The sequence below is a fragment of the Schistocerca americana genome, chromosome X, assembly GCF_021461395.2.
Source record: "Schistocerca americana isolate TAMUIC-IGC-003095 chromosome X, iqSchAmer2.1, whole genome shotgun sequence".
In the NCBI taxonomy this organism is placed as follows: Eukaryota; Metazoa; Arthropoda; class Insecta; order Orthoptera; family Acrididae; genus Schistocerca; species Schistocerca americana.
In genome coordinates, this window is record NC_060130.1 from 512,524,448 (window position 1) to 512,668,626 (window position 144,179).

Below are 144,179 nucleotides of genomic sequence, written 5' to 3' on the forward strand. Positions count from 1 at the left end.
TGTTTTTCTTTCTTTCTACCCAGCTCCTACTTAGATAGTAAGTAGCTTTGCCCAGATCCTATGTCTGTGGCTTTGTTCAAGGACAGAAGATACAATTTCAGCCATGTTTGCTATGTGTCTTTGGAATCGGACACGAATACGGGCCGCCGTGCAGCACGATAGGCGAAATACCATGTAATCGTTTGCCTCCATCTTGAACGTCACATCCCTCATGCTTTAAACTAATATCTTGTGCATCTTGCACAGCCTTTATATACATCTGGATGTTGTGAAGCAACAACAAAGATGTACGGTAACGAATAATAATTTTTTATTTGGACATAAAAACTCACAGTAGTAATACAGCTTTACATCCACAAATTTTGTTGTTTTTACAATACACGAAGTAATACTGATTTTAAATTCACAGTCCCTGTTACTGTTTGAACTATTTTTATTTGCAGTTCTTGGTTTTAAAAATAATAGTACTGATTGAAAAAAAATTACTTTACATTGCAGTACTGATTTCAGCTATTGCAGAGCTATAATTCTTCTCACGCTAATACTATTAATACTGAAAGTCCACCCAAACACAAGACTTAATTTATACTTTGAACTGGGCAGCTCCAAACATTTCCCATCTCAAGCAGCTGAAATAATTTAATAATAAAATGAGGCGGTTGGCTCTAAAATGTTCATCCCAAACATAATGCTCATATATTCGTGCCTAGATATTATGCTACTTATTCAGAAAAAAAGCAGAATATATTGTACACAGGCATACATATTTGCACAGGCGTCCACACTCAAACGCACTCACATGCATACACACGGACATACATAAGCACTCACACATGCAGGCACGCCATACATCACACATACAATATTTAAACTACGATAAAAGGGCCATACTATAAGGTACAAGCTCTCACTCAGCCAGTCACTCTCTCTCTCTCTCTCTCTCTCTCTCTCTCTCATTCACACCATCAGAATCCTCCATCCTCTCTCCCGCTTCAAGTGAATAGTGTGAGTAGGGGAGGGTTTCAATCCCATAATCAGAAATGGCTCTTTTGTCGTGAAGAGGTGATAATCAGGCTTTAGACTGCGACACAGTGTACACCTCATGACCTCGCAATCGAATACTAGTATGCTGTGCCAAATGCGGAGGTTGCGGCGGAGCACCGCGAACGCCACTGTACTGGTACTGCAAGTAGTCTTCGACCGTGAGGACACGTGATGCCGCACATCGCACACTCTTAGCCCACCTCTGGCTCCATCTATTGTACGATATGCATACATTTTATATCTTAGACCCACAAACTCCACAATCGGTAAACCGTCGGCCTCTTCTTTCATTAAGTCGATAACCTTCTTGTCCTGAGGAACAATAACGTAAGGATTATCGGCTGCGTATCCCGACACGTCGAATACATTACCGTGACACGTGATTACTTCATGTGGATCACAGTTCTTCACCCAATACATGAAGCTCTCTGTATCCATATAAAGTAACTTTGGTTCCACGAAATGAGTTTTAGCAAATCCATAGTGGAAGCAGTCCATGTGGAGTTTGGAGATGTCCAGTACACACATACCAAAATAAATTGGTTTTGTAAATTCTACTGAAACCTTCGATATCTCCACAGCAACAAATTTCTCATTGAAAATAATGACCTGCTTAAAATTTGGGCTAGCGATGCACTTTCTGACTCCACACGGCCCGTCCCATTTGGTCCTAATCAAAATATCGCATTCATATCTTACATTCTGTCTAGTTTTACTGAAAATGAAATTATTCATCTATTTTTAAAAATCTTTTTCGAAATCACTAGTCGCGCCCGCCCTCTTTTCGGTATTTTATTCAATATACTCCTTCAACCAGGTGGAATGATTGGAGGAGATAGCCCAGGTGATTCTACCTAGCTCCATTCCTAACCTGAGACACTGATGGAGATTATGATAATGAATTACACAAACCTCTGCTTGAGTCCAACAGAGATCATCAGTTTAGGGATAATGATTCCTTGCAGAACTTGTTGTTCTGGACATAATGTCAAACACCTTGTCATTTCAAGAAAATTAACAGCATATATGAGATCTGCCTCCACCACATACCCTACATCAGAATCAACTGCCAGACTCAATATTTTTTCACCTAATCCCTCTAATTCGTTTTCGGGCACCCACTGAAGCCCACCACCCAGCAATGGCTGCATTATGGTGTGCCCATATAAGGTATTCAAATCTAAATATAGAATATAAGTTGAATCGAGGGATACGTTGAACCCTGCACACATACGTGGATTATTTGCCTTGGCGTGTCTATGGACACATTGGAAAAGCCTTCCACGGATCCCGCCCTCAAAGAAAAGAAGCATATCAGTATCAGTCAAAAGTTCGTTGCTGCACCTCGTTTTCTTGAGTATTGCATCCAAGGACAACCCAGGTGGCATGTAATAAAAGATGGTGTCCAGAGGATGTGGCCATGCATACACTCCATAAATTTTCAGAAACATCCACAAGCAACCGCACGTCGGTGTCCACGTATAGTCTTGCTTATTCACCAAAATTTAGAATTTTGAATTCTCGCCAGACATTCACGGCATGCTCATAATCTGTACTAGTCATGGCATCGCTTGTGAGAGTACTGGTAAATGGAGAGATGTGGGGTATCCTGCTTCCATCGAGTTTCGCCTTACTATCCAGATGCTCATAAGGGAAAAATCCTTTCCTAGCCACAAACTGAAACTTTTCCTCATTGGGGTATGCAGATCGGGTGATCTGCATATCCTCCTGAGGTAGAGTGTAGCCTTCATAAAACGTTGCGTGTCAAGGAAGCGGAGCGTAATTTTTGGCGTCATTCGTTTGGAGAATGAAATATACTTCTCAACACTCTCAGGCAGGACACTGACCTGACTTTTCTCCCAATCGAAGTTAACAAATTGTTCAACTAGAAAGTGAGCGTCTTACCCACGTAAATTATGGAAGAAAACGGGTATGTGCCATGGTAACTGATACCTCAAATTGCATGCTCTGTGAGCTGCACTGTGGAACTTTCCCGTTAGATAACAATGACCTCTATGGGGAGTTCCAGCTTTTCTATCTAACGGCAGCCCACAAATATGACGGTTAACCGCATCATTGTATAACTTTTTATCTTCCGCTGACTCGGTCATGGGGAAGTTGGTGCTGTAAAGCCCATCATCACCCCACGAGAGTTTTTCAAGTTCAGTGAGCAACCAAACCACAGGAATATCCCCGACATAAGACTTGATCATACGAACATGCAAGTTGGTATGCCACTGCATGCGGTACATGCTTTTACGTGAAGGTGGTATGTGAAGTTAAGGGGTTCTCTTCACAGCAGGTGATAGGGGCAAGGAGACATTCTAAGTCTGTGTATACAACAAACAGATATCGTTCCTGGTGGTGACCATTCTTGAATTTAATGAGCTCATTTTCTTCTGCAGGCACAACAACACGTACCGGTTCCTTGGATTCACAGTCCTCTAGATGCGTTTTTAAATACTTTTTTTCTGAAAAGGTGTTTAGAATCCTAAAGCAAATGTGTTTTTTATGTTCATGTTTCGACAATTGGCTTTAAAGGAGGCGGGCCATGTCTTTGATCCATATGTAATGCTGGTTATCACCTTCAGGGAAGAGCAACATGTTTACATGAATATCACGCTCACCTGCATATTTCGAAAAATGGAATAGTGCATCTAAAGTATGCTTGTCCTGCTCATTTGGCTTGCTTTTCTGATTCTTCTTCAGGCCATAAACATGAACTGATATTCTGGGATTTTGTGTCTCAAATTTTGGTATGTCCTAAAGCAAATGTGTTTCTTATGTTCATGTTTCGACAATTGGCTTTAAAGGAGGCGGGCCATGTATTTGATCCATATGTAATGCTGGTTATCACCTTCAGGGAAGAGCAACATGTTTACATGAATATCACGCTCACCTGCATATTTCGAAAAATGGAATAGTGGGAACTCAATACTGTCAAAGTTATAACATCCATGAATGTTAACATCTATTCCATATCGAGATGTGCCCTCTGGATTTTGTTTAATTTTTCTTTCACAAGCCAGGACTGACCATCCAAAAGAAGTGTTATACTTTGCATTTTGATTGTTAATACATACATGCTTATTCTTAATATCCTCAGGGAGTTTGATATAACTGGACAACCCATTTAAGGGACCGTAGACACGAATATGGATGTCGAGATGTGGTATTTAGCTGAGTGCTTTAGCTGATCCTCTCATTTCCATCTCGGAAAACCAGGCCAATATAGCACCCAAGGTGGATTCACTATGCCACTCGGCTATTGATGGACTCCAAAGCCATTAACACCCCAGTTGTAGTGCAAGTTTTCTCCTCAGCAGCTCCCTGCTGTTTGGGTGGGTGAGTCAACTCACTGCAGAGTAGTGCTTTGAGGAGCTCTGTCTCCAGCACTGGGAGGCATGCTTCTAGAAACCTGACTGGGTTGCGATACCCCCCAACCGGATCCTCAATTCCATTAAATGAGATACTCCCCTCAAAGGCCCTAGCAACCGCTAAATATTCTAGAGGGCTCATGACACCGCCAATCTGATGTCCTTCAGTATCAGGATGGGATAGAGCACTACCAGAGCCGCAGGTTCATTATCATTAACACCACAACTAGGAGACGACTGCGTCCAGCCAGTGGATGACAGCATTGGGGGCGAGGCGCTTTCAGGTTGTGGCGAGGGTGCCCGTTGATGCTGCAGCATATTGAAACCTACACCATCATCATCCTGTCGGGTGGAAGATCATTGCTCTGACTGAACCACACACAGTCGCCAGAGGGTATACAGTGGCTCAGGAGCTGGTACTGGAGCAGCTGTGGGCACATCTCGCACAGCAAGGAGTGGCACTTTGCACAGCGGTGCATGCTGCTAGGGTGCATGTTTGATATCTGTCCCCACAACCACCACTCAAGGTGCACATGCCACAGCAAGCTGTTGTTGTGGCAGTGTTGGTGGCACCTTTGTGACATGAATAACAGAAAAAATTAAGCACAATGCTCAAGATTTTTTGAAACATATGCAGTAAACAAACAATAACAATTAAGTACATAAGCATTCCAGAATAACAATTATATGCTGTAACGATAATGGTCACATTATAATCACCTTTTACACTCTGGACTCCAGGACTGAGCAGTTCAGACGATCTTCCTGGTTGTTCTCCCACCTAGTCAAATATCTCCAACTCCTGTTCCAGAATGGAGAAATCACATTGCCTTTCAGGAGCCACCATCCCAGACTCCGACTCAGGCATTTCACCCTTGCCAGAAATGTGGCCCTTATGGAGCCACCGATCCATCTCATCAAAGTCGTCTACAACAAGATATTGATTGTCAGAAAAAACAGTAAGAAAGTTTGTACTGAATTTGACTACAGTGAGATATTGCTTATATATAACTACGAAAAAATTAAATAAATAGATTAAATATGTGGTGTCACCGCCAGACACCACACTTGCTAGGTGGTAGCCTCTAAATCGGCCGCGGTCCGTTAGTATACGTCGGACCCGCGTGTCGCCACTATCAGTGATTGCAGACCGAGCGCCGCCACACGGCAGGTCTAGAGAGACTTACTAGCACTCGCCCGAGTTGTACAACCGACTTTGCTAGCGATGGTTCACTGACAAAATACGCTCTCATTTGTCGAGACGATAATTAGCATAGCCTTCAGCTACGTCATTTGCTACGACCTAGCAAGGCGCCATGTTCAGTTACTATTGATATTGCGAATAATGTACAGTCAAGAGCGACGCTCATCATTAATGGATTAATGTTAAGTATTCCACCAGCTACGTCCGTTTTTCTAAAGTCTAATTTCCTTGTCCTGTTCCTGACCTCACGCCAGCCTGCGTAAGCTAAAACGCGTGCCTTTCGGCTTCCTCTAGTAACCCAGTGTTGGTTCTCCTGCCAACCCACAACAAAATAAATAAAAATTTCATACCAGATGAAATTGGTAACTCCTGATCATCATTTTCGACGCATACCCCTACTAGAATCTCATTTTCCTCTAGATCTGCAGCATCATCTACAACAATGAGTAATATATACCTCGCAAAACTATATACAATGAAAAAAAGTCTAATGGCAATTTATTAGAATTGTACTTACGTTCTGCTGCATTTCAGTCTGCAACAGCAGCTCAATGTTCATCGGTAACTGCTCTAATGCTGCAACAGTGAGGTCAAAAGTCTAATAAACACTTGTTACGATTTGAATACATCAAGAGCTGTTTTGAGAACATGTTAACTATCAAACAGAATTTGGAGATGTAATTACATGATGTTAGCATAAACTCTTCCAGCTGCTGCTGCTCTAATGCTAGAACAACAGTAGAAATGTTATAAACACTTGTTACAATTTTAATACTTTAAGAGATACTGTCACACACAGAATTTTGAGATGTACTTACATGATGGTAGCACAAACTCCTCCGCTTGCTGTAGACTTTCAGCTTCCAACTGGCGTTCTAGTTCTAACAAAATTTCGGAAATGAATGTTGTAATGGTAATGAAGAAGAACTTTTATAACGATTTGTTCCCAAAATGTATCACAATTTCGAAAAATTTGAATACTGTCGCAGTTTGAATTCATAATGTTTTTTTATAAACTCTTACATGGAAATTGCCCCAAATTTGGCCGTTTCCCACTAGCACTACCGCTGGCGTCACTGCTGGCTGACCATTTCATATTGCAAGAATTACACTGACACAACTGGGCAGCCGGCCGCTGTGGCCTAGCGGTTCTAGTCGCTTCAGTCTGGAACCGCGCTGCTGCTACAGTCGCAGGTTCGAATCCTGCCCTGGGCATGGATGTGCGTGATGTCCTTAGGTTAGTTAGGTTTAAGTAGTTCTAAGTCTAGGGGACTGATGACCTCAGATGTTAAGTCCCATAGTGCTTAGAGCCATTTGAACAACTAGGCACTGTCAAAGACTGATGATTATTGTAGTGGAGTTGCGTTTCATATACCTTCAGACTTCACCCTCTATTTTGCAGAGGACCAACAGGAACTAAGAGGGCCAACCAGTAGATTATAACTTGACTTATTTTTTTCTTCAACCAAGCTTAGTGCAGGCGTTTGAGGGAAAAATTGCACCTGTGGGGAGAGGATAAAATCTAAGGAAAACATCCTTTGTTTGCTGGCAAGTGGCACCTTTCATGTCAAACTGCCTGCAGCAGGCCAGAAGACAGGGGCAGGCAGCCGTCATGGATGCGGCCTGGCTGGGAGGGGCCCGAGCCAGCAAGATTAGGTGACGCCTGCTACCTGTTGTGGGTGGGATGGGGGAGGGGGGGGGGCTGGTGGCGCAGAGGCAGCTACAACAGTATTGGACTAGCCTGGCAGCGCACCGCGGAGTGTCTTATTGACTTGCAATCGCACTATACAAAGCAATGAAGCTATCGAAAGTTAAACGAGAGTATCCCTGTCCTTTGAAATGCAAAGCAAGGAAGCAATTAGCAGTCAAACAAGAGTATCCGTGTCCCATTAAATACAAATTACGTCCTTCCCAGAGCATAATTCTCCAATTTCCCATCCTATGAATTGTTTCATTCTTTCGATTTCTACCATCTATTTCGGTTTTAAAAACAATTTCTGTGAACAATTTCTGTTAATTTTATGTCCTCTGAACTGACAATTGATCTGTACAGCGAAAATTCGGAATTGGTGCCTAAATTCGAAATTCTCGCCAATACGGTAGGTAGGAGAGGGGAGGAGGGGGCTGGTGGAGAGGGTGAGGGCGCTGGAGCCCACGCGCAAACTGAAAAAAAAAGTTCAAATGTGTGTGAAATCTTATGGGACTCAACTGCTAAGGTCATCAGTCCCTAAGCTTACACACTACTTAACCTAAATTATCCTAAGGACAAACACGCACACCCATGCCCAAGGGAGGACTCGAACCTCCGCTGGGACCAGCCACACTGTGCAGGCTGAGGAAAACACATGACATTGTCAAGGGGCGGGGGTGGGAGTGGCTAGGGGGACTAATTGATCAATTTCATTAATTTGCATAGCAATTTTATATCAAAATTGCACCAGCACTGCCATCTCCCGACTACTTACATAATTCATCCAGGAACATAATCGAAAACGATAGTTTTTGCTCTCAGTGTGTTATGATGGGGGAAGCCATAATGTTGTATGGGTGTACTGACCTCGAAATGTTTTGAACCTGGTACACTCAGTGGTCAACGTTATTATGACACCTCATTGCTTCCCCATGTGCATCTTTTCAGGATGGTATTCAGCCGTGAATTGATTTAACGAATGACAGTGCGCCAACCCATCGAACAGTGTAGGTGCAGGATCTCTTTTCAGGAGAGGATATCGGCGAATGGGCTGGTCTGCCCGTTCCCTAGACTTAAATCCCACTGAGCACGAGTGGGGTGCCTTGGGGAGATGTATTGCGGCACCACCGTCTATATTTTGTCAACTGTGCTGGCAGAGGAATGGAGAGCTCTACCCCACGAACTCCTTACCAACCTTGTATCCAACACGTTGCAGAGCATGCATTGTCGTCCATGGTGATCACTCAACCTGTTAAGAACCAAACCGGCCCTTTGTATTGTCCAGGGGACAATTATAAATCTTGGCGACTTCTTTGAATAAAAGCGTCGTTTCTGTTTGTCTCATTACGTACTTCCTCTTTCAGTTGCTTTCTGTGCTGCACTGTAGCAGTTCTGTCTGTGGAAGGTCCAAGTTTCAATGAGGTATGCTACTTTTCATTGATACGGCATGTGAAAGTTACTTTCGTCCTTCAGTTTAGCGCACCAATGAATTACATTATCTCCACTGCATTTTAGGAGTAATTTAGTCCCTCGGATTTAGTTGCAAAAGCTTCGCTAGTGTATCAGCTAGGATATTTATTAGTCTGTTCGATGTCTCTGGCTGTAGTATTCCATTCGACTTGGAACGAATGGGCCACGATCAGTTATGGGGACAATGTTGCATATTGTGTGCTTCGTTGAAATTCCGCAAACAATAATGGCTCAATCTTCTCTGCCACTCGCTTTAATGGTCAAAATACAACCTCTGAGCTTAGATGACAGGCAGCTATTGTTCTAACGTCTGACTCTTACTGTAGCTAGTTGAACCCAACGATAGCCCGCATCTCGTGGTCGTGCGGTAGCGTTCTCGCTTCCCACGCCCGGGTTCCCGGGTTCGATTCCCGGCGGGGTCAGGGATTTTCTCTGCCTCGTGATGGCTGGGTGTTGTGTGCTGTCCTTAGGTTAGTTAGGTTTAAGTAGTTCTAAGTTCTAGGGGACTTATGACCACAGCAGTTGAGTCCCATAGTGCTCAGAGCCATTTTTTTGAACCCAACGATACGCAGCAGGAAAGGAGAGGTAGTTGGAATTGTGGAAAGAGGCCAAAATGAGCGGCTGTCAGTTACACTAGAACACATATAACTTTATTTATTTGGCCAAACATTACAGAACAAATCCTTGAACTTAGTTATCGGCTGAATATGACACGCTATCTTATGCCTTAAGGGCACAACCAATTTAATTTAAAAAAAAAAAAAAAACGGCTAAAACCGATTAACTCAAAATTCAGACGCCAAAGAGAATATTTAGAAGGCAGAAGTCATCGCGTCAAGTAAGTTCTATAATTTGGCTGAAGGCCCAGAAATTTATCACTTAAAAAGCAACAACCTTAATTTAAAGACGGCTCAAGGCCCATGATTTAAAACTCAAGGTAAAATTAAATAAAAAAAAACACAAGGCAGAAGGCCTTATCTTCAATTAGGCTTAAGGCCCAAAACAGTCTGATGCTCGAAAGACAAAGACCCTAAATTAAAAAACGGCTGAAGACCCCATGACTTAAAACTCAAGGTAAAATACACTACTGGCCATTAAAATTGCTACACCACGAAGATGACGTGCTACAGACACGAAATTTAACCGACAGGAAGAAGATGCTGTGATATACAAATGATTAGCTTTCCAGAGCATTCACACAAGGTTGGCGCCGGTGGCAACACCTACAACGTGCTGATATGAGGAAAGTTGCCAACCGATTTCTCAAACACAAACAGCAGTTGACCGGCGTTGCCTGGTGAAACGTTGTTGTGATGCCTCGTGTAAGGAGGAGAAATGCGTACCATCACGTTTCCGACTTTGATAAAGGTCGGATTGTCGCCTACCGCGATTGCGATTTATCGTATTGCGACACATCGCTGCTCGCGTTGGTCGAGATCCAATGACTGTTAGCAGAATATGGAATCGGTAGGTTCAGGAGGGTAATACGGAACGCCGTGCTGGATCCCAACGGCCTCGTATCACTAGCAGTCGAGATGACAGGCATCTTATACGCATGGCTGTAACGGATCGTGCAGCCACGTCTCGATCCCTGAGTCAACAGATGGGGACGTTTGCAAGACAACAACCATCTGCACGAACAGTTCGACGACGTTTGCAGCAGCATGGACTATCAGCTCGGAGACCGTGGCTGCGGTTACCCTTGACGCTGCATCACAAATAAGAGCGCCTGCGATGGTGTACTCAACGACGAACTTGGGTGCACGAATGGCAAAACGTCATTTTTTCGGATGAATCCAAGTTCTGTTTACAGCATCATGATGGTCGCATCCGTGTTTGGCGACATCGCGATGAGCGCACATTGGAAGCGTGTATTCGTCATCGCCATACTGGCGTATCACCCGGCATGATGGTATGGGGTGCCATTGGTTACACGTCTCGGTCACCTTTTGTTCGCATTGACGGCACTTTAAACAGTGGACGTCATATTTCAGATGTGTTACGACCCGTGGCTCTACCCTTCATTCGATCCCTGCGAAACTCTACATTTCAGCAGGATAATACACGACCTCATGTTGCAGGTCCTGTACGGGCCTTTCTGGATACAGAAAATGTTCGACTGCTGCACTGGCCAGCACATTCTCCAGATCTCTCACCAATTGAAAACGTCTGGTCAATGGTGTCTGAGCAACTGGCTCGTCACAATACGCCAGTCACTACTCTTGATGAACTGTGGTATCGTGTTGAAGCTGCATGGGCAGCTGTACATGTACACGCCATCCAAGCTCTGTTTGACTCAATTCCCAGGCGTATCAAGGTCGTTATTAAGGCTAGAGGTCTATGTTCTGGGTACTGATTTCTCAGGATGTATGAACCCAAATTGCGTGAAAATGTAATCATATGTCAGTTCTAGTATAATATATTTGTCCAATGAATACCCGTTTATCATCTGCATTTCTTCTTGGTGTAGCAATTTTAATGGCCGGTAGTGTAAATTTAAACAACAAAGCCTTATCTTAAATTAGGCTGAAGGCCCCAAAAAGTCTAACACTTGACAAGCAAGGAACTTTAATTTTAAAGCGGCTGCAGGCTTCAGCTTTAATTCAAAACCATCGGCTATGAGCCATGCAAATACACACAACAGAAAATAAGAAAAGGCAGTGCAGCTAACGGCGCTCAGAAGTTTCGTAGGTCAGACAGCAATTGAAATACTAACTTTCACTTAGGTGAGACAGGCAATCGGCTCAACCATTCTCGATCCGACGACAACCTAACCAACAGACCCACCGACAAGGTAACTTGCGCACCACTCGACCAAAACACAACCGGGAGGTCAATGCAAACGTAAAAGGCATGGACGCCCTCAACCACCTACATTAATCTGTCGAACTACACACCGTGCTGGACAGCGACAACACGGTGAGGAAAGGACACTGCCTAAGTTTACGTCAACGGCCAGGGCAGGTAACCGGAACGTTAACGGCCACAAGGCAGAAAATTCCACTGGTGCACTTCAATTGCAAATAACCAAATACTGTTAGACTCCACTGTACGGTAGCTAAACCTTCGCCAACTCGAACACATACGGTGTTGCTCATGGGAATGTCCCAACAGCCAACGACGAGAACCAAATGGCACAATGTGTACTGTCTTGAGTTGCTCGTAAATTAAATCCAAACTCAACTTTCGTTTCCAGGGTTGCGGTGAGCCACGGACCTCGTAGCAATGGGAACAGCGCCACACACTCCAACACTGCGTTGAGACCGCCAGCGGGGCCCGGCCAAACCAAGCCCCGCGGAGATTTCCTCGCTGCTCAACGCCAACCGACCGACTCCTTACACACCAGCATGGAGACAGCACAAAATAACTGAGCAGTCGACATCACAAGCTACACACAATTTCACAAACACTAGGGCGAAGAACGCAACCAATGCTAAAAGCAGTGACCGAGCAATGACATGGCCAAACCACGAGTTGAGACACACACCGCCCACACGTAAGGGACCGGCGAGCAAATACACGTCGTCTGGTAAGCCGACCAACCGACGATCAACCAAGACCGTCCCCAGTTCAAGTCATGTGTGCCGGCGACAGTCGGGCGCGTCATGGTTATCCAAGCCTCACTACTGCTCCAACCTGACCGACTTCCGCCGCGTCCCATCTCTACGACTCCCAGGTCCGAACTGCACTGCAGGCGCGTTCCAACTCGCTGCATGACAGATGTCAACGGGGAACTAATAGCAGTCTGTAAAGATAATACGGCAGGGCTATATTGATAAGCACTGCTGCTGCCGCTCACGGGCAGGCAAAGCAGCAACTCAGATCCAACAGAAATTGAAACTAACACAACGAGGTGGCAGTATGGTAAAAAAAAAAGGATGTAAAATAAGAGATGGCGCGAATACGAGCCACGCATGGCTCACCCAGTTCCCCCAATGGCTGCAGAAACAGCCTTTTCAACATGTTGAATGTGGCTTCCAGCCACACACACTGAGTGCTCTAGGTGAGCCTTCCTAACCCTTGTGCCATTTCCCCATTGGGTATCAGGTTCCATGTGCGTTCCTGCTTTTGATTCGTAGCATAAATTAAGACGAAAGGCAGGATGATGTTTTGATGGGTTTTCTGTCAGGTATCGTCGTGGATGTATCCACTTGTAAACAGCGGGTCTTGCAAACAAGGAAGTCTTTCTCTAAGATGTTGTTCTCCTCCCAAGTCTTACCGATTCTTCAACAAAGTATGGGCCTCTATTCTAAAAAGGCACACGTGTCTGCAGTGTTAAAGCTGTTGTCACAGCTGTTCATACATCAAAAAAATGGTTCAAATGACTCTGAGTACTATGGAACTTAACTTCTGAGGTCATCAGTCCCCTAGAACGTAGAACTACTTAAACCTAACTAACCTAAGGACATCACACACATCCATGCCCGAGGCAGGATTCGAACCTGCGACCGTAGCGGTCGCGCGGTTCCAGACTTTAGCGCACAGAACCGCTTCATACATCATTACTAGCAACTTGAAAGTTAAGAAGTATGTGTCATAAGGCGACCAGCAATGCATTCCACAAGTGGAATTTGTCGACTAGCGAGGAAAGAGAGTGGCTGTAATAGTTCAGTAATAGTTCTGTGAAGTTTTTATGGAAGTTTGAAGAAACGAAAGGTAAGGACGTCAACTTGACATTGAGGTAATTAGAAATGGTTTTAATATTAATATTATTTTTATTGTTTGATTGGTATAGTTTTGATCGTTGGAAGTTTAGATTTCACACCAATGCGGAGACAAAAATACCCTGGTAGAGGGCTGGTGGAAAGTGAGAGACTGAGAGTTGGAACAAGTGGCAAAAATATCACTGCATTCCTTGAAATGGAGTTGCAGCTCTGAACTAAATTGGCAGGAAGGAGAGCAGGGTGAGAGATTAGGGTTTAGTGTCTTGTAAACATTAAGAACATTATGGGCGAGGACAAGCTAGGATCGGAATCAATGTCGGCTGTGTCCTTTTCAAGGGAATCATTATAGTAACCGGAATACGACACGATCGGGAAATATTGGCGACCGGTCGAGAGCGTCGAAAGGTGAGTAGCCAAAACCCACCAAGGACAAAGAACAAAGCACAACGACAACGACAACGGTGGACGAACAACAGGACAACAAGACGGAATGACAAGTCCGTAGTGTAAACCAAATCGCGAACCTAGACGTAGCAATATGTGAAGCTAAAGCAACGTTGCGTACAACGAGCGATACGTAGGCGCAGTCGGAACACGACTGAGATCTGGACCCCGCCGCTGTTGACGGGCGGCGATAGGCTGGCGCTTGAGACGCGGCCCGCGCCTGGCGCTCAGGCTTGGACAGCAGCGCACGCTAATAAACACAACAAAAAAGTTTCGCATCACCCCGGTTCCCAGAACTCCTGAAGATAGACGTTGACTGTGGATATTGTATCACAGACACAGTCCCTTTGACTGTTCAGAGATGTCACTAAACACGCCCAAAGATGTAAACAACCATGCAAGAACAACACCTCTTAGAGGGAGGGGTCCGAGAGCCGATCAGTTTCAGTCATTCCACCAGGGAAAAGGTATACGGCTCGTGTTGACTGTAGTTCAACAACGCCTGGACGGTCAATACTGCGTTTCGATCGCGTCCGCGTTGTTACTTTGTGCCAGGAAGGGCTCTCAACAAGGGAAGTGTCCATGCATCTCGGAGTGAAGCAAAGCGATGCTGTCCGGACATGGAGGAGATATAGAGAGACAGGAACTGTCGATGACTTGCCTCGCTCCGGCCGCCCAAGGGCTACTATTGCAGTGAATGACCGCTACCTACGTATTATGGCTCTGAGGATCCGTGACAGGAACTCCACCATTTTGAATAACACTTTTCGCGCAGCCGCAGGACGTTATGTTTCGACTCAAACTGTGCGTAATAGGCTGCATGATGCGCAACTTCAATCCAGACGTCCAAGGCGAGGTCAATCTTTGCAACCACAACACCATGCAGCGCGGTACAGATGGGCCCAAAAACATGCCGAATGGACCACTCAGGATTGGCATCACGTTCTCTTCGCCGATGAGTGTCGCATATGCCTTCAACCAGACAATCGTCGGAGACGTGTTTGGAGGCAACCCGGTCAGGCTGAATGCCTGAGACACACTGTCCAGCGAGTGCACCAAGGTGGAGGTTCTCTGCTGTTTTTGGGTGGCATTATGTGGGGCCGACGCATGCCGCTGGTGGTCATGGAAGGCGCCGTAACGGCTGTGCGATACGTGAATGCCGTCCTCCGTCCGATAGTGCAACCATATCGGCAGCATACTGGCGGTGCATTCGTCTTCATGGACGACAATTCGCACCCCCATCGTGCACATCTTGTGAATGACTTCCTTCAGGATAACGACATCGCTCGACTAGAGTGGCCAGCATGTTCTCCAGACATGAACCCTATCCAACGTGCGTGGGATAGATTGAAAAGGGCTGTTTATGGACCTCGTGACCAACCAACCACTCTGAGGGATGTACGCCGAATCACTCTTGAGGAATGGGGCAATCTGGATCAACATTGCCTTGATGAACCTATGGACAATATGACACGACGAATACAGGCATGCATCAATGCAATAGGATGTGCTACTGGGTAATAGAGATACCGGTGTGTACATCAGTCTGGACCACCACCTCTGAAGGTCTCGCTGTACGATGGTACAACATCCAACGTGTGGTTTTCATGTGCAATAGCAAGGGTGCAAATGATGTTTATGTTGATCTCCATTCCAATTTTCTGCACAGGTTCCGGAACTCTCGGAACTGAGGTGATGCCAAACTTTTTTTCTATGCGTGTATGAGGAGCGCCGCCTAGCGGCTGCCGTCTTGGTTCACGTATTGTGGCGGGCTTTCAGATTTGTCGGCCCGGTATACCAGAATTATCATCATCATTATCATCATTATTATCACCATCATCATCATCATCACCATCAACATCCTCATCGCCTTCGTAAGGTATCGGACACTCCGTTTTCGTCAAATCGAGAATCAAGCTCATTCACAGGCGTTCATCATGTCTCCAACCAGTGTGTTTGTAAAATAAAGCCTTTTTCGACGTCTTTTCGTCCGCCGTTCGTAATAACTCCTCGTCCCAACTGCAATTTTGTTCTACCTTTCATTCTACCTTTCTTTGCATTAAATATCTTTAATTCGCATATGATACTTTCGTTTTTAAGAGTGAGCATAATGAAAAATGAATTAGTCACCCCCTCGAAAAGTAATTCTAATACCGTGTAGCGCCGCCTCCAGTCATGATAAGGGCTTGAATTCGGTAAGAAAGAGAGTCCACGAGTTTCTTGATGCGTCAGATATCCAGCTCAAGCCACTCGCACATCCCGTAAAGCTACTAAATTGCGGGAGCGATGTTGATTGCTACGTTTGACCTGGTTTTCCAAACAGTTCCAGGTATTTTATATGAGATTAAGATCCAGTGAATTACTGGGCCAGTCAAGATGCGATAAGGTGCCTGAGTTTTCATCAAACCAGTAGCGTATCCGTGCAGCCCCGTGCACATGGGTGTTGTCATTTTGGAAGACAGAAGTTTGCACAGCATAGTCATGATGTTTATGTAGAAGAAAGGGCAACACCTGAGTACCGATAATGTTGAGATAAACATCCTAGTAAATGTTTATGGTAACCTGAAGGCATGGGCTCAAGCCACGGTACGAAAAACATCTTTCGAACCTCACAGAACAATTTCCAGCCTGAACTGCACCTCCAAACATTGCTGATTGAAGGTCTCATTGGACGTCCCGTGCTGTATCAACTGAAAAGGCATAAAACAGCGACTCGTCGAACCACACTACACACCACTACTGTTCGTTATTTGGCCCATTGAATACGTGCAGATTTATGTGTTGCTGTCTGCAATGACCATTGGCGAGGTAGCCGGTTCAATTTGGCCGCTGCACGTTGTTTCGCAGTGTGAGCATGGAAACTGATTGGTGTGGACGTATATTGATTGCTAGCAGTAATTCGTCTCGGATTTGAAACCTATTGTATCTGACAAGGAGTGTCATTCATCTTCAGTCTTAGTCAGTTACGATCTTCATACAACCACTGTTATCACACAGTGTTACATGGCTGTGAGTGCTTGCACAGTCTGCTTTAGTACACAAAAGTATCGGACAATCTCATTCACGGCGCGGTCAACGGTCGCATTGAAATACGATTGCTCCTTTCATCGATTTCTTCACGACTCATCGTACCGCGGTGATTCCATACACCCACCTGCCACGTGGAGGGTCACGTGATCGCCTGGTACCAGTTATACACCATCGACAGAGTGGTTATAACTAAACTTTCGCTACTTGAGTTAGAGTAGCAGGAAAGCTATTTTACGTATGGTTAGCCAACTTTATAGGAATGACGCTTAGTCTGTGTGCTCCTGGATTTGCGTGGTTAGTAGCGTTAGTGTCATGACTTGCCGTTAGGCACCGGTACTCTTACGGGGACGTATAGGAAACTCAGACCTCCAGGATCAAGGGCAAGCAGTGTGAATGGCAAACGTTACTGTGATCTGCTTCGCCAACACGTGATCCCTGCCCTACGCGAGAGAGGTACTTACGACTCAACTGTTTTGATACACGATCGAGCTGCACCTCACGCTGGACGTAAGGTCACTCTGCTACTTCTAACACATTTGGAGAAAACCGAATCATTGGCCGATCTTTCCAGACTGCGTGGCCACCAAGATAACTAGATTTGAACCCGAGTGATTTCTGACACTGTGGGGTTACCTGAAGGACAGGGTTTATCAGTGGTACACTAACACATGTTGGATGTTGAAGATGAGCATAGCGAGAAAGGTAGACAACATCACATGTGGATGTTTTAGGCACCAGTAGTGCGGTTTCAGACTGTTATCGATACAGATGATCGTCACACTGAGCAACGTTTCTAACCTGGAACGTGCACATGGTACGCAATTAACAAATGTAAGCCTCTGATTTGGAAATTAAAATGTGTTTGTTTCATTGGTTTATTCGTTATTTCTCTTCCACATGTCCTTGTAAATGTTTCCACGAAGTTTCATTGTCCTACGATCACTCGCTTTCCATGAAGGCCCTCTCAACTAGGGAAAGTTTAATTATAACAACCCTACACGTCAGTCCAATGCGACCAAATTGCTCTTTTAACGGGGCGATTAAAATTTTATCCGGTGAGCTTATTAATCACTCACTGAAGTAAGATTTTACACTTTATAGTGAGTTTAGCACTCTACTTAGTTCTTTTGTCCGAAAGTGTATTCCTCCGTTACACAGCCGTTTTATCGGTGCCCTCGCGCTTCTTATAGACATATATACTGTGTGTGTGTGTGTGTGTGTGTGTGTGTGTGTGTGTGTGTGTGTGTGTGTCTGTAAATCAGTGAAAACAGAGAAAACTAAATCCATTTGGACAAATTTTGAAGCAAACTTCCCTTAGATATATTTCTAACAAATTACCCTGTGACAGTACGTTTTTTTATATTAATTTTTGTTTTTGCACATTCAAATTTGTAGCCGCGTCGCTTCCCTTCACACTTTTTTTCCTCATACTGCCTTAAGCTACCATCATTTAGAGTTACACCAGTCAGTTACTCAGTGCTCATGATAAAATTTCAGTTCAAACAGCACATCACAAATCCTTGTCCCAATATTGTACGTTAGTTTTCTTTTTTTAAGAATTGTTTGCCAGTACGTGCTAATCTCGAAAGACAATCGACTCGGCTTTAACACGTGACTCGGCTGAGAGCACGTGCTGGCGTACGTAAGACGACGGAGAGGAGTCGGGATTAGGCACCGGCATGTGACACTGGGCGCCAAGTACATAAGTGCCGGCACCTTGAGCCCGCCGGGAGTCCATCGCAAACGTCGCGGCGCGGAAGATGTCCATCAAGAATAGTTACGGCTCGCCCACGACGCAAGATGCGGAGGCACGGCCACATGGCGACCAACCGACCGCGTTCAAAGTCTACCGCCGGCGATGGGTCATCCTTGCCATCTTCATATTGTTCTCCATGTGTAACACGTGGCAGTGGATACAATACGCAATAGTTGGAAACTTGATACAAAAATACTACAATGTTAGCAGCTATGCCGTCGATTGGACTTCAGTGATTTTTATGTTGGCCTACATTCCATTTGTATTTCCGGCATCCGCCTTCATCAAGCAGAAGGTAAGCGTAATTTCGATTTGGCTTCCGATAGTTTCATCTGTTTATTTATATTTAATCCAATACACCTCCTCTTCAATGACAAGTGGTGATGGAACAGATCATTAAACTCCTAAAACTTAAAATAATTAGAAATATAAAACTACTGAACAATGAAATGCCAAAATGTAAATAGTAAACGACGTAGTAATAAATCAGTATAAGATTTTTCCTGTTTTAGAAAGGTTAATAATACGAAAGGTCTCGTCCATGGCCTCTCAATAGGAACCACCCCTGAATTAATATAGAGTGATCTGGGAAAATTGCGTTCAACTTAGATCAGGGTAGCTGGGTCACGTAAATAAGCCTTATTCCTTTTTCCAAGAAAGAGTTTCCATTTTCCACTTCAGTTTGGTGTGCTACAAACCCAAGAACAATCGAGCAGACGTGAAGAACTCGTATATGCATTTCAGGGAACTACAGTCATCGTACCACAATTAATTAAACCTTACGTTTTTCGTCAAGGTATAGGTGGTGTTAGTCAGGAGAGAAGTTTTTACTTTGACTCTGAAAACTTGTGATTTGTCATTAACGGTCTTCTGTACATGCAAAAATCTACTGAAAATGTTCGTTGAATAATGCTACACACTTTGTTGATTAGTAGTTGGATGTGGTTGTAAATTAAAAATCGTTCTTCATTCATATCTTTAATTATGTTGATGAGTTGGGACATCAAGTGCCAGTATGAACAGTAACTTAAAAGTTTATCATCCTATTCATTTTTGTGCAAATGACATTTCAAAGCTAAATGTGGTTTCGCTCAGTAATATCTTCAGTGGGATATGAATGGATGAAAACAGGGAAATGAGCATGTTAACGTTCTGTTATTTTCTTAACACTGCGTAATATGCAGTACATAAATTAGTAAATTTGTCTGAAGAGATGTGGAACATGATTTCAGTGCCAAGTTGTATTCAACATACTAGCGAAAAATGTTTAATTCCATTTTTAGTACCGATATTCATCCTGCTTATTCACTATTGTGGGGTCTATGTCGAGAATAGTACAGAATTTTGTCCGAGCTGGAGAACCGTCCATTTATTAAAAAAATCACCATAATTTTTGTATTAATAACATTTGTCATCCCTCATGTAGAGGCTTCTTCACAGCAGATTTAAAATGGCACCCAGATGACACACTATTAAGACACAAAAAATGAGGTTAAAGATTTTATGTGCACAATTAGGACGTCCTTAAAATATACAAAATGCACGTGTTGTTTGCGCAGCACGGTCGATTTTATCTTAGACATGAAATGGTTTGGTTTGGAACAAGTTATGTCAACACAGAATATGATTACTTCAGAGCAGCTTAAGATGACATAACGCGATGTGTGGTAGTGTAAGTAACAATGAAACGAAGTGAATATCATTATTAGTGCGAAGAGAATATTATTATTGCGAAACCAATTTCAGCACAACAGGTTACAGGTGGAGAACTCCTAGCAGCAAGGGGCTTCCAGAGAGAATCTGAAGACATTCTCTTCTGTATTCACGTCGGGAGATCAATTTTCAAGCACCTAGCGTTGAACTGTTTGATGTTTAAGATATTTTTTGATAAGACAAACTCTTTGTGCCCATACTAATGTTCTTGTACGGTAAAATGATCGTCCATTTACCTAATACGAAAGCGGTACGACTATCAGCACAAAAGTTGACGTATGAATTTTGTAAAGTCCTCGTCGTGAGACGTCACCTTCTCTCAGACGATCGCAGTGCCCAATATTCAACCAGTGATAATAGTGAATAAATACAGAAGAAATTTCGACGTCGGCAGCGTTATTTTGGTCATCAACGCTAAGGTTGATTTGATGCAGATGACGATGTCCGTCCTTTGCCACAAACACTATTCATTTCAGCATAACTGTTGCGTTCCACATCGTCATTGAACTTCCATATCTAGGCCTGCTCCTGCCATTCTTTCCTTCTATCATCCATTTAGCTACAGTTTTCATACCAATGCATAATAATTATTTGTTCAGTCATTCCATATCTTCCATTTATTAAGTTCATCATTTGATATTTTTATCGATAACTCTTTACATTATGTTTTAATTCCCTACTCGATCAATGCATCTGATCTTCGATAGTCTTCTGTAAAACCAATTTTTACAGACTTATGATTATTTCATTTCTGTCTGCCAGTCACTATTTCGTACCCATACAGAGTTGTGTTCCAAACATAGCTTTTTGTCACATTTTTCTAATCTCAAAGACTATAGTTTTGGATATTAGCAGCAGTTACTTGCTATACAAATCATTTTTACCTCGTGCAATTCTTTCTGGTATGTCTTTCCTAAATATTCCTTCTTTATCCATACCACGTAACAGATAGAAAAATACGTCCTGTTCCTTTACAGTCTCTTTTCCACATTTAATATTTCACAATTCAGAATGTCCACCTCCTACACACACACAGTTACCTTTGTTTTAGTTTCGTTTATGTCTGTTTTATCTACATACGTACTCCGCAAGCCACCATTCGGTGAATGGCGGAGCGTGTTCTGTACCAATGCTAGTCATTCCATTTCCTCTTCCACTCCTAAACAGAGAGGGGAAAAAGCTATTGTCTACACTCTACAGCTACAAGGCGGGCAACATAAAAGTGCCCCATAAATTTCTTCATGCACAGTAAAATAGACGAACCAACTTACATCATCTGCTTTGAGTGCAAATGATGTAATTTGGGTTGCGTATCTTAAGGTGCGTGAAATATATTCCGGTCAAGTTTTATTTTGGCCATTGTGCATGTGCTGCCGTACTTGCCTTGATTTCTTTTATCTTGTCTTAGTCGACCTTACTCCTTACTTGGTGGCAGCAGAATCGTTCTGCTGTCTGCTGCAAATGCCAGATCTCTAAACTTTGTCAACAGCTTTTCATGAAAAGAACGCCTTCTTCGATCCACGGTTGCCATTTGAGTTCACGGAGTATTTCCGTGGCGTGTTGATCGCAGCTAGCGGTAATAAATCCAGCAATACGCCTCTTAAATGCTGCAATGTTTTCAATTAATCCGACCTGGTGGGAAGCCCAAGCACTTGAGTAGTATTCAAGAATGGGTCACAACTCTTCTGTACGTGGGCTGATTCATAGACGAGCTACAACTTCCAAGAATTCTCTCAGCAAACCGAAGTCAGCCATTCGCTTTCCGTACTGCCGACCTTACATAGCCGTCCAATTTCATGTCGCTTTGTAACGTTACCACTAGATATTTAATCGACGTGGCTATGTCAAACATCACACCGTTCATACTCTATTACAGTATTACAGGATTGTTTTCCCTACTCATCTGCATGTTGGCGGCACACAACAATACTCGCTGCGACGAGTTTTTAGGTACCTAAATTTGAAGGTATACTGGCTCAAACCACTCATCTAAGATAAATAATATTATGATCTAGGCTCTGTTACTCAGACATCAACTTTAACTTACATTTTTCCACATTTAGAGCAAACAATCACTTATCGCATCATTATAGAAATTTTGTTCAAGTCATCTTGGATCCTTCAACAGTCACTCGCAGGCAACACTTTACCGTACACTAGTTCGACCCCGGTAGCTGAGTGGTCAGCGCGACAGAATGTCAACCCTAAGGGCCCGGGTTCAATTACCGGCTGGGTCGGAAATTTTCTCCGCTCAGGGACTGGGTGTTGTGTTGTCCTAATCATCATCATTTCATCCCCATTGACGCACAAGTCGCCTAAATGGCGTCACATCGAAAGAATTGCACCCGACGAACGGTCTACCCGAAGGGAGGCCCTAGTCACACGACCGTACGCTACAGCGTCATTAGGAAACAGTTACAGGCTGCAGGTTACCCAATCCGTCAGATTGTTTTTGCCTGTCTGGAAATGGAGGAAAAAAGGTCCTATGAACATGTGTCCGGAAATACATCAGTACCACGATAAATGGCGCTGACGAATGAAAGTTCCTCTGATCACATGCCATGTCTGTATTATACAGATGGCGATTATGCAGACTGATGATGCTAGTTCTAGTAAAGGTTCCTCAGTCGGTAAAGAGGACTGATGACAGAAATTCCATAATCATGATGGTCTGGCGCAAAACCAGCTATAAAATCCCTCCCACAGAGGGAAATCCGCTCGTGATAATCCTTGCACTCGTTGCAGATGATAGGGAGGGAGGAGGAGATTAGTGTTTAACGTCCCATCGACAACGAGGTCATTAGAGACGGAGCACAAGCTCGGGTTAGGGAAGGATGGGAAAGGAAATCGGCCGTGCCCTTGCAAAGGAACTATCCCGGCATTTGCCTGAAGTGATATAGGGAAATCACGGAAAACCTAAATCAGGATGGCCAGATGATAGGGAAAGTAGCTGCTGTCGTGAAGTATACATAATCGTACTTTCGCTTACACCATGTTGGCGGGCCACTTGCCTGGGGCTTATACTAGGGTTCGTCTCAATATCCTGGAGAACCCGGTCCTCCAAATCTGATGTACGCACAGTCTGCCGCCTCTCTGCACGTTGATCTGTCTGAAAGGACCGATGAGCAGACAAATGTCCAGAAAAAGTGGAAACGTGTGATGTGATTGGGTTCTGTGATGGCACTTGATTTGGTATAGACGTACTGCCTCTCGAACGTTTCCATCTGCTTGGCTGTACACAAACACCATCTCGGTTTGTTCCCGACGTGAATTCCGGACCATTCTTCTACTTACAGTACGCCGCGTCAGACACACAGCCTGCAACACACAAAGAACACACTGCAAGTGTTTATAGGACCATTTTTCCTCCATTTCCAGTCAGGAATCCGTCCCTGCAGTTTGTCGATTTTAGTAATGTTCATCCTGTATAGAGAACAACAATGTTCCTACCACACCAGCCCTTTAACGGTCTGCAGCTTGGTACTGCGTAAAACACTTTCTGGAAGTCAAGGAATGCGGCACCTGCCTGTTGCCCTTCAGCAATGGTTCACAGGATATTGTGCGAGAAGAGGGAAAGCTGAGTTTCGCAAATGCGATGCTTTCTAAATTCTGCAGAAAACCGGCGTTAAGAATGTTGGTCTATAATTTTGCGGGTCCGTTCTTTCACCCTTCTTGTATAAACGAGTTACCTGCACGTATTTCAAGTCGTTTGAGACTTTGCTCTGGGCGAGAGATTCGAGATAAAAAAAAATGGTTCAAATGGCTCTGAGCACTATGCGACTTAACTTCTGAGGTCATCAGTCGCCTAGAACTTAGAACTAATTAAACCTAACTAACCTAAGGACATCACACACATCCATGCCCGAGGCAGGATTCGAACCTGCAACCGTAGCGGTCGCTCGGGTCCAGACTGTAGCGCCTAGAAACGCACGGCCACTTCGGCCGGCGATTCGAGATAAAGCCAGGCTAAATAAGTGGAGAATGCCGAAGAGTACTCTCTGTAAAATCTTGGGATACGCATCAGCTTCCACGCGCTCCGTTTCATGAAGCACTCAGTTCAATTTCTCTTCACTTTTGGCGACCGCTGCTATGTCAACAGCGTACTATATCATGCTGATTTTCTGGCTGCTACAAGTAACTTCCGCAACGAGACAATTCTTTACTTCTCTGATTACCTCTTTAACACACAAATTACATAGCTATGTTGCCAGTGATCAACCTGACCTTACACTTTCCTCGACTTTGGTGTCATGGACCATTCCGCCAGTGCCTGCTGCTGCAATTCGCCCTTCTATCCAAATAGTTGATACTACCATTTCACGTTATAAAAATCTTTGTCGAACTCCAGAAATGAATGTATGTGTCCATGTTCTTGCTATATATGCCCTCTAATGCTAACTGTAGACCTAAAACAGCTTCTCGGGCTCCTCTGCTTCTCCTGAAACCGAATTTGTCGTCTGGTAGTCTACTTTAAATTTTCCAATTCGTTGTTCCATACAATAACCTATTGAATTATTTGGTTACTGTCCATGAAAAACTGATCCGATTAACAAGTTCATTAATGCGGATGAAAGAGTTATTTATTCTTTGGTGCACAAGCATTGTAGAGCTGTCAGGCGTTGCTGAGGAGCAAAATTCGTACGAGTACGATTAACTCAGTTTCAGCGAGGTCATGTTGTGCATGGCTGAGTGTTGCTTCGAGCACTTTTCCAATACAACGGTTGAGACGTGTTAGTTCTTTGTCAATATTGGTTCTGCGTTCCAAGGAAAGAGGACATATTCGTCGTCCTGTTTCCGGTAGTGCCTTACACATGCTTGGTTGGGCCGCTCCATGAAACGAGCAGCCGTTGCTGGTGACACGTCGATGGCCGCGATATCACACTCACGCTATCCGACTAGAGTATCAGGAAATGTATATCGCAGGCTGGGCTGCGAGCAAGGATGCCAATCGCCGGCTTCCTCTCACACTTCATGATTACACAGCTTACTTCCGATTGTATAGAAAGAGATCAAACTGGACGATGAATGATGCAAAGTTGTATTTAGTGATGAGAGGAGATTTTGCCTTGGTGCCGTTGCTGGTACAGTGGTGTGCAAAACTTAAGGAAGGATGTAACTTCCACATGATGTGTCAGTGGTAAGTAACATAATTCGATGAAATTTGGATCATACGTAGAAAGAACTACTACAGTAAAGTACAGAAGGTAACTGAAAAAAATAAGCAGACTGACAAATAGAACTGACACTTTTATTCCGTGACAACAATAACACTGAAGTCACAGGGAATTATAATGGCCTCTGGACATTACAAAAGCCGGGCCATGATCCTTAATGCGATGAATGATCACAATGGACAGCAGTGCATTCTCCACAACGTGCTCCCATGCTGGCCACAAGGTTGTAAAGGAGTCCTTGTGGTATGGTGTTTGATTGCCCAACCAGCGCGGCTGACTAGTGTTGGACGGTCGTTGGAACATATGGACGTGCTGCAGTACGTGTACCCTACGCATATCACACGTGCTCGATGGGATTTGAATCGGGGGAATGGATAGGTCAGCGCCTACGTCGAATATCATCTCGTTCCAATGGGCTCCTCCACCTGCACATTTAGAAGCAGTCACTGATTGTCATCCATACCAATGAAGTGAAGCCCGAAGACATACCCGAAAAGACGCACATAGGAAAGGAGTACAGTGTCACAGTAACATTGACCAGTGAGTGTACCGTGTTCAAAAAAATAAATCTTTCATATTGGACAGTGCTGGGTCTGCCATCATATGGCCCTAGGAACAATGTCGAATATGATCGCCTTAGTGGTCCAAGCTTTACGATCTGGGACACACAATGTTGCATGAGCGTAATGACCTTCGAAGTTTTGAACACGGTACGCCTACCGCTCAACGTCACTGCGATATTGTACTCCTTCTCCATCTGCATCTTTTTCAGAGGTGCCATCGGCCATGACTTCACTTTTTGGACGACAATGCACGAACAGAGCAGTCGGAGGCGTTCTTGGGAAGAGAGTATATTCAGCGAATGGACAGACCTGCCCGTTTCGCCGAGTTAAACCCCATCGGACACGTATGGGATGCATTGGGAGGACGTACTGCAGTATCTCCACAGGCACTAACTACCATCCAGGAGTTGTCAACCGCCATGGTGGAGAAATGGAGCGCCAAGCAGGACTTCCTTACTCACATCGTGGCCGTTGCAGTGCATGCACATCCGTCCGTGATGATTATACACCCTTTTGTAATGTCCATGGGACCATTGTAAATAGCAGTGACTTCAGTGTAATTATTGTCTTTGAATAAAAGTGTCATTTCTCTTCGTCTCATTGCGTATTTCTATCAGTTATATTTTGTGCTGTAAAGTAGGAGCTCTTTTTATTTATGGTCCAAGTTTCATCGAGATACGTTACTCGTCAGTGACACATCATGCGTAAGCCGTTGTTGTCAGCCGCGCTGGTTGAGGAATGCAACGCCATACCACAAGGACTCCTTTCAAACCTTGTGGCCACCATTTGTGGCATGGGAGAACGTTATGGAGAATGCACTGGTGTCCACTGTGATCATACATCCCATTAAGGATCATGGTCCAGCTTTTGTAATGTCTAGTGGTCATCATAATCCCTTGTGTCTTCAGTGTTATTATTGTCATTGAATAAAAGTGTCAATTCTATTTGTCTCCCTGCTTATTTTTTTAGTTACCTTCTGTACTTTACTCTAGCAGTTGTTTCTACGAATGGTCCAAGTTTCATCGAATTATGTTACTTACCAGTTTTGCTCGACAGTTTTGTTACAAATATTGCAGCCACGGAGAAAGCGAAACATGAAATAAACAGTTTCCATCTAGATCGCTTAATTTTGTACTTGTTAAATGTAAGATTCTAAATATTTCTTGTCAAATTTGTCTTCGGTTTAAAAAAAACTATGTTAACTCGGTTTTACTCTATCATGACATAAACATATTAAGAAATGAGTAGGTTCCAGGTATGAGTTAGCGACAATTTTCCTATTCGACTAATTAATCTCTGTCTCCACTTTCTCATAAACTGACCAACAGATTTTTCCAGTAGATGGATCTGTGTATTGTATATTTAAAAAACAGGATCTTTCACTGCAAACCTATGTCATAAGCTTAACTTAAACAATAATTCCAATCGTGAAGCCTTTTTAGGTACTGAATATAAGTACAATATGGCCGTTTTTTGTGATGTGGTAACTTTTACATCTACCAGATGTTTCAGAACAATACATTTCTTACTCTTACAATCATTAACGTAGCCGACGTCACTAAGGCACGCCTGTACGACAGTGCTCTACTTGGATGTAGCTGGGCTGATTGCTGCTCGTGAAAAAACGTTGAGTGTCTAGCAGGCAAGAGGATAGGTGGAGGTGGGGCACAACCCCAGGTCACCAGACATTACGCGGGGTTCTAAGTTAAATTCAAAATACCTCCACATTGTCTCAGGGAATAAGGACTTGTGACACTGTTGATGACCATCCGTCCTTCCGATGGGTGCGTTAAGCTAGACGAACTTGATGTTACTCGAGAGGAATGGCGTTTTTGCTAGCTCCGGGTTTCATCCTCTCCCTAGTCATTAGCAACATCATCATCATAAACAACAACAACATCCTGCGCGCATTCACTACAGTGTCCTATACACAGCAGTTTACTGTTAAAAACATCTGAAAAGTAAGTCGCCCAAGGGACGTCTGCTAGAATACTGCACCAGGCCGTACTCCACCCGAGTAAGCAAGAAAGAGAAAAAGTTCTGTCATAGACAGAAAGTAAGACATACTTTTGCCTCAGTACAAACGAAGATGTCTATCAGAATGAATTTTTGAATCAGGAAGAAACGCAGAGTGAAGTTCCACAGTTTCGTGTGACCACTTACGTAATGGATGAGGCAAATATTAGAGCACAGTTTTGCCTTACATCACTCAGATTCCAGGAATGAAATTCTGCTGGGATTTTTGTGATTAAGACGATGAGATTGCGTGGTGACTCGTATTTCATTGTCTTGTTTACGCGCTGCAGGCGGACTCTTACAACCGCCAGATACGTATGGCTACAGCTCTGCAGTCACATGGAGGAAACACCATCTCTCGAGCGGGTATCAAGCACAACTCAGAGTCAAGTACCTTCACGTTTTTTCAATGTACAGCTCCAACTTATTTTATCCGTTACTCGCGGTAACAATCAGACGCCGTTTACCATGGACCTAAATAAGTAGTTTCGACAAAACGTTGTACGTGCATGTCGATAAACAAAGAATTAATCTTACCTTATCTACCCTTGATGCCCTAAGGATAGTATAATTTTTATTAATGCTTAGGTCACATAGACAGTGAATTCTTTTGAGGCCGACAGTTAACTCATTTCAGCGGCAGAAGTCAGCCACAATATGGCTTTAGGAAACATTATAAGCGTAAGTAGGATAACTTATTATACGTGTTCGGACAAATATTGCAGTCGGCAAGAAATACACAACAAGGAAAAAGTAGTATGAGGACCCTAAAATTAATTCCATGTTCAGAATCGAAAAAAGCGTAAAGAAAAGAAAAGTTAATAGATTATCACAAAAATTCACATACCCGTAACGGTCCATTATTGTCACCAAGAAATTGGTCTATGATAAATAAACAATTAAATAGTCGGGAGAAAAAGTGGAATCTGTGTCTAGCCTCAGTACACATTTTTTTTTATTTCCTAGCATCTCTGCGGTTTTCTACTTACAATCAAAAGCAAACCATGTAACTGCTGCTTCTTCTTCCTTCTTTTACGTAGCGTTTGTCCAGTGTATCGTGAGATCTGCTCTTTCAGAATATGGTAAATTTAATTTTATTATTTAACTTTGTGGCCAGATGCCCATTAAGACACAACAGCTGTCAAGATAACTTAACGGAGGGAAGTCATGTGTGCCATCCGTCTGTGAATCGTGGAAACTTTGTTCTGTATTTAATCATATTCAACTGTTTGTGTATCGCATTGTCAGAGGTGGAATTTGGTGACTAGCCCAGCGTTTGGCTAAACGAAAGTGGGAAACCACCTAAAAACGACACACAGGCATGCACCCACGGTTGTTATCTGCCGCGCGAATTCGGTCCAAACCTGTCTCATATTACAGGTCTCACAAGCTAGCGCATTGCGTGTTAAGCACTCGGCACATGGGAAGAAACAGCTAATGTACACATGCACGCAGACAGGATATCCAGCGTCACAAGACACAACGCCGTTGGCACACGGGCGATCTGGTTAACGTGATTTTGCGCTCTCAGTGCTCTCCAACGACAGTTGTCAGCCTTATTTGGCCCGCAAACAAAATAGTTTGTTCACGGAAAAGGACGCGCGTAAAATTCCTACGTTAGCTCCATCAAAACCCACATTTCCACACTTCTGATAGAGAATGTACTTATATTTACATAACATCAAGTATTAAGGGAATTATTTTTATCACTTCCGTAAGAAAGTCACATTACATTTCACGTGACAGTTAAATATTTAGATACAGCAGGACTCGAATTCTAAATAACCACATATGAAAATTCTTTAACCACCAATATGATGTTTCACGTCTTTTTATTACAACAAATCGTAGCAGTAACGATTAGTTCTCGAGACATTCATTGTGCTAGTGCTTAGAAACAGCATTTATTCACCTCCGTAAGAAAGTCACATTACATTTTACGTGACAGTTAAAAATTTAGATACAGCAGGACTCGAACTCTAAATAACCACATATGAAAATTCTTTAACCACCAATATGATGTTTCACGTCTTTTTATTACAACAAATCGTAGCAGTACCGATTCGTTATCGAGACATTCATTGTGCTAGTGCTTAGAAACAGCATTTATTCATGGGATATAAGGTGTAACATAAAACTCACCGAATATACGCTCTTCTACTGAACGTGACAAATACAATATGGCGTCTTGCTTTCTGCAGATTTCAGGCTTTCTACTTGTGACCTACAGAGCTTTCTTGCTTCCTATTGGTTCTATTCTACGTGACACATCACCAAAATATCGCAGACCTCACTTTGAGTTTCACGTGACGAAAAGGCTCTTCAACACGAAATAGCAGGAAGTGACGTTATCATTAGGTAGCTTGCCCTGTATTCCGACAGCTTTACGCTATACGAGCAGGTTCATACAGCTGCTACTATAATTATTTAAACGGGAGAAAGAGAAGAAAATGTACATTAATTACATAAAAAATGAAGTCTAGAAATGAAAACTTACTATCTAATTTTTTTCTTTATAGTTATTTCATACCCCTACACCATGTAGGTAGGGGTGGGCTGGCAGTGGCACAGTTCGCCACTCTTCAGCCAAGAGACTGAATAAAATCGCAGGAGAAACAAATATATAAAATATGGGAATAACAGATGAAGTTGATACAAGGAAAGGGGAAACAGAGGAAGTTAAAAAATACAAAAAAGGAGTAGTTTGACGAGGCACGTTCACATAAAATCCATGTACAGATAAAATGACACTGGACTAGGATATAGCAGATAAACACTGGCGGCATGAAGAGCACGATTAAAACGGCATTCACGGTATGAAGGCCACAAGGGACAATGACACTTCAAACACACTGCACTTGAGTGAAAAGCACGGCAAGCACCAAAACACGATGGAGAGTAACTGGACTAAAACTCAAAGGACCTGCCAAGGGAGGGAGGCCAAAGAGGAGGGAAACAAGAGGGAGAGGAGGGGGGGTCGATGGAGGAGGGGGAGCTGGAAGGGACGGAAGGGAAGGGGAGCCAGTAGCACACCAAGTGACAGGAGATTTGGAGGGTGGGGAAGGGAACAGCCCAAGAAGGAGCACAAGGACTGGGAAAGGGGGAGCTGGAAGGGATGGAAGGGAAGGGGAGCCAGTAGCACACCAAGTGACAGGAGATGTGGAGGGTGGGGAAGGGAACAGCCAAAGAAGGAGCACAAGGACTGGGAAAGGAGGAGTGAGAAGGACATGGGGTGAGAGGGGGAACAACAATCAGGGAGAGAAAGACGAGGGAGCCCTGGGAATGAGGGGAGAGGAAGAGGAGGGTCAGAGTTGGAAGGAAGGATAAATATTGGGTTGAAGTCATTATCCAGGATGTGGTTCAGTCTGGAACCACACGACTGCTACGGTCGCAGGCTCGAATCCTGCCTCGGGCATGGATGCGTGTGATGTCCTTAGGTTAGTTAGGTTTAAGTAGTTCTAAGTCCCATAGTGCTCAGAGCCATTTGAACCATTTTTTATTATGATTGCCTGGGTTTTTGAAGGACTGATCTGAAGAAGCCACTGGTTGTACCAAGCAGTAAACTGGTCCAGCTCGGTTTGGAGGGAGCGCTAGAACCATTGAAGCCTAGGATAGAGGGCAAGGAAAGTTGTGTCATCAGCATATTGAAGGAGATGGACGGATGGGTGTGGTTTTGGCATATCAGCGGTGTACAGGAGGTAAAGGAGAGGAGAAAGGAGAGAGCTCTAGGGCACAGCTGCAGAAGGGTAGAAGGTACAGGAATTGGTATTATGGATGGTGACATAGGAAGGACAATGGGAGAGGAAGGTGGCAATGTGATGGATGAAGTTGATAGGAAGGACATAGGTATGGAGCTTGAAAAGGAGCCCAGAATGCCATACACAGTCATAGGTGTTCTGTAGGTTGAGGCAAATAAAGTTAGCAGACTAACAGGTGTTAAGTTGGAAGGAGAGGAGATGGGTTTCATATCTAACAAAAAACCTGCGTAAAATCTAATTCTAAATGAAAATCATCACCTGAGTACATGTGCTCACCCACAGTAAATTCGTTTTCTCAAATTATAGTCTCATGGTCCGGTTCTCTGTGACACATGCTGCTGGCTCCCAGGTTTACTACCTGCCTATTATGTACCACACATCTTCTTGCTATAGACACAGTCCCGTCTGATTAATGTGATTACCGCCTATGTTAGACGTAAACGTGCAATAACCACTCACAGACGGCAGATGGCAGCACTAGCAGTGGAAGGTATATAAATCATGTTGGAGGGACACGGAAAACAGTGCAGCAGCTGTTGCTATGGGCAAATGGAGCGATTTATCAGACATCCAAAAGGGCATGATCATCGCCATTCGGGCAAAAAGTTGAAGCATTTCCGAAATGGCTAAGTTTTTAAACTGCTCGGGTGCTGCCGTGGCTAAATTACACTGTGCGTGGCAAAATGATGTTATCGAAAAGCGGCGCTGAGGCCACAGTGGTGTACCACGGGCCATAGATGACAGGGGCTAACCACGGATGCGGAGATGTGTATTGGCGAATAGATGTGCAACTGTTGAGCGACTGACCTCTCAGAGTAACCACTGGGCTACCAACAGGGTCTTCTCAAAGACGGTTAAGCGAACTTTGGTGCGTATGGGCCTCTCTACAGCAAGCGCGTGGTCCATGCATTCATGCTGACTGCTTTTAATAGACGACGAAAACTGAAATTTGCAAAACAGTACCGCAAGTGGACGTCCACTGAGTGGCACCAGGTAGCCTTTTCAGAAGAATCACATTTTATACTCCATCAGACAGGTGACCGTCAGCGTGTACGGTGCGAAACGTCTGTAAGCCAACATCCTGCAACCAGGAGGGAATATTGTGATTTGAGGAATGTTTTCGTGGCATTCTCTGAGTGATCTCGTCATTCTGGAAGGCACAGTGGATCAACAAAAGTACGCATCTATCCTTGGGTCAGTTTATTTTTCCTCGGCATGATGACATCTACCAGCAGGTCGATGCGACATGTCACACAGTTCGCAGTGTACGTGTGTGGTTCTAAGGGCAGCAAGATGAGGTTACCGGGCTACCGAATCCTCAAGTTTTAAACCCAATAGATAATTTGTGGGATCGACTCGATCGGATTGTTCTCGCCATGCATCCTCAACCGGGAAACTTATCGCAGCTAGCCACGGCACTGGAGTCGGCTTGGCGCCGCATCCCTGTCGTTACCCTCCAGAACGTCACTGACCCTCTTCCTGCATGTCTCGCGCTGCAAAAGGTGGTTATTCAGACTTTTGACAGGTGTTCACATTAACGTAACTAGGAAGTGTATATTCATTTTCTTGTAATTAGTTGTAGTGATACGAAATGTATCAGGATGCTTGCTTGCAAATTTTGTGGACTACCACGTCTTTGTATCACCTTGCGTCCACTAAGATAAGCCCTCACCGGGTCTATGTTTATTGCAACTCTTGAACGCTGCTTCAGAAACTTGACATCGACCTGATGTTTCCACTTACTCTGAAACATGTAGGTTCAAAATGGCTCTGGGCACTATGGGACTTAACTTCTAAGGTCATCAGTCCCTTAGAACGTAGAACTACTTTAACCTAACTAACCAAAGGACAACACACACATACATGCCCGAGGCAGGAAGCGAACCTGCGACCGTAGCGGTCGCGCAGTTCCAGACTGTAGCGCCTAGAACCGCTCGGCCATACCGGCCGGCAAACATGTAGGAAGTGATAACCTGGAGTGGCCCGCAAAGGGTTCTCCGTTTATCGACATCCTTACACGCTGCAAATATTATCCCACCTATTTTATACACTGCTCAATGGCGCATTATTACTTAAAACTTAAATACTATATGCAGTTAATGATAGAGGTATTTTTACGTGCCATGAGCTCCTTATTACTTACGAATTGTGTAGTACACTGGACAAAAATGAACACCGTGTTTAACTCATTCATGTGAGGTGTTAACGATTCTCCTGACTCGAAGTGTCGCTCACGATTTTAGGCGTTTTATTTCTATTGTTTCCCTTGGACGGTATCTTCCTAAATGTGTTTCTATGACATACAGTATCACTAGCTCTAGCTATGGTGCCTGGTATCTTCTTGTGGCCAGTCACTAACGACTGTGCATTAAACTCTAACCTTCCTTCCTTCGCTTCGGCCTGGTGGCCGAGCGGTTCTAGGCGCTTCAGTCTGTAACTGCGCGACCGCTACGGTCGCAGGTTCGAATCCTGCCTCGGGAATGGGTGTGTGTGTGTGATGTCCTTATGTTAGTTAGGTTTAAGTAGTTCTAAGTTCTAGGGGACTGATGACCTCAGCAGTTAAGTCCCATAGTGCTCAGAGCCATTTGAACCTTCCTTCCTTCCTTCTTCCTGTGACTGGATCCTGTATTGTCAAATACTACCAAACGTCGTACAGTTTGCAACTGTTAATCGATAGACTCTTCTCCTCCTGCAGAGACTCAATGTTCCGCAGGTGTCATCTATAATTAAATCGACACAGCTGACCAATGTATGGGATTCAAACGTCTTTTCCCTCCTAGGAGCACACGTTTTTCATCGCTGGAAGCTGTTATAGATTCGCGTTATTACGGCCACCACGGTAATATTCGATTGCACTACGCGTAGCTATTTGATGAGCTGGCAGTAGTCAGGAAACAATGGAAAAGTATGGTTTAATGCGACGTCGACGAAGAGCTCAGTACAGACTAAGCACATTATGGATTGCAAAGGTATACGTCCATTTCCTTTTTAAAAGAACCATTCCGGTATTTGTCTTAAACAATTTAGGTAAGCCAGAGGAAACCTAAATTTGAATAGCCGGACTGGGGTTTGAAGGGCCGTCCTCCCGAATACGTGTCCAGTGTCTTAACCATTGTATCACCCTGCACGTAAGTGAGTCAGATAGCTCCCATGCATACCTGGAACCAGTTTGTTTGCAACGACTACTACAGCTATTCAGAGATGCGTGATAGAGGATTCTCACAGTGTTTATGAAGATAGACATGGACCCTCAGATTTTCAGTCGGATTATGATACTCGTAATGTGTGACCCTAGGAAGTACTCTGAAGTCTTGATCATGTTCTCCCAACAATTTGCGAACTCTGTTACCCATATGGTGGATGACATTATTCTCTACGTGTTTTATATCTTTATTTACTTTAATCCAGATATTGTTAGGAGAATGACCAGTCTGGGAAGTGAATGAGGGAGTCCAAAAGCAGAGGGCACTATACACCTATCTGTCAACAACTCATTGCATACATCTCTAGAGAGACCAAGGTGCAAGTGTTTAGTACCGCTGTGCGACATAAACGTACCTACTGCAACGACACCTGACGAACGTAGATGATCTCATGTTACGGTCTTTGAAATAAAAGCACTTCTGCTAATCTTCGGATCAACATTCATCAGTAGTGAATACAAACGATGCATCAGTGCAGAGGTGCAGTTGCTACACTTCAGGCCTAGCACAATACATACAGGCTGCCTCATAAGTACGGAACACAATATCACAATCAAATTCTGGGACGACCATGTGAATCTCGCAGTTGAGAAAGAAAATGCCTTCCTTAGGAAGGATTCTGGGGCGAGCAGTTTCTGTACGAAACAAACGTGCGACACTGGTATCTTTTAGCATTCTGTATTGGTAGTTTGTCGAGAAAATTATCAAGTCAGAATAATTGGTGAAAAAAATGGCTCTGAGCACTATGGGACTTAACATCTAAGGTCATCAGTCCCCTAGAACTTGGAACTACCTAAACCTAACTAACCTAAGGACATCACACACATCCATGCCCGAGGCAGGATTCGAACCCGCGACCGCAGAGGTCGCGCAGTTCCATGTTTGGTGAAATTGCATCTAAAAATAATATAGGCAGTGTCAGGCATTGCCTGACACGATCAGAGCTATTTTCGTGAAAACGTCAATCATTTGTAGTATACTGAAATTAAATAAATTTTTTGGAGGTTGTTGGCGTAGGTAAAAGTTCAACAATTTTGTCACTCCCCCCTCCTACATATTGTGTATGTCAGGTGGGTCCTATTGGTATAATTTAACTACAGTCTACTCTCCATGTCACCAGCAACAAAATTGCCATCCATACAGACTCAGAAACTTCACCTGTAGCCGTAGTTCTTCGGACGCGGTTATGTTTGCCGTATTCGTGACCGTACTGCACGCTGCGTTTTTACCGTTTATGTTGTGATAATCTCTGTAATTTTTCAGCTCTAGACACTACGCCCGATTATTGCAATTCTGAAGGCACTTTATCTTCGCGTATTGCGACATTTTAAGAAAATCTTAAAATTTTAAAAACTTTTGAAATTCCTAAACTTCTGTCGTTTTCAAATTCTCGTGACGATCACTTGGAGGGCAAGACAGGTTTTAGTGCATGCATCCTTCTTCAAAATAATCAATCGGGTCGCTGGAATTGGGAATAAATCTCAGGCAAATGATCACGTTCATGTACACATGGTGAGTTCGTGAGGTCCTTCATAATGATTTCACATAATGCGGTCGGAATTTCGGATGTGACACTGGCACTATCTTTCATCATTCGGCATTAAAACGAGACTGAAATGGAAGCACTATGTCTTGTTTTAATGAATTCAGTGGAATTTCGGATTACTTCAAGAAAATCCGTTGCTTAACTGAGTGTGAATTCTCCCCACATGTTTTCTATTTTAAAGACATTTAAACATGAAAATGGGAGTGTCTTTTGTCACCGATTTACTTTACAGGTATTCATGCACAACAAAGTGACATACACTTTCATTGACCTTCAGTCAAATATTTTATCGGTTTTATCGTAGCGAGCCATACGAGGAGTTACTTTTAAAAACGCGAGATCTTCACTGCACAGTGTATTCTGAGAACATAGAATCTGCTTCACAGCTCGATCGCAAGGACACCAATGATACACTAAAAAACAAATACTGGATCACGTATGGAAGTTGTCAGGTGGTTGCTTACCCTGTGTGACCTTCTTGTCTGGATTATTAGAGGATAAGATAATGGTGGTAGTAAACACCCTCAGTCAAGCGGTCTGTGCTGGGTGTGTAAGCGCTTACCTTGCTACCTACAGGGCTTGCGGCTGTCGATCGTGGTGGGCGCGGCTATGAACGCTGCGGCGACGTGGCTGAAGGTGCTGGCGGTGGCGCCCGACCGCTTCTGGCTGCTGCTGCTGGCCCAGTCCATTAGCGCCGTGGCGCAGGTCTTCGTGCTCTCCGTGCCGTCCACCGTAGCTTTTGTCTGGTTCGGCGCGGAGGAGGTGTCCACGGCCTGCGCGCTCGGCGTCTTCGGCAACCAGGTGCGTCGTTAGTGTTTAGTTAGTCACTTCATACCAAAAACTGCATAAAGGAACAACCAAACCGTTCGTGTTGCTATTAGGAAATGGGTACCTTGAAACTATCTTACAAGGTGCAAGCAGTGCATTATGAAAGATGCACTGAAGATACAATGAATATACATATAGTTAGATGTTCCTCAAGGATGAGTTTTAGAGCCACTGTTATTTTCGTGGGGGGGGGGGGGGGGGGGTGGGGGGGGGGGTCTCTGTGTGTGCGTGTATACACTGAATACACTGATGAGTCAAACATCGTGACCATCTTCTTAATAACTTGTTTGTCCGCCTTTGGGACGAAATATATCACTGATTCTGTGTATCAGGAATTCGACAGTTTGATGGCAGGCTTGTGGAGGTATGTGGCATTAGATGTCTACGAACAGGTAATTGGCGTAAACAACGAGCCACTGATTTGCGTCCGCAGTGATGGCGCTCGATAGCGACCCAGATGGGTTCCATAGCATTTACATCAGCGAATTTGGTCGTCGAGACATCAACGTGAATTCACTACAATGCTACTCAAACCACTGTTGCACGCTTCTGGATCTGAGATACGGACAATTATCCGCTGAAAGATGACATCGTCGTCGGGGAAGACATCAAGCATGAAGGGATGCAGATGGTTCGCAGTTGTCAGCTTGCCTTCGAGTACTACCACAGATCGCATGCAAGCGCAGGAGACTGTCTCGCATAGAATAATACTACTGCAATCAGCCTGCGTCCGTAGCGCGTTGCACGTTTCACCTCGATGACGGCATTTGTGAAGACGTCCATCGACCTAGTGTAGCAAAAATATGATTAACCCGGAGAGCCAGTACGGTCGAATGCCGATGGTCCCGCACCCGCTGCAGTCGTAATTGACGATGTCGTTGGGTCAACATGTGAACACATAGGGGTGGTCTACTGTGGGGTTCCATGTTCAACAACGTACAATGAAGGGTATGCTCTGAAACACTTGTATGTGCACCAGCATTGTGCTCTTTCGGCAGAGATGCTACAGATCTCCATCTATCCTACTTTACAGAGCAGTCAAGTCTCCCAACACCATGTTCTGTGAAGAGTCGTGGACGTCCGACCATTTAGCGTCTACTGGTAGTTTTACTGTCCTTCCATTTCTTTCCATAGATACTCACGACAGCAGCACTTGAATATTCGACCACCTTCGCCGTTTTCGAGATACTCGTTCACAGGTTCTGTTTAATAATAATCTGCCCTTTGTCAGAGTCGCCTATCTCAATGGGTTTCCCCATTTGCAGCCCCTATCTTCATTAGGCTGATCCGCTGCCCATGTCTGCTCCGCTTACATACTTTTGTTACCTTGTCACGTGCTCGCAACGCCACCAGGTGCCAGCCAACGTCGCGGTGAGCAGTGGTCATAATGTTTTAGCTGATCAGTGTACGCACTGGAATAAATGGAAAATGTTACACCATGAATCACAAGTCAGATAGTTAACAAACTTTGTAAAGATATTCATCATATGACGGTTATTAAACGATTAAACTTTCATTCCAGTCGGAACTGATGTCCATCGTCAAAAGTCTATACATCTTCAGGGCATTTGTGATGAGAACTGCAATGTGGGCTCTCGTATTATCCTGTTGGAAAATGTCATTTGGTGCTCTGGTCATGAAGTACATGACAAAAGGGTTTACCATGCTTGCCTCATACTGGTACCATTCAGTCTCACTTCAGCAATTACCAAATCATTCCTGTTGTCATATTCGGTAGCTCCTCACGCCATTGTTAAAAGAGCTGGAGAGGTATGGGTCTTGAGAATCGCTGTTTTCAACAGATAGTCTACAGAAACGTTAGTGACGACGTGACTATCACAAACAGAAACAAGACTCATCACTGAACACTACAGAATGTTACTCATTGTCCCAAATGACTCTGTCTACCAACATGGAAGTCTCTGTTGTGTTTGGTATGCTGACAGCGGTAAAAGACATATGGAAACTCGATATCTAACCCATAGTGGTGAAAATACGCCCGGATCTCAACTCTTACCATTCATTAATGCGTCAGGGCCAGTTGAAAAATTTTGCGATCCTTTCGTGTTGTAGTCCTTGCCAGACAGCTGTCCTGAATCCATCTAGACACCACTCGCTCGGGACTCATTGCACTGCAGCCAACAGTCTGAACGATTTGGCGGTATGATAAACCCATATTCCTTAAGCCATTGACTGAAAATCCGAAAGATGACGGTAAATTGCGCGTGCACGTACTTTGGCAAACTGTGCTCCGATCTCCACGTGAGAGGTTCCAGTATAGTTAATCACACCCAAGAGCCATGATGTTTTCACACGATTCTTCATCTGTAGGGCTGGCTGTTTTCTGTGTTGAAAATAAGTTCAAATAAGACTGACATTCTAATCGGCATACCCCACAGGCGTTGAGACACAAGAGTATCAGATAGGTTGCGTTCGACCAAGGTTTTCGTGGTGTAGCTTTTGATTTCCGTCAGTATACGTAAAGTTGATCATCATCCACACAGAACTGAAAATTACAGGCTGCAAATGAGAACGAGCATCTCGGAAACGGCGAAGCTGATTGGACGTTTCTGTGGTGCTGTCATCATACAATGCGGAAGTCGGAGGCTTGCGCGCTCTGTAAGTCAGGAGAGGCGGCGATCTGTTGCAGATTTGAAGGCAGAGTTCAGTGTTAGTGCACGAACATTTATTTCGGGGCACGCCGTTCAGCGCACGTTGTTCAACATGGGGCTCCACAACAGATATTCCCTACATGTTTCGATATTGACTCGACGAAATCGCCCATTACGATTGCAGCTGGAACGTGATGATCGAGATTAGACCGTGTATTAGTGGAAGTGAGTCGCCTAGTCGGATCAATCACGATTTTTGCTACACCAGGTGGATGACTGTGTCGGGATACGTTCTCGTTCGAATGATAGGCTGCTCGAAACATACCAAGCGCCATAGACGTAGGCCGGTGGGGGCAGTATTATGCTATTGAGGACATTCACTCGAGCTTTCATGAGACCTGTGTAGTAATCGAAGGCACCAAGCCAGCTGTCCAGCAGGGTAAGTATCATTGTTACAAGGGCACAATCGTGCTACGGTGGTTTGAGTAGCATGGTAGTGATCTTACGTTGGTGTCTTGCGGTAACTTCAGCTTCTATGTAGCATCGCTCTTCCCTCAAAGTTGTTGGAAGGGGAAGCATATCATCTGAGTCTGTGACGAGACCTGCGACAATTTTGACGCCACTGGAATACCCTGGTGAATCAGACGTCGCTGCATTGTCTGATACGCAACATCTGACTGGTCCATCCTCACTCCAGAGTGGTTGGCAGACAGTGGTGGGTTCACGTGTCACTGGGCGGAAGGCGAAAGAGGGAGCAGACCGTGCGGCTGGCTCCCTACGTCTTAGCAACAGGTACGAGGTGCTACCCAGTGCTGATGATAACTCTGAGCCAGCACGGAATGCCTCTCCTGTTGGGCCAGTGGTCGAGTTTCCTGACCAGTCCGGACAAGTACAGAGGGTGGGTACGCTAGTCATTGGGAGCTCCAATCTTAGGCGGGTGATGGAGACCCTCAGGGAAATAGCAGGCAAGGCGGGAAAGAATTCCAGTGTGCATTCGGTATGTTTGCAGGAAGGTTATGTGGAGGAGGCCCTGCCAGCGGCTATCGAGCGCACTGGGTGCAACCTGTTGCATGTAGTGGCACACATGTCAGCATGAATGACGCCTGCCGCTTGGGTTCTGAGGCTATCCTCGGCTCCTTTCGGTGGCGTCTGTGTGTCTGTATTGGTGGATCATAAAGTGCAATGAATAATCTCCTAAGCATGATATGGTGGTGTGACCTGTAGGAAGAGATGCAGGTATGTTCTTCGAGAGTATATTCAGTGGAACCATACCTAGTACTTGGGATGACAGAGAAGCTATTAATTAAGCAGCTGATAATGGTATACGCTGATTATATTATGTCTTGAGGAAAATAATACACTATTAGGCAGAAACATAATGCTTAACCCAAAATTCCTTCTAAACTGCAAAAGATTCTGTCTGTTTTTGAAATATAGGTACCAACTGCAGGATGAAATTAACAAGAGTAAAGAGTAGGACATGAAGTTCCTGAAAAAAATGACATTCACAAAAAAACCTGTTGTGTTAGACAACAGTTGTGTTATCACATTGCACCTAGCCACAGTTGCCAATCAGTGTAAACTTCCATCACTCTTCAATAAAGATCAGCTACTGAAGCGCTATTAAAGCTAATGGACGATTTGCTCTATACTATAGACATCTAAGAATAGAAAGCATTTTTCAGGCGCAAAGAGCTTTTAATACTGATCTAATTAGCTGTTATGCAAGACGACAAAAGTACAGCTCACGAAAGAATGGATGTCTGTTGCAGCTTGGAGTATCCATTAGCTTCCTAGTGAATCCCCTCGTAGTACGGGATCACGAGAGCGTGGAAGACATTGGATGGGACCTGAAAGTGGCAGCCTACGCCTTCGCTGGTGGATGCACGTTAGTGTTCCTGCTTGCCCTTGCATGTAAGTAACGCCAGCCCGACTAGCAAGTACATTTAAATTTATAATAACATGGATGCCATTAAAACATTTGTAACATTGTAAACTGTTAGGCAGATGCTGAGAGTTGCTACACATAGCACTCGTATTTCAAAGACATCTTGCATTCTGTAGGTTTCCAGTAGTTTGTGAAGAGGAAATACTAAGTTAAATGTATCATGTACTCCACCATAAAGACCGACCGAGGGAGATGGAGGCTTCATTAAGACCAATGGAAACTCTAGTGACAGTTTTTTAGGAGCTTACTTTGGATGAGACTTTTGCAAAGATCGGTTTTTGTGGTCAGGACAACATTGGGAGGCTATGTTAGGTAGTGGTCAGTATGCTAGTGCGACTCTAGGAGCTAATTTATGTAGTGGTGCATTTATTATACTACCAAGCCTGATAATCTCTTTTATATTGATAACGTTTTTTAACTATAAACTTTTTCTCTTGAGTGACGCATTTGTAATTAATATGAGGTAAATGAATTAGGTGTGCTAGCTGCAGGAACGTTTTATTTCACTAAACTTCAGCTGATTCAGGACTACAGATTAACTGATTCAGTTACCCTTTGGAAAACTTATTCTGAAACAATTATCATCTTTTCGCCATCATTAAAATTAAAAAAAAGATAGTATACCCATTGTTTCATTATTATCTCAAGGTCGCTTTCCTGTAAGTTAGTTACAGAATAATTGCAAGTGGACTTCTACTTATGTGCATTAATAGATGGGTGTTGACAATGTGAGGTCGTGACGATTTGTGGACAGGACAGATTATCCTATGTAGCAGGTTCATGATGACGGCAGCGAGCTGTGTGTACAGTGGCTGTGTCAAACTAGGGTAGGCATTAGTGGCTCCAAGTGATGGACATAATTTATGTCCACGACCAAAGTCTAGAGTCATCACCTAACAAATGTTGAAATATTTTAGATCTGCAAAAACAGTACGGTGTCCTAGTAGGGTATGTCACACACGACATTCCACTGAAATATGCCATTGTAAAACCATTGCATAAAAAGGGGGATACATTGGAGGTGAACAACTATCGCCCAAACTCTCTTCTGACAGCTCTACCAAAAATTTTTGAGAAAGTAATGTATTCAAGAGTAGCCTCCCATATTTGTAAAAATAAAGTACTAACAAAATGTCAGTTTGGTTTTCAGAAAGGCTTTTCAACAGAAAATGCTATATACGCTTTTACTGATCAAATATTAAATGCTCTGAATAACCGGACATCACCCATTGGTATTTTTTGTGATCTCTCAAAGACCTTTGATTGTGTAAATCATGGAATTCTTTTGGATAAGCTAAATCATTATGGTTTGAGGAGGGCAGTGCAAAAATGGTTTAATTCATACTTAACTGGAAGAATGCAGAAAGTTGAAATAAGTGGTTCATGTAATGTTAAAACAACAGCTGATTGCTCAAACTGGGGGGCTATCAAGTACGGGGTCCCACAGGGTTCGGTCTTAGGTCCTTTACTGTTCTTGACATACATTAATGACTTACTATTCCACATTGATGAAGATGCAAAGTTAGTTCTTTTTGCTGGTGATACAAGTATAGTAACAACATCCAAAAACCAATACTAAGTGATGTAATTGTAAATGATGTTTTTCACAAAATTATTAAGTGGTTCTCAGCAAACGGACTCTCTTTAAATTTTGATAAAACACAGTATATACAGTTCCGTACAGTAAATGGCACAACTCCAGTAATAAATATAGACTTTGAACAGGAGTCTGTAGCTAAGGTAGAATTTTCAAAATTTTTGGGTGTGTCCATTGATGAGAGGTTAAACTGGAAGCAATACATTGATGGTCTGCTGAAACGTCTGAGTTCAGCTACATATGCTATTAGGGTTATTACAAATTTTGGTGATAAGAATCTCAGTAAATTAGCTTACTATGTCTACTTTCATTCACTGCTTTCGTATGGCATCATATTCTGGGGTAATTCATCGTCGAGTAGAAAAGTATTCATTGCTCAAAAGCGTGTAATCAGAATAATTGCTGGAGCCCACCCACGGTCATCCTGCAGACATCTATTTAAGGATCTAGAGATCCTCACAGTAGCCTCACAGTATATAGTCACTTATGAAATTTGTTTTTAATAATCCAACCCAGTCCAAAAGTAATAGCAGTGTGCATAGCTATAACACCAGGAGAAAGGATGATCTTCAATATGCAGGGTTAAATCTGACTTTGGCACAGAAAGGGGTAAATTATGCTGCCACAAAAGTCTTTGGTCACCTACCAAACAGCATCAAAAGCCTGACAGATAGCCAACCAACATTTAAAAATAAATTAAAAGAATTTCTAGATGACAACTCCTTCTACTCATTGGATGAATTTTTAGATATAAATCAAGGAAAAAAAACCCCAACTTAAACATTAGTGTCATGCAATATTTTGTGTAATGTAATATCTTGTACAGACATCTTTTATTAACCTGACACGTTCCACATCATTACGAAGTGTCGTATTCATGATCTATGGAACAAGTATTAATCTAATCTAATCTAATCTAATCAAGCTGTTCTTTGGGAATGTCCCTACATTTTATTGGATAATTTGTACTCTGAGTTCCGCCATTGAATTTATTTTTTAGGAACTTTCTTGCTTTTGCGTAATGACCTTCTTCCCTGTGTGAGGAAACACAGTCATCAAATACGCTCATTTCAAAAAGCATATTAGTCTTGTGTAATGTTTAATTTCTGTGATATCTGCAAACTCCGTGTCCTGTTGGGTCAAAAATTTTGTCAGTGTCCTTGGACTGTCTTCTCCATTGTAATATTAGTGTACTGGCGTACAGGTAAAAAAGTAATAAGCACCTATTCGATTCTCAGGCTACTTTGGTAGTATTCTCCAGAAGGCGACTGCAACGTCATTGCCTGGTGAGTCCCTCTGTTTCCCATGCTTGTGACTCAGTTGGCTTGGTGTCCCTTCAAACAGACATGCAGACATGTTAAGACTCGTATTTGAGGCACTCGTGGTTCAAATTCCGGTGTGGCCGACTAAATTTAGCTTTTATGACTTCTCTAAATCACTTGAGGGGAATGCTGGAATGATTCCTTAAAACAAGACCAAAGTGCTTTGTCCAGTCCGAGCTTGCGCTCCGTCGTTGATGACGTTGACATCGATGGGACGATACAGACTGACCTTCCTTCCTTTATCAGAGCGGCTGACATTCTGCACTTGGCACATTGGATGGCTATACAGGCAGCCTAGTGATGTGTACAGTGGTAGAGAAGCTACACTGCAGAATCACAGCTGACCTCATTGCGGCATTATCATCCATATGTTAAGCACCTCTGTGACACAGAAGAAGCATCTAAAACGAAAGTATGTGGTTGCACAGCGTCTAAGATTCAACACACTATAACGACCGCACAATTTCTGATTCGACTATGGATTTCGTCTCGATACATACCACAGTACGTAATTACATAATACATTCATGAAAAATTAAGTTACAGACTGCTGATTTGTCGGAGAGAGAACGTTTATGTAGCTGCAGAGAATGTAATGGTTCCACGTATCACGCGACTGGGAAGTCAAAAGACGTTATACTGGGTATTTGTGTGACAGATGGGCGAAATATGGGCAAGATGTGCTATACCAAAGCATTTCCTTGTTGCTATATAGTGGGTAGCTGATGCATGGTACACTCTAATTCCGATCTCGCACAGACACGGGACCTTTCACGTGCAACCGTGTCAACGGTCTTAAATGAGTACCTCCATTCGTGTAAAACAGCTTGCGTCGTATAAACTAGCCTGGACCGACCAATGCCGAAGATACACGGTGCTGTCGACTATTGCGGGTCGCAACAACGGTTTGACATGCAGCCGTATCGAACATCAGTCGCCAGTTCGAAGATGAGAGATCTGCCACATCTGGCTGCAACAACGGCTCTTATCCGGCTGGACATCAAGTCGACCCTTCTTTCCCGAAAATATTTTCCGGCCTTTGTTTTCTCCCTGTAACGTAATGCTTCTCAGGATGTTCTGAGTCATGAAGAGATGCGGCGCGTTGCCGCAAGAGATCCATTTCCCACTTAAGATAACTTTCTGTGGTACACAAGAATTGCTGATGATACTAACAGTACTAGTTCACCCCCACCCAGAAGGACGAACTTATCCCAGTTTTCATAACTAACAATAAGACAGCATCAAACCACATAAACTCAAAAAATCTAACAAGTACAAAATATGTTATCACAGCTGTGCTGTTCAATAACCAGCAACACTGTGATTTGCTGGAGTCCTCTAAAACAGCAGAAAATACCAAATTTAACGGAAGGGTAATAGATTAACCTTATCCACTATAGATGTTTATTCAATATAAAACAGAAAACTGCGACAAATCAATTGCTTAAAATACACGTTTATCCCATAAATCGGTTCTGAACTTTTCAGGCTCATCTTCAGATGGTGCACATGGAAGCTACATGACTATTTCACAGCGTGATACTGGGTACTGGCTCTGTGACAAGAAGAAACAGTAATACACACATCAAAAAAAGTTTTGCGTCACCTCGGTTCCGAGAGTTCCAGAACCTGTACAGAAAATTGGAATAGAGATCAACATAAACATCATTTCCGCCCTTTTTATTGCTCATGAAAACCACAAATTGCATATTGTACCACCATACAGCGAGACCTTCAGAGGTGGAGGTCCAGATTGCTGTACACACCGGTACCTCTAATACCCAGTAGCACGTCCTCTTGCATTGATGCATGCCTGTATTCGTTGTGGCATACTATCCACAAGTTCATCAAGGCACTGTTGGTCCAGATTGTCCCACTCCTCAATGGCGATTCGGCATAGATCCCTCAGAGTGGTTGGTGGGTCAATTCGTCCATAAACAGCCCTTTTCAATCTGTCCTAGGCATGGTCGATAGGGTTCATGTCTGGAGAACATACTGGCCACTCTAGTCGAGCGATGTCGTTATCCTGAAGGAAGACATTCACAAGATGTGCACGATGGGGGCGCGAATTCTATTCCGAGAAGACGAATGCGTCGTCAATATGCTGCCTATGTGGTTGAACTATCGGTCGGAGGATCGCATTCACGTATCGTATAGCCGTTACGGCGCCTTCCATGACCACCCGCGGCGTAAGTCGGCCCTACATAATACCACCCCAAAACAGCAGGGAACCTCCACCTTGTTGCACTCGCTGGACAGTGCGTTCAGCCTCACCGTGTTGTCTCCGTACACATCCCCGACGATTGGTTAAAGTCATATGCGACACTCATCGGTGAAGAGAACGTGATGCCAATCCTGAGCCGTCCATTCAGCATGTTGTTGGGCCCATTTGTACCGCGCTGGATGGTGTCGTGTTTGCAAAGATGGACGTCGCCATGGACGTCGGGAGCATCATGCAGCACGCAGTATGCCCATCATGCAACCTATTGCGCACAGTTTGAGTCGTAACACGAAAAGCATTATTCAACATCGTGGCGTTGCTGTCAGGGTTCCTCCGAGTCATAATCCGTAGGTAGCGGTCATCCACTGCAGTAGCAGCCCTTGAGCAGCCTGAGCGAGACATGTCATCGACAGTTCTTGTCTCTCTCGATCTTCTACATGTCCGAACAACATCGCTTTGCTTCACTCCGAGACGCCTGGGCACATCCCTTTTTGAGATCCCTTCCTGGCACGAAATAACAATGCGGACGCGATCGGAGGGGTATTGACCGTCTAGGCATGGTTGAACTACAGACAACACGAGCCGTGTTCTTCCTTTCTGGTGGAATGACTGGAACTGATCGGCTGTCGGACCCCCTCCGTCTAATAGGCGCTGCTCAGGCATGGTTGTTTACATCTTTGGGCGTGTTTAGTGACATCTCTGAACAGTCAAAGGGACTGTGTCTGTGATGCAATATCCACCGTCAAAGTCTGTCTTCAGGAGTTCTAGGAACCGGGGTGATGCAAAACTTGTTTGATGTGTGGATTTTGATATATCGCCATGAGTAATGTTGATATGGTATTTGTAGTCAAAAATTATTTCTGTACTTACTGCGACAGTATGGGCGCCTTTGTAATTAGTATCCATCTAGCAGCTTCCATTACAGATCATTTACTTTTCACTAGATATGAATATATATACAGATTGTCACAATATATTTCCAACATCCAGCATGTAATGTACAACTGGTGGTTGTTACAAAGATCCCTCACTTTACATCCTATACATCCTAACTACATTTATGTCTATGTCACTAACCTGCCAAAGAATACATCTTGTACTATGAAGATAAATATCCAAGCCTTCTACTGTTAAAATAATTTAATACTCATATACATATTATCATGTTAGGTGCAATAAACCGAATTTGATTTTATATTAAAATATTTTTCTATCTTGTTACAACAGAACCAGCACCTAGCATCACGTTATGAAATGTTCATTTAATTTTCGTGTACACAATCTGAATACCGGCCTGAAAAGTTTAAAAAACTGGTTTATGAAATAATCGAATATTTTAAAAAAGTTACTGGCTTCAGTTTACTGTATTTGTGTAGAAGGATGACAGTTGTTACTCTGAGAGCAAAACATGGCAGTTGGAGTAACCAAGTTGGTAGAATGGCAGCAAATGCAATGGAAGGTCATTGGTAGAACAGTATCAGATCAAACTCAGACAGCTGGTTAGATGTTCGTCCCATTGTTCACAGTGAGTGGCAATAATGGCTAAATATAAATGGTTCAAATGTTTGTGAAATCTTATGGGACTTAACTGCTAAGGTCATCAGTCCCTAAGCTTACACACTACGTAACCTAAATTATCCTAAGGACAAACACACACCCGTGCCCGAGGGAGGACTCGAACCTCCGAAGGGATCAGCCGCACAATCCATAACTGCAGCGCCTCAGACCGCTCGGCTAATCCCACGCGGCATCTAAATACAGATACGGAGCCTCTCTAAAATAGTAAAAGGGCTCGACGACCGACGTGTTAGGGTGAGAGATCTGAGAAATAGAACCGCAACCCCGTAAACAACGCTGTGCTCACCTTCAGGATTGGTGATATGATCAACTACTGTCTACAGAAATCTTCATGACTATGGCGTGTATGCGGTGAATTATCTTCATTGAAAGGATCGTTTACAGTGGCCACGTAAACATAACCACGCGACTTCAGAACAATAAGCGACGGTACTCTTCTCGGTTTAGCGTGTAAAGTGATGGTGAATTTTGATTTGCTGCGAGAGTGGAGCACATAGTTATCCAAAAGGCATCCGTGAAATGAATGTTTTCGGACGTGACATGATCTGTTTGTGGAGTGCCATGCGTATTGGTTAAGTGAAATTTTTCAGCTATGGGAAGATGACTAGTTGATCACGAGGAAAAACCAAAGAACACCGGGGCAGATTGGTCTGGAACGAGGAAACAATTTCACAGCGAAGGAATGAAACAAACGTGGGCACAAAATAAGGTCAAATGACGTTTCCAAGTACTTTGTGCAGCTCTAAATAGGTTCATTTTCATAAAAAATATGTAGGTGCCCGATTAGACTAGTATATCTTCCCGCGTGGAGCTGTAACTGCTCACATATGCAGACATAGCGTCTTTTTGCATACGTACGTCCGTATGTCAGTGGAAACGCTGATGCCATTATCCTTGAACGCGACAACGCTATGCGACATATATTTTCCTTGGTGAATAGCTTCATCAACAAACAATTTAGTGAATAGAGTGGCGAGCTCGACCTCTGAATTCGGAATAAATGGAATAGAGGATCCTCAGTGTTGTTGATCGGTCAGCCCTCAGCTGCTGATATTGAGTCAGCTTTTTATTTTTGTCTTTGTAGAACTGAATAAGTGGTATTTAAATTTATTCAGATGCGTTTCTCCTCAGTTTACTGAATCATCAAACACATATATTCTACAGGTGGCCACACTGCAAAAACTAAATATAATAGCATGTGGAAAGGTATGTGTACAGTTTGTATTGCTGGAATGACAAATATTTTTAGTGGTTGAGGCAGAGGAACAGGTCACCTATAACATAACATCAAAACATACTCTGACTTACAAAACATACTTCATCAGCGAGAAAGAGCCGGGGCCCGACTTTTTATATATTATCCTTATAATGGAACAATAACTATATGAAAAGTCCTGCATTTAAACGAAAACGTGCAGTGATTTCATAACAAAGAAGACACCTCAACATATAGTGGCGACCCGCATTTGGTAAAATGTAAATTGCATTTATTCCATTTCACATAGTCACAAGCTAAAAATAATTAGTATAATGAATAGTACAACTTCAGCACGCTCTCAGATGGCATGTTACTGCTTGCAGTGCACTTCTCCAAAGTTTTTCAGAACCGAGTGCAGCTTTACAAACCGTGGGAAATTTATTTACTATAGAACTCGCTCATGAAAGTTAACAGCACAACAATTCAGGCTGAATGTGGTTTACTAATGCACGGAGTAACAACACTCTATAGCCTTGAAACATCCACTTTGAATACTCCAAAATATTCTATGTTTGAAGATAAATTTTAATTTAGAATTGTGGTTTTACTTTCATTTATGCCGTCTTATGTGCTCTACAATGCATTTTGGTTAAGTTTCATCGCATGCGAAGTACGAAATTTTGAGTTATTATTTACGGAAACCTGCAAGTAATTAAAATCACAATGTGGAGTTAAAACACAAACCTGATAACCATAGCTCTGTACGTGCCCATCAGAGTGGCTATCATTGCTAATATTTCCAGAGCAACGTGGTGTATTTGTAACGGCAGTGATTAACTGATGAGCACTGAGTAGTAGTACATCAGAAGTACGAATTTAGAAGCAAGTGAATCATTGATAGTTACCACCACAACAAAATGGGAGTAATAAAAGCTAAGCATCAAGAAAGAGATGTTCATCGTACGAAGGGTGTTGGGCACGATTGCACACTATCGCTACATTTTCGTTACGCTTTTGTCGAAGAAGTAACGAAGGAAGTCAAAAAAAGTTCAGACCACAAAAACATGAAGAGGGAACTGCAACCTATGACTAACCGATGACGCAGTCCTGTAATAGAGGAGGGATATCGTAATCGATTGAATGAGCTGGTAAGGTAACTTGGCAGTCTTTCGGTTAAAGGTAAACAGTTTAAGACATAGTAGTAAATAGAGAAGACAGTGTTTAAATCTCATAATTGGGGTGATGGTAAAAGAAGCAGAAGCTATAATCTATCTAGGAATCTAAACCACAAAAAAAGAATAACAGAAGTAATTTCTTATAGGCAAAGAAACCTTACTTTCACAAATGCACGTTACCAGTACAAAATATCTACATAGAATTAAAGAAGACATTTCTGAGACTGCAGATCTGGAGTACAGGGTTACTCGCAACTAAAATATTGCATATGGGGAAACTGGCTAGGAATAGACTGGAAGCATTTATTGTTATTACTACAAAGGGAGCTGGAATGAAGCAATGAGATAAAGGACGAAACGAAGATGTACCACTAAGAACTAAATAAGAATAAATTTATCAGAAGCACTTATAAGAAGAAAAGGCTGGCTCTAACACATTTAGGATAACTTAGTCTGCCAAAAAAAAAAAAAAAAAAAAAAAAAACCTCTGAGCACTATGGGACTTAACATCTGAGGTCATCAGTCCCCTAGAAACGTAGAACTACTTAAACCTAACTAACCTAAAGACATCACACACATCCATGCCCGAGGCAGGATTCGAACCTGCGACGGTAGCAGTCGCGAAGTTCCGGACTGAAGCACCTAGAACCGCTCGGTCACCGCGGCCGGCTTTAGTTTGTCAGTGGAAGGAGAAAATCATTGTGAGAGACAAAGATTAAAATACATGAAACAGATTACTGAGGATGTTGCATGTAACAGATATGATGATATCTAATGTGTGCTACAAATGGGAAGTGGTGGAGAATCACGTCAGTCACACTAAGAAAATTGAAACAGAAAACAGGAATATTTGTGCCGTTTAGACCCACGTCGTTTTGCAAGACTTCCTTCCTATTTCATTAAATAGGTATTTTTCGTATGTATTTCAGCTTCGTCCAATACGTGTGAGATATTCAAGGACGTATACGACGGCAGGAGACGTGAACAACAAAGAATGTTTTACTTCTCGCTTGTGACAAGCTAACCATTTCATGAAACTGTCGAGATAAGTCTCCGTGATTGCTTTATGAAGTTCCTGGCAGACATTCCCCCGAAGGTCTTCTACATCTGTGTATCTACTCGACAAGAAGTTATGATGATCATGGAGCAGAATAAGTTGTAATGCAGTTGGGGAAATTGTTTGGAACACCGACTCTGAATGCTTCCGTAGGCTCCATAATCTTCCTTATCTTGACGCCATTCTTCTTGCTCGAAATATACTTTGGAGGCCACAATATCGCTCTGCGGTCTATCTGTCGTAACGGTTTTCAAAATATACTTTCCATTGTTTTACGCGATGACTATGGCCTTGGACTGGTGTTCGAGAAGAGCAGAGTTCAGATCCCCTAACTGACATTTGTATTTAGGCAAGGAGTTACAGAAAATGTCGGAATGCTTACTCGAAAGCTCTACAACTTCCTTCGTTCCGAGAGTACCCTTTAGGTATTAACAATATTCTTCTCCTTGTAAGACGTTTTCTATAGAGTGAAGCGGAATGCATGGTTATCACACAAATATCGAACACCGTGATAGTGGACGGTGATATTAACGATTAAGGTCAAGAGCGTAACCAATATCGCACTTGAAATGAAAAACCTAGGCGGGCTTGTAATATTTCTATCCGTTCCTGAAAAGTAATCTCGGTTATCGCTGGCAGCAATCAAGTCAGATAGTGGAAACATGAATATACAAAAGTTGTGGTGAGGTCACTTTCTCAAGGAATATATTCAACTTCGTGGACGTGTCCCGGGAATTATGAGGTGTGTCAACCCTAAAGACGCAAAAGATAGCTCTGTGAACGTCTCAGGGTATGAAACATAACTATATGGCATGTGTGACACTTCCATAGTAAACTGGACAATTCAGCTTCTTTAGCAGACGACATTGCTACGAGAAAGAAGAAGCGTCGACGTATGTGAATAAACATTGCATATTACTAGCCTCCGAAAAGATGAAACGGATGCGGAACACAGGTACACTGCTATTTTTATACGTATCTTAATAGTAAAACGAATTCTGTGGTATATAAAGGACCTCATTGCAACAATTACCTCGGAAAGCTAGAGTGAGTGCAACTCCCTAAAATTACCACGTCTGCGGAAGGAATCCTCTGTGGCTGTAGGCAGCAGACCTTGCAGGCATTCGGATGCAGGAACTTACGAAGTTCCCTCAGGCAGCTTAACGCGGTTTCCGATTGTAACTGCGACTGGGACCTGCTGCTTGACGTATCTCTACTGAAAGGAAAGACTCACGTGTCCTTCCTTCGTACAATCGCGTACAGCCACTCGTCAAAAACTACGATTCTCACACAGAAACCGTTTTCACAATGTTTGCTTGAACGTTTTGTCGTATAGTTTCCTCCGTGTTAGTTTTCGATACTGTTATTATACACTCTGTATTTTAGTGACGAACAGCTGATTAAAGAAGAAATACATGGTAAATATGACCCAGGTTACGCAAACTATAACCGCATCCTTCACAGTCAAAATGACTGTAGGGTTTTTCTGCGTTATTGTATTAATCATATTGAGTTACGAAATAAGAAGTGATTATAAATGAGTAGCTTAGAATCCTCTGCTCAATTTACGTAGAATATATTGCCTATTTAAGGCCACAGAAACATGGTCTTTTCCGAATGCACTTCCGACCAAAAATTGATTCTGGCAGCTGAAGTCAGAAGTTTCTGTTCATCCTGCCTGTTGCGTTTCCTTGTGGTGATATTTCCATAGGAACTATCATCCACGAACACATATTTCTTTATTTCTAACCGAGATCCTTTATTTCGCCACATTAAGGGCTGAATTTCCAAAAACACTGAAACACATATTTTTTAATTTCTAACCGAGAAATCAAATACCAATTTTAATAGATGTAGCTTTTAGTAGTTCTTTAATAATGATTTATTTAAAAAAAAGTCCACACACTATTTCACAACCTTAGGGATTGGATTACCAAAAATGCTGAAACACTTATTTTTTTTACTTCTGACTGAGAGGCCTAATATCAATTTTCATAGGTATAGCTTCAAAATTGCCTTTAAGCGAAATATTTTCGAAAACCTTTCAACCCCGGTTTTCTTTATCCCCATAAGGGTGAAATTCCTAAAACTTCCTTCTTAAATGATGCTTACAGTATAACTTTAACACCCTCAGCAAACTTCAAGTTTCTCCCCGTAGCCTTTTGGTCTTGGTGATGATGAGTCAGTGAATTAGGCATGACATTTCCTTTTACATATAATTATATTTTTATTGCAAGTGATTATCTATATTCTACTTGCAAGGAATACAGGTACACGAAAAACTTCGTCATTTGTAAAAATATTTGCCTGTTTATATATCAAAACAACACTAAACGAATTGCATCATACATAAGGAGTGCTGTGCCACGGCCTCCTGCAGACTTACCGGTTGTTCGTTTGAAAATAATTCGAAAGTACAGAACGTTTTCCATTTGTAACACTTGTGGCAAAGCATTGCTCTCATCAAAAACACTATACCTACAACGAGACAGCAAATTCGCTATTCCCAAGACGACACCTGGAGGAAAAGATTCCAAACTGCTAGCGAGAGGGTTGCTGACAAGACGCTCACCTGGAACACTCTTCTGTAGCAGTGTCGTCAACGGATGCGTATGCAGTGCTTCTCTGCCTGAATATAAACAGTAGGAATCTAAATAACGAAAAAAAGTAATCATGGAATTTGGGCACGAAGGGAAGGAAACATTGTGGCATAAGCTTCCTGATCAACATGCGAAACCCCCGCTCTGCTCCCTCTCCCTCGCTATTAAAAGAGCATGAGAAACGATGCTAGTTAATTGTCTATCTAGATCTCTCCCCTGTGAACCACGCCAAATAACTGTACGAAATTCAAAGATACGGTAAATTCCTGAGTTTATTAGCACAAGTTGATTTCGTTAAAAGTTTGCCAAGTAATTTATTAAAAGTTACTCCAAATACAACGACAACAATAAACACAAAACAAGAAAAACTGAAGTGACTTATGGTTGGCAAAGTCCAAGAAGGGAAGCACGTGATAGTAAGTTCAGCTCTCGAACCCATTCAATTTTAACTGAATCAAATCCGCGACTCGACACTAGTGATTGCATCCATACTTGGAATATAAATAAAGTTGTGCAGCTGTGCCTACCACAGTAGCCAGGTAGAACCTAACTGAAATTGTTAAAGGTTCGCAAATTCTTAGCGACCTATACCGCTCGTGTTGCCCGTAAATCTCACCATCACTAAAGTGTGAAGGTGCTGGCTTCGGGAAATGCTGATGGCTTGCTAAGCGCGGCTGCGTAGACACTTCTGCTGCATCGCCCTCGGACGAGTTCTGACACAATAGTATGCTAGAGAAGTTTCCACCTAGAGCGTCGTGAACCCGAAGTGCCCCAGCTGCGTGCGGAACCCAAAGTATCTCTATCGAGTGTACGACGCGAAGTGACTTGCTGCAAACAGAGGCCGAAGTGTCCCCTCTGGAAGCAGAACCTGAAGTCACTCTGCACAGAGCAAAATCCGAAGTGAAGATAAAATAGCAGAGCGCGTCATTGCTGAGGACGTTTCCCGCGTCTCAAGCAGAAAGTAACATTTTTGTTCCGCCAATGAAAAGTTTGAGCGGACGCCACTGTACTCCCAACTAGGTAGGAAAATTCGCCTCCGTAGCGTAGCGGTAGCGTTTCCACGGGTACGATTCCCGGCAGGGGACTGGGTGTAGTGTGTCTTTCATCATCATTGACAAGCAAGTAGCCGAAGTGGCGTAAACTAAAAAGGACTTGCCATACGGCGGCTGAACTCCCCCGCATGGGGCCTCCCGTCTAACAATGCCACACGATCATTTCATTTTTAGGTAGGAAAAATGCCGTCCTTCCTGTGAAGTGTACAGAAACCCCTCTACCAGAAACTTACGCGTAAATAATACTCCATACAGTCCAGAAGTCTTATATTTGGCGCCTTTTAAGTATTGTTTTTTAGCGTAGGAACGCATAAAGAGAAAAAAGAAAAGTGAAAAATGTTGAGTTAGATGCTGAACAGGCGGCGAAGCCTGTGACCGTCATTTCGAGGGACTGCTCGTGTCTTAGAAAGCTTTTAGATCGATATCTCCCCTGGAAAGTGTACGTGAGCGACAATGCCGAGCTCTTTTCGATTTAAACTATCACTAAGTGCAAGGCGGCAACTGTCTACAGCAAAACGCGTACGCGACGGAGACGCTGCATCTGTTGGATGACATCAAAACGGAAACTGAATGGACTGGGGCCGTGACGGTCAGGCATTTTATGACTTCGGAGATGCCACCCCGTAGTGAGTCACCGACCCAAAAAAATTGGGTCATTGCCAACTTACATGCAGGAGCAAGGGCCAAAGCCTACCTGCTGTGATGTACTGAACTGACCAAGTATTTTGCTGGCAGAAGTTTCACTTTATGGCTCTGTCCCAACAGCCGGAAAAGCGGTTCTCATTTTGCTCCTATATGGCGTTTTGAGTAAACTAACAACTCTAAAAATGACCGCCTCGGTAGCTGCGTGGTAGCTGGTATTGTTCATGACATAGAAAATCTTTGGTTCGCATTGTAAGCTGGTAATACCCTTTGACTTGTAAGGCACTGTATTTCTACATCTCTACAACCTCTGGACGGTGTGTGTTGTCGTTTCGTGTTTCTGTGGCACATAATGATGAAAATGTATGTACATGACGTCAGTCAGGATTCTTTTAGCTCGACCACCTTACAAATAACTTTGTTATTGTTTTAACATATATAACTTAAGTGCTATATTACAACAAAAAGTAGCAAATTATACCTTATTTGCATCGAAATGAAGTCCAAAACAGACGCTTTGCTACACCCAGCCAATGACATTGGAAGTAAATAAATGTGGCTGTCACACATAATTAGTTTGATTTTTCTTCTAGATTGAAGACCCAGATTCTCGGAAGTTTCTATGAACAGCGATAAATTTCTTCCAGTTACAATTACGCCTGTTTTGAAAGTTTTCTATTTCTATTCATTCGATTTTCGGGGTACAACATGCTGCTGCATCACACATGATGAGCCTTGAGTAAAAGTTCCTTTAATGTCTAATGCTCCATATTCAACAATCAGATACAAACAATAAACGTCGGGCCCGCATCTCGTGGTCGTGCGGTAGCGTTCTCGCTTCCCACGCCCGGGTTCCCGGGTTCGATTCCCGGCGGGGTCAGGGATTTTCTCTGCCTCGTGGTGGCTGGGTGTTGTGTGATGTCCTTAGGTTAGTTAGGTTTAAGTAGTTCTAAGTTCTAGGGGACTGATGACCTAAGATGTTAAGTCCCATAGTGCTCAGAGCCATTTTTAATAAACGTCGGTAAATCACATCGTGGACACATCACAGACTATTATGCATTGATTTTCAGCATCCTAAGGCCGATAGCCATGAAACATTGGCAGTTTACGAAGACGTGCCTCGCATGCATAACTCATGAAAGACCACGAAAAGCCGGCCGGGGTGGCCGAGCGGTTCTAGGCGCTACAGTCTGGAGCCGCGCGACCGCTACGGTCGCAGGTTCGAATCCTGCCTCCGGCATGGATGTGTGTGATGTCCTTAAGTTAGTTAGGTTTAAGTAGCTCTAAGTTCTAAGGGACTGATGACCTCAGATGTTAAGTCCCATAGTGCTCAGAGCCATTTGAACCATTTTGAACCACGAAAAAGGTAAAATATTCATTTCCGGCTATTGTTTCTTAATCTTAGAATGCTCAATTTAGGATCTTCTACAGTCTTTATATTTTTAAACCTACCGGTTTGGCGTAACATATTAACGTTAAATCGTTGGTATTTTAATATTAGGGTACACTTGAGTTATGAGATGTCAGTATGCCGCAACATACACGTATATATGATCATGATGTTTTGAGATAAGGAACCAATGATCGGAAAAGAATATTGTAGGCTGTATGAGAATGTGAATGAACAATGCAGTTGTAATGTGTCCATGGCGGAGTTCACCACTGTATATAGTTAATAACTGGGTGTCGAAAATGAAGAATTAATCGCTATAGGAACTTCCACACATGCATTTAATGTATGCTGCAGCTGTAGGTAGAACCTGGGAAGCATAACGAACGTGAAGAAAGAAGCTTTGAAATAGGCGTCAACCTAATTATCGAGAAATTTAGCGCCTTTGACAGAAACTTATGAGTAGCTAATACACTCCTGGAAATTGAAATAAGAACACCGTGAATTCATTGTCCCAGGAAGGGGAAACTTTATTGACACATTCCTGGGGTCAGATACATCACATGATCACACTGACAGAACCACAGGCACATAGACACAGGCAACAGAGCATGCACAATGTCGGCACTAGTACAGTGTATATCCACCTTTCGCAGCAATGCAGGCTGCTATTCTCCCATGGAGACGATCGTAGAGATGCTGGATGTAGTCCTGTGGAACGGCTTGCCATGCCATTTCCACCTGGCGCCTCAGTTGGACCAGCGTTCATGCTGGACGTGCAGACCGCGTGAGACGACGCTTCATCCAGTCCCAAACATGCTCAATGGGGGACAGATCCGGAGATCTTGCTGGCCAGGGTAGTTGACTTACACCTTCTAGAGCACGTTGGGTGGCACGGGATACATGCGGACGTGCATTGTCCTGTTGGAACAGCGAGTTCCCTTGCCGGTCTAGGAATGGTAGAACGATGGGTTCGATGACGGTTTGGATGTACCGTGCACTATTCAGTGTCCCCTCGACGATCACCAGTGGTGTACGGCCAGTGTAGGAGATCGCTCCCCACACCATGATGCCGGGTGTTGACCCTGTGTGCCTCGGTCGTATGCAGTCCTGATTGTGGCGCTCACCTGCACGGCGCCAAACACGCATACGACCATCATTGGCACCAAGGCAGAAGCGACTCTCATCGCTGAAGACGACACGTCTCCATTCGTCCCTCCATTCACGCCTGTCGCGACACCACTGGAGGCGGGCTGCACGATGTTGGGGCGTGAGCGGAAGACGGCCTAACGGTGTGCGGGACCGTAGCCCAGCTTCATGGAGACGGTTGCGAATGGTCCTCGCCGATACCCCAGGAGCAACAGTGTCCCTAATTTGCTGGGAAGTGGCGGTGCGGTCCCCTACGGCACTGCGTAGGATCCTACGGTCTTGGCGTGCATCCGTGCGTCGCTGCGGTCCGGTCCCAGGTCGACGGGCACGTGCACCTTCCGCCGACCACTGGCGACAACATCGATGTACTGTGGAGACCTCACGCCCCACGTGTTGAGCAATTCGGCGGTACGTCCACCCGGCCTCCCGCATGCCCACTATACGCCCTCGCTCAAAGTCCGTCAACTGCACATACGGTTCACGTCCACGCTGTCGCGGCATGCTACCAGTGTTAAAGACTGCGATGGAGCTCCGTATGCCACGGCAAACTGGCTAACACTGACGGCGGCGGTGCACAAATGCTGCGCAGCTAGCGCCATTCGACAGCCAACACCGCGGTTCCTGGTGTGTCCGCAGTGCCGTGCGTGTGATCATTGCTTGTACAGCCCTCTCGCAGTGTCCGGAGCAAGTATGGTGGGTCTGACACACCGGTGTCAATGTGTTCTTTTTTCCATTTCCAGGAGTGTAGTTAAGAAAAGTTCGAAAAATATATGAGTTTATCTTCTTGCGCGAGAAATGTACAGTACGAAGAGCATAATGCGAAAGATACTGGTGGAGCACGGATAACACCCCTGTCTGGAAAATCAGTCATATAAGAAATCGAGCAAAATGATTTTGAATCCAAAGTTTTGTCAATGGATTACGCAGTTGCAATATATGCAATGAAATCGTCAGTCATCACTTCGAACCCATGCTATGATCATACGTTATTCCTGTAAGGTGTAGGAACTTTATGTCAATAAAAATTAAGTATTCATGATTTGCATTTTTCTGCTACCAGTCACGTTTATTTATTTAATGTTAAATTATCCTAAAATAAATAAATAGGATTCCTAGAAGAAAAATACAAATAATTCTTCTGCGCTGTGCTATTGTGTCTGAACGTGGCCATGACCACTTTGTGAATGAAGGTGCGCGATTTGGTGGTGTCGACGCAGACTGTACTATGTGTCTACAAGGAATGGTTTGCCACTCGTCACCGTGTAACATGGCATAAGAACACTAGTCGTAAAAAGATCACAAGCGACAGAAAATGGAGATGGCTGTGACGACTCGTCAATGACAACCCGTCAGAAATGGATGGTGTCTGTGAATGCTCGTCCAACTCAACAAGTTCCCGAGCGAACATGGAGAGAGAAAACTGCATGCAGTAGATATTTAGAGTCGAGTACCTCGCAAAGACAATTATTCACAGCGGCACGTAAAATTAGACTTCTTCGATTAACCAAACTACATGGAAACTGGACAGGTATGGGACGGTCACACGAGTTGTCCTTTTGCCTTAATTTCAGATTACACAAGGCATCGAGTATGGTGTCGTCCAGAGGTCGCAGTGCCACATTAAAGTCGTGAATCGATACAACAGACATTAGCGAGTGCTCGCTGCAATCCGCAACAACATATGGAGGGCGCTCCTGAAGATCACGTCTCTTCCCTGGTACTGCAGCGCCCTCACACTGAGGTCAATATAGTGCTGAGCGTGCAAAAGCTCTGCCCAGTTCGAGACCTCATATAGAGCAGTCAACATCATAGTATAGGGCCACGAGTAGTTATGATTTACAATGAACTTTTAGTGTTGTTAATGTTGAACTTTGTACCTCATGATAGTTTGCTAATTAGCGCGTCGAATGGTGCTTTGCTAGTTCATGACAGTAGTAAATTTTCCAGTACTGTTGTGGCAAAGGGGTGTGTCAAGTTAAGTGAATCTTTTATTCAGCAATGTAATGAAGTTCTCTAGTATTTCACGTGTTCTAGTCTGATGAGCCTTCTCCCATAGCAATAAAGAATCCACAGTTGTGGCCAGATGAAAGTAGTCATAGCTTCGCGTGCGCATAACATCGAGTGGACTGATGTGCTAAAGAGGCTTTTCACCTCGAGTATATGGAGGGTGTAGTTCAAGGCGGAGATGGTTCTGATATGTTTTGGGGTTGTTTATTGTTGCATGACTTGGAACCGCTCATTCAGGTTACCGTGGACATGAACCAGAACGTTTATTTCAACATTCTCGTGACCAAGTGTTTTTCTTCTTCATGTTTATGATGCGTGCACTGTGGACACTTGGGCCTTCCAAGTTTACTACACCAGTGTTCACAGGGCTGCATTATACATATGTGGTATGATGAACACTCAGACACATCATTGCACCTCGACAAGCCCGCTAAATCATGCAATCGTAATCATATAGAAAATATCTGGGACTACCTGGAACAGACAGTGAAATATAGTAGTCTGCATCTCCGCAGTGAGGTAGTTCTGTGGAATCTAGTCATCAGTGAGTGACTTCAGCGGGATAGGACATACACGAACAAAATTGTGGCCGTACTGCAACCTTTACCGAGGGCAGAGGCGCGGTTTCATGGTATTAGCTTCATGTTTCCTCGGGTGACTATCTTGTTTGTGGCGCTTAGTTTTCCAGGACAAGCCGAAGACACCGCCGAGCGCGGCCATGGCGGCGCGGGAGGAAGTTCCTGCGGGGGAGGAGGGCCCCGACCTGAGCACGATGGCCGTTGTTCGCCGCCTGATGCGCTCTGTGCCCTTCCTGCTCGTCGTGCTCTCCTTCAGCCTCGTCCTACTTGCCTTCAACGCCATCGCCACGCTGCTCAACCCGCTCATCCTCAAGTACTTTCCGGTAAGTCCCCTACAGTTCACTCACTCCCTGCGCTGCTCCCACTCCCGCCCGAACACACCGGCTGAAATCAGCTAGCATCACGTTGTTTCCAGATTGAATAGTTCACTCTGCAGCGGTGTCCTGAAATTTCCATTTCCTCACGGGACTCGGACCCGGAACCTTGTCTTTGTGGAGCAATGTTATTACCGACTGAGCTAACCAGGCACAATTCACGCCCTGCTTTCACTGCCTTACTACCTCTCTCCTACCTTCCAAACGTCACAAGAGAGGATGGGATAAGAGTCTCTTGTCCAAGCCTAACATTAGTATCCGACATTTCCACCTGCCACACACAATGTTGCCGTAGCTTAATTTTTGTTAACGTGCCGTTAGGTTGCGGTTGTTCCTTTGCATTAAGCACGAATGTGCAACTGAACTACTGCTCTGTGTCTTAAGTAGCTGAGGCCTTAAACTCTTAACTTGCTTTTCTAAATGTAATTTATATGTGATATTGTCTACAGAGCAACTGTACTGTATGTTAACCAATTTAAACAATTTAATTTTTAACAGAATTGTCTTGCTTTTTCTAGGGCGGAGAGGCATTTGCTGGACGCGTTGGACTGCTTTTCGTAGTCTCAGGAACTGTTGGTGGTGTCATCAGCGGATATATTTTGGATAAAACACACAAATTCAAGTACGTATTTACTGTCAGTATCGATCTACATCACTGGTTATGTACGCAAATCGCTACACTGATCAGCCAAACCATTATAAACCACACTCGTAATAGCGTGGTTGCCACACAGAACCGCTTCACTTCGTCACAGGGCGAATCTCAAAATTCTTAGTTTGTAGCTAGGTGGTGGCAAGTGTCCACGGACACATTACACGCACGCTATTTACATACTTCGGATAACTCTCGAAGACATCGCCATTGCGTTCAGTAAGTCTGCTATCTGGTTAGTTTGGCGGTGTGGATCTCACCTGAAACTCCTCGGCCTGGGCTTCTAACCATAGTAGCATAGTTCTTGACTTCTTAGGCGGAGACGTTATTCTCCTGGAAGAAAACACAATATTCATTGGAGGATACGCTTGATTAGTACTGATATTGAACTAGTTCACTGTTTTCGTAGTGTCTTGGAACGACTGTAGGCGGTTGTCTCCCTTGGGACAACTCTGCAACCATCGGACCATGTATTATCATGGTCAAAAGTATCCGAACTACCTGAATTGCATTTCTCCTGATTCGCATGCAGCCCACATAACGTAACTGTCTTGCAGATCTTCTAATCTCTTTTCGGTACAATCGCTTGACTGCACAAAATGTTTACCACAAATAACCACTATAAAACATTGCTCTGTATTGCAATAACTCCAGGTGTAAATCAAAACCACATAACTCAAAATATCAGAAAACCCGAACCAGTGCTTAACGCTTGTATACACACATTTATTACAAGAAGTGACATTTCTAAACTTTTACAACTCTCATTAGTATCTGACTCAAACAATGCCAGCAACTCTTGAAACATCAATTATTCCGTAATCCGTACTCAAAACTACATTGTTTTGTGAATAAGACATTTTCAAGAATATCTGGACTTCCAAATCTCTGTGATTACCCGAAATATTCTTGCTCTCTTAAAGGTTTACCAACCACTTATTAACCATCGTTCACTAAGAGAGAACTTCTGCACAAACTGAATAATGAACTAACCAGTTACAAAAACCATGATTAACAACGTCACATGTTCCATCAAAACTTCACTATCAACAACGTATCACCAGTAATTTCACTATCTTCATGGTGGCACGTTAATCTATGTACGAGGGTTGCTCAGAAAATAATGCACCACATTTTTTTTTTCTCAGCCGAAAACAATGCCACGAATGCGAAACGTCACGTAAGAATTATTTGAAAGCTCCCGAGTGAGCTCGCCAAGTTTCCGTCACTTCCGACAGATAGCGTAGCTGCAGAATAGTTTCAAAATTGTGTCTGCAGGTGATGTACATTACAAGCAACGTGCCGTCATTGAATTTATCACTGCAGATAACGAAGCTGTGAGGAATATTCACAAGCGCTTGTGCAAAGTCTATGGAGCATCTGCTGTCGACAGAAGTACAGTTAGTCGCCAGGCACGGAGCGTGAGGTCATCAGAAGGTGGTCCGGCGGAGCTCCACGTTTTGCAGCGGTCGGGGAGATCATCCACAACATTCACACCTGACATGTTGCAGCGAGCTGATGTTGTCATTCGCCATTAAAGGATGCTATTCGTGGAACACATATTGAGGACGATGAGGAGGTGATTGACACAGTGAAGCACTGGCTCCACCGCCAGGACAAGGATTGTTGCCGGCAGGGCATACATGCCCTTGTTTCGCGCCGGAGGAAGGCCATAGAACTGGACGTGTGTGTAAATAAAACACCATTCTTTCGTGTGTGTAATTCTCATTATGTTCAGTAAGGAACTGTTGAAGAAAATATATGCGGTGCATTACTTTCTGGCCAACCCTCGTATAGTTCAAAAAACACCTATCGCACTTATTATCTAACACAAAGTGACATAAAAAAGTTATTAAGGAGCATGTAGCTGTGGATATGTTTGAACTTTAAATGACATGATGAACTGTTTTGTTCTGGATATGGAGTGAGACCCAATACTAACTAAGCAAAATATTCGTACCTGACCGAGATTCGATCACATCACTGATCGTCATTGATGACTAACTTTAAAGAGACTGATATAATATATTTTTATCCAGTATTAGTTAGCATATCTGAACTTTAAATTACACAACGGAAAGTTTTGTAATGGATCGAGACAAATATCCAGAAACTGTTAACTAACGAGGAAAGATGTTAAATATGGTTTCAGTCCCAAGTAACAAACCTGAAATGACGCAATGTTTGTGTTGGATGGCGATTCGAACCCAGCGCCGAGTACGATTGTTATGTAAGCACAGTCATGTTCCAGATATCGAATTTTCTTAGCAGTAGCCAGATTTTTGGAACTGCAATGACAATAAAAATAAATAATATATTCTTCCCCGGGATTCGAACCCGGAATCTATGGCCGTTGTTTTGAGCCACGAAAGGACATTAAATGTAGATTTTTTTTCACAAGAAGCGAGATGAACGCATGTTTGAACTGGAAGTGACGTGACGAAGAGTACAGTGATGACTGGGAGTCGAACGCCACACATATCATCGTTTACTACACGCGAAGACACGTTAACTATCGAATTCTTTTTCACCAGTATCTAGGAGTGGCATGTTTCAAGATGGAATGATGTGACGAAAAGATCTGTGTCTCTCTGTGAGTCGACTTTCTCTTGATCTGGTTGCTTTTCGCTAGAAGCTTCTGATATTTAAAATATAATTATCTGTTTATCTCAGTATCAGAGTAACCATTTCTTCTGAAAGTAATTTTTAAACGATTGAGCTCTTCCTCCAATTACTGTGGCTCACATATTTTTCCAGTCCAGTACACAGACGTATTAATTACTCCTGTTTTGTGCTCGGGAGGATGCTGACTAGAATTTTTGTGGAGGTATCTGTCAATATAGAGGGCTAGCTTTAGGTCTTGTAGCCTAAAATTCCGCCAGTTCTCCCATTTATTTGTACTACCGTTCTCAAACGTATCCGGAAGATCTGAATTGCGTTCTATCAAATTTGCATGCAATGCACGTAGTTTAGCTTCCTTGAAGGCACTCTGTTCTCTTTTCGGTACAGTACTATAGAAAACGAGTACTTTGTTCTGTATGAAAGAGAGAGATGAAAATCAATACCACAAAATGCAAATATCAGTAAGAACGTTATTACAGATTATACAGTCTTTAAATGTTCTCAACTCAAATTTATTACAATAAATGGCATTTCAAAAGACTGTTCTCACATTAAATTATATGACGAAAATTTTTGTATTGGACCATGACCCGGGACTCTTATCCAGCGACTGTTGTCCCAGTTAACCAACCACAAAATAGCTTACATATACTTTCAGTCATTGGTAACAATGTGTGAGCATCTTAAATCTTGAAATGACATGATGCAAGTTGCGGATTGTTGACTTGTCACAATTAAATATTAGACATAGACTTTTTCCCCCAGTACTGAGTTCACAAACTGAAAGGACGAGACAAAAAAAATTTGCCTTACCGGTATTCGATCTCTCACTTCTCTGGCCACGAATAGACGTTAAAACTGGAGGCCTTATTCAACAGACACCTTTCACTTTTACTGACAAAGCATCACCAGCTGTTAGATTGTAATCGTTATGAGTAGATAATACTTCCTTTGGGTTTTATAGACTGAATGTCAGTTTCCCTTAAGGATGACATATTCGAGACGTTATTGTCAGAATTTTGTGTTCCTTGTTCCACATTCCCAACAAAATTGCTTTTCCTTCCGTATTATCAGAATCTGGAATCCAACCTGCGCTCCAATCACTCATTTCTTTCATTTCCTTCACAGTTTTTTGTGTAATATTTTTCGGTCATGCTGGAAAGTTTCCTTCCACAGTTTGCTTCTCTGGTTTAAAACTATATTTTATTCACAACTTGCAAAACCCCGTATGCGTAAGTGAATTCACTTGAAACTCAATGCCGAATTTAATTTACATGACTGATTTACTAACACTATAAATTTTTTAGGCCCTAGCAGTGAATCTTAAGGTGAGGGACTGACATAATATTTATCACTGAAAAAAATAAATGTGATGGTAAACTCATGATTTAAATGCACTCTATGGTTTATTACAAACAACTTTTAAAAATATGAAGCTTTCAAAACAACTGTGAAATTATCAACGTTACAATGACATACTTTCCGATGAGAATTAAAAAACTAAGACTATCAGTTGGCAAAGTTACTCTATGGGGTGGAGTTGCTTAATAATCTCTTATCTAACTCTCCGGAATGTATCGCAGCCTCACTGTATCACGATTACAATGACTGTGGGTGTGAACCAAAAACTGAAGAATCCCCAAGATTAGAGGATGCTCTGACGAACATGAGACAGTGGAACCTATCATGAATCTGAACTCTAAACTCTTGCTCGTCTAATATTCCAAAGCTGTAACACGCTCACTATAATGTTGGTGTAACATGAACAGAGTGGAGACACCGCACCTCACTGTCATGCAGCTCACCACCATGATCGATCGTCTGAGACTCGAATATTGGACTTGAAGGTTCCGCCACATGAGAGAGTAGCCTCCAGAGCACGGATCTGTTCACCTCCAAGCCCCGCAACGAAGTCCCTACTTTTCAGTTCCGTAAAAAGCTGCTTTCTCCCTTCTTGCTGCCAGTAAAATGCGACCAACAATCCTCTCAAAATTTACTACAGCCCTCCAATGGCGTACTTGTCTCTTTAACAAAGTATATACCGAGAAAAGGTGAAACGTGAACAGGGCAAGGAACTGAATTTCCTCCCCTCTTCTTTAAAAAAAACTTCCCACTAAGTGTTACGTCGTGCAGTCGCCACTTCTATCACACCACCAGCTTACCTTCATATTACAGGTAATGAGAAATGTTAAAAAACTGTCCATAGGGCTAGCTGCTGACTCGGTCCAACTTCTAAACCTTTAGTAGGTCAGAGATGTTTCACCATCTTTTATTGTAAAGCCGGGAGCTGTTTATCTGCTGAAGTATTTCTACTTCAAGCTGAGAAAGTTCCGCCCTCCAGAATGAGTGCTTTTATTTCAGTCATCCACAGTGGACCCATACTGCAAACTGCACAATGGATCCTGCACGAGCAGGAAGCGACTTTAGCTTCGACAAGGCGAGGCTGCTTTACTTGTTGCTCTCCTGCCCTCAATTCTAGGAAAAACGTTTCGTAGAGAATCTACGACTAATCTCATATCCTATGTTGTGAATTACACTGAAGAGCCAAAGAAACTGGTACACCTGCCTAATATTGTGTAGGACCTCCGCGAGCACGCAGAAGTTCCGCAACACGACGTGGCAGGGCCTTGACTAATGTCTGAAGTAGTGCTGGAGGGAGCTGACACCATGAATCCTGCACGGCTGTCCACAATCCGTAAGGGTACGAGGGGTGGAGATCTCTTCTGAACAGCGCGTTGCAAGGCATCCCAGATACGCTCAATAAAGTTAATGTCTGGAGCGTCTGGTGGCCATCGGAAGTGTCTAAACTCAGAAGAGTGTTCTTGGAACCATTCTGTAGCAATTCTGGACGTGTGGGGTGTCGCATTGCCCTGCTGGAATTGCCCAAGACCGTCGGAATGCACAACGGACATGACTGGATGCAGGTGATAAGACAGGATATGGGACCCCAATACATCTAGATACGACTCTGACAGGTGACACGTTTTTACAAACGTGTCACCTGTCAGAGTCGTATCTAGATGTATTGGGGTCCCATATCACTCCTACTGCACATGCCCCACACCATTACAGAGCTTCCACCAGCTTGAACACTCCCCTTCTGACACGCAGGGTCCATAGATTCATGAGGTTGTCTCCATACCCATACATATCCATCCGCTCAATACAATTTGAATCAATCCAATCAGGCAACGTGTTTCCACTTATCAACAGTCCAATGTCGGTGTCGATGGGCCCAGGCGGGGTGTAAAGCTTTGTGTCATGCAGTCATCAAGGGTACACAAGTGAGTCTTTGACCCCGAAAGCCATTGTCGATGACGTTTCGTTGAATGGTTCGCACGCTGACAGTTATTGATGGCCCAGCGTTGAAATCTGCAGCATTTTGCGGAATGGTTGCACTTCTGTCACGTTGAACGATTCTCTTCGGTCGTCGTTGGTCCATTTCTTACAGGATGTTTTTTCGGCCGCAGTGATGTCGGAGATTTGATGTTTTACCGGATTCCTGATATTCACGGTAGAGTCGTGAAATGGTAGTGTGGGAAAATCCCCATTTCATCGCTACCTCGGAGATGCTGTGCCCATCGCTCGTGCGACGACTATGGCATCACGCTTAAACACTCTTAAATCTTGGTAACCTGCCGTTTTAGCAGCAGTAACCAATCTGACAAATGCGCCAGATACTTGTGCTGTCTTATATAGGTGTTGCCGACGGCAGCGCCGTATTCTGCCTGTTTCCATATCTCTGTATTTGAATATGCAAGCCTATACCAGTTTCTTTGGCGCTTCGGTGTATATGTTAACGATCACTATGGCAATAAGAGCATACTGCAAGCACTACCGGCTTGTTAGCTAAGTAGTAACACTGCTGCTTGGTGAAGATACGTCTGCTATTGGTTCTAATCGCGCTGGAGTCCTCCACAATTTTTCGACTTTCTACTCGTCTTACCAAGCTACAAGGTTCCAGATTGAAAAGCATTAAATGAATCTTAATTTTTCCATCTTAATTCTCCTCACCATTTTGATTTAGTATCCCCTAGACCTACAGGTGAGAAGTATAAGAAATTGCGGCATTGCACCATTATTAAAGCTTTGTCGCCTTATACCAACATAATTTTTAGTTTCTAATGAATACACAATTGGATTGATTTATGTGTGGCATTGAATAATTTGTGAACTGTGTTTCTTCTTGGGTCTACTGTCACTGTCAGATTTACATATTTTCATGGTAGTTCCAAAACACTTCTCTGGCAGGGCTCACGTAGATACAGACCATACCGAAATCAGACGTACATAATATCTCACTAATCCATTAAGGTTTGGACAGGCTCGTATTACAGACACTATTTGTTTTATTAAATTTGACTTCTGTTGTGAGGTTCTCTTGTAAGTTGCGATTCAATAATACTAGAACTCTTCATAATTCTATAATGTTTCTCGTCTGTCTATTGAACAGATTTTATACTACTTCTCTTTTGTTTATTAGATAACAGAAAAACTAAAGATAGAAATTAATCTTCAAAAATATATTCTCTCACATTAAATAAAGAAGTCTTATGATGCACAGAAGTTTTTGGATTCTCTACTTGTAGAAAGCTATTCCTGAGGAGATTATGATAACGTCAATCCAAGTTTAGAGTGCATATTCTTCCACAAAGAAATTTTCTTGAGAATTGTTCGATAAGGAGCAAGAAAGATAAACATTTAAGGGTGCTAAGTTAGAAGAAATGTGTGATAGGGATTGCTTTCCAGTCAAGTTCCTGCATAGGTTCTTTTGTGAAATAAGAAGAGTGTAGACAAGTGTTCTCGTTCAGTAGCAACACCTTATGTCGTTTCGTTGTTCGTTTTTATTATATGGCCACCGCAAGGCGTCTTTATTATTAGCAACAGATGCCAGCTGAGACGGGCACAGCTCCGGGATGTAGTTCACAACATAATACACCTTCCTAGCGTCACCAATATGAGTACTCACACTGACCTTTGATGCAAATATTTTTTACTAGGGCCGACCATTATTTTCATTTTATGAAGTTAACGCACAGTGCGTCTTGGCGGGATTTGAAATTCCGTGTGCTGTGCAGGCTGCAAATTAGAAATTCACCTACCTCAGAACGGCGTCTGCTCGATGTCCGTTCACTCGGCAACGTAGATACTTACAAGATGATGTAAAGGCAGCGTTGATAAGAAACACCATCTAATATCTACAGTTACTGAGGTCGCACAACTCTAGTAATGAAATAAAGTTCTGTAGGAAAACTGTCAATAAAAACTTTATCGGGCAGTAAGATAAGGGATTGGCTTCTGGAAAATAATGTCCGAAATTTCCACACAAAGATGTTAATTTGTTCTTATAACCAAAGAAACGGTACTATTCAGTCTACATTTAAACTATTGGTTATTTTCGTCAAGTTCACAATTCATACACTCATTTCGCACGCACAGCATTCAGAAATCTGTCCAAATCCGACCCGAGTTAAACAACATTTCCACATTCATTAATTTCACCACTAACATGGGTTATTACGTTCGGTCCTTCTGGTGGATTTGAAAAAAGAAATTGCTCGCCAAAAATGCTCAATGGTTGAATACTGAAACATGCCACGCGGATACTATGAAGACCAAATTTTCACACGCCAATATCATTCCAACAATACAATTCTAAAACTTCCAAACTTCACATAACTGTCCGTAACTACATCAGCGTTAGTCACGACACGTATCAAACGCGAGGAACTCAGTATTCCTTCATGTTACACATTATTGTGACTCGCACTAGTAACATGACCGTCTGCATTCAAAGCTAGCGAGAGACTCCTTCTTGTCGCCTCACTCCCAGTATAACTATCAGGTAACGAGTAGGAACCGTCTCAATTCTGATTGGCTTACTATAGTCGCTGCCAATCAGAATGCTTGCTCATGATCATACTCGCGCCAAAACTGGCCTGCACCAATCCTTAAATACAGACGCATCTCGGTCATTCTGATGTGCAAATATTAAAGTTATGTTTAATAAATGAAAACGAAAAGGCAACAAATCTGAAAATTTCTTTAGACAGAGATAATACTTCAGCTGACTTTCTGGCTATTCTGTTACAATAGCAATCACACCTAGAAATATGTCATCAGCGAAGTGGGTAAACTCCCTATGAACATTTTCCCACGACAGGCTTGCATTAACTCTTGCAGGTTTCTTAAGGCGGTATATAATGCAACATTAAAATTCGACGAATGTCTCACGTACACACTCTCATTCATTCACATATACTCCCACAACAATCTTAGACACCTATAATAATTTTGTCCGATTTTTATATTACGAAACATAAAGTTTTAATATGAAAACCTCAATTAATTATTTCTGCACCCTGCGAGTTCTGTTTATGTTTTCAGATAATACCAAAGGATAAACTATTATATTTCCTAACTGAATTTAGTTTCCTAAGTGTTGGTTTTTTACTTTTTTAGCGATTTTATATCTCTGAAACTATGATTGTTATAAAGCTGAAATTTGGATACAAACTTCTCCTGATTGTCAAAAGGCAGTATATCGATTTTGAAAATGATTGAATAATATTTAATATCATTTATTTAGGTTCTTATAGGTGGTGAATGTACGCGTGCAGTAAGAGACATTGGATAGCTTTCCCACGGCAGGTAGTGACAGCTGGTGTGTCTCCCGGTTAGGCCGGCAGATGTCAGCCCCCGAAGTTACAAGCATTCTAAAACAAACGTGCGCTCGGAAGAAACTTGCGACGCTACAACAGTAATTCAAATTCCCGTCTGGTTATCCTGTTTTATGTTCTCTGTGATTTCCTTAGTATTTACTGGAATCTTTCCTTTGAAAGATACAGTCGATATCCTCCTCCTCCTTCGTTGCCAATTGTAGCTTCTGCTTCGTCTGTAATGACTTCGTCGTCGACGTAGTGCTTAACTATAATAATCTTTCCTTCTTTTTCGCCCAACATTGCCTATTGAAAGGAACTGTCTCATCAAGGTTAAATGGTCGCAGTTGATCACATTTGTCAATAACAGGGTGGATCCTAGTAGTAAACAGTAAAAATTCCCTTCATCATGCTCCCATTGGTCTTCTTGAATGTCACAAATAATTCACGTCGACAGGATCGTAATTGAAAGGAGAAACGTAGGTTGTGAGGTGATTTTTTTCGATACACTTACCCCAAACATGACAAAAATATTTCTAGCTGCCTCCGCTGCCTGCAGCTCTCCTTTAAAACGAAGGAGAACAAAATGTCCCAAGTGTTAGAAAACGGAGTGTGGAATGGAAAAAAAGTTTAATAATGAAACAATGTCTCATATAACCTTCAACTGTACAATATTCAATAAGTCACGCAAGAACAATTACAGAACCTTAAATAAAATTGTTATATATGCTTACCTGTGTGATAAAACACAAAAAAAACACCAAGAACTTATGCACCAATCTACTTTTTTCAGGAAGATTTTATCTACAATGGTAAAAACGTAATACAGTATTGGTTCAAATGGCTCTGAGCACTATGGGACTCAACTGCTGTGGTCATCAGTCCCCTAGAACTTAGAACTAATTAAACCTAACTAACCTAAGGACATCACACACATCCATGCCTGAGGCAGGATTCGAACCTGCGACCGTAGCAGCAGCGCGGCTCCGGACTGGAGCACCTAGAACCGAATACAGTATTCTTCATGTGTCATGCTGCAGAAACCATGATGACAACGCCTACACAATTGTATCAGAAGAAATGCCTTTTACAAAGTAACGACATCAATGCCCTCCATATTTCGGCTTTGCATCTATACTGCACCACGTTTTACACTAGACACTATTACATACAGCACCACAGCACCACCACAGCAATATTTCCTGTAGAAATTTTCGCATCGTACCGTGCTGCCAGTTCGTGCAGATGTCTGTTACATGATTTTGTTTCAGTGATTACAAAATCAAGTCCAAGTACTCTTTGGGTATCCGAGGCAGCGATGAATGGCGATGTGGCAAAACAAGGAAACTGTTTTGATAGGCCTGTATATCACTTCAGGGTGTCAAAGTCCAGTGTGGAGCATCTTTTGATACGACAGAAAACAGTAAACTAGCGCTATATTTACTTGCAGAGATGCTTTTCGTGCTTAAGGGTTGCATTCGAGTCTCACGTCAGGCTAGCAATTTTAACAACCAGGAACAGACACTCCTCACCTGTGATAACGCCAACTGAACAACGTAGGTTTGCGCTGTGGTTCCAAATCCGCCTTAAACATTACGTCCCTTGGTTATCGACTGGAGGAGAGTCAGTGTAGGCTGGGTCATGAGAGAGACAGAAGTCGAATCAAGGTTTCTTGGACCAGAAATTTTGTTTCATTTATGGACGAATCGTCGTGTAATGTCGCAGGGCAATTATTTCTTGTTGTATTTGAATTCGAGGTTTTGAAAATATTGGTCCTGGATTGGTATTAAAATTCGGATTTACCTTTCATGGGATTTGACCTCTTCGGGATGATACAGTTCCATCGTTTCAGTGTTTCTTCAAGGGTCCAAATTCTTCAAGGTCTCCACGAAAAGCTCATGTCTAGATGGAATCCTAGTCCTGCACAAGCAAACTATAGCTGAAAAATAATAAAATGGCTCGAGCACTATCGGACTTAGCGTCTGAGGTCATCAGTCCCCTAGAATTTAGAGCTACTTAAAACTAACTAACCTAAGGACATCACACACATCCATGCCCGAGGCAGGATTCGAACCTGCTACCGTAGCGGTCGCGCGGTTCCAGACTGTAGCGCCTAGAACCGCTCGGCCACCCCGGCCGGATGAAAAATAATAACGATTTTTAACATCTCCCCGTGCATTGTCAACAACAACAACTGGTGCTTGTTTTGGCTCCCAGTGCAACACAGAACTTATTTTTATATCATTCCAGATTCAAATATACCACTCCTAGTTACTGGTGAATATCGTCTCATCGTGAGTAGTCAACGACGATGATATGTGCGGGTTCTGCTCCCAGTCAACACAGAACTTTTCGTCACGTTATTTCCAGTTTAAATGTACGCACATCTCTCTGCTGGTGAATAGCCTGGTATTTAACGTATAATCGTGGCTAGGAAACAAAAGTGATAGGTGCCAGTTTCGAATTCCGGTAAGGTTATACTTTTTCGTCTCGTCATTTCTGTTTCAGTCATCTAGCTACTGATGAAAAATATCGTTAGCCTGCTTTTGACTGTGTTTAGTTAACAGTCGATTAGGTGCTGGCTTCGAATAGCCACCCAATACAAACTTTACGTCACATTGTTTCAAGTTTAAATATTCACATACTTTGTTACTTGTGACTGAAACCTTATCCAAGATATTTTGTTGTTGGTTAAAAAAGGCAATAACTGCTGGATTGGAGACCCGGGCTCCATTCCAGCACAAAAATTATTGTCATGTAACTGAAAGGTGAAACTTGTTTTCTAGAAGTGTCGTTTATTGTAATAAATTTGAGTTTACAGGCCTCTTGTAATGTGTTTCCTTATATTTGCATTGCCATGGCATTAATTTGCATCTGAACCGATTGCCATACAGAGAAATGTTCTCCGGTGGTCTCTAAAGAGGTTAGAACACGTGCAAGCAATTCACGTTATATTCCTTGCATGCAAATCAGGCGGAATGCAATTCAGGTCGTTCGGATACTTTTGAGCGTGATAGTACATCCAAAAGTGAAATTTGTCTCTTTTTCTCTTTTTCCATTGAGAACTTCTTTTAGAACTCATATCACTAAGAAAATTTAGAAATTTGGATAGTTTATTTTCTCGATGAGTCCATGAGACGAAAGCGTCATCAAAGAACCGAAACCAAAAAGTGGGCTTCTTCTTGGCCGTCTAAAGGACTACTTTTTCAAATTTCTTCATGCAGAAATTCGTTACAACAGCGTTGAGGTATTCCCCATAGGCAAGTTACCAGTTTGCTCATTCCATTCGATTTCTGTAGTACTCATTTTACGCGATCGTCCCATTTCATAGCACATCCCTTTCTTTGTATTGCCCCTAAATACTTTCACGATGTGTTGTGCTCAAGATGTTCATCCCTAATCTTGTAATCAGATACTAACATGCTCTTTCTCTTTATTGCAGCAATTTTCTTACGTTTATTTACATCCAAGGAAAACTGCCATTCATTACACCAAGCGAAAACGCTTTCCAAGCCTTTCTGCGTTTCCTTACGTTCCCCCAACGACGATACAATTCGGCAGTTTCCAGTTGCTAAAGTTTGAATTTGAAAATTAACTAAGTTGCAGCGTCTACGGATGTCTCCCGTAGTTGGAGATGAAAGTTTAGATAGAAAATGGTTCAAATGGCTCTGAGCACTATGGGACTCAACTGCTGAGGTCATTAGTCCCCTAGAAATTAGAACTAGTTAAACCTAACTAACCTAAGGACATCACACACATCCATGCCCGAGGCAGGATTCGAACCTGCGACCGTAGCGGTCTCGCGGTTCCAGACTGCAGCGCCAGAACCGCGCGGCCACTTCGGCCGGCAAAGTTTAGATACAGAACATGCCTTAGAGCCGGCCGGAGTAGCCGAGCGGTTAAAGGCGCTACAGTCTGGAACCGCACGACCACTACGGTCGCAGGTTCGAATCCTGCCTCGGGCATGGATGTGTGTGATGTCCTTAGGTTAGTTAGGTTTAAGTAGTTCTAAGTTCTAGGGGACTGATGACCACAGCAGTTAAGTCCCATAGTGCTCAGAGCCATTTGAACCATTTGAACCATGCCTTAGAACAAGCCTAATGTCCATAAAACTATTGTCAACTAGCACATATTTCTGTTATTGGAATAAGTTCCATCGTACAGCTGGTGATACTATCTGCATATTCGTCAGTGTGGCATGCTGCATGCAGAAGCTTTAGCATTACGTTGGGCATAGTCAGGCCACCTCACTCGATAGAGATCGAGAGAATCTGCCGACGTGGAGTAGCAGACAAGACACAGTGTGATATGTGGTGACACCATAACTACAGTAATGCTCTTGAAACACGAACAGCTGGCCTTTCAGTTTCGACTGTGTGAAAGGTATCCTGCAGGGTTAGTCTTGGGCCCTCAGCACCTCAGCATCGTTTTCTCTTCTTCAACTCTTTGGATCTGGAAGGATAGCAATGGCGGCACATTGTAGTTCGAACTTGATGCAAGTGGTGACCGTGCATTTCCGTGCTGCAGCAGGTTCTATAATATTACGGCGGTGTTTCTAGGTTTCGCATCCCAAAAGGTAGACGCCACACCAAGCTGCACTTCTGTGTCTCTCCTTGGCTTTTCAGCTGATGGTATTTAAATTTTATTTTCAGTCTTTCGTTAGTATCAGTAGTCTCAGAATTTTTTCGTTCTGCATCATTGCTGGGGAACTAGTCAGACACAAAGCCGAATCCTACACGTGGCTGCACAGACATTAGCCAAGGGCCCCTACTTGATTGTTACTGGTAGAATTTCCAAAGTATCGTAATACGTTCTTCATACAGTAGGTTAGCAGGAAACCGAAAGTATACTTTACTTGTGCAAGAAGAACTACATTGACGAACGCATTAGTTTTTCTGGACCCAGATTGGAACATTGAGTGGTACCTGAGTCTCACATTCGATTACCATAAGCTTTTTCTTCTTCTTCTTGTTGATAATTTGAGTTCTGAATGACGACTGCGTTACTCTTCCAACAAAGACTGCCAGTTGGTTCTTACTGAAAACAGGAGTGGTAGCACCGTTAACAAACCAAAAGTCGAGAATGAATGTTTCCTCTGTAGCTAAGTATGCACTGATATGAAACTTCCTGTCTGACTAAAACTTTGAGCCGGACTGGACTTGAATCTGGGACCTCTGCCTTTCGTGCGCAAGTGCTCTGCCAGCTAAGCTACCCAATCACGACTCACGACCCGTCCTCACAGCTTTACTTCCGCCAGAACCTCATTTCCAACCCTACCAAATTTCACAGAAGTTCTACTGCAAGTTTCGCAGTAGAAACTCTGTGAAGTTTGGAAGGTGGGAGATGAGGTACTGACGGAAGTAAAGCTATGACAAAGGGTCGTGAGTCGTGCTTTAGTAGTCCAGAGCACTTGCCTGTTAAAGGTAAAGGTCCAGGGTTCGAGTCCCAGTCCGGTACACACTTTTCATCTGCCAGGAAGATTCGAACACCAAGTAGTTAATTTTTCTTCCATCAATCTATACACCACCAGTCAGCCCTTCTAGTGCTTTCCTTTATGACATACCGCGATAGCTGTTGTATAGTTGCTGATTCAACGTATAATCATGCTTGATGCGTTTTGATACTTGTGTAAATTTAGATGAATCACAATACATTTTTACCACAGCAGATAGTTTCACAAAACACCTCTCAGTCAAATTTCAAATTAAACAGAATGCAATATAACAGAATTCGTTTTGGGAATACAGGGGTTCCCGCAGCAATGTGAAATCAGCATCCTCATTTATGTGTAAAATTGACAGAAATTTGAAGTCATCCAAAAGGTTCAGTAGGAAGGAGAGTATTACAAGAAACGAGCAATGAATTTTCCCCCTCGTCCAGGTTGCCAACGGTAAAATACGTCATTAATACCTGATGTTGTGGTCTTGAGTCCAGAGACTGGTTTGATGCAGCTCTTCATGCTATCTTATCCTGTGCAAGCTTCTTCATCTCCGAGTTACTACTGGAACCTACGTTCTTCTGTATCTGCTTAGTGTATTCATCTCTTGGTGTACCTCTACGGTTTATACCCTCTACGATTCCCTCCAGTACTAAACTGGTGATCCCTTGGTGTCTCAAAACGTGTCCTACCAACTTGTCCCTTCTTTTAGTCACGTTGTACTACAATTTCCTCTTCTCCCCAATTCTATTCAGTACCTTCTCATTGGTTACGTGATCTACCCATCTAATCTTCAGCATTCTTCTGTAACACCACATTTCGAAAGCTTCTCTTCTCTTCTTGTCTAAACTATTTATTGTCCATGTTTCACTTCCATACATGGCTGCACTCCATACAAATACTTTCAGAAAAGACTTCCTGACGCTTAAATCTATACTCGATCTTAACAAATTTATCTTCTTCAGAAACTCTTTCCTTGCCATAGCTGGACTACATTTTATGTCCTCTCTATTTCGACCATCATCAGCTATTTTACTGCTCAAATCGCAAAACTCATCTACTACTTCAAGTATCTCATTTCCTAATCTAATTCTCTCAGCATCACCTGACTTCATTCGACCACATTCCATTATCAAAATGGTTCAAATGGCTCTGAGCACTATGGGACTCAACTGCTGAGGTCATTAGTCCCTTAGAACTTAGAACTAGTTAAACCTAACTAACCTAAGGACATCACAGACATCCATGCCCGAGCCAGGATTCGAACCTGCGACCGTAGCGGTCTTGCGGTTCCAGACTGCAGCGCCTTTAACCGCACGGCCACTTCGGCCGGCCACATTCCATTATCCTCGTTTTGCTTTTGTTGACGTTCATCTGATATCCTCCTTTCAAGACACTGTCCATTCCGTTCAAATGCTCGTCCAAGTCCTTTGCTGTCTATTACAGAATTACAATGTCATCGACAAACCTCTACGTTTTTATTTCTTCTTCATGGGTTTTAAACCCTACTCCAAATTTTTCTTTGGTTTCCTTTACTGCTTGCTCCGTTTGCAGAGTGGATAACATCGAGGATAGACTAAAGCCCTGTATCACTCCTTTCTCAACCACTGCTTCCCTTTCATGCTCCTCAATTCTTATAACTGCCATCTGGTTTCTGTCAAGTTGTAAATAGCCTTTCGCTTTCTGTATTTTATCCCTACCACATACAGAATTTTAAAGAGAGTATCCAGTCAACATTGTCAAAAGGTTTCTCCAAGACTACAAATGCTAGAAATGTAGGTTTGCCTCTCCTTAATCTGTCTTCTAAGATAAGTCGTAGGGTCAGTATTGCCTCGCGTGTTCCAACATTTCTACGGAATCCAAACTGATCTTCCCCAGGTTCGGTTTCTACCAGTTTTTCCATTCGTCTGTAAAGAATTCGTGTTAGTATTTTGCAGCCATGACTTATTAAACTGATAGTTCGGTAATTTTCACACATGCCGACATCTGCTTTCTTTGGAATTGGAATTATTATATTCTTCTTGAAGTCTGAGGGTATTTCGCCTGTCTCATACAGCTTTCTTACTAGATGGTAGAGTTTTGTCATGGGTGGCTCTCCCATGGCTATAAGTAGCTCTAATGGTATGTTGTCTATTCCTGGGCCCTTTTTTTCCTTAGGTCTTTCAGTGCTTTGTCAAATCCTTCACGCAGTATATCTCCCAACTCATACTCATCTACGTCGTCTTCCATTTCCATAAAATTGTCCTCAAGTACATCGCCCTTGTATAGACTCTCTATACACTCCTTCCATCTTTCTGCTTTCCCGTCTTTGCTTGGATCTGGTTTTCTATCTCAGTTTTTGATATTCATAGAGGTGGTTATCTTTTCTCCGAAAGTCTCTTTAATTTTCCTGTAGACAGTATGTATCTTACTCCTAGTGATATAGGCCTCTACGTCCTTACATTTGTCTTCTAGCCGTCCTCACTTAGCCATTTGACACTTCCTGACGATATCATTTTTTAGGCATTTGTATTCCTTTTCGCTTCATTTACTATATTTTAATATTTTCTCGTCTTATCAATTAAATTCTAAATGTCTTTTGTTACCCAAGGATTTTTACTAGTCCTCGTCTTTTTACCTACTTGATCCTCTGCCGCCTTCACTATTTCATTTCCCAAAGCTATCCATTCTTCTTCTACTGTATTTCTTTCACCTGTATTTGTCAATCGTTCCCTAATGCTCTCTCTGGAAATCTCTACAACTTCTGGTTCTTTCAGTTTATCCAGGTCTCATCTTCTTACATTCATACCGTTTTGCAGTTTCCTCTGTTTTAATATACAGTTCATAACCAATAAATTGTGGTCAGAATCCACGTCTGCCCCTGGAAATGTCTTACAATTTAAAACCTGGTTTCTAAATCTCTGTCTAATCATTACATAATCAATCTGAAATCTTCCAGTGTCTCCAGGCTTCTTCCACGTATACAACCTCTTTTCATGATTCTTAAACCAAGTGTTAGCTATGATTAAGTTATGCTCTGTGCAAAATTCTATCAGGCAGCTTCCTCTTTCATTCCTGACCCCCAGTCCATATTCACCTACTATTTTCCTTCTCTTCCTTTCCCTACTATCGAATTCCAGTATTTATAACCCTGCATTCACCTGACCAGAAGTCGTGTTCCTCCTGCCACCGAACTTCGCTAATTCCCACTATATCTAACTTTATCCTATCCATTTCCCTTTCTAAATTTTCTAACCTACGTGGCCGATTGAGAATCTGACATTTCACGCTCCGCTTCGTAGAACGCCGGTTTTCTATGTCCTGATAACGATGTCCTCCTGAGATCCGAATGGAGGAATATTTTACCTCCGTAATATTTAACCATACAGTAAAGTTGCATGCCCTCGGGAAAAATCACGGCTGTAGTTTCCCCTGCCTTTCAGCCGTTCGCAGTACCAGGACAGCAAGGCCGTTTTGGTTAATGTTATAAGCCAGATCAGTCAATCATCCAGACTGTTGCCCCTGTAACTACTGAAAATTCTGCTGCCCCTCTTCAGGAACCACACGTTTGTCTGGCCTCTCAACAGATACCCTCCGTAGTGGTTACACCTACGGTACGGCTATCTGTATCGCTGAGGCACGCAGGCCTCCCCACCAACGGCAAGGTCGATGGTTTATTGGGGGGGGGGGGGGGGGGTATCAATACCTACAGAAACATATTCTGGCAACAGTTACTATTTTGACTTTTTTCCACGTTGAATGACCCGTTAATTGAGAAAGTCTATTTGCACATGTGTTCATATTTCTTGGAAATGGTGTTGGAAGTGGTGTTCAAATTCTGTATATTTTTCATCTTTCGATTATTGTAAGCCTCAAAACGGGAATTGGTTAAGAAAGATATTTTTTACGAGTTACATACAATTTTAATTGTTTCTTTCGACAGTTTGTAATATAAACTGTTTTCTTTCTTTTTTGCTCTCGGCAGACTAGAGATTCTCCCATCTATTGAATCTTTTATGATTCTTATGAATTCCTCTCGATCAAACGAATAAATGAGTATGATAATTTCAGGCCACTGCGGGAATCTGAGTGTTTATGAATGGTACTGTATCATAAGGCATTCCTTGGCACTTGACATCGTTGTGGAGAACCATTTGTTGAGAAGCAGTCTACTAAAGAACAACTGGATGACCATTCATCTAAATCTATCTTGGAATCAAAAGCCACCAACTACGATTGTGACTGAAATATAATAACAATTATAATAGCTACTGCGGAAGGTGACCACACAAACAAACCTTCTGACGATGTTTGTGTCTTCACATATAGCCACCGTCCATAGGCACGATCACAGCTGGACAACTGAAATGGGGCGAAATAGCCCCTTGAAAATATTAGATATTTGTGTTGTCGATGCTTTACGAAACAACTATCTGCTAAAGAGCTGGAATGGCACAGCAACGCGTGCAACAAATGGCCGTGCTATCACAACACGTGGTTTACTGTGCCTTCAGTTAATGTCGTGAAATAATTTGGCGCCGTCTTTACGGCACTGCGCCTGCATTATGGTGGGTCGTGAGTCATTTACACCTACATCGTTACTTTGCAAATCACACTTAAGTGCTGGCAGAGGATTCATTGAATCATCTTCACACTAATTCTCTATTGTTCCACACCCATATCTTTCCGTGCGAGCTCTGATTTCACTTATTTTATTATGATGTTCGTCTCTCCCAATGTAAGGATCATCTTTCAGCCATCCGGATTTAGGGAATCCTTGGTGTAAGTAAATAAGTGATACTAACGCACATGAATACACGAAATGTAATCGCAATATCGCGAATGTGGACAACCTTCAGCTGTATAATGGAATGACTAGAACGAAAATTTGTGCTGGACCGGGACTCGAACCCTTACCAGTTTTTTTTTTTTAATTAAAATTTGTGCCGCGGTCGGGACACGAACCCGGGTCTTCTTGCTTGCTTTTTTTTTTTTTTACTATTAAAGAACCATATGAAGAACATAAGCACAAAAACAAAATAATGAAGTACTGGAACTGTTCCCATACAAATTATGTCCTACATTAGACGAAAGAATACATTTGGATATACTTAGTGTCATTTCGAAGCCTATAAAACATAACAAAAATTGTAAACTGACAACAGCATCTTCAGTACAGACAGAGACATAGAACTAAAACGCAAACATATTAAAGAGAATTACAAAAAAATAAAATATAATTGACTGTCTTAACTAGAATTGTAGCTCTGTCAATTGATTCACACCCGTCCAAACTCTTCACAGAAAGCCATTTCGAGCATACAAACTAATAACAAAGACTGGCACAGGCAACATAAATTACGGAAATGGTCACAACGAAGTTAATAAACACCGTTGAGAGGTTGGGAGCAATCCAGGGAACAGGTGTATCCCCTCATTTGTTGTGTATTTTGACCGATACATCCTCGTGTATGTGATTTGTGCCCTTACCGATGTCGAGAATTACCCTACGCCTTGTTTTTCAAAAATTATGTCTAACATGTTACCAAACATCGTCCTGACATTTGGGTAACGTTTCATCTTCCAATGTGCCGTCCTCATATAAGCCTCGATACTAATGAGATTATCTTCACTATTGTGGACGATGGTATATGTCACACACTGCCCTAACAGCCACATCAAGGTGTTGTTCTTGATAGCGGGAAAAAGTTTCATGTCCGGTCAGAGCAGGATGTCGGTGCAGTGGCTGGCTGGGGTGCTTCGGGTTATCAGGCCCAGCCTCTGCTGCATCTATTTCCAGGTAATGATATGACCGCCATAAGTGAAGCGATGGCGTAATGTGTGGACCAGACCACAGTGGACGCATTTATCACTGTCACACAAGCCGATTCTATGCAACCTTTCATTAGTGGGGATAACATCGTTTACCACTATATACCATGTGGATGCCACCTCAGCAGTGTGGACGGTTAAACTGATGTTGTCCCAAACTGCTTTCCAATGAATACTCGGGTATTTAAGTTTAATGGGATTCCGGACCATTGGAGATGTCCATCTTTTTAATAACAGGTGCGTCGTCGGTAAATCCTGCGTGAGATAGTTTCCATCTATATCGCTTACTTCAAGAAAAAACTACTTGGCATGTCGTAGTTTGTATTGCATTTTACCTGCATCAATGGGTCGGTTCATATCAGTGGGTTGTAAGGTTCGGAGGAGCCAACTGGTTACGCTGAGAAGTTCCTTGTGCAACAAGTGGGTGATTCGTTTACTATATAACGCCGTACACTTTCGGTTAATGTCAGGCATATTGAGTCCGCCGGCCTGTCTGGAAGACGTCAGCGTGGTGTATTTCACTTTAAACAGATGCCCTTGCCAGATAAATCTATTAGAGATTTTGTGTTTGGCCTGCACCTTGGGGACTGGAAATATTTGGGCCGTATAGTACGCTTTACTGAATATATAGCTGCTGGGAGTCGTATGCGTTGGAGAATGTCAACGTACTGCCAATTGTTTTCATAGATGGCCCCTTGCATTTTATTGGTGACCTGCTTCCAATTTTTTGCATTCATTTTTAGCGGGCATTTGTCAATAATCATCCCCAGAGTGTTGTGGGCTTCGACACGCTTCGCCCAAGGTACAATAGCTGCGTCGAATCCCCGAAAGTTGACAAAGGTGCATTTATCGGCGTTGATTTTAGCACCGGAAACAAGACAGTACTCGTCTACCGCGGTCTTGAGGGTTGATACGTCTCTGTCGTTGCGCAGTAACACTCCGATGTTGTTGGGGCTGGAGTAGCTGTACGGGGTACTAGTAGCTGACGCGGTCAAATGCCTTGCAAAAGTCGATAAACAGCACTGCGAGATTCACGTTAGTAACTGACGCTATGGCTATTACATCTCTATATTCCGAAAGGGGCGTCATAATAGTGTGACCATGATTGATGGTTGTTAATCACTTCCTTCATTAATGGAGACAATCTGCTGCTGAGTGCTCTGGCAAAGGTTTTGTAATCAAAATTGAGTAAAGTAATCGGTCGGACGTTATCTAAGGTTTTTCGGTGTTTGCTTTTTGGTATCAATACAATTCGACCTTCCTTCATTTCGGCCGGCACGTCACTCCCTAGCATTACTTCAATGAGAACATCTGTAAATGCGTGTCCGATTACGAGCCAGAAACGCACATAAAATTCCCGTGGCAATCCACAAGGGCCTGGGGATTTATTCGATGGTGAGGCAGAAATCAGTTCAAGGTCTTCGTCTGGAGCAAAATCGTGTACGACCGCCGAGTTCTCCGCAGGCGTGACCACGAGGGGCAGAGTACTCACGATCTCGCCACCGACATCACTATGTGTATCGCATTGCGAGTACAGATCCGTGAAGTACCGGTAACTGCAGTAAGAATATCACTCTGTCGGGTCGAACGGAGTCCATCATCTGTGTCCAGCTCCCCGATAAAAGCTCGCTTGCGATTGGCACGATGTTTTATGAGGTGATACAGCGATGCAAGTTTGTCCTATTGAAGCGATTTTGCTTTAGATCTGATCTTCAGTCCTTCAAGCTGCGTTCGCTTTATGATAATAAGCTTCGCCTTCATTTGTTTCATGGTCGCCAGCTGCTTGTTGGTTAGCGACATAGTCGCATACAACTCTCGCAGAACTGTCTGGTAAAAATCAATCGTGCGTTTGACATCTTGTGCCCGTTGCCAACTGTGGTTTTTTAATGGTAATCGCATTTTCTGTTTGACCACAACATTCCACCAGGCTATCTTGCTCGGATATCTGCAGCATTGCTTGAGACAATCCGCCCATGTCGTGGAGATGACATCTCGTAGCGCGGCATCGGCGAGAGTAGAAACATTTCGGCTCCACGGAATTCTATGCCATTTAGTATGCTGTTTGGGCAGATTTATCCTGACACAGAGGGTGCAGTGGTCAGAGAAACTAGCCGGAATGACATCAGCGTCCAGAACATGTTGGCAAATGTTCTCAGAGTTGCACAAACGATCTGACGGCTACATGCGGTGTACTTTACTAGGGCAGGAAATTTTAGATCTCACGCATCCTTTAGCTGCAGGTGACGCACCAGATCATGTAGTTCCCTACAGTAATTAAGTTAGCTCTTTCTGATTTTAGAGTCGTTCCAGATGGAGCATAGATATTGACGATGGTGACGCCAAAAATTTGGCAAGCTATGCCTCTACCGGAGTCCAAAATTTCGATATTGCTCACTAAGATTCCGTCTCGTGATAGAATGGCCGTACCTGTATCCTCGTCCGGTGCAGTGTTTACGATTGTTGCAAATCCTGATACATGAAAACTTAAGATAGACACACTAACATTCTGCGTGGTGTTTGTTTGTTCTAAGTCGTGTCTCCCTACCACTTTCGCGCAACGACGCTCTGAGCGTGTTTTTTAGGGAATTGACTAGTTTGAGCCTGGGACCTGTTGCTGGTAAGGAGACGCCAGACCATACATGACATGTAGAGTTCGGAAGAGTTCAGTGAGACTAGCGATGATATAATCAAATACTTAATGATTTCAGCGTCAGCTCCACTGCACTCCCTGTAAAAGAATCTTAATACTAACTAAATTTAGTAGAAGGGGTTCAAGGCTCTCCTATTTTTAGTTAGCTGGTAATTTAACTTCGAAAAATCAGTTAAGTTTACCATTGGAATTTTTATTCTACTCACAAAACATTGTTTACAAATTGTAGTATTGATAAAAGGAAATGTTTTAATACAGGATGGTAAAAACCAACTGCGTTCAACAAAAATGTGAACGAATATTCCCTGAATGGGTTTCCAAGTTCTATAATGGATCGAAGGATGACCTATGCCATATCACATCTATAATCTAGGTTTAAATTAAGTTTCATAAAAAAGACAACTTCCAAAAATGGTCTACAGTGACCCTCAATCATCTTTAATTACTTATTTAATTTGTCGTAAATTACAGTGGCTGATGTGGCTTCTCAATAACTATATAACAGAAAAATCATCGCATTTTAGATTTTAACTTCAAGTAGCAAATGTGAATACCACGAAGTTTAATTGACGATCGACACTAGTATAACATAAAAAGGGGATGTAGCAGATACGACTTCTGCAGTTCTGAGTGAAGCCTTATGCGCTCTTATGCGGCATCGCGTGCGTTCATTACCTTGTCGGTGGTTAGGCAGCGTCACGGGCGGCTGGCGGCGCAGCTCCACACACCTCGCCGTCTTGGTAGCAACTCTCTCGAAGTTATCCTTACTGCTGTTTACCGAAGTTGGTTTAAGAAAAAGGTATCTGGCTGTGTTTTCACCTGACCAGTCAGTGTCTCAATGTTAACCTTAGGCTCCGCCTACAAAAATTCCGTCTATCCAGTGAGAAATGTTATACTTTTTGTGGTGGGGCAATGTTTTTAATGTTTGCTACGTAACAGAGACACGTATAGTCTCACGCTAAAACTTGCAGCTGGTGTGGCCCTTTTAGTGTAAGATCTATACTGTCCTTCTGGAGGGCTCTTTTAACATGGGCTGGGGGATGGACCTCTTGGCGGTCGGCTGGCGATGTGGGTGTCCTATTGTCCCGCTCTTATCGTAGGGCCTTTTAGCCTACAAGGCTCTACTCTCGGCTTCTGTTCTCGTTTCTCCCCTCGGAACTGCGTCTGTTTCACGGTGGGAAGGTATGACATGCATTTAGACGTTCTTGTGTTAGTCTGTGGTATTCCATTTGCTCACTCGTTGATCGTATTACTTTGGTTAATTTAATGTCAGCATTTATTTGGAGCTATGTGACATATTGCGGGATTTGCTATCATGTCAGGGTTTTCATGGAAGGTGTTGGATTTGCCTGACACCTTACAACACTTCCTGTAACAGAACTATATCAGCTTCGGACTCATAGATAAACTGCCGGAGCATTGCTAATTTTAGATCTGTCCTAACCCTATTACTGTTCAGGACAAAAACTTATAAGCTTGACTCATGATCGTCAGAGACGTGTGGGTGTTGGGAAGTGTTGGAAGCCCAGCCCGTCTCACTGTCGGACTTCGAACCTACATCCGCAGGTTTTGTACCAGTTTTTGCGCAGACTTTACTTTTTGACTTACTTCTAGCCACGGAGTCATATCGTTTAACTTTATTTTGCCGTCGTAGAGTCGTCCGAAGTATCATAGAAGACGGTGGAGCGAGTCATGGCTGTAAGCAGTATGTGAAAGTCCTTGTTTCGGAACGGGTGACGGCAAGTCCGAAGGAGCGTCTTTAGTAGGCTCAATGTGTTTGTTTGGAGCCGCACTGGCTGTTTGTATACAGCTTTCCGGTTCCTCGCGTTGTTTGGAAGCAGTTCCGAGGTGGTGGGTGTTTATGTTATGCTCTACACCGCGTGCATCATCCTCTGTGTTTACGATTGTCAGTTGACTGACCTCCGCCTCTTGTATGTTGACCCTAGTGGCAAGTGGAGAAGCGGCATCGCAATGGATTGCTGTAAACACTAGACTGCACTCGTATTGACAGTTTCTGCGACGGGAGTTTCGATGTGAATTTGGCGGTTCGTAACTGAGCCGTCCGACATATGCGTGTCCTGTGTGGAGGCGCGTGTCTCCGCGTTATCGGTCTGATTTTTTACGACCTGCTCACCGGAGCCACTACCGTCACTAGTACGGCGCCGTTCGTTACCGACAGATAATGCGACGCCTGTGGCTAAGGGGGGACTGGTCACGGTTTCTGAGGTAAGGGTGGAAAGGTGCCTTTACCGAGATCGTTGTCCTCTGACACAGACGCACTTGGTTGCAAGTCAATCACAGAAAGCATCTGATTTTAAGTTAGGACATCAGCCAATGATAATCTCGGTCGTTGTTGCAGATTGTTTCGAAGTACGAAAACGCGCCTCATAAATGGCCACTCTTGTTACAGATAAAACAAGTGTCTACTTGTCCTTCGTAAATGACATGAGCCTTAAAAAACCTAAAAAAATTACCGCAAACCATTATATAGGTTGAGATATCTACTTTAATGGCCATGACAACTGAGCGAACACCACTATAACATTGGAGTTTGTGACGGCTCGACCATTTTTCATTTCTAATCTGTCGGATGACACCGTATTTGGCAAGGACATCTCTAAGAAAACAATTCTCAACCTCAGGTGGCAAATTGAACACTCGCACTTGTTTATATTCGATGTAAGCGTTAGTAATTGAAGCGGTACTCACCGACTGATCACGATGTTGGAACTCTGCTTTCCCACCGGTATTCACCAAAATGTTCTCCAGTTGTATCTGATCTAAAAACTTCACAAAGAAACAGTATTCCGCCATGTCATAATATGCTGTGTGGACCTGGTCGGACGTGATGGCGATAATATCTACTATCCAGTCATGGACTTCTAGAGAACTCGGTTGCACATTCATAGAAGATTTCTCAAATGCAAAACACAGGGTATTCTTACGGGGTACACTGGGAGCCATAACTGCACTATATGAGCGGCTGAGACGGCTGTGAGTTAATTAATACGCGTGTGTACGACTGTAGTGAAGAAGCACTGAGAACATCACAGGTCACAATCCAAGAATTTCTATAAATATGGCTTGCAGCGCTACGACTACGACGAAGTACCGGCACTTCCGGTCGCTGTCACGTCCCAAGCGGAACTGTCACTAGGGTACACGAGCACACGTCATGTCCAGACCAAAACAGGGGAGACCTTTTAATTGAAAGTCGTCTGCCCGTTATCAGAAGATAAATGCTTGCATGTCCGAAGGAACACTGCATCGTACTTCTCAACGTCACAGGCACTGCAATATCATAAATCCCGTAAAGGCAGTTTTGAAAAAGAACGTGCTCGTTTTTCATACAGATCAACATTAGATCTAATTATGAATTCCGCCTCTAATATCCTCGTCATGTAAGCTTCACCCATACCCCGATACTCCGACCTACATTTCATGAGTATTATGGGTCGAAAATTTGGTTAAAGGCAATCGGAATTAATTTAATTTGAGGGCAGAGTTCACATACAGGTAAAAAGGAGACCATTGGGCTAGTACCAACAACATGTCTCTCTTTTTAATTTAGATATAATATGATCATTATTCATTTTAATTGAAAAAGTCGATAGCGATCACGAGCTAAATACATAAATACAGTCACTGTTTATTTAACATGCATTTGAATCCTAACAGTTGCATTTCGCTCTCATACTCATCACTGTTTTTTGCACTGTGGCAAGTATCGTTCTGAATTGTTCTCCACGAAAACCACGAAAATTTAGTCTAAACATCGTATGTGAAAATTACTGTTTCTTATTATTCACACGCGGTTGATGACTTTAAGCACTTGAGCCACTAATGAATCAGAACAGTATTTCCTTAAAAACCTGATCACCCATATTACTAATTAATATTCATATTCTCATGACGTTCCCTCAGCTGTATTCATCACCTATATTAATCTCACATTTCATGTTCAGTACTATTCCGTGTAATACCTTTGCTCAAATTTCTAACTGCCTCCACCCGACTCCAACGACTCACTCGCATGCAACCACACGAGCACTCGAATCAGAAACCTCCCATTGAAAACACTACAGTTGCTACAGAACTGTTATAGCTACTGTCCGTCAAGTTACCAGAAAATATGGCCTTCGTAAATATGGTACATTTTCAGTTAACAATGGGAAGGTAAACCTCTACCTTCTTCTCTTGGCCTAGCGCAGCCACAACAAACAAAAATTTAGGTGAGGCACTATAATCCTATCTGGTATCGTTCTGTTTCAGCAGACACAGTGTCATTCTGAAATGACTGTGATTGCGCACATTACCCTGTAGACTTCTTGAGAATTTTTGCGAGGCGATAATACGTCTTCTTTGTGTTTACAGATCTGCACTAAAAGTGGATTACGTAGATATTCAGTGAAAATAAAACTGCTAGAATGTGTCTTTGGCTCTATATCTGGAATACACCATCGAAATGCTTTCTATAAATTCGTGGAAGAGACTCTTACTTTAAAAGTGGTTTCCTGCGTACTTTAAGGGCAAATCAACTCCAGTGCTATCATAAGCTAGCTATCCGTGGTGATTTACCACCATGCAAGTAACTGCAGTACATCTATCAGTATATACGTCTAGTAGGTTAACTAAATACATATACATGTACAATGTAGTATAGTTTACAGTCTGCTTGTGAATCACCTTAAGTATTCTTTTAAACAGGGAAACCGCGGTGGTTATGGTTGTAGCCATCTTTGTGAGCATGCTGGTCTTCACATTCACGCTGCCCCTAAGAAACCAAGCTGTCGTCTATGCCGTCCTTTGGTTCATGGGGTAAGTACATTGAAGACATTTACACTGCGAGACACTGAGTTTATTTGTAATCTCACCTGAAATTTCATTTATGGAAATTGTCACTATAGCGCACTTGCTAATATTTCGACAATATTGTTACTTTATTATAAACAAATTTTATGTCACTACTGTGCACAATTACGCATTGTCATCTTACGTCCGCACTTGGGTGATCTTGTCTGGCTGAAACGTGTCCCAGCAGCGTTGTGTACTGATACTACAATTTCACAGAGAGAGTACCCAAACTTTTAAAATCAAACTTAGCAGAGGTCCTAAACTGAGTACATTGAGATGAGGAACTAATTTTCGGAAACGAATATTTATATTTTATTGAAATAAACACCCTTCACCCTTTAGCAACAGCTTAAGGTCCTAGCAACTGTTCAAAGTGGCGGCCGTTGTTCTGATACATACATTACAAAAGACATAAAATTTCGCCGCAGTTTCTGAGATACCCTAGCTCTGTGATGTCAAATGAGATAGAAAGGACGAAAATTATCAACCAGTTCCTACTGAGGTTTCATTCACTAACGATTTCATGGGACCCAACAAGAAAAAATTCATAGGAATGAGTGTCGGCCATCTCGTCTTTCAATTCAATGATGATGGTACGCTGTTCAGGTGCTCGCAGGTGTTAACACGGAAGTAGAATGGTGTTGCAAAAACGTCCTTTTGCGGCCAACAAGTGATGAAGTCTCCAACAACTGTGATAGCTCGAATGAGCACCAGGTAAATTGCACTTTTAGACCGGAGTGACAGCAGATAAGATCCTATTAGTTAATCTGACACGATTACGGCCTAGTGTTTCCTCCTCAGAGCCCGAAATAACAAGTCGCAATAGCATTACGTACACCATGCCAACATGCATGGATTTCGAAAACATCGATCATGTGAAACCGTATTTGCGCATTTCTCACATGACATCCGGAAAGTCATGGATCAGGGATGTCAGGTAGACGTAGTATTTCTCCATTTCCGAAAAGCATTTGACTCAGTGCCTAATCTACGCTTATTATCAAAAGTACGAGTGTATGAGATATCAAGCAAAATTTGTGTCTGGATGGAGAATTTCTTGTCAGGGAGGACACAGCATGTTATCTTGAATAGGAAGTCATCTATAGGCGTAGAAGCAACTTCTGGTGTGCCCCAGAGAAGTTTGTTGGGACCCTTGATGATCATGTTGTATATTAATGACCTTGCACAAATTATTAATAGTAATCTCTGACTTTTCGCTTATGATGCAGGTGTCTATAATAAAGTACTGCCAGAAAAAAAGCTCCACAAATATTCAGTCAGATCTAGATAAGGTTTCAAACTGGTGCAAAGGTTGGCAATTTGCTTTAAATGTTGTGAAATATGAAACTTTTGCTCTTCACAAAGGGAGAAATCGTAGCATCCTATGACTACAATATTACTGAGTCACAGTTAGAACCGGTTAGGTAATACAAATACGTTTAACAACTTTTAGGTGTAGGGAATGGAACGATCAGATACGGTCAGTCGTAAATAAAGCAGGTGGCAGACTTCGGTTCATTGGTAAAGTCCTCGGGAAATTTAATCAGTCTACAAAGGATATTACTTCAAAACACTCGTGCGACTCATCCTAGCTTATGGCTCAAGTGTGTGGGACCCATACCAAATAGGACTAACAGGGATTATTGAACGAGTACAAAGAAGGGCGGCACGAATGATCACAAGTTTTAATGATCCACGGTAGAGCGTCACGAAAATGTTGAAAAACTTGAATTGGCAGATTATTGAAGATACACACATATTATTCCGTGAAAATCTACTTCAAAAATTTCAGGAATCAGTATTAAAAGGTAAGTCTAGAGATGATCTTGAGCCCCTTACATATGGCTCCCATAGGGACCTTGAAGACAAAATTAGGCTAATTACATCTCGCACGGAGGCATTTAAGCAATCATTCTTCTCGCGCTCCATACACGATTGGAACGGGAACATGGGGTACCATACTAAGTACCCTCTGCCACGCACATCAAAGATATTTACATAATATGCATGTAGAAGCAGATGTGGAGTCCTACTGGGCCACACTCAAGTTCATCTCCGGAAACTGACCTTCAGTTCGAGTACAGAATGTAGCGTCCAGTTCCTGATAATCCATTGGCTCTAGAAACAAAAAGAATTGTCCATGGTCATCAGTCCGTCTGGTATAAAAGTTAAGCTTAGTTTGATTCAAAAGATCAGTGGACTGAGCTTTGGCACAAATACGTCGCCTAATATGTAAGTCTAAATACATTCTGCGAGCCATGGTGCAGAGTATGACAGAGGTTACTTGGTAACAATATTAGCCACTCTGTGTATAATTCGATTCGTGTGCGGAGGGAGGGGAAAATGACTGTGTGTGTGTGTGTGTGTGTGTGTGTGTGTGTGTGTGTGTGTGTGTCATAGCATGCACCCTTTCCATTTCTCTGTCTCTCTCTCTCTCTCTCTATCTATCTCTCTCTCTCTCTCTCTCTCTCTCTCTCTCTCTCTCTCTCACACACACACACACACACACACTGTGTTCTCAGCATCTCTACGTAGCATTTATGGTGGAAGCAATTGGCAATTGAATTGATGCACAATCTACTCCAATCACAAGCCAAAAGGGTTTAGCGAGAACAATAGCACCCTTCCTTCGTGCAGGATGGGGCGAATAAAAGTGTACCGGACGAGTGGATACAATTGGATGTGAATGTACGCATATGACCACACCCCGTGACGCGCACACCACGTGTACGCTAGTTACGTGATTCACACCGGTTCAGAACGTAGTGCATGCTGTGTCAGTGCGAGTGAAGCAGTGCAAAGGGGACGATGGTACTCACAGTAGAGTAAGGGGCGTTCGTTGGGGAAGGTTATGTGACAACAGACCGGTGGAAACGGTGTGGTCGGTTGTTTGCTGAGAAGTTCAATGGTATTAAAGGTCAAAGAGTGTCATGCAACGCTTAGACCGGAAATGGTGTCAGACATAATTTGTTTTGAACAAGTCAATAAAACATTCCGAAACGTGCCTGCACGCCAGAAAATGTGTCTGCAGTTCACCAGAAAATGCTTCAGATTCCTACCAAATCAACCCGACGCCTGTCGCAAGAGACCGGCATATCACGGCGACTATGCGGACGAATAGTCCACCTGGACTTGTTCTCAAGGCCACTTATTTGCCCCACCCTGTGTATAGGCTATACCAAATGTTACAGTTTCAGCTCGGCGTCTCTGAATGCCTTTGGTACATTTCGTGAAGTATACTTCGTGTAGATGTCAACAACTGGTGCAGTACACCAAACCATTAGCATTAGAGTGTTGTAAACAGTTTCATTAACCGATGCACATCATGTCCTAGAATCTTGCCAATAAGTCTAACTCTTACCAACCAGGAAAGTACTTGGGCTCGAACAAACATAAATACACCAAAATCGTGTGAGAAATAATTTAAAGATCTCTTATGGCACTAGTGATACTCCCGCATCTGCAAAACTCTGCAGTCGTCCGTTAGAGGCCTCTGCGTATGCCATGCCGCATTGCTCACTGATGTGCCGGTACGCCAGTCGGGACCAGTAGGGACGGTGCAGTGTGCCTCTGAAGTTGCGTTTTGTGATTTGTGTATTGAAGCGTCAGATGGCTCGGCGATTGGTAATCAATCTTGCTAATGTATTGCGATTCGTTGAGATGAAGTTACGAAGAACCCTTCTTCGTGAAGATGGTATTGGTGTAGAAGACGAATAATTCGCATGTTTTCTGGTATCTATTATAGTGCAGAAATATAAGCATAAGTTAGAAACAGATACTGTTGTAACACTAACACATAATTATGATGATAGGGATGATAATGACGAACAACTCATTGCAAACGGTAGTGCTACGGCAAGTGCGGGAAGAGGCGATGTAAACAGTGACAGAGAATACCAACCGTCTCCTAAGAAGAAGGTTAAATTTGCAAGTATCATCACGGCGTTTGATGACAACACACTGGAAAACATGTACGATGATTATTACGTAAGAGGTTTCGACACATACGACAAGCTTCTGAAAAGATACGCTAAATTGAAGTCTAAAAGGAATATTAAAAACATACTGGATTACGTGGCAAAGAAAAGAGAAGGAAATACAGTTTTCAAAGGAAATAATACACTGCTGTTCAAGACCATCAAGGAGCGTGTAATGGCGAAATTCGATGAAGCGTGAGAATGCGGTTCCGCCGTTCATTATTGGCATTTACAACATTGGGCATTGGACGTAGCCAGAAATCTCGGGTGTACAAACTTTACAGCTTCACTAGGATTTATTACTAATTTGAAAAAGGAGTTTTGGATAATATCAAGCCGTATCACTATGATCCAAGCACGAAAAGATGAGGATGACGAAGAAGAGCTGATTGAAAGAGCTCAAACGTTTGTTTCTGACGTCAATGAGCATATCACGAGAGAAAACATCGATATTAGTTCTGTATGGAACTGTGATCAGAGTCAGTTCAACTATGAACTTTCTTTTGACAGAACACTATCCATGAAAGGGGAGAGAAACACTGTCGCGATGTTGCAGTCAGTTAACTGTGCAACACATAGTTACACGATAGATGTTGCTATATCAATGGACGGACGATTGGCAGACAATATTTGCTTCCAAGAATCCAGTGGAAAGTTTGGACCCCGCGTGTCAAGGGAAATAGAAACGCGGTGCCCTCCAAATGTCGTCGTCGATGCAAGTGTGAGTGGGAAGATGGCGAAAAAACATCTGAAGACGTTTTTTCTGTCAGTTTTGAATCCACATTTGTCGACAAAGTCATTAGTACTTTGTGACTCCTGGTCTGGACATAAGGATGAACGAGTACTACTGGAAGCATCTGGCGGAAAACATGTAGATTTAAAAATCTAAAACTACAAAATATGCACAACCTCTGGATGTGTATTTCTTCAGGCAATACAAAATATGTGCCAAGAGAATAACAGACTTCATTAAACTACGTTCCAGTAATATGCAGCCGAAATTGCACGACAGATTCTTTATCATGAATATGCATTCTGTCATTTACAATCAGTTATCTGCGGGAGTATACAGACCAATGCTTCGTTGTGCGTGGCAGAACGCTGGCTACGATATTGGTGAACCAGTGAACAACTTCAAAAGTGTCATTGGCGTGGCGTTCAACACTGATATAGAATGTCCAAATACGCTATGCGACCAACTTGCATTTCTTCACTGTGCGTTTTGCAGTCATTCGTATTGCTCGGAGCATTTTATTGACATTCCGCATTTACATTTATAGTTAAGATTGCTGCATTGCGTATGGCGTCTACAATTACATCTACAGTGATATCTAGAGCATGACTGCAGAGTTTTGCAGAAAAACGACACCCACCAGCACATTCAGAGGTGCATAATGGTCCTGTAACCAAACGTTCATACAGATCCGTTTGTTCGAGCCCAAGTACTTTCCTGGTAAGTCTAACTCTTACATACTTTTTCCGCCCTACTGATTCTACCTGTTCATATTGCTAAATATTTAGACGATGTGGTACGACGTAGAAGTTTACCACTAATGGTATAATCTGTCACTATCAAAGTCTTCTCTTGTTTATGCGCATTAGGATGCAGTCATCGACACTTAAAGTTATCGAACATTCGTTTCACCAACTGTAATTCGTTTTACATTTTAATACAACTATACTCTCCCTGGATACGGTATCCTCACCAGTAAATAAAGGCGCCACCACTACTGGTTGACTCGGCTGTAAGTGTCACGTCAGTGGTAGGTCTTGGGCTCTGTACATGAGAGGAAGGCAAAAGGAAGAATTTTTTATGTCCATTCCAGAAAATCAACACGTTTGAGATGCTGTTTCCCACTGAAACTGAAACTGAGGCGTTGCGGCACACTTCGTCTCTTGGAGGGCCTGCTGTGTCCCACGTCTGTGGAAACCAAGAGCAAAAAGATTTCGTCAGTTAATCCTCGGCACTCTGAACGTAAGGAAAATAATGGTCTCTTAAAAAAATGCCAGAAAGGGATAAGAAGGTTCACCATGTGCGATCAGTTTGTTTGTCCGAGGGCTTCATTTAACATGTTGAAACGGCATTTTCAGCTGCCACTATGAGAACAGTATGTAACGTGCTGCAGATTTTAGAGCACAATGGAACAAATTATACATGTTGTCTTGGCTCTGAGGTGATACCTGAATTATTTCAGTTACATAAAAGATTCAGAAAGCCTGCCTTGCTCACGAAATTCTAACGAAGCTCATAATGTGCATCGTTGTTCCAGACCTGATTGTGCGCCCTGGTTTTGAGTCGAGTGGTAGGCTTGAACTAGAGGTTTGCAAAATAAGGGGTGAGAAAATTAGGGTTCTCCTAGCTGAATGTTTGAGGAGTGCATACAATGTTTCGAGCCCAGATAGTGGTAGCTGCAGGTGACACCGAAGTGGTGATGTAGGACTCAAAGAAATATCCCACACAGATCAAACATTTAAAATATTAGTGATCAATTGTCGAAGCATTGGCGACAAAATGCCAGGTTTGCAGCGCTCCTAGAAATCACATTATTATGGGTACAGACAGCTGGCTAAAACACGAAATTGAGAGCAGTGATATTTGTAGGGGGAATCTGAGTGTATACTGAAAAGACAGTTTTGTGGAAAATGGAAATTACGTATTTGCTGTAGTAGACAATAAACTCAAATCTAACGAGATAAACATTGAAGTTTCATCCGAGACAGTTTAGGCAAGGGTCAATATTAAGGGTGGACAAAGGCGTATAATTCGGTCATTCTATCGACAGCTCGACTCAATTTCAGATGTAAATTTTAGAGAAAACCTCATCTCACTAATACAAATGTTCCCCAATAATACTGCATAATTAGAGGAGACGTTAGTCATATAACAGTCGATTGGGGTAATTATAATATCGTTTAACTGGTGGGCGTGACAAACCATCTTGTAAACAAATATTAATTGACTTCTCAGAAAATTACTAAGAACAAATAGTTTGGAATCCCACTCTTAAGGGTAATATAGTAGATCAAATGGCAACACACTGAACTGACCTCTTTGAGAAAGTCCACACTGAAAGTGCTTTCAGTGACCATGGGGCAGTAGTAGCAACAATGATAACGAAAGTGCAAACAGCCACTAAAACCAGTAGAAAGATATACATATTCAGTAAACGAGATAAGGAGCCAGTAGCCATATGGTCACCCCTGCCTGCATGCGTCCAACCAGTGCATTACCATCGCATAAACTACGGCTCAAATACAGGAATTCCGTTGCGTCACCCATCTGTTCAAATCGTTCAAATGGCTCTGAGGACTATGGGACTCAACTTCTGAGGTCATTAGTCCCCTAGAACTTAGAACTAGTTAAACCTAACTAACCTACGGACATCACACACATCCGTGCCCGAGGCAGGATTCGAACCTCCGACCGTAGCAGTCGCGCGGTTCCAGACTGCAGCGCCTAGAACCGCACGGCCTCTTCGGCCGGCACACCCATCTGTGCGTCACCCCTCTGTGCCCATAGGCACCCAGCTATCCGCAGGCGCGCAGGGTTAGACGAGCGGTCTGAGGCGGTGCGGTCATCGACTGTGCGGCTGGTCCCGGCGGAGGTTCGAGTCTTCCCTCGGGCATGGATGTGTGCGTTTGTCCTTAGGATAATTTAGGTTAAGTAGTGCGTAAGCTTAGGTACTGATGACCTTAGCAGTTAAGTCCCATAAGATTTCACACACATTTGAACATTTTTACCCGCAGGCGGGCACTCAAGCTGGAAGAGCCAAGTCTAATTGGCCATATACTAGAATCAAAGTCCCCTCCGGTCATCCAGATTTCCCCCGTGATTTCCATAATCAGTTAAGTTTAATTCCAGAACAGTTCCTTTGAAATGGACATGACCAGTTTTCTTCCTCATCTTTGTCCTACATGAGTTTGTGCTTCATCTGCAGTGTTCTCATCGTCCAGACGATGTTAAACCTCAGTCTTCCATCCTTTACGTTATACAGATTGTCAAGGCAAAACAGCCTCCGTAACACAAATATATTCAACCGAGAATCTTGTCCACACTTATTAGGGCCTGGATCACCAACTGTTAGTTAAGACTGTGCCGTTAATGATTAAACATTCGACAAGACGTTACTTATAGACCTTAATTCTTTTTGCGGATGGGGTGTTTTGAAGAAGCATATGTTGGAGATGCAGTGTGTTCTGTTGACAGGATGAGTGCTGGCGGCTACTTCCCGGTGAGTATGGAGTTCGTGGCCGAACTGACGTACCCAGAGCCCGAGAGCACTGCCGAGGCCTTTCTCATGGCGGTGATGATGGGCACCAGCTCCGTTGGCACTGTGCTCTACGGCTGGATGGTCAACGTCACCGGCGACCTGTGGGCAAACGTGATGCTCAACGTGATCATGTTCTCCGCTATCGTGGTCACCGCCTTGATTAAACCTGACCTGCGCCGCTTCAAGATGTCGCTGGCAACCAACGCTCCCGAGGCGGTGCACATGCTGGCGACCGTGGGTGACTCCCGCAAGAACAGCGTCAAAAGTGACGCCCATCACTGACACCTGCCACGTGGGGACACCTGGCGGTGCAAAAGTAGTTGGTCCTTGTCGCAGGCAACACATTCTAGACTGCAAAAACGTGAGAAGAATAGAAATGATGGAGGCTAACGTTTGCGCCGAATGAAGTCAGTTTATATTGCGTGCACTGCAACCGAAGACTTTATAGTGTTCGGGCCTACAGAGTGACACATATGTGAAGGGAACATTTTCCCCGTTTCTGGCTCAGATTGTAAATGGCACCTGCAGGCGGGTGTCTGAATACATGTGTTACTACACACAACAGGAGTTCGCAACAGATTCGTGTCTATGCGATGTGAATCTGCACTGTTTACTTAGTGACGTGACATTTCGAGTTAACCTTAATTTCGATGTACTAACTGACATAAAGACAGTACTGCATCTAGCACTGCTTCTTCTTCTGTTGCAATCGACATAAAAATAAATAATGCTGTTTTATTTACAAGAGAAGACAAATTATTTTAATTATAAAAGTCGTATGTAATTTCATGAAAAATTCCTTAATGAGAACAAGGTAAGCGCCAAGAAATAGAAATGTACTTTCTCAGTCACTACATTATGTTCGAGATCGGAAACTAATTATATGCAAATTGTTTCCATCATCCTTGTCTTTTACTGTATCTATTACATATTGTACTGGTACACATCAGCAAACATTAATATCTATATACTCTAGCACCGTTTTTGGTTATGTTAGTTAGCTAGCTAGGTGGCATAGTGGTTAAGAAACGCAGTTCAGATCCTCGATCGGCCGTCCAACTTATCATTTGCGTGTTTTTCCACAAGTTCTTGATGCTAATACCAGAATGGGGACTCAAACTTTCTCCAGAATTGTTAAGTTCTAGTTTGTTGTGCTCTGTCTCTAATGACCACGTCGCCGACGAGACGGTAAACCCCTATCTTACATCATTTTATGTACAGGTGGTGTGATCCTTCCTTCTGATTTAAAGTAAAAAATGTACCCTGGTACATAAGTCTCGTAGTCTGTATCTGAAACTGTTTACTTGCAAAAATACACGCAACGTGCACATGAATCTTTATTAACGTGAAGGATGACCACAGCGCTGCAGTAGGTGTTGCCCTTCCAAGAATTGTGTGCCCTTCTGCTGTCCGACATGTAAAGTGACTTAGCCAGTCAGTTATAGTGGGACCTACTAGTTGATGTGGAATCTGAACTACGATACTATTTGACATTTTTCATCTCCTGAAAGGTTCGCCATAATGAAAGCCATTTTAAGCAGAAGAAAAATGCTAGAAATCACTATATCTATTGTGGATGCCGAACTGCAACTGTGATTTAAATTGGCAAGTTTTGTGGGTATAGTACGTATTATTTTAATAAGATTTATTGTATTGTACTAATAGTTAGTTTCCAAGCCACTATAGGCTCATCTTCAGATGGAGGTGTTAGAGGAACATTGTCTGGACCACGTGTAGCTAGACTCTATGATCGTAGTGACTGTGATGCCTCGTGATGCCTATAACGCTTTCATCCCGACAATGTACATTTTCCAGGTTACAGACACACACACACACACACACACACACACATACACACGCACGCACGCAAACACAGACACACAAGCGCGCCAGCGAGGACATGCGAATATACTGTATTATGTAGCTGCACTTGTTTTCTTTCCACATTCACAGTAAAAACGTACTTTGAGCTTCTCAATCACTTTGCAGCACATAGTCAAACCTACTGGACAAGGACCGCTAGCGGCTTGAGCCTTATTCTGCTATAATACGTTCTACCAACCTCTTGTGAGCGCTTTGCCTACTATGTGCACTGTGCTTCCGTAGAACTTTCTTAACTAACGAAAATCTACCATTCACCATCACTGCTGCAAGTCTCACGTGTTTCATAATTTTTTAAGCTATGAGACAAGATTCAGAACTTTGCTACTAATCTTAGAATGAGATATCATCGTATTTTTTCTGTTGTAGGAGAAGGAAGAAGAGATTAGTGTTTAACTTCCTGTCGACAACGAAGTCATTAGAGACGGAGCAGGAGCTCGGATTGGCTCAAATGGCTCTGAGCACTATGGGACTCAACTGCTGAGGTCATTAGTCCCCTAGAACTTAGAACTAGTTGAACCTAACCAACCTAAGGACATCACAAACATCCATGCCCGAGGCAGGATTCGAACCTGCGACCGTAGCGGTCTTGCGGTTCCAGACTGCAGCGCCTTTAACCGCACGGCCACTTCGGCCGCCGGAGCTCGGATTAGGGAAGGCTGGGGAAGGATATCTGCCGTGCCCTTTCAAAGGAACCACTCCGGGATTTGCCTGAAGCGATTTAGGGAAATCAAGGGAAACCTAAACCTCGATGGCCGGACACTGGTTTGAACTACACGCATACTGCAGAATATGAGCTAGATAAAAACAAATGTATTGTATTTGAGAAAACATGTCTAACCTTTCAGACAACTTAACATTTTGCATAAAATCCTTTCTGTGATTGAAACAAGCACATCTACTGTGTAACATGACCGTATCCTTCGACGATCAGCCACATAAAACTGAAGCGTGTCCACGCGCCCAGGCTGTGTCCAACGTACCAAGTATGGTGATTCGACAGAAAAAAGGCTGGGAGCTCTTTTGCAGTACTGTTCTGCAACGTGTCGCATCTTTCTTGAGTTTCAGTAAGCGCAAAAATGCGACTGCGCGGAAAGAAGCGGTGTGATTTTCCTTTAACAGCGTGACAACCAAACATGTTATGAAGCGATATAAGACGGGTAAATTACAGACGAATTTTCCTAACAGCGGTTTGCTGCAGATTTGTTGAACATATTCTCAGTTCGATATAATAAAATTTCATGAGGCCGAGAAGCTTGTGTCCACGAATCACCAAAGTTTTGGAAAGCATTGCTACGGTGAAACTCAGCTTGCCATTTTCTCACATGACATATGAGAACTACGGATGAAGAGAAACAGGTAGATTCCATGTTTCCAGATTTCCAGAAAGCATTTGACACGGTGTCCCCCAGCAAACTGTTAATGAAGGTACGAGCATATGGAATAGATTCCCAGATACGCGAGTGGGTCGAAGATTTCTTAATTAATAGATCCCAATATGTTGTTCTTGACGGCGGGTGTTCATCAGAGAGAAGGGAATCGTCAGGAGCACGCCAGGGAAGTGTAATAGGAGCGCTGTTACTTTCTATACACATAAAAATCTGGAGGACACGGAGGGCAGCAATTTGCGGTTGTTTGCTTGCTGATAATGCTGTGGTTTAGGGGACGATGTCGAAGTCGAGTGACTGTAAGAGGATACAAGTTGACTTAGACAAAATTTCTTTGGATATGATGGAAGGCAGTTAGCTCTAAATGTAGAAAAATGTAAGTTGATGTGGATGACTACGAAAAACAAACCCGTTATGTTCGGGTACAAAATTAGTAGTGTTCTACTTAACACAGTCATTCCGTTTAAATATCTGGACGTAACATTGGAAAGCGATATGAAATAGAATGAGCATGTAAGGATTGTTGTTACGGAAGAGAAATAGTTGACCTTGGTTTTTTGGGAGAATTTGAGGAAAGTGTGATTCATCTGTAAAGGAGACAGCGTATAGCATGCTAGTATAACATATTCTTGAGTACAGAGCGAATGTATGGGATCCATATCAGGTCGAATTAAAGGAAGACATTGAAGCATTTCAGTGGCTGGCTGTCAGATTTCTTACCGTTAGGTTCGAACATCACGTAAGTGTTACGGAGATGCTCCAGGAACTCGAATAGGAGTCCCTGGAGGGAAGTCGACGTTCTTTTCGAGGAACACTATTGAGAAAATTTAGAGTACCCAGTATTTCAAACTGATTGCATAATGATTCTGTTGTCACCAACACACATTTCACGTTAGGACAACGAAGATAAGGTACGAGAAATTACGGCTCATACGGGGGCATAGAGACAGTCGTTTTTCCCTCACTCTATTTTCGAGTGTAACAGGAAAGCAAATCACTAGTAGTAGTACAGCGTATCCTCTGTCAGACATCGTACGACGGTTTACGGAGTATTATGTAGATGCAGATTACTAAAGGATGTAATTTTTCATTGTGTCCGTCCATGTCATGCTATAACCGCCCAGCCTTGCGGTTTAACCAAGTAATATCCACTTATTTCTAGAAGCGTACGAGAATTCTGTAATGAACGTAAAGTTGGTACTCCCGTCTGATCCAACCGTTTGGAAACGATCGATGAAGACAAGTTGTGGTGTGTTGTGCACTATGAACTTGACAGACACAAATGATAGATGATGCACGCGAATAACAGAGAGAACCATCGGGTGAGGTGACGCAGTGGTTAGCACACTGCTCGCACTCGGAAGGCGTGTAGTTCAAACCCGTGTCCGGCCATCCAGATTTAGGTTTCCTGTTATTTCCCTAATTGGCTCTAGGCAGATGCAGGGATGATTCCTTTAATATGGCATGGCTGATTTCCTGCCCCATCCTTGACACAATCCGAGCTCGTGCTCCCTCATGTCGACGGAACGTTGAACCCATTCTTCCTTCCTTTCTCAATAGTATGCGCGACATTTTCGATTTTGTTTTTTATGTTTTCAGAAAAAATTCGCTTTTAAAATTTACTGTAAATGTTTTATTACATTTTATAATTTTTTTCGTTTTTAAGACATAATTAACGTTTTTATGCTACATGTAACCATTTACACAGGCCAGCGTGAGCCAGGATGGGCCCTGAGGAACGAGTCAGTGTGTCCTCTGACTTGACTACTAAAAGTACATATCTTTCTTAACACTTTTCAAGGTCTATAAGTGGGATTGACACAGTAATGTTGACAAAAGAAGCACTGTTTTTATTGCACAGTATATTATTTAAATATAACAATAGTATATGCGAATTCTAACAAACTCTCGGTGAGGTTTCTGATGCATCGACTGAATTAAAATGCTCGTAATCGATATTGACTACTTTCCGATCACTAACAACTTTAGGCAGAAAACAGCACTGTGTATACTGGGTGTAAGATGCCAACAAATGATTTCAAAATAAATGGCAAATAACATTTCAGCGATCATTAACTAGGCGTATCGTTTTCTGCTCTCGAAGATGTAGATGTGCTAAACAGTGTTTTCAGCTAGTTCACGTCAGTTGCAGTTAGAATCAGTTAATACCCGTCGATGTCATTTGATTTCCATCGATTTAAGTAGTCTCATCAGCCAGCTTACCGAGAGTTTTCTTAAAGTGTGCATGTAGTACGTGCACAGCAACTCACAATATAGAAGAGAATGGGGGACGTACGGCCTACACTATAATCCCTAGTAAGATTTTGCAATCTACAGTACGAGGAATTATATTATCCCAACGGTCGGGCTACGCCTTCAGTCAACTTGACAACAGTACTTCGAGGAAAAGCAATAATGGAAGACGACATGCATAAGCCAGCCGCGGTGGCCGAGCGGTTCTAGGCGCTTCAGTCCGAAACCGCGGGACTGCTACTGTCGCAGGTTAGAATCCTGCCTCGGGCATGATGTGTATGATGTCCTTAGGTTAGTTAGGTTTAAGTAGTCCTAAGTTCTAGGGGACTGATGACCTCAGATGTTAAGCCACATAGTACTCAGAGCCATTTGAACCATTTTTGACATGCATAAAAGAGAGGCCTTTTTCGCGCTTCCCTTTGTTGCGCTTCCCTTTGTTGCTAAAAAGTGCAGAAGGGGGAAGACTCAAAAGGGAAAGAAACTTACTCTCCATAATCGAATGCCTTATTTTACCCATTCTTATTCAAAAAATGGTTCAAGTGGCCCCAAGCACTATGGGACTTAACATCTGACGTCATCATCGCCTAGACTTAGAACTACTTAAACCTAACTAACCTAAGGGCATCACGCACACCCATGCCCGAGGCAGGATTCGAACCTGAGACCGGAGCAGCAGCGCGGTTCCGGACTGAAGCGCCTAGAACCGCTCGGCCACAGAGGCCAGCCCCCATTCTTATTACTTTGTAACAGGGAAGGTAGTATTCTTCGTGTCATAAATTGAAACTGCTATAGGAAAACTCGCCTTTCTTACAAATGGCTCTGAGCACTATGGAACTTAACTGCTGAGATCATCAGTCCCCTAGAACTTAGAACTAGTTAAACCTAACTAACCTAAGGACATCACACACATCCATGCCCGAGGCAGGATTCGAACCTGCGACCGTAGCGGTCACGCGGTCCCAGACTGAAGCGCCTAGAACCGCTCGGCCACTCCGGCCGGCTCGCCTTTCTTACAGTCACACTCAAAATTGTCGAATTAGTGCCTGCTATCCACGCCTCTATGAGCAGTCTAATCCTTGGGGTAGTAACTGCGCCCTCCTGTGTCCCTACCCTCTCCCATCAGTCTTGCGTAGACGTAACGATTCTCTATATATGGTATTCAGTTCTACATGGTATGTGATACAAGAAATAAAAATGTTGCCCTGTGAAGTCTTAGCAGAAATTTGCCATCTGTGTTAACGAGGGCTATTATCAACATTGCAATTCGACACCAATTCAGCCTGGTAGGTGCTCTAGCGCCTGAAATTAGGCAAACCATCCCAAGGGGCGTCGAAGGGGTCGCCTAAGCCTCAGACCCTAGAGCAGCTGCCAGGCTGATTTAGTGTCGACATTTCCATAACTGCTCTTTTAACGTGCTGTACAAAGGTACGGAGAGTGTTGCCAAACTGGGAGCCTTAGAGGGGCCCTTTGCCGTTCTATTCATGCGCATGTTAATGTTGCACTCCTGCGTGATCCACCACTGGAGGGCGGAAAACAGGAGGGCTGAAAATGCTTGGAATCATGTTCAAATTTCGTCGAATGGTTTTCAACCGTTCCTAGAGTTTCCAATCCGTACGCGAAGGAAAAAATTGCGGTCGCGCTGCACTCTAAAGGCGTGCGATCACGTTCGGTGAGGATGTAGCCCCACAATGTCCTTATAAAAGGGATGAAATGTCCGAGAGTGTCAGCAATATCAAAGGTTATCAAGAACGTCTTCCTGTTGCTCATAGCACTGCGAACTGTCGTTTCAAACAGCGAAATGTGTGGGAAATAACTGCGCTGAAAAAGGGGTGATTTCATTGACGTCCTTCCCCCCCTCCCCGCGAGGCCTTTGCGTGTCGATTCTCAGCGGAGTTGTGTCTGAATTGTTTTCCTCGGTCACCCATAAGAAAATCACGTAATAATTGAAGCGTCGGCTAGTGGGACGCGGTTCTGACCTCCATCGCAGAGACGTCAAAGGAAGGGATGAAATGTAAGAGGGCCTGTGACGGGTTTCTCATCATGTAACACGTCCGCGGTGGCGTTGGCAGAAATTGCGGTGAAATTTCATGCCAATATGACATCCTTAACCCGCCTTACAGCGCACGTGATCTTCCGAGCTGTCGCCTTTTGTTCGCGTGTGACGACACATTGCTGTTTGAAGCGTCGGCTAGCCCGAGGGTGACGTCGCAGAGCGCTACGTTTTTGCAACATTACAGAGGAAGGCTGTAAGCACCTTTGACTCAAATTTCAAAATTATGCTCCCTAATGCGAGTCAATTATGAGGTTTCGAAAAAGTGATCCTGTAATTTTGTTGCGCATTGTAGTTAAGCTAATCCTTTAGAGATAGAATAGCACAGTTGGAGGCGAACTACTGTATGTTAATATTCCACAGTTTTAAGGTAATTCGAGGCTTTGGTGTTTAACTTGTTAATTCGAATTTCTGCCCTGCTAATAGATCAAGACATGTGCTCCTTCAATATATCTACGTTGCTAATTTTTTTTTTATAAATTATATCAGGGAACACCACTAGAGAGGAAGTAACAGGGTGAGGTACATAAAACGTGTCATTACTAACCTTGCAACCATGCACAAATTTATCCGTATGGCAGTGACCCTCTTAGGATATTTTTCTCTGGGAAAAGCTAAAAGCCACTACTTACGAGTACATACCGACGACACCAAGTGATATGAAACGACTTGTTACAGCAGTCAGCGCTGAAATTTATGATGAAATGCGAGAAAATGTACATCAGCCTCTACGTGACGGACTAGTAGCTTGTACACAAGATGGTGGTCGGCATTTTGAACTCCACCTTTAAAAGCCAATTCCCTTTCATTGTCAGAATAAAAAGCGTTTGTTTGATCACTTTTTCACTTGATTTTGTGCAGATGCGTGAAGCAGACAAGTGCTGGTATTTACAATCTTCATACTGCGGTTGCTCGTTATTACGCCAAGGTGAAGTTGGAGTAAGGAGGCCACTCTAAAAGAAATTTAATTTTTACCAAACCATGGTTATTGATAGGTGCTTTCCACTTACATATTTTGAAACTACAAATTAAGGTACCACACTGAATAGTTACTGTAACTGTAAGATGGAAGTCAAGGGGCGGAACGATTGATTGAGTGTTAGGAGGCCGTTACTTTTCATATACATTCATTTAAAAAAACTAAGACACTCTAAACATTAATAAAATTCAACACGCAATAGTGTCTGAACTCATTGATTAACAACAGTTACCCATAATTTAAAAAACACCACAGTAAACAAAATCTCTATCAAAAAACAGACCTGCAGCCTTCAGGCTCCTCAACATACCCACATGTTAGATAAGAAAATATTCCAACTATTAAGTAAAAACTGGTACCTTCATGAAAAATCTCCAGTTGACAATAAGAAAATTTACACAGAGTCCTCCCAGACATGACTTGGCGACTTCTGCACAATCAAACATAATAACAGTACAAAACGTGACAGAGGAACAGCTCCTCTATGTTGTTGTTGTTGTTGTTGTCTTCAGTCCTGAGACTGGTTTGATGCATCTCTCCATGCTACTCTATCTTGTGCAAGCTTCTTCATCTACCAGTACTTACTGCAACCTACATCCTTTTGAATCTGCTTAGTGTATTCATCTCTTGGTCTCCCTCTACGATTTTTACCCTCCACGCTGCCCTCCAATACTAAATTGGTGATCCCTTGATGCCCCAGAACATGTCCTGCCAACCGGTCCCTTCTTCTAGTCAAGTTGTGCCACAAACTCCTCTTCTCCCCAATTCTATTCAATACCTCCACATTAGTTATGTGATCTACCCATCTAATCTTCAGCATTCTTCTGTAGCACCACATTTCGAAAGCTTCTATTCTCTTCTTGTCCAAACTACTTATCGTCCATGTTTCACTTCCATACATGGCTACACTCCATACAAATACTTTCAGAAACGACTTCCTGACGCTTAAATCAATACTCGATGTTAACAAATTTCTCTTCTTCAGAAATGCTTTCCTTGCCATTGCCAGTCTACATTTTACATCCTCTCTACTTCGACCACCATCAGTTATTTTGCTCCCCAAATAGCAAAACTCCTTTACTACTTTAAGTGTCTCATTTCCTAACCTAGTTCCCTCAGTGTCACCCGACTTAATTCGACTACATTCCATTATCCTCGTTTTGCTTTTGTTGATGTTCATCTTATATCCTCCCTTCAAGACACTGTCCATTCCGTTCAACTGCTCTTCCAAGTCCTTTGCTGTCTCTGACAGAATTACAATGTCATCGGCGAACCTCAAAGTTTTTATTTCTTCTCCATGGACTCCGAATTTTTCTTTTGTTTCCTTTACTGCTTGCTCAATATACAGATTGAATAACATCGGGGACAGACTACAACCCTGTCTCACTCCCTTCCCAACCGCTGCTTCCCTTTCATGCCCCTCGACTCTTATAACTGCCATCTGCTTTCTGTACAAATTGTAAATAGCCTTTCGCTCCCTGTATTTTACCCCTGCCACCTTTAGAATTTGAAAGAGAGTATTCCAGTCAACATTGTCAAAAGCCTTCTCTAAGTCTACAAATGCTAGAAACGTAGGTTTGCCTTCGTAGGGTCAGTATTGCCTCACGTGTTCCAATATTTCTGCGGAATCCAAACTGATCTTCACCGAGGTCGGCTTCTACCAGTTTTTCGATTCGTCTGTAAAGAATTGATAGTTCGGTAATTTTCACATCTGTCAACACCTGCTTTCTTTGGGATTGAAGTTATTATATTCTTCTTGAAGTCTGAGGGTATTTCACCTGTCTCATACACCTTGCTCACCAGATGGTAGAGTTTTGTCAGGACTGGCTCTCCCAAGGCCGTCAGTAGTTCCAATGGAATGTTGTCTACTCCCGGGGCCTTGTTTCGACTCAGGTCTTTCAGTGCTCTGTCAAACTCTTCACGCAGTATCGTATCTCCTATTTCATCTTCATCTACATCCTCTGCCATTTCCATAATATTGTCCTCAAGTACATCGCCCTTGTACAGACCCTCTGTATACTCCTTCCACCGTTCTGCTTTCCCTTCTTTGCTTAGAACTGGGTTTCCATCTGACCTCTTGATATTCATACAAGTGGTTCTCTTTTCTCCAAAGGTCTCTTTAATTTTCCTGTAGGCAGTATCTATCTTACCCCTAGTGAGATAAGCCTCTACATCCTTACATTTGTCCTCTAGCCATCCCTGCTTAGCCATCATGCACTTCCTGTCAATCTCATTTTTGAGACGTCTGTATTCCTTTTTACCTGCTTCATTTACTGTGTTTTTATATTTTCTCCTTTCATCAATTAAATTCAATATTTCTTCTGTTACCCAAGGATTTCTACTAGCCCTCGTCTTTTTACCTACTTGATCCTCTGCTGCCTTCACTACTTCGTCCCTCAGAGCTACCCATTCTTCTTCTACCGTATTTCTTTCCCCCATTCCTGTCAATTGTTCCCTTATGCGCTCCCTGAAACTCTGTACAACCTCTGGTTCTTTCAGTTTATCCAGGTCCCATCTTCTTAAATTCCACCTTTTTGCAGTTTCTTCAGTTTTAATTTACAGTTCATAACCAATAGATTGTGGTCAGAGTCCACATCTGCCCCTGGAAATGTCTTACAATTTAAAACCTGGTTCCTAAATCTCTGTCTTACCATTATATAATCTATCTGATACCTTCTAGTATCTCCAGGATTCTTCCATGTATACAACCTTGTTTTATGATTCTCGAACCAAGTGTTAGCTATGATTAAGTTATGCTCTGTGCAAAATTCTACCAGACGGCTTCCTCTTTCATTTCTCTCCCCCAATCCATATTCACCCACTATGTTTCCTTCTCTCCCTTTTCCTACTCTCGAATTCCAGTCACCCATGACTATTAAATTTTCGTCTCCCTTCACTACCCGAATAATTTCTTTTATCTCACCATACATTTCATCAATTTCTTCATCATCTGCAGAGCTAGTTGGCATATAAACTTGTACTACTGTAGTAGGCATGGGCTTCGTGTCTATCTTGGCCACAATAATGCGTTCACTATGTTGTTGGTAGTAGCTTACCCGCACTCCTATTTTTTTATTCATTATTAAACCTACTCCTGCATTACCCCTATTTGATTTTGTATTTATAACCCTGTATTCACCTGACCAGAAGTCTTGTTCCTCCTACCATCGAACTTCACTAGTTCCCACTATATCTAACGTCAACCTATCCATTTCCCTTTTTAAATTTTCTAACCTACCTGCCCGATTAAGGGATATGACATTCCACGCTCCGATCCGTAGAACGCCAGTTTTCTTTCTCCTGATAACGACGTCCTCCTGAGTAGTCCCCGCCCGGAGATCCGAATGGGGGACTATTTTACCTCCAGAATATTTTACGCAAGAGGACGCCATCATCATTTAACCACACAGTAGAGCTGCATGCCCTCGGGAAAAGTTACGGCTGTAGTTTCCCCTTGCTTTCAGCCGTTCGCATTACCAGCACAGCAAGGCTGTTTTGGTTAGTGTTACAAAACCAGATCAGTCAATCATCTAGACTGTTGCCCCTGCAACTACTGAAAAGGCTGCTGCCCCTCTTCAGGAACCTCACGTTTGTCTGGCCTCTCAACAGATACCCCTCCGTTGTGGTTGCACCTACGGTACGGCCATCTGTATCGCTGAGGCACGCAAGCCTCCCCACCAACGGCAAGGTCCATGGTTCATGTGGGTAGGTCCTCTATGTTAGAGTCGCCCATTCTTTATGTCCATTCAATGATACCATTAACAGCACTTCATGAAAGACCGAATAGCATATAATTGTGGTGCATTAAAGTTAATTCTTCAAGAGAAACAATATCATTATCATTGAACAAAATAAATATTGCAAACAGGCACATATAAAAAAACAGTTTACTACCACCAACTATTAAAGAAATGAAGCAACATGTCTTGCCTTCTATTACTGTGTTGCTGCTGAGTCAAATACTTCCATACGAAGTCAGTCTTTCCTCTCGGTTCTTGCTTCTCCCGTCAGTAATGGTTCTCTCACACAAATCTGCTTTCGTGCTTGTGGGACAACACAGTGCAATAAAATGCGACCTGTAACAAACCTGAGTTAATAACCTGCAGGAACAATGTTGACAGGTAGTCAGTTCCACAGTCATCCACAAGGTCACTTCGCTGGAAGCGCTATAAGCACTATAAGTGATTTACTATGACACTGTACTGCAGGGCTTAACAACAGGCCGGTTTTGGCGCGAGTAGTCGCGTCTGCTCAGGCACGTGCTCGCGAGCAGGTGCATGGTCGCGGAGTAGGGAGGGAGGGGAGGGAGGGGAAATGCGCGCGCACGTTTGAATGTGATCTCGCGTTCTTAGCAGATTTAACTAGCCATCTGAATGCTTTGAACATTTTACTACAAGGTAAAGATCTGCTAATTACTCATTTCATAGATCGAATACGAGCTTTTAAGATGAAATTGACACTTTGGGTGAGTCAGCTGGAAACAGGAAACCTAGCTCATTTTCCTAAATTATCATCCATGCAAGATGTTCACAAAGACTGTGAACGTTATTCACATAGTTTAGTTGATCAGCGCTTTCAAGATCTGACAGCACTAGACAGTGATTTTGATCTGTTCTCTCCATATTCAGCGAATATTTAAGAGCTTCGTCCTGAGCTGCAGCAAGAAATTATTGACCTGCAGTGTGACAAAGAATACAGAGACAAATTTCAGAACAAGAAAAACATTTTGGAATTCTACAGAGACTTTCCTCAGGATAGATTTCCTCGTTTGAACAAACTGGCGGCTACAATAATACCAATGTTCGGTTCCACGTATGTTTGTGAACAACTGTTCTCTGCAATGAAATGTAACAAGATGCGCCTGAGACACACATTGTCTGATCGAAATTTAAACTGCACGCTGCGCCTAAAATGCACAAGAACAATTACTCCGAACATAGACGCAATTGTAAAGGGCAAAAAGTACAAGATAACCGAGAATCCCACACTTCAGTGACACCTTTTATTGTGTAACAGTTCACAAATTAATGCGAATGTAAAGGCATACACTAAGGTAATAAAATTATGTGGCAAGTGTACATTCTCCTTTATTTGTTTCATTTGTCGCAGTAATAATTCGTGAGTGATATCCCAGCAGGTGGCCGCGGACTTACATTGACTGGCGGCAGCTGTTGTGTGCCCCGCGTGACTTTCCCCACTCTCCGCTCTGATCCGGTAGTGGGGGTAGCGTGCTCGCGCTGCTCCGTGCTCGCGCCTTGCTGCTCACAGCTTGCTCCGCGAGCACATATGTTGTGAAGCCCTGCTGTACTGTATATGGTCAGTGTAGGGGGAGAAGGTTGTTACATACGCCTCATGACGACAGTCTGCAGGAGGTCGAGCGGTCAGGACTTGAGAGTGGGCATCCAGGGCTGCCGTTAAGTGACAGAACAGGAAATTAGGTGCAATAAAGAGAGTATATTTCAATGTGTGGCATACAAGGGGCGCGCCTAGGGTCGCAAGTTACCAGGTTTAGGCCAGTCTAGGAGGTCGACCAATTAATTGAAATGGGCAACAGAAGGGGAAGCGGTTCATGTTAACTTATGTTGGTGGCCGGTCATGAAAAGCAGACACAGAGGGCCTGCCTTCTGGAAAGACGTCTGTTCGGCTCGAGGTCTGGATTACAAGAGAGAGAGGCAACTGTGTTACGCACTACAGAACACTCCAGCATCTATACACGTGACATGTATCCCACGCACGCTGTTAGCTACAACCAATGGCGTGAATTCGCAAGCAGTTTCAGCAGAGGTCGCAGGGCGTCTCTTGTCAGCAGCTTTAACTGGGCAGAGCTGCCTCCGTTTTGAAATACAGGCACTTTGTGTCACGTAGGCACAGCGTAAGTTGTTCTAGGGGTAAACTTGTAAAGGTTTGACTGGGCCTCTGAAATAAATTTTTTAAACCAATTCCCTAAAATACTCCTTGACTGGCTGCAACCATGTACATTCCTTCCCCCTTCCAGAGAAGTGGTGACAAAAATTGTTTACAAAATGGCGTCAGTCACTCCTCAGAAAGACGGTTTGGCCTAGTAGGAGCCTTAATACTATGGGAGGGATCTGTTACAATATTTCATTTAGTGTATGTATGCAGGAGGGGACTTACATGCAGTCAAGTTTATCAAATTTCTTGAGTTAAGGAAATAATAAAATATTAATTATCAAATTTTGTGAAGAAATACAATGTTTTCTCTAATAACTGAAATCATTAGTGTCACAAAATACAACGGAATATCCACGATTATAACAAAATGTTTCATTCTATGGTAATCGAAATATTTGAGTAAGAAATATAATAAATCGACTTATTGCAGTGCATTAACACCTGGCTTGGTTAGAATTGGATTAAGTACATTTGAAAGAGAGGAATAACATTAGTAAAATCTTGCTATGTCATCTGACTATTATTGAGGGTAGTAGTTGCACAAAATTGCTCAGGCTATGAAATATTAACACATTTCAGTAAAATGGAAGATTCACATACAAAGTCCAAGAGATAGGGTACCATAAAACACATATAATAAAAATCTTATCTATATTAGTCCATGTTAAAATACAAAGTACAAAGTCTTTTCTTATACTGAAAAAAACACTGGAATTAAGGATGAAATCAGGGGATAGAAATGCCTACACATTTAAATTACCGCAGTGGGTAATTTTTCTTATGCACATCACTTAATTTGTCATGTAAATTAATTAGTTAAAAGTGGGGCAAATGAAAATTAACAAGGCTGAAATGTGAGCAAGTTGTGGTCTGAATGGTTGAGAACTTCTCATTCGTCACACAGTTTCAAAATTTTTTCTAGTAGTGTCATTCAACCACAATGTTTTACAAGCCTGTCACAGTAATCATTAACAAACTGTTCTCTATAGTAAAATTACAACTAGAAAAACTGAAGAACAAGACCAGAACTACCCTTGTTTGACTGTCAATTGGAAATCAGTATTGGTTACAACCTTACTTGTTCCTCTAAAACGGTAAAGATCAAGAAAAATATATGTCCTGTCAACTATTCTTAGAGTTTACAGTTTTCAGATTAACAGGGAACTGTCATATGACATAAAATAAGTTTGTAAAACACAGTTATAGACATGGAGAAACACAGAGGCAAAACCGTAGAAAAGATAATTAAAATGTGTGTCCACGGTGACAAAACAGCTAACAGTATCCTCGTCCTATTCATAAAACTTCACATAAAAAAGGGAAAGAATGCAGTGAGTTTATAATCAGTTCATTAAATACGAAAAGATTCACATCTGTAATGTGGTTCTGTGCGACAGAAGGGCAAGCACTGTTTGTAAACAAACTTTGACTGCCGGGAGAAGAGCACGTGGCTTGTCCGGTGGGGAAGGAGAGAGATGCTTGTGTGATGTCGACAGACTTTTATGGCGCTTCTCTCTAGTAGGGTGATGGAGGGGGTATTATCTGTGGCGTAACGCACGTCTTGCGGGGGAGTGGGAGGGGGGGAGAAGGCAGAGGTAAGCGCAAGGGATGAGAAAGCGAGAGAGGGGCGAAGGGGAAGTGGCAGTGGCACTTTCAGCACAGGTGTGCTTGCTAAGGCAATCTTGAAGCAAACGTGTTTTAAAGCTCAGCTGGCGGCGTGTACCGGCAGTATAATGCAAAGTATGCGTAAAAACAGAGAAAAACAATGCTGGCTAACAGCCGGTCAAACACCGGTAATGATCCGCACAGAACAACACGAAATTTGTATATGAAGAGATCCTAACTGTTATAGGACAAAATCAAATGCATGGAGGCACGGTAAACAACGTTTAAGAAGGCTCAGTTAAGATCGTTAGTACAATACTTGCATTAATTCTTAAACAGATATTGGACGACAGAGTGCAGCTCTATGTGTTGATTTACAACAAACACAAAATTCATGAAACGCTGGCCATCCCTTTAAGGAATTCGTTGTCTGCATAAAGACTACAACAGAGTCGCCTCAAGACGACGAAAGTTCTGACACGTAATGGTCGGAGCGTGTGGCAGAGTACTGCAGGACTTAATATACTGTGCACAAGACGTAGGTAAGAAGAAAAGAAATGTTAATTTCACTGGACACAGGTCAGGAAAGTTTTATAGAGAGAGACTGAAGGGAAACAGTCAATTCGGCAGACATGAGAGTTAAACTCGTGTAATCATTTTTAACTCTTAGTGACAGCTTAAAAGAAAACATGGAAGTAAACGCTTCTAAACTGAAAATGGACTTCGTTCATCTGAAAAGCAGAGGACCATTAGTTCCAAAAGTTAGATGAAACTTCGAAGTATCACAATCCATTGGACAATAAAAGACAAATATAATAGACACCGCAAGGAGGAGCTCCACTTGTTTGACAACAAAACGAATCGTTCAACGACGTACGCTTGTAAAAAGTAGCATTGTAGAAAAACTTAAGAAAGGTAAAGTTGTTGCATTCTTTCGAAAGGCAAAACAAAAGCCTTGTCAATAAAAGAGATCTGCAAGTGAAATACAGTGCAACACCAAAATTCTGCAGCACAATTGAATAATGCAAGTAGCTTAATTCACCACATCACAAAGACCTATACAGTAGTTGAGAGAGGGTACCTTTAAACACCTCAAATTCTTCAAAATACCTAAACTTCCCACATAATACAAATACTGTAGGTGTATGCCTGGGTCATCCAGTTCATACAAAATAGTAACTGTTACTTACAACCACTTAATATTTATACTCTATATAATACTCTCCATACATTCTCAATCAAAACTTACACAATAAATGACTTATAAATCGTATGAAAGTTAGACTTAATTACGACAGACAAGACGAAGAATAGGGAGAGAAGTGGTAGTGTTTGGGGGCGTGATTGGCTTATCGCAAGGCGACAGCTGTGCTAGTCCACGCGCTTGCACCATGCTCTGCTTATAGTGAGCGTTCACTGGTAACATAACATACAATTTAAACGACTCCAAAACTTTGTATCAACTGGAAACTCGTTGCATGGTAAAATGAATCATGGCTAGCGGTTCTTCTCTGACCTCTGGGGTGGCAGCATAAAACAGACCATTTAACATCACCTGCAACAACACACACAGGAACTCTTGCCTGTATGTAATTATTTTCAACCACATGACCACAGGACCTCGTGCCTGCTCACAAATAACCTCAATAAAACAATGTATTACATATCTTCATATCAACAAAACTTCACTGCCCTCTGGGGGGTAACAGCTGGAAGCCATCTATCCTCTCTTATCAACTTACAGGGGTAGAACAAATCAATTCTCTTTCATCATTATAACTCTTATTACGGTACATCATGTTATACATCGTAGCTTTGTGCATTGAGTTAACCAATCAAAGAACTACCACTTACGAAAAACGGAAGGCATGGACAGAAAAAGAATGAATGGTCCGGAAAGAGGATGCAGAGAGACGGGAAAGAAAAGAATGAGAAGGTAGGGAAAGTTCATTTCTTTCGTTTCGCTATCCGGCATGTCACACAGCGTCCTATCGGTTTCGGCGACACATGTGCTAATCGTGTAATTACGACTGTGTATGAGCTTGGGGCCTAAAGTCGCCTAGTACCAATAGTAATCAGCAGAAATCACCAGGACCATCAGAAACCAATGGTTTATCGCTTTTCTTACAAGACCTAAACGCTGATTTCGCGTCTGTGCCTGGTCTTGCAATTAAAACAAACTCCCATCAAGGTAAAAAGATTTAGTGCGCCAACGATTTCGGAAACCTTGCAGACGCGGTATGACGGCACAGGGTTTACAGAGCCCTTAAAGCGTAAACGTCTCTGGATCAAGGAGAAGGAACCTACTTTCATCATAGGGCGGAGAAATGATGCTTATAGGAAAGATGAAAGAAAAAAGAGTTGGTCATGACACGAAAACGAAACGGAAGGAAATGCCGTGAACGGCTGGGAGACTCTGTGGTTGCCAAACACATTGTGCAAGCTGCACATACCTGGAGGTTAATCGATAGCTGTCAGAAAAATCTTAAAAAACTTTTTAACTAGCCAACCACAAAAGAGGTGAAGTGCTTGTCTACGAACAAGTTCAAATCGTCCTAGGTAAAGACACCTTCGAAAAACAGGCACTAACTGCATAAGACGCAAAATTTAGCTGTTTACTGTAATTTACCGATATCTTCACTGAACAAATGGCTGCAAGTGTCTCACTACATGTCAACACTCACAGTACAGTCGTTGCGACATGACGTGCAGAAGCGGATGGAGCTAAGGGACGTACGCACGCGGTACCCGCGTAGCAGCGGCGTGGGCGGCGGTGCGGCTAGCTGCACGGCGCTGCAAGTACGCGCCCCGGGCGTTGAGGCCAGGACCCAAACGCAGATGGCAGCGGGGAGCTGACCGGCGGCCAACGTGGGGCGGCAGGTGGGCGGCGGCAGCGGCAGGGAAGGCGCGCCGACCGTGAACAGTGCGCCCGTGCGCTCAGCGAGCCACGGCACCGGCGAGGACGCATCGCGCGGTTTCCTTTCGTGCTTCCGCGCCCAGCTCAGTCCGAGAAGCTGGGCCGTTTGGACCGTCAACTGAGGCCGGAGCGCACAAACTAAGCACGTGGGCTGTGAGGCACAGCTCGCTGTACTCAGCGCACACGTGTTGGTGCGGCGCGCTGCGAGAGGCAGGCAGTAGACTTTGCAATGGGTGCTGGTATGTACGGACGCAGCATTCGGAGCGACACCGTAGCTGATGCGCTGCAACATCCAGGAGCGGCTCGCAGCGGAATAACAGTGGTGAATATTGACCGACCACACACCGGCAAAAATGAACCAAAAGTAAGCGGCCACCCTATGGACCAAACGGTGCGAACGAATCGCGATTCTGACACCAATGCACTGTATATTTTTCAGGGAAGGGGGGAGATGGTTGTTACATATGCCCCGTGACGGCAATGTGGATGAGGTCGAGCGGTCAGGACCTGAGAGTGGGCATCCAGCGCTTCCGTTAAGTGACAGAACAGGAAATTAGGTACTATAAAGAGAGTATATTTCAATGTGTGGCATACAAGGGGCGCGCATAGTGTCGGAAGTTGCCAGATTTACTCCAGTCTAGGAGGTCGACCAATTAATTGAAATGGGCAATGGAAGGGGAAACGGTTCATGTTAACTTATGTTGGTGGCCGGTCGGAAAAGCAGAGGCTCTGCCTTCCGAAAAGACGTCTGTCCTGTTCGAAGTGTGGATTACAAGAGAGAGAGGCAACTATGTTCCGCACCGCAGAACACTCCAGCGTCCACACACGTGACCTGTATCCCACGCACGCTATTGGCTAAAACCAAGGGCGTGAATTCACTAGCAGTTTCAGCAGTTTGAAAGCCAGGCACCTTGTGTCACGTACGCACAGCGTAAGATGTTCTAGGAGTAAACTTATAAAGATTTGACTGGGCCTTTGAATAAATTTTTTAAACCAATTTCCTGAAATACTCCGTGACTGGCTGCCACCATGTACAATACTGTGACCAATACCAGTTTCCCCTATCAGAAACACTTAGCACCCTCAGCGGAATTGCCTATCCCCTTGGAAATAATGACAGCTTGGACATATAATCCACAATGCATGTCAAACGTGGCCACCCGAGTTCGTCCAGGCCGCCACGGTAACTTCCCTCGAGCCACACCGTCTCACCGCCCTCCTCGTCCCGTTGCATGCTCACGCGCGCCACCGAGACTGCTGCCATCGAATAGCCGCGTCCTCTGTCGGAGTCGGACATGAACTCGATGTCTGTCGTAGATGTAGTCGCGAGTCGCAAGCGGCACCAGTGCCGACTCGACACATTTCAAGTAAGAAGTTATGTAATGAGCAGGACCTATATGCATTTTTCTGAAGCCTTACATATTGGCTACTTATCCCTGTCTAACGGGGTGAAGTGGCCAGTGAGGGTATACATACTCAGAAAGTGGACAGCAACCGTCTTCCGACTGAAGCAACGCTACCGGCTTGACGTCTTCCTGTAAATGTAAAGCTTGGATGAATTATATGAGAACATCTCCGGCCGTACTCCGAAAGGATACCGCCCTTCGATTGTGCCATTCCAGCACTAATCGAAGCGCTAGGTTTTCAGGTGCCAGCCAGCCGAGCAGCAGCGGTCCAGCGGAGCAGCAGCAGCAGCAGCAGCAGCGTTCCCGGCCAGCAGCAGCGGTCCAGCCGGCAGCAGCCAGCCAGCCCTCCAGCAGCAGCGGTCCGGCCAGCCAGCCAGCCAGCCAGCCAGCCAGCTAGCCCTCCCGCCGCAGCAGCAGCAGCAGCAGCAGCAGCGGCCCCGGCCCCGTCCGCGGCAGCAGCAGCAGCAGCTGCGGCATTCCTGCCAGCCGCCGTCAGCGCAAGCAGCGTGGGACTCTGGTCTTCGTCCGTCTTCGTCTTCGTCTTCGTCTGCCTCCAGTTTTTTTTTCCTTTCATTTTCGTCCTGTGCATTTTTGTTTATCCCTGTCGTCATGTCAGCCCCCACCACCACTACCACCACTACCACCACAGCCATAGTTTATACTTCCCCCTCCGCCGCCACCACCACCATTACATTGTGTGGACATTCACAGCCCCCTCCTTCCATCCCTCCTCTTCTCATTCTCCCTTCGCCCTCGCTCTTTGTCACCCCCTCTCCAGCTTCTTCCTCCTGCTCCTCTCCCTCAGATTCTTTCCCCCCACTCCCCCAGCCTGTCACTGCAGCTCCAGCTAGGGTGGTGGCCCGTCGGGCCACTGCCCATGCCCAACTCTCCCCATCGCCTTCGCCATCACCGCCACCACCGTCGCCGTCGCCTTCACCGTCACCATCTCCGGCGCCGACTGCTGCGTCCATGCTGGGACCTGCCCCTTCCCGCCACCTCCCTATAGCTCCCATCCCTCATATCACCACCCACCCTTCTGCCGCCGTTAAACGCCCTAGTGGCACCACCACCTCCTCCACTCCCAAAAAGGCCCCGCCCCATCCTCCTTCCCCCCCCCCCCCCGGATGCCATCGATGTCTCACAACCTGGCCATGCTCCCTCCGCCTCCTCCTCCTCCCCTTCCCCCCCTCTTTATACAAATACCTCCTCTCCCATTCCGATCCTTCCCTTCTCGAGGCCCGGAATTTCTCCCTCCTCCTCCGCCAACACTTCCCTGGTGCCCCCATCTCCCTCCTCACTCCCAGACGGGATTCCGTTCTCATCTCATCCCCCAGCCCCACCCTCCATACTGACATCCTCTCCCGCCTCCCCATCAACCGTTTTGGCCCCAACGCCTCCCTCACCCCTGCTCCTTCTCCATCTCCTACCCGCCAACCCCAACCCCCGCGTCGCCTGCCGACACTCACCGCCGTGATCACTTGGCTCAGTCCGACGATCACGGAGGAGGAGGTGTTGGTGGAGCTCAAGGTGCATCCCACACTGGAGGTGCGGGCGGTCCGCCACATTTTCAACTCGGCCGGCCCCACCTGCCTTATGCGGGTTTTCTCCGAGGACGCCCCCTCCATTGACCATCTCCTGAAGGAGGGTGCCCTCCTCTTCAACCAGCGCTATAAGGTCGACCCCTCCCGTTCCCCTCCTCAATCCCTGCGCTGCCAGAGGTGTCTGCGCTATAGCGCACACCCAACAGCTGAGTGCCGCGAGGCCCCCACCTGCCCGCATTTTAGGCAAGTGCACTTTCTCCAGCAGTGCCCTAACCTTCAATCCCCTCCCACCTGTAATACCTGCAATCTCCCCCATCCCACCTACTCCCAGAAGTGTAAAGCCCGACCCCCTCTGACCACTCCTGAACTCACCGTCCCTGCTCGTCCTCTGGACGCCCCCACCCCTCCTGGCAATTCCCTTCGCCCCCCCCCCCACCCCACCGCTGAGGACATCATCAGGTTCCTCACCATTGTCCTACAAAACGTCCACCCTTTCCAGTGCCCTCACACCCTCCAACAGGTCTCCCTCGCCGCCTGTTCCATTTTCCACTTAAAAATGTATGCCACCTACTCCAACAACCAGGCCCATTTCACCTTCTCCCGTCTTGACACCCTTGTCTAAATCCCTGTCATGGCGGGACAGCACCGTATCCTTTTCAACAACATCCGCTCCCTTCCCGCCAACAAGTACCTCTTCCTGCACACCCTTGCCACCCACCATGTGGATGGCTTCCTCCTCAATGAAACCTTCCTCCAACCCCACCACACCATCCACACATCGCCCTACCTCCTTCACCGCTCCGATAATCCCCTCCCGATTGCGCGTGGTGGAGTTGCCATTGGTCACCACCGCCAGATCCCAGTTCGGCTCCAATCTCTCCTTCCCGATCCCACCGAACACCTGATCCTCAGTCTCTTCTTCCCGGGCCTTACCGTCACCTGCGCCACCATCTATGTCCGCCCTAACGCCCCTATTCCCTTCGACTTCCTCTCCCACATTGACTGTACCTTCTCCTCCTACGTGACCGCTGCAGACCTCAACATCCATAGTCGTTCCGCTGCCCAGTTACGGCGGTGGCATCGGTTCCTCTCCTCCCTTCAAGGCGACCTCATCCCCATCCCCCAGCACACCCATCCCGAATCCAGCTCCACTCCCGATGTTATCCTTTCCTCCCCTAACCTCCTTCGCCGCATAACAGTGGATGTCCTGGAGCCTATTGGTAGCGACCATCTCCCTGTCCTCCTCACTGTTTCAGACGGTCGTCGCCCCCGGCCCGACCCTCATACTGACCCTCCCCCAAAGTACGTCCATGACTATTCCCGTGCCAACTGGAATGCTTACCGGGATACCCTCTCCACCCAGGTCGATAGCCACCCCTTCACCTCCCGCCACCCTGACGATGTAACCCATGCCACCTCCTTTCTCCAGCAGACCTTGTCTGAGGCCGTCGAGGCCCATGTCCCTACTGTCACCACCCACCCCCACCGTCCTAACCTACCCCCACAGGCTGTCCTCCTCCTCTGTGAATCCCGTCGTCTCTACCGTGCCTTTCTCCACACGCATGACCCAGACACACTCTGACGCCACTGGCAACTCCAGCGACACATTCGTAATTTTCTCGCGGCTAAGAAACGCTGGGACTGGCGACAGACATGCATCCGTTTAAATGCTACCCTACCTATAAACTCGTCCAAGTTCTGGTCAGCCTTCTGTCGCCTTACCGTAACTAAACCCTCCCCCTACTATCCTCTTCCCCATAATGATCATCCCTTCCCTGACACCCTTAGTAAGGCCAATCACTTTGCCTCTTACCTCTCTGATGTCTTTTCCATCCCCGATGATCCCCAGTTCGATTACTCCCTCTTCCAGGATGTCCACAATCGAACTGACACCTCTGTCAAATGGCTCTGAGCACTTTGGGACTTAACTTCTGAGGTCATCAGTCCCCTAGAACTTAGAGCTACTTAAACCTAACTAACCTAAGGACATCACACACATCCATGCCCGAGGTAGGATTCGAACCTGCGACCGTAGCGGTCGCGCGGTTCTGGACTGTAGCGCCTAGAACCGCTCGGCCACTCCGGCCGGCTCACCACTGTCCCTCCCCTCACACCTGGTTTCCAGTACTTGGACAACATGGCACACACGGAACTCAATGCCTCTATCACTACAGAGGATCTCATTGCTACACTCCGCACGAAACGCAACACCGATCCCGGTCACGATCGAGTCACCTACCGTCACCTTCGTGAAGCTTCTGTCTCTTTCCTCTCCACCCTGGCCAGGCTCTACAATGTAGTCCTGTCCACCGGTTACTACCCTGACCTGTGGAAAACCTCCCGTACCCTGATGTTCCTTAAACCTGGTTAACCACCGTCCACCATCTCCTCCTACCGTCCCATCAGCCTTACCTCGGTCTTCAGCAAGGTCCTGGAATCTATCCTCACCCGTCGCATCCACCAGCATCTCCGCCAGCACCGCCTCCTTCCCATTACCCAGTGTGGCTTTCGGCCTTCCTTCTCTTCCGACGACCTTCTCCTTCACCTCACTCATCACCTTTCCGAACAGCTTAATTCCCGTCGCTCTGCAATCTTCCTCTCCCTGGACCTCGAACGTGCTTATGACCGTGTATGGCATTCCGGTCTCTTCTTCAAGCTCCAAACCTTTGCCCTTCCCATTAATTACGTCCGTCTGATTGGCTCCTTTCTCTCCCAACGTCCTTTCTACGTCACCATCCATAACACGGTTTCCTACACCTTTTTTCCCTCCGCCAGTGTGCCCCAAGGCTCTGTCCTCTCCCCCCTTCTGTACCTTTTATATACGGCGGACATGCCGCCGCCGTCACCCCCCATCCACCTTCTCCAGTTTGCTGATGACACCGCCTTCCTTGCCCTAGCCCCCACCCTACAGCGCTCCCAACACCTTCTCCAATCCCATCTTGACCAGTTCACCGCTTGGTGCAACCAGTGGTTGCTCAAAGTCAATCCCTCCAAAACCCAGGCGATCATTGTAGGCAAAACAACCATTTCCTTCTGCCTCCTTGATTTCTATCTCACCATCTATAGCCGTCCTATCGCCCTCACTCCCACCCTTAAGTACCTTGGCGTCACCCTCGACCGTCGACTCTCCTGGACCCCCCATCTCCGGACAATCCAAGCCAAGGTACGCTCCCAACTCCGTCTCCACAAGCTCCTTTCCAGCCGTACGTGGGGTCTGGACCCCTCCACCACACTCCACACCTATAAATCCCTCATCCGCCCTATCCTTTGTTACACCCATCCGGCCTGGATCTCCGCCCCCCTACCTTTTATAAATCCCTTCAAATCCTTGAACGCCATGCTCTCCGCCTCGCCTATCGCATCCGTCTCCCCTCCCCCACGTGGATCCTGTACGATCTCATTCCATTCCCCAACCTCCTCCTTTTCTTTGTAAAGCTCGATCCGCCTCACCCGCTTGTCTCGCCCATCCTCTCCCACCCCCACCCGCTGCCGCGCCTGTATTCCCACATCCCACCCGGTCTCCATCTCTCCACCCTCCTTACCCTCTCCCAAGGTGGCTTCCGCCGGCTCCCTCTCCCTGATGATGCCCTCCTCCCCTCCATCTACCCCTCCTACCAACTTTGATCCTCCCACCCTCTTCCTGTGTTTGTTCCTTTGGGCACCCTTCTCTCCCTCTTCCCTCCCTCCTCCATTTCTCCCCACTCCTCCCCCAGGCTTCCCCTCTCCTGTCCCTCTCCTCCTCCCCCCATTTCCTTAGCCATTGGCATCCTTGTTCTCCCCTCTCCCCCACCTCACCCTTATTCCCCTCTTGGCAGGTCTCCGGACTCGCACACGCTAAGTGGACATTCGCGCACCGGAGATCATCGCCATCAGTGTCTCGTGTGTGCCGTCGTGTTTAGTGTTCAGTGTTCACCGTCACACTCCATCGTTTACCAGTGCCATCGACATCTTCAGTGTTTGTGCTTCGTGTCAACAGTTTGTAGTGTGGATTGTCATCGAGTGTGAACGGCTTCATGTTTTTTTTATGTTCATGTGTCTACTGTTTTTTCCCCGCCGTTTTGTTCCAACTCATGTGTCCTCTCTGTTTTTATCATTGTACTATCTTTGGCTGAAGAGCGGCGTATTGTGCTGCTGCCAGTCTACCTGTTCTACGGGTTTTAAAATCACAATAAAGAAAAAAAATGAGAATGCAGGGCTTCTCCGCGAATCTCGATGATAAAATCTTCTCGGGTTGACAGCTGAGTCAATGTGTTATTTTCCAGCAACGTTTCAGCAAGTTTCTTACTTGCCATCTTCAGAAGATGACAAGTAAGACACTTGCTGAAACGTTGCTGGAAAACAACACATTGACTCGGCTGTCAACCCGAGAAGATTTTATCTACTTGGATGAATTGTTTGCGGTTTTATCCACACTATAAATATTACAAGCGGGATGAAATTGTTTTTCTTGCACTGTTTTAAGGATATCAAAAATCTAGTCTACATTGACATTGTTAAAAGCTTGTCCTCTAGCCGACTAGTATTACGGTCTTTGCCGGCTATCTCCGACTGTTTGTTAACACGATGCGGAACTTTGTTCCAGTAGACCAACTAGAATGCTGATCTCCATAGGTTGTTCACTGTAAAAACATAAAATTCTTTTTCCATTTCAAAAACTTAATCAGGGATATCTTGTTCTTTTCGAACACACTCCACGAACTTTCTATAATCTTCTTACTACTTGAAAAATCTCTATTTTTTCCTAGCACTATTCTTTTCAGCGTCGGGATGGTTCCTCTCAAAGGGCACGGCCGACTTCCTTCCCCATCCTTCCCTAATCCGATGAGACCGATGACCACGCTGTCTGGTCTCCTTCCCCAAACCAACCAACCAACCAACTTTTCAGCGTATTAAGTGGAATTACTTTTCTGCTGTAGAAGCCTCAAATGGCTCTGAGGACTATGGGACTTAACATCTGAGGTCATTATTCTCCTAGACTTAGAACTACTTAAACCTAACTAACCTAAGGACATCACACACATCCATGCCCGAGGCAGGATTCGAACCTGCGACCGTAGCAGCAGCGTGCTTCCGGACAGAAGCGCCTAGAACCGCTCGGCCATAACGGCCTGCAGAAGCCTCAGTCGCATTCTCCAACGCAAAGTTTATATTTATGACTTCTGGACATATTTACTGGGAATTTTGATGCCGTGCTATCTGAAAGAATACCAAGCGGCTGGAGCACACCGTTTTCTATATTACAGAACAGAGATGGTTTTAAATAACCTTAGTTAATAAATTCAAAGTCTCCGGAAAAAGGTAGAATGAAGGGTGGTAGTTTAGTATGTAAGTGGATTGGGAAATCAGTCTCTGGTATGATGTGCGATGTGTGAAAGTAGTAACGGACGCTTATTCGAGTAAAAGGAGTAAAAATGTACTGTATGAAAGCGTGGCGTCTGTTGTTTCGGACATAAACTGAAGGAGGAAGGGGGAGAAGTGAAAGGGACTACTGATATCAGCTGCATCAGGACTTCTTGCGACATCAGCGGCGAGGAGTGAAGATGTGTTCAGGACCAGTATTCGAACCTGGGATCTTCCGCTTACCAGGCAGCTGTGCTAACCACTGCGTCATCCGGACATTGTTTCTATCGTCATTGCGCGGTCAGTCTCGGCAAGCCTTTCGAACATGTCTGAAAGAACAGACGCCACGCATTCATAGAACTAATTCGCCTCGATGGGCAATGGACCCACCACATTCAGTGCGGATGCACAATTACGTCCGCCCTCCTGCAGAAATCTTGAAGTTGTGAGCATGGAGGACATGGACGGGGACTGCTAGGTGGGAATGTGGGTCGCCCGAGCGGCGTGCCCGCGTAGTCCACGCAGTGATGATAAACGTTGTTCCCGGTGGCGTAGTGGTTAACGCTATTGACTCGTAAGCCGGAAATCCTGGTCCGGCACACATTTTCACTCGTCGCCGCTGATGCCGCATTAAGTTCTGATGTAGCTGGTATTTCTTCCCCTCCTCCTTCAATTTACAGAACAAAAATGAACTGCAACGCGTAGACTAGCGATTTTTCCCGGTCGGACGCCATGTCTGAATTAATGGCTCACAGATGAAACTATAATACCGAATGAAACAACAAGAAACTACTTTTGTAACCCAAAAGTATTGTTTGAACACTGATGTAAAGAGTGTTATTCTATGTTTAAGTGAAGTAACAAGAATAGTGTAAATGACTTATCATACAACAGACGGCTGAAAATCAGAAAAAATTAATAAAATGTAATGGAAGACGCTTGCTCTGTCAAACACACTCACAGCAATCATGGTGCATATTAGAACTAGTCTGACCACTTTTCGACAGGAATCAACACTGTTCAGAGCAAAAAATATGCAATGGCGACTTTTCCCGCCCTGACCGTTTTACCCAACGTTCTCCTACTAGACTACCGAAAAAATAAAACCATTGACGTACGAATTTACTCCCGTTTCATTTTGTTAGTACCAATGGATATTGTTCCATTAAAAATTTGACTCTTTAAAGTAAATACACTTTCTAGTGATTATTAACACGTTTGTGTGCGCTTCTGGTGATGCAGTTAAGACAGGCTACCCTAAACGTCTCCAGAACGAGTAAATGTATCTAGGTGCGGTATTCATTAAGTTATAACGGACAATGTGGCTTATTTCTGGTGTAAGCAAGAAATTTATAACGTTTGTAGCTGCCGAATTACGAAACTGTTTTTCGGTTTTCTTAAGTGAACTGTAAACATTTCACGGTAATGTTGGAAAGAGGCTTCGAAGAGAACCTGAACGATATAAAATGTTGATCAAACTGTAACAAACCATTGGCTCATCGTCTGAAGAAGAGGTTCCAAAAAAGTCTGCCGTATTGTACCAAATACAAGCATACAAGTAACTGCGGTATTAGACAGTAAACCGAGGTGGAGATCCGGTCAGGGTGGCAGCACCGACGTGTGTACGGCCGAGAAACAGGAACGGGAGGCAGTAGTAGCGCACACTATAGTATTCTCACAAGTGGAGCGCTGTCACGTGCCACACGTCTATAAGCCAATGTCCTGACTGTACTTCTCGCAGTGACTAGTCATGGTGTAGTGCGTTTCAAACCACACTTCTTCTGAATAAAACACTGGCCGCTTTAACTGAAATACTTCGTTGTTTCCTAAAACCTTGATGTTGTATAGCCGTTTGCAACTATGTCGTCTCGTTCGAAACGTGACGATTCGTTTATTCTGCCACCTTCAAAACCTAATCCCATAGAGCAGACAGAATAAACTTTCTCAGAATTTCCTTGATAGCCTCTAAGTCGAGCTCTGTGCGACAATCTGTAAAGTCTTCTTGAAGTTGGTCATAATATCTTAGAAATTGCTGAGTAATAACGTATTAACCCACTTCGTCAAGCGGATATTTATTGCGTGTACTTAGTTGCTTTTTCTTTGAGACAGATATTTGCCAGTGTCTCTCATGTGATAATTTGCACTCACCTTTAACATTTTCCTATGGCATTGCTATTCTCTACACTCCCAGACCTTTCCTCTGTACATTTAATGATGTTAACAGCAAGCCATCGCGGCTGCTTGTGGAAACTTTTTCGTGGTCACTTTACAAGCTTGCATTGCGAGATGACAAAGTGTACAATTTTGAATTGGGTCACGACCGTGCCTAGTCACGTGATTAAGTTTGTTATTGCTGTTGCTGGGTCTACGGTTCAAATTGTTTATCATTAAGGTTTATGTGTTTATCAGTGCGTTTTATGCCCATCAGTCTGTGCTCTGCTATTGTAGCGACTAGGCAGCTTCCTCGTGAAGCTTGCAGACTTTTAAAATGTATACGACAGCTGAAAGCGGGGTTTTTGGTTTTGGTTTACTGTGAATGTCACCAAATTGCAGTTAAATCAGCGGTGCAGTTGCATGCAAAAAGGTATCCTGATCGTGCCAAGCCCTCGCAATCTTTCTACGTGCCGGCCGGTGTGGCCGTGCGGTTCTAGGCGCTTCAGTCTGGAACCGCGTGACCGCTACGGACGCAGGTTCGAATCCTGCCTCGGGCATGGATGTGTGTGATGTCCTTAGGTTAGTTAGGTTTAACTAGTTCTAAGTTCTACGCGACTGATGACCTCAGAAGTTATGTCGCATAGTGCTCAGAGCCATTTTTTTCTTTCTACGTAAACACTACAAAAATTTCGAGAAACGGGTACTTTGAAGAATAAGATACACTAGCTAATGAAAAAATTGTAACTATCATTTTATCAGTGGTAATACACAACCCACTGTCATTTCGAGGCGGCTTGATTGTGGTATGGTATCAGTCAAAGGTGTGTTCTGCGATGACTCCGTTCGAACTCATTTCGTCTTTTCCACTTTTCGCTCGATCAGCAGCTTCATGGCAATGACTTTCAAAACCCGTTACAGTTCTCGAATGGTGTTTATGAAAACTGTAAAGAGATATGGTGCCTCTATAAAGTATTTTGTTTACAGATGAAGTATCGTCCACAACCAAAGCCAAGTCAATCTTCGCAATATGCACTGCGCCTCTGCTGAAAATCCACATGACGTAGAAAAGTAGATAAACTACGACCTTGGCTTGTCAACTTCTGGTGCGGGATTTTCAAGAATCGCATCATTGATCCCTGTTTGCCTGTTGAAACACTAAATAACTATAGTTCCTCAGTTATATACTGCCACAATAATTGCGGACATCCCACTGGAAACTAAACAATCCATGTGGTAGCAACTTGATGAATGTTCCGCCCATTCAGCAAAGATAATTACAGGCATTCCTAATAGAGTATTTGGAGATCGTTGTAGCGGTCGCTCGCGAAACGCAAAATAACCTGCACGCTCACCAGGCTTAGCACTTCAGGACTATTGCCTGCAACGAAATTAACCGTACAAGTGTACACTAGAGTCAATCTGACCCGAAAGATTTTTGTTTGTTATTGTGCATACTCCATCGGACATACACAGCCCGCTGCCAGCAATGCAAATTCAGCACTGTGTGACACCTATTAGAGGACGGACGTTCAGACTTGTGAGATAATATTCTTTGATTAATTTGGCAGAAATGTTTTTTAAAGGGTCACTATGACCCTGGAGTACACATTGTGTAACTGTTCTGTCTCTGAGTGTAAAGTATATTTATGTGAAAATGGCACTTAGAAATGATATTTTACTAACGGAAGATGATAAACGGGAAGTATTTTTAGAAGAACTTAGTCGTTAAAGTGACGTAAGTGACTTTCCTGATGAAAGTGTTTCTAAAGCTGATGATTGTGCAGCAGTTATGGACAATCGTGATACTGACCATTCTGCCGAATTTTCGGACAGCGATGAAGAAAATGTAGGGCGTGCATAATTAAAACTCCAGTTTCAAAACGCTGTAGAAAAAAGAACCACAGATCAGAATGACATCAAATATGACCAGCATCTTATTGAAGCTAAGCGAAACGTCATGGAAAAAAAAATTGACGACAACTTGACCAACAGATGGTGCTGTAAGCGTCAGAATATGCACACCAACAGGCACGCGGCAAACGGCTGTTTCTCAGTTTGCGTCCGAGACGCTCAACTTGACTGTCTACATGAAGGATCGCTCATTGCTGGTGAAGCTCTTTTACATGCTGCATTGTTGTCCATAAAAATCATCCATGTTCAGAAGTTGCTTCCTGCTGACCTACCAGCAATTCAGGCGTTCGCTCTGGAATTTCTTGCTCACATGGAAGTGAAGAATTAATGGCCATGGAACATTCTGTGGACAGACGTAGCACATTTCAAAGTCCAAGGACATACGAGGTGCGACAGTAAAGTAATGAGACTGATGTGAAAAAAATGTTGCTTACCGTTTTAGTCAAGTTTAGTTTTGTCCCCTTCAAAGTATTTCCCTTCTGATTGCACACACTTTTTCCAGCGCTTCTACCATTGATGGTAATATTTCTGGAACTCATCTTCTGTAATATCCTCCAAGACCCTCGTCACAGCTTTTTGGACATCTCGTGTTGTTTGAAAATGGTGTCCCTTGACCGCCGTTCTGACTCTTGGAAATAGAAAAAAGTCGCACAGAGTGAATAAGGTGGCTGTGGTAGTAGTGAAATTTGTTTTGAGATTAAAAATTCCTGTACTGACAGAGCAGTATTGGACGGCGCATTATCGTGATGCAGAATCCAATTATCAGCAATGTTGGCACGGACACGAAGAACTCTTTTACAAAGTCTTTCTAAAATTTCTTTGTAGTAATATTGATTAACTGTTTGTCCAGGAGCCACCCACTACTTATGAACAATTCCCTTGGAATCAAAGAGTTTGACAGTGTCCACTGCGCTCTTCACCTTCAACATTCATTCTGCCTTCACTAAACATTTTATGCCTACCAAAAACTTGAGCTCTTGACATAACCTCCTCTCCAAAAGCCTTCTGAAGCTTACCATAAGTTGTCGTCGCGTTTTCATTCAATTTAACGCAAAAAGATATGGCATACCGTTGAACAATATTATGCGGACGAGAGACACAAACACGTGTTAACTTACTACAGCACAACTCACGACTCAGCAGTTGCATCGATGTCCCACTTGGACTAGAAGCAGCTTATAGACCAAGGTCAAAGAAATTGTGCCTAGGCAAGCCTGCAGGGTTGCCACATCTTGCAAAGAAAATCAGTCTCATTACTTTATTGTCACACCTCATATCAATACGCAGAATTGCAGAATATGAGCAATGGAAAATCCGCACGCCCATCACCCCGTTCCACTTTATTCTGCAAAGTTGAATGTGTGGTGCAAGTCGTAGGGCCGTGATTTTTCGAGGAGATGAGTCCTGTGGGTCATATTACCTGTACTGTCACTAATAAACTCTGTGAGTGCTTTTGTTCACCAACGTTATTCCAACCCTTCAACAGCATGATTGAATGAGTAGGATCATTTTTAAGCAAGATGGGTCTCCTCCGCACATTGCACAGCCAGTGAAGGGGCTGCTGCAGAGACATTTTGGAGATGCTAGAATTATCAGTCATCATTTTCCTACAGCCTGGCCGTCCAGATCACCTGGTCTTACCTGTGTGATTTTTGCCTGTGGGGTTATCTGAAAGATGTTGTGTTCAGTGCTCCAGCTACAAACGTAGCTAAACTGAAGGCACGCATTGCGCAACGCATTCTGAACGTGACCCGCGAGACACTCCTATATGCTGTGGAACGTGTTGTTTCTCGATTGGAGCTTTTGGCAGAATCCGGCGGACAGCATACTGAACATTTCTTGCGCCAGTCTCGTGACAGTTAAAAGCCAATGTCATTTTGATTTTTATGACGTTTTTGGCCCCGGGACAATTAAAAACCGATGTCATTTTCCTTTTTAAGCGATTTTTGGCACCAAGAAAAGTAAAAGCTGCTGTAAATTTGCGTTTTACGCTATTTTTGGCGTCAGAACAATTAAAACTGATTTTTTTTCCATTCGATGTGGTACAACCTTGCCGTGCTGGGTCGACTTACCTAACTAACACAGCCACAACTGTTAACTACCGATCTTGTGCAGTCGTGCACATTGAACAGTACAGATGTTGTAATGTGCAGCTCAAACCATAACCGTCATATTGCAGTTCATCTGTCATTTGTAGTCGACCAGATTAACGTTAGGACGATTACAGCGCCAACTATTGGTAAAATTTCCGTTAATTTTTTAAAAATTTCATGACGTTTCCCCCTGCGTGATTAATGTACTGTTCAAATTCGAAGTCATTCTAAGCAATGGTTCTCTTTCTACAGCGTTTTGAAGCTGGAACTTTAATTACACACACCCTGTACATCACAGAGGTGAAATGGAATGTGTTTTCTATATCAGAGTCCAGTTTCCTTAAAAATATTCAATATTCAGGCAATTTATACAGCAAGCAACTGAGGGTCATTGCGCTCCTCGTGTACAGTTGTGTGACAGTTTCAGGAGTTTACAGGACTGGAGTTAAGATAAGACGACTCCTGAGGACATGAAGTGTGGTATAACTCTGGCCAATGCTGCAATCAGTCCAGATGAAATACTACGTGCAGCTTTGTTTGTCTGGCGTAGCCTTATTCCGTGTATCAGTGCCCAAGATCCTCAGTCTGAGCACTTGATATGAAAGTCATACGAATATACACTTTAACCGTAACTGAGTTACCTGTTTTCTTACATCTGGTACAATTCTTTGTGGTACGTGTTGTCCTGACGACGAGACACGGTTTACAGCGTTGCTACATGGTTATTATTTGATCAAGTTCCATACAAATTATGCCGTGGAAATAATCTTTGAAGACACTTTCAAAGGACACTGAAAAAGTTCCATTAAAATATCACCGTCACTTTCATAATTCGGTCGTTATAAAAGTAAAAAATAACTTCCGTATGTCAGAAATTTCAACACATTATTCGCTGACACTTGGCCAAAACCGCACCTCGATGTATTTAATTTTGATGGCTTGTCTCATTAGCTATCTCACGCTGTGTGTGAATATGTTTCCCTACTCTGCTACGTAGCCAGTACTTCTCGCGTAGAATGTCTTACTAAGATAATTATGACTTCTTCAAGGGTATCACGTGCATGGTCGCCTATATAGCTTTTTAAAGATGAAGACAAAAACCGGAGACGTCAGTATTTAATCCACTGACACATGATCGTTTAACAACACCGAAGGCTCAGAATTTCGTGTTTTCCTCCCAAGATAGGTAGCATCAAAGCAAAGAGTAGTTTCAGTGTAGTGTGTGTGTGTGTGTGAGAGAGAGAGAGAGAGAGAGAGAGAGAGACAGACAGACAGCAGACAGAGAGAGAGAGAGAGAGAGAGAGAGAGAGAGAGACAGACAGACAGCAGACAGAGAGAGAGAGAGAGAGAGAGAGAGAGAGAGAGACTGTGTGCGTGAGTGCATGTGCGTGCATGTGTGTATGTGTGCGTGTAAATAAACGAGTGAGATAGCGGGCAGCTGTTTGTACACAGATCAGGGTTGTGAATGACTTAGGCTCAAATGCGACCTTGTTTGTCGGTGGAAGATAGCTCCGAGTAAACTGCAGCAGCAGCAGCTCTAGCGTGCTTGAAGCATTAGCTTCAGCAGCAGTTGCTGCTGATGCTGCTGCTGAAGCTAACGCTTCAAGCATGCTAGAGTCTTTTTTTTTTTAGCAGCCTCACTGAGTAGAGACAGAAAATTTAAATATCTTCGCACGGAAACCATTCAGAGATTACAAATCTACTACTGTTATATTTAATGACTCCTGTTATATAAGCAGCAAAATTTTACCTTCAGAGTTTTCAATAAAGCTCTGAAGTCATTGTCGCAGAGGTATCTGGTTAGAGTTGTGAAGGTAGGTTCAATCTTGGCGCTTCGTTTTTAATACTATGAAGCTTTCTAGACAATCCTCATCGTTCCCAAATTGCAAGGACTTACCACGTTGCTGTCAAGACTACTTACCCTTTCCGCGCGGAGTGGCCGCGCGGTTAGAAGCGCCATATCGTTAATTGGGCGACCCCTCCCGCCGGAGGTTCTAGTCCTCCCTGGGGCGTGGGTATGTGTTGTATTGTCCATAGCGTAAGTTAGTTTAAGTAGTACGTAATTCTACGGACCAATGACCTCAGCAGTTTGGTCCCTTAGGAATACATACAGATTTGAACATTTTGAAATTACCCTTGTTTGCTAAAAATCAGCAATATTGCATTGAATTACTTATGGAACAGCGTCATGTAAAATAGTCACTCCTATATAACAAGCTGGAGGCATCCTCCCCATCATTCACAAAGCACTAAATGTAACGCGACCTGTTACTTTTCCAATTTTTATCGGTATTTTCAATTATTCATCATGTTGGTGGGGTGTCAGGTGGCATTGCCTACAGCCCACATTTCTTATAAATTGTACAACTGTATACAATATTAAAAGACGCTCAGAAAGAGAATTCAAACATATGTAATGCTATTACGCTTATGGCGAAGTTCATGATATGCAAATGCAAGCTAGTGGTGGATGGGTGATTGCTGGTAGTAAATGTGGATGAACTGCTGCATGCCACGGGTATCAGCGATTGCGGTGGGAAGGTTGAAAGAAGAACTGGGTGTGGGAGTTACGGTCGTTAAGGTTGGCATTTGAATTCAAAGGACACAAGTCCATACACTGCGGTTTCTACTGTACGGTGAACTGCTCTGTGCTGTGCCTAGCTCTGATGCTTCACGTGTTCAGGCTAACAAGGAGACCAAACGGCAATCAGATTTTTGAATTTTCTTTATATTTGTAGTATGTGAAGTTCAGACCTAAGATATCAATTGACCTAAGCAGTTGATTGCAACTTGCAGAAATTCTCAAAAAAATCGAATCTGAAGCTCTCCAAATGTCTTTAACTGCCCAAACAGAGGTAGATTTTCGAAGGGCTGGATGGTTCTGTGATGCTTGTCTGCTATGCATGTGCTGGAGGGTGAATTTCTGTACATTGTAAGTCTTAAAACAAAGGATCATGTTTCACGAATATTTCTCTGAAAAGTAAAATCCTGAAACATAAAAAGTTAATTCATAATATTTTTAATTTAAAAATCTTTGTTAATAATTTTTTGTAAAATATGAGTTACGTAATTTATATTTGAAATTAAAGATGGATTTCTATGTACTGATGTACTAAGAAATAAATATATGCATTTTTCATTATAAAGTTAGATATGCAATTATTAGCATATATTTGAGGCACTTTACATTTAAATGACATAGGTATTCAAGCTGAACAGAAATATGAAAAAAATGACCGAAATGAGACTTGAATCTATGATCCATCAATTACCAGTCTATAATTTTACGAACTTTTTTCCTTTTTTGGTTTTTATGCTTCTTGGAAATGTTTGTAGAACATGTACTTTTGTTTGAAAATTGTATCAGCTATGAATCGAACCAAGGTCGCCTACATGACGGACAAGTACTGTACTATAGTGCCACACCTCTGTTCAATAAATAATTCTCAGTTTTGGGAATTAACAACAGTCAGAAAAAATTAATGTCAATTTTCTCGAGGATTTTTTAGAGTTGCAAATAGCTGCTTTGGCGGATTGACATGAGTTCTGAACTTTATGTACTATAAACATAAAAAAATAGAAAACTTCTATTGCCATGCGGTCTCCTTGTAAGTGCCGACTGGATCCAATAGCCTGAAGTGGACTTGTACAACTTAATTGTTCTAAAAATGTTTTTATGTTAATGAAAGTACACACAATCTGATATTGAAGTTAGCTTATTAATTAGTGTATTACTTTTCCTCAGACAAAAAAGAAAACATCTGTTTCTCACTTTGTACGATTTTTTGGACTACAACTTTTCTCACTCACTTTTGAAAAAAATGTTTGCTGAAAATATCTGAATTTTTAGTATGCAATAGGATAATATTTTAGCCTCATAGCAAACGCCCCAGTTGTCATAATTTGTCATGCTCTTTGCAAAATCTCATCATTAGTCAAGCATGTGCACATGATTCGTGAATGTTGTATTGAAAAATTATGATTGGGTGTAACTTACTGTTCACTACATTTTGTAGCATATCTTAAGAGCATACGAAATGTACCTGAGGATTCAAAGAAGATTTAATCTTGGCAAGGTACTGACCTATATCTCTGTTCATGAATGAGTGGATGTGAAGTAAAAGTATTAGTACTATGTTCTGTATCATGTCAGTGGCAGACAGCGTCAGCTGCAGAACAACTGTTGGCTTCTGCTCCCCACAGGTGATTATTTATAGCAACAATCCTACCTGAACTTTCAGTGAAGACGAATAGCAATCATTTACTTGATTTGTGGATTCATCATCGAGAACAGTGTCAGATAATCCGCTGCATTAAAGAGATTAATCAAAACAGAGAGCCGCTTCGTGCTTTTCGACTCCAGTCTGAATAACTAAGGCTCAACAAGAACAAACTCTTTTTAAATTTTTCCTGAAACCCTATTGCAGGTTTCGACAAGATGCGCTCTCAGTTGATGAAACTACAATTGTAAAATTCCAAAATGAATTTTATTCCTGCCATCGAAGTGCTGGCGATTAGAATAATGTAAACAGTTATATCGATAAAGCTTTATAATATCAAAACATGAGAACATTAAATGAAAAGTTACAAGTCTCAAATCATTATGATAACTCAGAACTATTGTCAAAACTAACTTGTACTACTGCAGACTCTGTTCTGTCTATGGAGAGGTCGATGTGATCAGTAGGTTCTTCTAGCTCTAGAGTTTTCAAAATGGTTCAAATGGCTCTAAGCACTATGGGACTTAACATCTGAGGTCATCACTCCCCAAGACTTAGAACTACTTAAACCTAACTAACCTAAGGAAAACACACACATCCATGCCCGAGGCAGTATTTGAACCTGCGACAGTAGCAGCAGCGCGGTTCTGGACTGGAGCGCCTAGAACTGCTCGGTCACAGCGGTCGGCTCTAGAGTTTTAAATTTACTTGATGTGAAAGAAGATGTCAGAATCTTTCTCACTATAAGGTTACATTTCTTACAACTCTTATGACAATACTGCGATTCTGATCTGATGACTTGGCAAGAGTTTCTGAATTTAAAATTTTTGCATTAAACTCAGTGCTGTCATTTGGAGAGTGATGAAAGTATACTCGCTGATGTCATTCATTGACCTCCTCAGTGTATGATTTTTTCCCTGTGTCTAGAGCCCGACAGTGCAAACAGTGTACACTTCTCTTGAGGCATTCATAGACCAGCTGTGATCTTTGTGTACGTCTGTAGTCTCATAATGGAGCACAGGCGTTTCCTGCACCAAAGTCATTAATTCCTCTTTGTCGATTTCAGTGACCATTTTCCCATAACAGTACCATACACACAATAAAGAGTGAAATGCTGTGGTTGTGCAGGAGCCAAGTGCTCGCCGTTAGCTTTCAAGTCATTGTTGGAAGATCGCCATTGCCTCACATTATCCTCCGCAAGTGGATAAAGGTATCCAACCATAGTGCAGCCAGCTTCTCAGTGCCAGACAGCAATTGCCAGAGTTCTATAGAACCCAACATAACACTGTGGGCTACTGAATAGCTGGCAATTTGCCACACGGTGAAAATCGTTGTGTGTAAAACATACCTGAGTGGAAGCATATGAGGAAGAACATGAAGGTCTATGGAAACTGCTGACTGGACCCAAACCAGGTATCAACTGCACGAAGGAAAGTAACCATTGTGAACGGAAGATATTATTTTATACTCTATACCATTACAGAGTTGGCTCATTGAGAATGAGAACGTAGAGGAATGCAAAAAGTAGCGATTTGGCACAAAGTATATGTGTAGAGAATACATGTGAGTGTCAAAACAATTACAACATTCGATAGAAACAGAGAAAGATTAGAGTTTAATATCATGTTTGTTGTGGATTGGCAAGACAGCCAACCCATTATGAGAGGAAGCTGAAAGGCACGCGTTTTAGCTCACCCAGGCTGGCGTGAGGTCTGGAACAGGTCAAGGAAATGAGACTAACAAAAAACGTACGTAGCTGCTGGAATACTTAACTTTAATCCATAATTGGTGAACATCGCTCTTGACGGTACATGTTTTACAGCATCAATAGTAACTGGTAATGGCGCCTTGCTAGGTCGTAGCAAATGACGTAGCTGAAGGAAATGCTAACTATCATCTCGGCAAATGAGAGCGTATTTTGTCAGTGAACCATCGCTAGCAAAGTCGGCTGTACAACTGGGGCGAGTGCTAGGAAATCTCTCTAGACTTGCCGTGTGGCGGCGCTCGGTCTGCAATCACTGATAGTGGCGACACGTGGGTCCAACGTATACTAACGGACCGCGGCCGATTTAAAGGCTACCACCTAGCAAGTGTGGGGTCTGGCAGTGACATCACATTGTTGGTAATGAGGTCATTACAAGCAGAGTGCAAACTCAGATTAGGGGAGGATGCACGAGAACTTGGCGTAGTCCTTTCAGAGGAACTATCTTGTCATTAGGCTTCTAAGTGATTTAGGGAATCTTGGAAAACCTAAATCTTTATCTGAACCATTGTCTCCAGAATCAAAGTCCAGTGTGCTAAACACTACCCTATGTTGCTGGTTCCCATCCATAATTCAGAGCCTGCCAAAGTAATGCATAGGAAGAATATAAAAACGACAGAAATGATCTGATTTGGGAACAAATTGCATGCAGGAAAGAATACTTGAGAGTAATAAGGTACTTTGAGAAAGTGCCTTATTTGTTATTCAGCAGCAATATTTCTGGTGAAGTGTTAATAATAAATAAATCATCATGAAATAAGTGTTCAGTCAAAATATAAACCCTCAAATTGAGTCATTTTCATTTTCTTGAAAATTTATCAGACATTTGAAATTTTTTTACAGCAAAATGTCTGTCAGAATGATGTTTACTGATCATTAAGGCAGCAGAAATATCAATGATACAAGAAAAACTAGGATATTTTAACATAATCTGCTTGAAAACTTAAAAATTAATGAATATTGCTCATTTATAGCCTAAAATCACACAACTACAATTGTAATAATCAATAGATTATAAACGTGAGTGTTAAGCTGATGAATAAATCATCAAAAAGAGATATTTTTCATTATCTTTAAATTTTATAGCACATTTATTGACGTTTGACCCTAAAATGCAATTTAGAATGTTGTTCATAAACCAATAAATGAGAATACAATATCTGAAATATTAACAGAAATGTTGCGTATTAACATATCCTATTTCAAAACTCAAAAATTAAGAACTAATGATAATTTTAAATATAAAAATAGCATGAGTGCAATATTATAAATCATCATCTTATCATCAAAATTAGTGTTACATCAAAGAATAAATTATCAAATATAGATGTTTGTCATTTTCTTTAGATTTCATCATGCATCAGCTAATGTTCAAAATAAAAATGATAATTACAATGAGATTTTTACATTAGTAGCATAACTGAAGATATCTAATTAACCACAATGGTTAAATTCGTGTATATAAGCCTGAAGATACCCTTCAAAATCATCTTCAAAAATTCTCACAATTTTGTTTATTTTTGGCACCAAAATGCCAATTACGATGATATTAAAAAATTATTAAATCAGTTGAAATATTACATTCTCAAAAATTAACAATTAATGTTCATTTATTATCTAAAATCAGATAACAACAATTTTAATAACAGTAAGAGAATGTAGTAACATGCATTTTATCTCCATTTTCTTATTTATGTTAACCCTTTATGTGTTTCATCAATATGGTGTATGTCTATCATTATTGAATAATTCTTCTCTATTTTAACATATCTATCAGTAAGTGAATTATACACTTATCATCCAAAATGCGCTTTCTTGCTACCACAGTTGTTGTCAACTAATTTGAAGTGAGTATCATTATATATTCTATTTTTCTCTTGCTCTGTGATTAAAATTGAATATCGTATTCAAATTGAATGAAACTAATTTTCAATTTCTGTTACTTTTATTAGACTTAAAGAATTCAAAATCAAATATAAACATGAAGAAAACATATCAAGTGTTTCCTTTACAATTTTTATTTATTTTAAGAATTTCCTTCTTCAATTATGTGTGCAGCCAATATGCAACATTATTTTAACATATATAACTATGTACACAAACGTTTTTGAGGCATTTCATCATTAAAGTTGGCACACACTTTCATACTATTTTGTATAGCTGTTACATTTCTTCTATAATATGTACTGACACCACAATTAGGACAATTATGTATAGTATTATGTGGATTGACATAAACATTTACATTTTTATTGCATGACTATTGTGGATATATCTTCTTAAGATAGGTATTATATAGTTTTGCACAATAAAATAGTGATATCTGTATATGTTACTGGCTTTGTAACAAAATTTTCAATTACTTTAAGATTATTTTACCTTCATTTGCTATAAAATTTGTTCCATCTCTTTGCACAACAAAAGTTTCATTTATAATTGAGCATGACTGAGATGAACCCACTCACCATGACCTTAATATTAATTCCTGCATCATTGTTAGGAATATTTAAATCGTTCTTGGTCCTCTCATTGAAACAGAATGAATGAAATTCGTAACTTTCAATGGTGTTCATTTCTACATAAATTAAAAAAAGGAAAATTCTGTCATGTCTAAAATTACTGTTCAATAGCACCATTAAAAGCAAACAATTTATCATTTAAATGAGTTATGGTTGTTCCTATATACTGAATTTTATCACAAAGTGGAGGAAATAAAGGATTATTAATCTCATAAATGGCCGAATATCCAAATTAAAATTCAGCATAGAGGGTGCAATATTGTTAGATGTAGTTTTTATATTTGGTTCCGCATTTCGATTATTAAAGCCTAAAAACTATCTATACTATTATCTTCATCGATGTAGAATTTCATATGAGTTTGTTAGTATTCCACATAACAGGTTATCTTCTCTGACATTTATACCTGTGTTCTTTGTGCTTGTATATTTCTTTTGTTTATTTTTTCACTAATATTACCCCTCTAGTGTAAGGTATGTTCTGTTTTACAATACAACTTGATACTTTCGAATTTTACATTAGGTGTGAAATCCATTAATGCTGTATGGTTTCTGACTGGCATATTTAATTTCCTTTTCTAGAACTGATGAATATACAATTAACAGAAATACACTGAAGAGCCAAAGAAAGTGGTACATCTGCCTAATACTGTGCAGGGCCCCCATGAAACCACAGAAGTGCTGCAACACAATATTGCATGGACTCATCTAATGTCTGAAGTAGTTCTGGAGGGAATTAACACCATGAATCCTTCAGGGTTGTCCTTAAATCCATAAGAGTATGACAAGGTGGAGATCTCTTCCATATGGCGCATTGCAAGGCATCCCAGATATGCTCAATAATGTTCATGTCTGGGGAGTCCGGATGCCAGCGGAAGTGTTTAAACTCAGAAGTGTGTTCCTGGAGCCACTCAGCAGCAATTTTGGATGTGTGGTGTCACACTGTCCTACAGGAATTGCCCAAGTCCGTTGGAATGTACAATGGACATGAATGGATGGAGGTGATCAGGCAGGATGCTTACGTATGTGTCACCTGTCAGAGTCATATCTAGACATACACTATGTTATCAGAAGTATCTGGACACATGGCTGAAAATGACTTACAAGTTCGTGGCGCCCTCGCCTTGATGACAGCTTATACTCTCGCAGGCATATGTTCATTCAGATGCTGGAAGGTTTCTAGAGGAATGGCAGCCAATTCTTCACGGTATGCTGCACTCAGGAGAGATATCGATGTCAGTCGGTGAGGCCTGGCACGAAGTCGGTGTTCCAAAGCATCCCAAAGGTGTTCTATAGGATTTAGGTCAGGACTCTGTGCAGGCCAGTCCATTACAGGGATGTTATTGTCGTGTAACCACTCCACCACAGGCCGTGCATTATGAACAAGTGCTCGATTGTGTTGAAAGATGCAATCGCCGTCCTCGAATTGCTCTTCAACAGTGTGAAGCAATAAGGTGCTTAAAACATCAATGTAGGCCTGTGCTGGGATAGTTCCATACAAAACAACAAAGGATGCAAAACACGACCACACCATAACAGCATCTATTGGCACTACACACACTGGCAGATGACGTCCACCAAGCATTCGCAATACCCACACAATGCAATCGGATCACCACATTGTGTACCTTGATTCTTCACTCCACATAATGTTTTTTCACTGTTCAATCGTCCAATGTATACACTCCTTTCACCAAGTGAGGCGTCGTTTGGCGCTTAACGGCGTGATGTGTGGCAGTTTTCTCACGTCCCACCTAACTTTCATAGTACTTGCAGTGGATCCTCATGATGTTTGGAATTCCTGTGTGATGGTCTGGATAGATGACTACCTATTACACGTTATGACCCTCTTGAATTGTCGGCAGTCTCTGTCAGTCAACAGATGAGGTCAGCCTGTACGGTTTTGTGCTATAAGTGTCCCTTCATGTTTCCACTTCACTATCACATCGGAAACTGTGGACATAGGGATCTTTAGGAGTGTGGAATCTCGAGTACAGACGTATGACACAAGTGACACCCAATCACCTGACCATGTTCGAAGTGTGTGGGTTCTGCAGGGTGCCCCATTCTGCTCTCTCACGATGTCTAATTACTACCAAGGTTGCTGATATAGGGTACCTGGCAGTAGGTGGCAGCAGAATGCACCTAATATAAAAAACGTATGCTTATGGGGTTGTCCGGATACTTTTGATCACATAGTGTATCAGGGGTCCCATATCACTCCAACTGCAGGGCCTCCACCAGCTTGAAAAGTCTGCTGTTGACATGTGGGTTCCCTGGATACATGAGGTTGTTTCCATACCTGCACACGTCCATCTGCACAATACAATTTGAAAAAAGATTTGCCTGACCAGGTAACAAGTTTTCAGTCATCAACAGTCCAATACCAATGTGATGGGCCCAGTCAAGTCAAGGGTACACGAGTGGGCCTTTGGCTCTGAAAACCCATATCGATTGAATGGTTCACAAGCTAACACTTTTTGATTGCACTTTTTGATTGCACAGCATGGAACTGCCCAGGAATTTGCAGAAATGTTGCACTTCTGTCACACTGAACGATTCTCTGCAGTCAATGTTGGTCCTGTTCTTGCAGGATATTTTTCCAGTTGCACTGCTGTTGGAGAGTTGGTTGTATACTGGAATTATGATGTTCACAGTACACTTGTGAAATGCTCATGGGGTAAAATCTTCACATTATCGCTTACCTTGGAGATGCTGTGTCTCATCACTCATGTGCCAAATATAGGACTACTTTTAAACTCACTTAAATCTTGATAACCTGCCATTGTAGCAGTAGTAACTCATCTGACAACTGCACTAGATGCTTGTTGTCTTACATAGGCATTGCCAACCACAGCACCGTATTCTGACTGTTCACATACTGCTGTATTTGAATACACCTGCCTATACCAGATTCTTTCATTCTTCAGTGTAATATACAAAATTTAATATAAATCAATAGATAATGTTGACTGGGATCTGAATATAACAATGAGAGATAAACATGTACATAATAAACATTCAGATAATAAACATTGTAATTATTGCATGATTCTATTTCATCAGCTGTTTTTGGATTTAGTAGATGTGTTGGAATAACAGTAATGATAGACAATTTTTCATCAACAACAGGATGGATAAACTGGGATAAAATTAGTTATTTATATGTACATTCTAAAATTTTAGGTCATTATAAATACTTACAAAATACAAATACATCAATTTGACAAACAGCCAGAGCTGAAATATTGCTCTTTTTATTATTTGGTGACAGTTTTAGGTTTTTTATTCACAACCTCAACCTCAAACCATCAATCGAATAAGAATAAATATTACT

General features: G+C 43.2%; 1 protein-coding gene across 1 annotated transcript; it reads left to right on the forward strand.

The window, feature by feature from the left end:
- The first annotated feature begins 18,668 nt into the window (after window positions 1–18,668).
- LOC124556527 (feline leukemia virus subgroup C receptor-related protein 2-like) lies at window positions 18,669–99,629 on the forward strand. Its single transcript, XM_047130483.1, has 7 exons — window positions 18,669–18,974; window positions 37,229–37,453; window positions 41,865–42,006; window positions 61,709–61,929; window positions 62,499–62,602; window positions 90,519–90,629; window positions 98,850–99,629. Exons 1-7 carry the CDS (start codon window positions 18,684–18,686, stop codon window positions 99,193–99,195), a joined length of 1,440 nt encoding a protein of 479 aa, XP_046986439.1. The 5' UTR covers window positions 18,669–18,683; the 3' UTR covers window positions 99,196–99,629.
- The last annotated feature ends 44,550 nt before the right edge of the window (window positions 99,630–144,179 follow it).

What these genes read in the sequence shown, in the direction of transcription:
- LOC124556527 (XM_047130483.1), top strand. Translation starts at nt 18,684, where the DNA reads ATGTCCATCAAGAATAGTTACGGCTCGCCCACGACGCAAGATGCGGAG. An exon ending in TCGGCGTCTTCGGCAACCAG is followed by an intron (nt 37,454 to 41,864) that starts GTGCGTCGTTAG and finishes TGTCTGTTGCAG; the next exon opens with CTTGGAGTATCCATTAGCTT. An exon ending in GATAAAACACACAAATTCAA is followed by an intron (nt 62,603 to 90,518) that starts GTACGTATTTAC and finishes TCTTTTAAACAG; the next exon opens with GGAAACCGCGGTGGTTATGG.